The sequence below is a fragment of the Equus caballus genome, chromosome 17 (assembly GCF_041296265.1).
Source record: "Equus caballus isolate H_3958 breed thoroughbred chromosome 17, TB-T2T, whole genome shotgun sequence".
NCBI lineage: Eukaryota > Metazoa > Chordata > Mammalia > Perissodactyla > Equidae > Equus > Equus caballus.
The window spans coordinates 24,532,018-24,653,913 of record NC_091700.1 but is presented as its reverse complement, the minus strand read 5'-3'; the positions used below and the strand labels follow the sequence as shown (position 1 = coordinate 24,653,913).

At 46.3% G+C, this 121,896-nt stretch overlaps 2 protein-coding genes and 3 long non-coding RNA genes across 10 annotated transcripts; 2 read left to right on the top strand and 3 right to left on the bottom strand.

Annotated features, from left to right (window-relative positions):
• Positions 1 to 17,130: 17,130 nt before the first annotated feature.
• Positions 17,131 to 19,290, bottom strand: LOC102150128 (uncharacterized). Its single transcript, XR_011427929.1, has 3 exons — positions 18,877 to 19,290; positions 18,383 to 18,540; positions 17,131 to 18,143 (listed from the first exon to the last, which is right to left on the bottom strand). It is a non-coding gene; the product is annotated as an uncharacterized lncRNA (long non-coding RNA).
• On the top strand, positions 18,875 to 33,595 carry MTIF3 (mitochondrial translational initiation factor 3). Of its 5 annotated transcripts, none has more exons than XM_001915024.6 (7): positions 18,875 to 19,410; positions 22,936 to 23,226; positions 23,400 to 23,501; positions 24,944 to 25,011; positions 28,959 to 29,422; positions 31,911 to 32,068; positions 33,344 to 33,595. In XM_001915024.6, exons 5-7 carry the CDS (start codon positions 28,960 to 28,962, stop codon positions 33,539 to 33,541), a joined length of 819 nt encoding a protein of 272 aa, XP_001915059.3. In that variant the 5' UTR covers positions 18,875 to 19,410; positions 22,936 to 23,226; positions 23,400 to 23,501; positions 24,944 to 25,011; position 28,959; the 3' UTR covers positions 33,542 to 33,595. The 5 variants fall into 5 exon arrangements, with proteins under 5 accessions (XP_001915059.3, XP_023477207.1, XP_014587465.1 ...); XM_023621439.2 differs by having other exon boundaries at positions 18,918 to 20,197; XM_014731979.3 differs by lacking the exon at positions 22,936 to 23,226 and having other exon boundaries at positions 19,148 to 19,410.
• On the bottom strand, positions 33,543 to 46,006 carry GTF3A (general transcription factor IIIA; the record flags this gene model as incomplete). Its single annotated transcript, XM_023621335.2, has 9 exons — positions 33,543 to 33,806; positions 34,056 to 34,115; positions 35,192 to 35,421; positions 36,004 to 36,084; positions 37,552 to 37,625; positions 38,689 to 38,777; positions 39,125 to 39,221; positions 43,300 to 43,400; positions 45,626 to 46,006. Coding segments are annotated over 9 exons (1,299 nt in total), but the record flags the coding sequence as incomplete, so codon positions are not given.
• Positions 46,007 to 46,021: 15 nt separating this feature from the next.
• LOC138918493 (uncharacterized) lies at positions 46,022 to 68,220 on the top strand. 2 transcript variants are annotated; one of them, XR_011427927.1, is made up of 3 exons: positions 46,022 to 46,198; positions 46,291 to 46,728; positions 66,312 to 68,220. It is a non-coding gene; the product is annotated as an uncharacterized lncRNA (long non-coding RNA). The 2 variants fall into 2 exon arrangements; XR_011427928.1 differs by lacking the exon at positions 66,312 to 68,220 and adding an exon at positions 50,908 to 51,006 and having other exon boundaries at positions 46,035 to 46,198.
• Positions 68,221 to 85,593: 17,373 nt separating this feature from the next.
• On the bottom strand, positions 85,594 to 86,857 carry LOC138918450 (uncharacterized). The gene is made up of 2 exons (XR_011427860.1): positions 86,034 to 86,857; positions 85,594 to 85,855 (listed from the first exon to the last, which is right to left on the bottom strand). It is a non-coding gene; the product is annotated as an uncharacterized lncRNA (long non-coding RNA).
• Positions 86,858 to 121,896: the final 35,039 nt, after the last annotated feature.

The window sequence follows — 121,896 nt, the reverse complement described above, 5'->3', positions numbered from 1 at the left end:
ATACCTGGTAGCATTATAGCATAAAGGGTGAAATCGCCTCTTGGGTCAGACACGCTTGGATTTAAAACCACTTCCATCACGTCCAGCTGCAAGATCATTGATGCACACGAAATAAGAGCTGTTATTAGCGGTTATTGTATCAGCTGTGTGTCCAGGTGAAGAGGGGCTTCTTGTTTTCAGGTGGCTTTGAGGACAGTAGCCATAAATCACAATGCACTTCAGAGCTCTGAGTTGCAAAAACAGGGCACGGGAGCTGAACCTAGAGGAGCCAGTATCACGAGAAGTGGCAATTTTACACAAACAAGCCTTCCTCAGGAAAGATCAGAAGTCGCTCCCACCCCATAATCTCAGCGTCTTTTTTCCTGATGAGATTGTTTCAGTGCTTGGGCTCTGTGCCCACAAGCCAGTCCCCCAGGGTAAGCCTCAGAGCGGCCACTTCAGGGGGAGTGTATCATTTCCAGGAAACAAGGCAGTGTCAAAGTCCAGGGCCTCCTGCCCATGGTGTGGCCGTCCTCAGGGGCTGGGGGTGCTCCAGAGACACCCAGTAGTTAATGGTATCTGGTCATTGGGCCCTACAGAGACGGGTGGTTTGAAGTCAGGTGACCGCCGCGGAGGCAGGCTGCTCTGGCCACACCCAAAGGGCTCTGCTTTGCTCCAGAGAAGAGCAGTGGTTGGGGCTGGCCCCAGCTCCCCGGCGAGTCCTCAGCAGAGCGCGTCACCCTGCATTGCAGATCGGATTCTGCAGGTCTGGGGTAGGGCCCGAGAGCCTGCTTTTCCAACAAGCTCCTGGGGGACTCCGATGCTGCTGGATCCAGGGCCTCATCGGGCACGACCAGCTCTTCCTGGAGAATCCCAGATGCGTCCCAGGCAAGCCAGGCAGTGTAGTTACCTCCCTCGTACTGCAGAGATGGGGACAAGACTCCTGGCCCCTGTCGCGTTCTCCCGTGGTGCTTCCACCACACTGGGCGTGATTAACTCTCTGCACCCAGACAGAAGCCGCTCTCGCCATCCCTTCGCTGGAGGCAGCTGATTTGGATCCACGTCACTCCACAGACCAGGGTTCAGTGCCTTCTAAACCCGACCGTCCCATCTTTGTTTCTGGAAGCTTTCCCTTTTTTGGATTAGTTATTTTCATTGAGAACCTCATATGTAATACATATATATGAACATAAACAGTAAACACAGAAGATTCTAACCGATCATTAAAATCAAAAAGAAAGTACAGCGCTCCCATATGGCCCATCTCCACACCCTCCCCCATTATCAACATCCCCCGCCTGAGTGGTGCACTTGTTACAATTGATGAACCTACACTGACATTTCATTGTCACGCAAAGTTCATAGTTTCGTTAGGGCTCATTCTTGGTGTTGTATGTTCTATGGGTTTTGACAGATGTATAATGACATGCATCCACCATTGTGGTATCACGCAAAACAGTTTAGCTGCCCTAAAAATCCTCTATGTCCCTCCCAACCCCTGGCAACCACTGATCCTTTTAGAATCTCCATGGCTTTGCCGTTTCCAGAATGTTACATAGTTGGAATCAACCCCACGCTGCTTTGCTAACTAACATGTCTTATTAACGTTAAGTCAGGAACTAAAATGAAATGACAGAGCCCAGCTGGCTCGACATTGTAAGACAGTTACTCATTCTCTTCATGCCTCAGTTTCCTCATCTGTGAAACAGGAGGCATGGGCTAGCTGAATTCTGTCATACCTTGGCATTCCAGGTTGGTACAGATTAGACTCAACAAACCCCTTGAAGGCAGGACCGGTGACATACCCAGCTTCTACACCAGCGTTTGGGACACAGTGGGTGCTCATGAATGGAGTGTTGAGTGAATTTTGTTTTCATTATTTAGTTTAATGGTAGTAATTTATCCAAACATTGAAGAAGTTGATTTTGAAACATAAAAATACCTTCCAAAGTCAAACTATAAATTTTATCATGACCATTCTTATTCTATTGCACAGATAATCCAGACTCTACTAATTTCTCTCTCTATCGAAACATACAAATAATATCAAAAAGATCCAATGCGCCACCCTAAGTAACCCTATGATCAATTAGATGTCAGAAAGACAGAGAAGTTTTGTTTAGAGCATACTGAAGCTTTACCACTTCACAAATGCAGAAAACTGGGAAGAAGTCACTTAGCTCAGCCCTTGGACTACAGATGTAGCTACACAAAGAGATCCTGCCACATTAATGCTCCACCAAATAGGATTCACTAAGGAAACAACTTCCACAACCTTCGCGACTTATTTTCCTCAGGTTCTAACAAGCTTGGTGAGCAAAGTTCTCGCTCAGCTTTGCCCTGAAGGCCTCCCATACTCCACCTTGAGATGAATTTAACCTGGTCAAGGGATCCACTCCAGGCCCAGCACGTGTTTATTTACACTGCCGTCAAGAACAGTTCCCACTCTGTCCGTTATCGGAACTGGGTTGTTGAGATATGCTGTCACAGTGTTCGTCCACATGATTGCGTTTTTTACTTCTTCTTGCCATCATATACATGCATTTTTTATTTCTCTGCTTAACATTAAAGCATAATGGTTCCGTATTTTATGTCACATTCACATTTAGAGCAGAAGGCCTCTTTTCTGCGCTCCACGTAACTGGTCATCATGGTCCCCACGACCCGTGCTGAGAGGCTCCCTGACGGCTACCTGGGGACAGTGGCCAGGCTCTTTGCCCCCTGCACACTCTGCCCTCACCTTGCATGATCCTCTGACCAAAAGGCAGTTGTGTTTGTCCCCAAATCTGTTCTTGCCAGTCATACCTGATGTTATAATTACTCAATTCAATTAAATATTACATAAACCATTGAAACATGAGTGCAGAAAGGACAATAAGAACCAAGTTGCAAATCTCATAAAAGAGAGTCACTAAAAACAAAGACTGTTGAAATAGATATAGTGAGATAACTGTAAAAACCAGGGTGGGGGAGGGAATCTAGATGATTCTGCATTCATATTGCTTCCTGAATGTCTTTAATTTCTCACAGCACACGTGGTATGGGTGGCATTATGCACAAGACAATTTGGAACTCAAGGCAGCGGACTCATACTCAAAAAAGGCCGACAAATCAATGTAACTATGTATTTGTTAAGTAAAAATAAATATTTTAAATGTGTATGTATTTTTTATCACTGTCTCCAGTTGAATTGCACAAGAAGGATTCTATTGTACCATTTTAAAAACCAGAGTAACATTCTCATGTACTGATGTGTTACAATTTATCAAACCTATCACTGTTTTGCTCCATTATATATTTTAAGTTTTAAAAATTTAATGCTACAATGAACACTTTTGATGCATACAGGTTTTTGCTTATTGAATAATTTTTGTACAATAATATTAGAGGAGTAAGATTTCTGCTGCAAAGGATATAAATACCTTCCTAGATTTTGATAAATATTACCTTTTTGCTTTCTAAAAGAGTAATATTTCCACTTCCTTAATATTTGTCTAATGGATTACGTTTTGGTTATCTACTACTACGTAACAACTACCACGTAACTCAGTGGTTTAAAATGACCAGCATCTCATTACTTCTCATGATTCTGAGGTTGATCAGGGCTCAGCTGAAAGGTGCTTATGCTGCTCTCTCTTGGGGTCTCTCGTTCAGAGAGCAACTGGGCATGTCCTGAGAATTTGGTATGAAATCTCCACGCTTCTGGCAAATACACTGCTGAGCTAGACGTGGAGAGGAAGGCAGAATTCAGGGCCGTGAAAGGCAAAGATTGCTTTAGGATCAGACGTTTCAGTCTCCATCTTCTCCCTACCCGCTCCCTCCATTATGTGTGAAGGATGAGGGATAAAAACATCACCGCGAAAAGTCAAAATATGGACCCAAAAACCCATGATATGGCTGGATTTCAAGGACAAGAAAATCCTTATTTAATTCATTCCAGGAAGCTTGCTTTGGCTAGACATGGAGAGGATTCCAGCTTCCCCCTGAAGCAGCAGGAGTACAGCGCTCCTGTGAAAGCCTGTGTTCTGGATTCGTTCAGACCCCCGCATCTGGGTGTGCAGTCCATAATTACTACTTTCTTTTTTAAACACAACTTCAGCAAAGCCGCAGTGTCGCCAACACAGGAGGCAACTCTGAAGCGGAGACTGGAATGTATAAATAGCCCCTCTGAAGGCACCACAAAGGCTGGGCGGCGTCTCCAGGAGGAGTCGACGCGTCAAACGGGCCTCCGTGTTTGTGAACCCAGTTCTGTCTTACGACCCGGCCCAGCCCCAGCCTCCAGCGCACTGCTTCCTCCGCTCCACACGTCCTCTTCACCAGCTTCCTGCCCCTTCCCACCTCCAAACAGAAGAGCAGTAGGAAAAGCTCAAGCATAATTTTGCATAAGGTCTCGGGCCCCAGAACGCCCTGTCACAGCTCTCCGGTCTGGGAACTGCTGGCAGGAACGTGGAATGAGCAGAGCGCTCTGCATCAGTCTTACATTTAGGAAGTCCCCAACGACTGAGGAATGTAGTTGGAAGGGTTCCAAGTGATCAACCAATCGAAGACCATCTCTCCTGAAATTCTGCCCCGTGTGGAGTGTAGAGAGAAGAGAAGGTGTAGACAACTACAGGCAGATGGGGAGAGGAGTGACAGCCCTTTCTGCTGAGGCTCAGACAGGGACCACTGGATGTGAAGGCACCTCCTCTCAGCCTCGGCCTCCCCCTCCTTGGCTGCGGCTTTTTTTTTCGGGCGGTCGATGAGGAAGACTGTCCTTGAGCTAACATCTGTGCCAATCTTCCTCTATTTTTTGCACGTGGGACATAGCCATAGCATGGCTTGATGAGCTACACGTGGGTCCCCAACCACAATCTGAACCGGCGAACCCCAGGCCACCCAAGCAGAGGGCACATACTCTTAGAGGTTACCTGCCCCAACGGGCTATCCCCTGAAGCCTTTCTGATTGGGCAGACCCAAGGTTAATGGTTCTTTAGGAGTGATTATGTCATTGCCAGTTTATGGAAACCTTGAACCTGCCCATCCCATAGCACTTCATCTAATATTTGATCATAAAACAATAATAGCAATAATATTGTTGTATCTAACATTTATGAGACACTCCAGCTACATATTAAAATTATCCTCATTCAACAGTAGAGTAAGCAAAGACAGAGAAGTTCAGCGATCTGCCCAAGGTCACAGCTGACCAATGGCAAGGTCAGGGCCTAGGCCCAGTTTCCCCCAATAGCAAAGCCCACACTCTGTTCCTCGCTGCCAGGCGGCCTCTGGTTGGGAAGCATGCCAATCCACAGGAGGCCAATCAAGGAGAACTGCTCGATGTGCCCCTTCTAAGACAGCCACAGTCATACCCTCTTGTTTGTCCATGTTCCCAGGGGACAGCACAGACACTGCAGCCACTTGGTAATGCAATAGGTGTCGCACTGAGCCCATGGTCAACACTGAGCTCTCCTGGAGCAATATGCTGAAAGGATTGCAGTTTACCTCGTTCTCCTGACTCTGCGCCCCAGATTCTGGACTGCAGCCACCAGAGTCGGGACATCAGTTCAGCTAATGCCCACTGCCACCGCTCAGCAGGGCCCTTAGCCCTGGGCCTCACTAGGACAACAGTGGAAGCGCTGGTTGGAGCACGCATGAATCTGCAGGAGACTCAGACGTTTACACCGTCCACTTCACAGTCTGCTCAGACGACTGCGGGCAGCAAACGACAGGGCTGGGAGCTTTGACATTCATTTTTATTTCTCTTCCCAGGAGGGCTGGGTAGAGACCCTCCACAGCCTGAACTTGGGGAGCGGCCCCTCTTTGGGGCTCTCCCTTTCCTTCACCACCCAAGTTCTGGGCCACTGCTCTCCCTGCCCCTGCCCGTCTGTTGCGCTGTGTCCTTTTGGAATCTTGCCACCTTGGTAAAGCAACAGTCACCATGGCGCAGTCAGAGTGGCTGGGAGCTCATCTCTCTGTAGATCAGGAGTTGCCCAAGGGCAGGACGGAGTCGCACTGGGTCCTCGAGGAGGCATTGGAACAGAATCTTGAAGACTGAAAAGGAGCTCATTAAGAAGGATACACTCTCCTTGAGGATGGCAGCTGTGTCTTATCCTCCCAGCACAGCGCCTGGCCCCTTCTAGAGACATTCCATAAATATTTATTGAATGAATGAATGAAGAAACCGTCCACATGAGTGCTTCTCAACCTTTAGCACGCATCAAAATCCCCTGGAGAGCTTGTTGGGCTCCATGCCCACAGTTTCCGAATCTACTGAGATCTGCGAATCGGCCCATGAAACTACATTTCTAAGAAGCTTCCAGATGCTGCTGATGCTGCTGGCCCACGGACCATACATAGAGTAGTACTGGTTTACATAGCATATCTCCTCTTTAGTTTATGCATAGAAGTCAGAAAATTATTCAGAGATAAGTATTTCAGGGGACCTGTGATTAGGAGATTAATAACATCTTACATTTGTTTTATAGTTTCCAAAATATTTTAATTTATCTTATTTGATCCATGCCATTCCGTGGCTCTCTCACCCTGTTTTACAGATAAAGAAGCAAGGGTCCAGAGAATCAAAATTCATTGCTCAAAGAACCATAGGAGGGAAACTACGGAGTTAGGAAATAAATCCAGGCCCTCCAACTCTCACTACGGAGCTCTGTCCTCCACACTGAACAGAAAGAATTTTGAGGATAAAGTATATTCTAATACAAATATTCCTTCATAGTAGGTGATTTTCAGTATCGCCTTCCTAGCAGTGTTTTTGAAAAGCGAAGGAATTTCTGGGGTTATAATTCACTTTAAGTAAGACCTAGGTATATGTTCAGTTTGATAATAACAATAAATCACTATTATTGTTATTATAGAAATAACAAACCACAATATTATTGTAACTCTCATTTATAGAACAGTAGCTAAAAGCATGAACTCTAAAGACGGACGTCCTAGGTTCTAATCCCAGCTCTGCCATCTAGTAGCTGTGTGACCTTGGACAACTCTCTTGCCTCAGTTTCCTTATCTATGCAAGGATATATAAGAAGAACAATTAACAGTACTTGATCATTGAGTTTTTACAAGAACTGAATGAGTCAATATATGTAAAGTACTTAGAAGAGTGCCTCACACACATAGTAAACGGTATATACGCATGTGTAGCATATCATTATTATTAATATGTACCCTGAAGCCATTTAGCCTTCATGCTGGGGCCACGTGGGATCTGTAGGAGCCTTAATTCAGACCAGGACTCGTGGGGGTTGAGGCTCAGTTTTCTGACCCAGAATTCTCTTTCTCAAAAACAAGATAGAACCCTTCATCAATAAGACCAGAGAGGAGGCATCCTCAGAAAGGAACATCAGGGAAGAATTCGCAAAGATCTCACACCCAGCCCTTATCTTGGAGGCAGGAAAAGCCCCAGGGAGCCTGGGGGAAGCAGATCTGGGACAGTCAGAAGGAACATGATGGGAAATGCCAGGCACTTCTTGCTGGCTGAGCACCACAATTTGCTGCCACTCACACCACTTCCCTATATGTACACGTGGCTGGGTCGTCCAGGTTCGTAGCTAAGCTACAGTATCAGTTCCAGGAAGGCACTGATGCTGAAAATTAGACTGCCGGCAACTACAGCACAGAGTCCAGCGCTGCCGCCCAGGGCATCCACTGTCTGAGCTGGACTGCAGCACTAATTCTAGGGTGCTGGGCGCTGGGCTCTGGGAAGTGACTTCCCGGGGTTATTTGACCCCCATGTACTCACTTTGTCCTGGAGCCTTTTCTAACTGTTGGTGCCTGGCTGACAAATCCTTTCTGTTGTCAATGCCCCTCCTACACAGACTTCTGTGTAGCTTTCCTAACGGTTGTGTGTGCTGCCCCCCTCAGGAAAGCCAAGGGTCACCAGCCGTGGAATCAGAGACAAAATTCACCAAACCATTGGGTTCCTTTCCTTGCAAGCCTGACTCCCGTGCAAAACAGTATCTTCAGGGCATGTAAGAATTATTCCACAGTCAGACTGCGACCGAAACCCTTAAACCAGCAGGACAAGGCTTTCACGGAAGGGTCTAAGGACAGGATAGAAATTCTTGTGGTATCCGTGGGACTAATTTCTAGATCCAGCTTCTGCAGCACACCGTGGACACTCCAACACTTTGAATAGGAAAGGTCAGCTCTCGTGCAGCCTCCTCTCATGAGAAAGTTTTAGACAATTGTGGGTAAAAACAAGATATCTGTATTCTTGTGGAATAATAAGCTTTACTGTTTATACAGGTTAATTTATAAAAGAAATTCCATTTATACAGCCTGAATTTATAAAATCTCTCTCCCTAAAACTGACTCATATATAACCTAATCAAATTTTACCTGCGTTTTAATTTTCATTTTACATAATATTCTATCGACAGTAACCAAAATGATATTTTAAAGTTATGACACTTTTTAAACAAACTTCATGAAAATACTGCTATATTTTTAAATTGCTAAGGCAAAAGTATAAAATCTGAGTGCCCTGAATTCCATGAAATACCAACTCACTGGGGAAAATAAATATATTCCTAACACCTCATAAATTGAAATAAATACAAACTACTTTTTTACATAATTTTAGGAAAATAAAAACGCTGTTCATATTTGACATCCCAATGAGCATTTTACAGGTTATTAAGATAAAACAGATGCAACACTAAGAACAGAAATTTGGTAAAATGACAATCTTGTTATATAATAGCATTTTCCTAGAAGTGTTTTAATTATGTTATTATTAAAATAATGTTTCCTTTGGTTTTTTATTTATTTTTTAAATAGCCATATTGATATATAACATCAATACACACCATAAAATTTACATACAATAAAATCAATCCATTTTAAGTGTACAATTCAATGAATTCAGTAAACTTATAAAGCTAAGCCACCATCACCACAATCTAATTTTAGAACACTTCCATCACTCTAAAAAAAGATTCTTTTCTATTCATAATCATTTTCCATTTCCACCCCCTGATCTAGGAAACCATTATTCTATTTTGTCTCTCTATATTTGCCATTTTGGGATATTTCATATAACTGGAAAAACAGTGTGTTCTTTTGTGACTGGCTTCTTTCACTGCCCACAATGTTTCTGAGGTTCATCCATGTTGTAGCACGTGTTAGTATTTTCATTCCTTCAAACGGCCAAAGAGTATTCCATTGTATGGACATGCCACATTTTGTTTATCCATTCATCAGTTGATGGACATCTGGGTTATTTCCACTTTTGGCTATTGTGAATAATGCTGCTATGAACATTCATGTACAAGTTTTTGTGTGGACATGTGTTTTCATTTCTCTTGGCTAGATACCTAGGAATACAATTTTGGGGTCATATCGTAAGTCTATGTTTAACTTTTTTAAGAAAGTTCCAGACTGTTTTCCAAAATAGTTGCACCATTTTACATTTCCACCAGCAATTTATGAGGGTACAATTTCTCCACATCCTTGCCAACACTTGGCATTGTTTTTCTTTTTGATTCTAGCCATTCCAGTAGATGTGAAGTGGTATCTCATTGTAGTTTTGATTTGAATTTCTCCTTCAATTTTTAAATCCTTAAATTCATTCACTGTCAAGATTTAAAACTTTTTTTTTAAATACATATGGTTTTTTTTTTTAAAGATTTTTGTCTTTTTCTCCCCAAAGTCCCCCGGTACGTAATTGTGTATTTTTAATTGTGGGTCCCTCTAGTTGTGGCATGTGGGACGCTGCCTCAGCGTGGCTTGTTGAGCGGTGCCATGTCTGCACCCAGGATCTGAACCGGTGAAGTCCTGGGCCGCCAAAGTGGAGCACACAAACTTCACCACTCGGCCATGGGGCCGGCCCCTTAAGACGTTATTTTAATGCTTTTTTTTGTCATCACCATTCCATTTTAAATTCAACTATTCAGTTTCCTTGAAAAGGCAGTAACTAAAAAATGTACACAAATTCATAGGCTCCTTGTAAACAAAAGATTCACTCAATCAAAGAAGCCTAGGAAAGTTAAGCCATGCTATAACATGCTTACCAGGTATTACAATAACAGGGCATTAAGAAAAATGAATAAAAACAAGAGAAAATGAGGAAGATTGCTTTTATAACCCAGCTTTAAACCAGATTACAAATAAGGAAATTAAAAAGGTGATAGAAAAAGATTGGTTTGGGATCAGGGAAAATTCAGCCAATACAATTGAATCTGCTGTTGTTCCTAAAAGGCTTATCCAAGTCTTTTCTTTGAATGACACACTTTTACTTTTCATGAGCATGTTTTCTGTTGGTTACTTTAATAGCTAACATTTGTTGAACACCCGCATGCGCCAGGGACTGCATGTGTTTGTATGAGTGTCTGTGTGTGTTTTTTAAATGTTAAAAAACCTATGTGGAAGATACTTTTGTCATCCCCGTATAACAGACGATGACACAGAGGTTTACAGAGAGTAAGTAACTGGACCAGCCACCGAATCAGCTGACCTAAGGCCCCTGGCTCCAGGTCTGCACTCCCAGTTGCTCAGCCTTATTGGCAACCAGCAGTTGGCCACGTGACTCTCCAGACCTCTCTACACTGGGAGAATTCTTCCTTGTCCTGTGTTTTCTTCTCTGACTTTGTTACGTTGTTACATTAACATTAAGGTGTTTCTCAGCGTGGTTTTGACCTTTCATCCATGCTGTCCCCTCTGCCTGGGAAAGCAGTTATCTCCCTTTGGGGCAGCCCCACACGGGTGTGACGAAGCTCCTGCGCAAGCCTTCTGGCCACCCTCTGGGTGTCCAGGAAGCATGCGCCAGCCTGGTCTAACCAGGTTTGGGATAAGACGCAGCTCCTCCTGTAACTCAGAGGCTCTCTCTCCCCCATTCAAGGAGGCAAGTGAGCTAGAGGCCAAGTGTAGAAAGAATAACTTCAAATCCATTCTAATTTGTAAAAAATAAAACTAAATAACTAAAATCCGTGGCAACTTTTGTGACTTAAATGATTATTAATATTAAAAACTTAAGCACACCAGTGCGTCATGACACGATGGTTGAGTGTGAAGGGAGTGCTATAATTTGTCAAAGGCTGTCCATTACAGCCTATAAATGATGCATCGTAGATGCGAGCCACCCACACCTTTTCCTTCATTAGTCCCCATTATTGTCACATGCTCTTACAGTAATAAAGTTGCAATTATACTTACACATGGATCCATTTTAGGATGTCTGTTTTTTTACTGTGAACGTTAAAACCAAAACATTTGACCAAATCAGTCATAAAAATCCATCAATTATGTACAGAAAATTAATGAAGTAGTTAGACTGAATTTTCTACTGCTTTGTGAACTTCCTGTCTTAGAGGCAGCAAGGTCAGCCCAAGGTTACACATGCGATCATTTAATAATCTTGTTGACAATGATGATGATGATTACATGGAGTGTAGGTTGCAATTACAGAGTCTATAATGTAATAACTCATACAAGGAAATCCAAAGACCCAGCTACTCCTTTATGAGACACAGACTTTCTCTGGGATTTTTTTCATCAATTGTTTAGACTTTCTAATTCAATTAGTGTCAATTACTACAGTAGTAAGCATGCTTAGCCAAGGAGTTTGTTTCTATCAAAGATGCCTATCTCAGCAGAGCTTCCCACAGGGGCTTAGAAAGGTTCCTCCTAAAACTGTGATAAAATACCTCATGGTCTCTTGTTAAGTCCTCTCAACTCAAAGCCAGAAAGGAGAAGAAAGCCTCTAAAAGACACGAGACCTGCACGGAGCTCGCACACCTATTCACAGAGAGTCGCTTTCTCTCAAATGGTCAGAGACCATTTGAATAGGCTAGCTGTGTGTTTTACTGCCCACAACGTCAACAAATACTCAGCGTACATTAGAGATACGTGGGCCTCAGGCGACATAAAACTACAGATGACGTAAGAGCTAGCAAAGATGCAGTCCCTGCCTTTAAGCAGCTGACAATGTGGAGGGCAGGAGATGCCGAGTAACTCTATTAGGAGACAAAGAAAAATAAATGCCACAGAAGAAGCAAAAATAAAATGACAGTGGTCCAAGAAAGGGAGAAATTCATTCAGTCAGGCTAAGGGAGGGCTTCAGGGAAGAGGTGGTACCTGGGCTAGGGCTTGAAAGAGGGCTCCGTATTCCGGGCAGTAGGTAGAGCATGGACAGGCATATGGTTAGGGAACACAAGCTAGTCATTTGGCTGCTCGGCAGTGCGGGGTGAAGAGGGAGTCACAGCTGTGAAGATGCTGTCTGGCTGCAATGAACAAAAAGTTACCACGAGAAAATCCACCGAAGAGTTATCGAAAGACAGGAAATGAAGACCGGGGGACCCCACGGGGACTGGCATTAGAAAGGCAGAAATGAAGTCTCCTGCCCCCATTTCTCACAGGGCCCCCACAGGCCCTTGTCTTTCCATGTAGTTCTGTCTAGAGGTCTATTCCATTTTCCTACTTCTCTCTGCAAACCAACTCATCTGCTTGAAGAACTCCAGCCTGCACGTGGCATGGGCTTGTACTGTGAAATAAACAACTCTATAAGCCTTTTTAGCTCAGGCACTGTGTCGGTTAGGAGTAGGTTCAGCTGCAATATAAAAGCTTGTTTCTCACAGTCAAGAAATCCAGAGGCATGGTGTGCCATGGTGTCAGGACTCCGGCTCCTTCTATCTCATTGCTCTACCACGCATGGTTTCCATTTCATGAGCCCCTCATGCTCCAGGATGCTGACCAAGCTCCAGCTATCATGTCTACCTTTCAGCCAGCAGAAAAAAGGAAGGGGAGAAGAGCACACTCTCTTTCTGAGAGAACTTTCTGGAAGTTGCACATATCTGCTTATTTAGAGTGACCGTGTAATAAGCCATCTAAACTGGAACCATCATGAGAGAAGTCTTCACTATTAATAATTATACCAGGATAACAAGCATAAATGAGGACCTTCCCAGAACTTACTGTTATCCCACTTCATATACTCCACTGGCCAGAACTTGGTCATACGGCCAGCCCTATCTGTAAGGGAGTGCACATACTGTCTTTATTCTGGGCAGCTATGTCCCAGCTAAAACCTGGGAAAGAGGAGGATGGACATCCAGTTGGTATCCCTGCCACAAGTACTCTTTGACACCTAACAAATCTCCCAGTTTGAATCTGGAAGTTGTCACAGTCGGTGGACTGGTTTCCTGCAGGTCAGGCCTCTCCCCTGGTCCAGTCAGCTGTGAACAGAAAGAGGGCACGGGGGCAGGACTTCCGGACGGTAAGGCTCCCCTTCCGAGGGCCATGTGCAGGAGCGGAGACTGAGAAAGGGGCTGGGCAGAGCAGACAAACTGACTGACTTGTCAGCTACAATAGGCTATAGACATGCCGCAGAGGGCCATAAACGCCAGAGCGCCACAGCACAACCCAATCCAGCAGGCAGGCCGCAGGAAAAGCTCCAGAAGTGTTTTCAGCAAGAAAATGATGTGAATGGAGCTTTACTCAAACCAGGTTACCCTGGCTGTGGCATGTGGGCTGATCTAGGATAAGATGAGACAGAGAGCCGGAAGGGCCCTTAAGCAACACCTGCGTTTGGCCAGGTGAGATCAAATTTGACGCTGAGCAGAATTTTGGGGGAAGAACTATCAAACTTAGGTAAGCAATTACAGCAACAAGAAAGGGTAGCTAACAGTATAACGGCAAGAGAGGAGTAACACAACCTATGAAAAGTAGAATTGCCAATTCAAAAACTATGACAGTTTGGGCCACACAGTGCAGCGGCATTTAATACAGGTGTGACGGTATTATATACCACCATATAATATGGATAGTCATAATGATATCCCATTCTTCAAAAAAACATTCATTATACCACGTTTCAGAAAGCAATAAAGCTTGTGATACATCATATAAAATACTCTTATTCAAAATGGTAAGAAGTTTGGTGTTCATTTGAGAGGTAAGCTTAGGTATCCAGAAGATTCTCATATACAAATCATCTTATTTCCCAAATAACAACTGAGTCCTCACCCTACCTAAAACAAACACGCTGTCAAATGCAAATTACAGTACAGCACTCAGATGTGTACCTTCCGCTTACCCTGCTCGCCATCGGATAGAAAACAAGGCTTGGAAATCCAAGCCCAGCATTCTAAAACCTCAGCTAAATGAACGCATACAGTCCCTCCAAAAAAGTCAAGCCTCTTATTTATCGTAGAAATGAAGCTAAATAATACATGAGGCCTTCCTATGAGGCAAGACACTCAACATCGGTCAGTCCTGGGTAATCACACCTTTTGAAAGGTGTGAGTTTCCAATCGAAAGGCTCGAGTTTACACGACTCCCTTTTGAAAGACCAATTTCCATAACAATTCAGTCCTTGAACAGAAAATGTGGAGTAACAGAATGACAAGAGTATAAATGACATACACAGAAATCTGTGGCCATCTTTTTTGCTTACATAGAAATACAATAAGCAACTAGTTCTGTCCAATATTACGCTCTAAATTTAAAGAAATGCACATATGGAAACTTAAGAGGCCTCTTTGGTAATTGTGAATAACAACTGGGAAAACTATACTAGAATGGTTGAAAATAAGATACACACAAAGAAGCTTCTAGAAAACTGAGCCTCTGCATTTGACTGCTGAAACATTCCTCCATTTCTAATGGGGATTTTTTTCAACAACCCTCACAAATTATTTTTGACTTAGTCAAGCAGGGAGACTATTTTAAAGCTCCCAATTTGAAAATCATGGAAGCTTTATAATAAGGTTCTCCACCTGCATCTCTTTTTAGGAACACAGTCCTTTATTCCCTAAAGGACGAAAACCTCTAGCATATAAAAACTTTGTTAAGCCGTCACGATCAATAGGGTAAAAAAAAAGAAAAGTTGACAAAGAAGAACCAAATTGCATCTTCGAATAAGTTTTCTCGAAGTTCTTGTTAAAAGCTATAACCTCTGATGTTAACTAAATTTAACCCACTCTGACCCTCACAGTGGCCCTTACTCTTTTCTTTCTTCTGCTTCCTGTGGCTGCTGGAGAAAACCAGCCCAGTCCTTGCAAAAGCGTTCTCTGTGGCACACAAAAGCCCAGCCTTCCTGCTACCCCATCAGGAGGCCCTGCATCGACCGAGGGGTCAGCACCTGTGCGGAAGAGCAGGTGACAGTGGGCTGCCCGCATCCTTCCAGAGCAAGTTGGGAGCGAGTCTACCCTTCAGCGATCACACTGCAGTTCCAGGCATTCAAGCCCCTGAAGTTTGGGTTTTCTTTGTGAACGCAGACTTCACACAAATTAACCTATTGTTGTGCAACTGACTGTAAAATTAGTAGATTTACTGTTGCAAAAAAAAAAGAAAGAAGGAAAACTGAGAGCTTTCACTTCCACTTTGGTGAGGGCACGGATGCATCCCAGGCTGCCAACAAAGCAGCCTTTACAATCTTTGCAGAGGACCCTAGCAACTTTCGGGGGAGAGCAGCCGAACAATGACGGAAACGTACAGTGGAGAGTCTCCCTGTACAGTCAACGTGCAAACTCCACATCGGAGGAACCCTCCAAAATGGGATAATTTGCCTTTAATTCCATTTCCCTCAAAGATATGAAACAGTAAGAATACGAACTTGTTTTATCACTAACATTACATTTGCTGTCAGTACTGCCTTCCTTATACAGCCTCGTAACTAGAAGATCTCATTTGGGTGTTTGAAAACATTACTGAGTTTTATTTAAAATGTAAAACACTAATAACTTGGTCCTGTTTTGCTCTGATTTACACAGTAGTAAACACTGTGTAATGTTTTGTAAGGTTTCTTGTATTAGCTCTTTATATTTCTGCATGATGTCCTATGAGGGTAATGGGAATTATTTTCATTAAGGGTTTCAAAATGACCAAAGTTAACTGAATCACCCCAAAACTCAATCCCTTTGAAATGGAAACACATGGCTCTGTTGTTTTTCCAAAGGAGACTTTTGAACCTGTTTTCTGCTTCACTCAGTTGCAAAAGAGACTTTTCACAGAAGATAAATGGACCTTCTATATATAAATACTCTTTTATTTTGCAGACATGAAAGCTTTTTAAAAAATTCATTACGTCATTCACTTCAGACAAATTTATTTTGCTCATTCACAACCACCATCATGTTTTAATAATTGGGGCCATCATTTTTTGACAAGAGAAATGATTAATCTGGAGTCTAATGTTATGGGAAATCTTACACATGATAAAGAAATTTATTCTGAATCAAATAATAGTTTGAGAGCACATAAAGGGTTTAACACAGATGTGGTCACCAGATGTTCTCCAGCTCCTCTGGGGAACTGGCAGAAGTAGCCACACGAGGGATTTTGGTTACTTAAAGGAAAAGACCCCTAAGTCCTTTAAAACATTGACAGGAGCTCCTGAGGGAGGGCTAAATCTCCTCGCCTGCAGTTTTCTTTCTTTGTTGTTGTTTCTGGATGTTTACGTGTTTGGAATGGATTAATCACAGTTCTGCCTGAGGATAAACGGCAGACACTCGGTGAGGCCACCAGCTTTCTGATGTGATGCTAGCAGACACAGGATTGGGCTGAGAGCATCTCCAGGAGGTTTGTCCTGAGCGACCTCACGCTCAGCCAGAGCTCCCTGCGCACCTTGCTTTCCGTGTCCTTTTTGACAAGTCTGTCAACATAAACTCAGGAGAGCATGGACCCTCTCAACTATTCAAACTGGCTCTGTGATGAGAGGTTGCTGCCATTCAAGACAACTGCTCTCAGCCAGATTTAGTTGGCACTGCATAGATCTGACACATAAGACTTCGGCTCCCCCATTTTAGCAAAACTGCCCTGATAAGAACTTACAACCTAATGGAGGAAGGTGTAGATTAACTACCTATGATCCATTCACAACTATTTGTTGGAGAATATGCTGAATATCTGAACCCACCCAGGCTTTGCCACATCTACGTAACTTCAAAATAAACCTAGGATTTTGATTAGTTTAACATTAGCTTCTTAAAGTAATTGTTGCTGTCATTGTGGCATCATGAAGTCACAGCCTAATGTTAGTAACTTCTTAACGGAATCACCCATAGGATAATTACTTTGTGGAACAGATATATTGAACCTCAACGACCTCGGGCTAAGTAACTGCCTCTTACGAGTCTCCTTGTTCACGTCTCCTTGTTCGGAAGGTTCCCTCCATGCCAGCGGAGAGAGAGGTGACTCTGAAAGATGACAGGCAAGGACAGGGACAAAATATCTCCTTTAATCCTTCATCAGAGCAAAACACCACAATAGGCGTTGTGTGAGAAAATGTGTCATTCAGGGACCAACCATGGAATCTCATCGTGGAAGAAAACGTAGACGTTTTAGAGCCCCCAGGATTTGAATCTTACTGAGTTACACTTTGGTATTTTTCGGTTCGTTTTTTTTGTAAATTATGGGTAGAAACAATAATAATTGGGAAAGCTCTATAGACCTCCGAGAGTCCTCCTCTATGCACATACTGAACCAGATAGTTTACGGCACAGTAACATGACCTCCCCAAACCAAGAAGGATGCCTCCACAAGTAGAGGCCATAAATATAGGGAAGGGTCCTAGGAGGGCCAGTTGCCTGCTTTACCGTCTTTATTCAAGAGTCTGCAAAGTCTGCCGGGACAGAGCTGAGCCCAAGGCAGGCTCTTTAAAAGCTGCCGTGTCCCACTGAGCTGGAGGGCAAAGCAGAGTTCAAGGGAGCAGATGAAAAAAACAGCTTCTCTGAGGGCAGGTCTCTAACGCCCACCCCTTTTCTGTTCCTCTCCTTCCAGGAATACTAAAGCATCTCCTTCTTGTTGAGACATCTGACAACGGCAGTCTAGAAAATCTCCCAAAGCATCTACTCTGGACACTTAGAGATGGGGCTTCAAAGAGGGGCTACAAACTGGATGCTGGCAGGAGCTTGGGCTATGCAAGATCACTGGGTGTGAATTTAATTCACATCCTCATCTTACCAAATTTCAAGTCTTTCCTTTAGCTATTCAAGTCTTCCATCAATTTTACACATTACGCTCAGTATCCTCCCGGACTTGGAACTTGGCTTCGCTCTTCTTTATTCAGCAGCAGAAGGAACATCCGGCATTCAGAGCACCAACTCTGGCACCAGGCTGCCTGGGTCTTTTTATTCTTGATTCTCTACTAGTTGTGTGTCCTTGGGCAAATTACTTAACTTCTTTATGCTTCAGTTCCGTCCTCCGTGAAATGGGGTAACAAGGCTGTCCTGAGGATTCAATGACTCCTATTAGTAAAGCCCTTACCACAGAGCCTGGCAGGCCCGTAGGTAAATGCTATAAACGGCGCACTTAGAAATGCTGCGCACCTACCATTTGCCAAGGTACCGTGCTGGTCACTCTGTCCCCACATCTACACTACACAAACTTGCATCGTGGTATCGAGGAAGAATAAAACGAATCTCTAGTTCTTGTTTAGCTTGGAAAGGATCAACATGCAAACGCTAACCTCGGACTTCGGGTCACACACACGAGCTGCGTCTGGGTTCACTTCACTATTTCAGCCAACATCAGCGCCTCCGTGCCAGACGCCGTGGACGTGATGAGGAAACGGAGCCTCGGTCCTTGCTCCCAAGCAGCTACTTCAGGCTGAACTAGTTTCCTCATCTGTAATAAGGAAGGTAACACCTGATTCGAGCAGTTATTTAATGAGAATAGACAAAGCAGTGTGTTCCGCTGGACTCCAGTGTATAAACGTATTTCCTCCCATGGGATAAACGCGAGTCTTCTCCACTCGGGCGGCTTCGCTGTCACGACTGCAGATCCCCACTCCGCCACCGAGGACCCTCCCACCGGAGAGGAGGCTGGCACCTGAGGGCCCCGGACCACGGACCACAACGGGGCGTCGGCCCTGCCCCAGCGGGTGTGCGCGACCCCCGCAACCCCACGGACAACGGATGAGCGGTTCCCAGCCCCCCAAGCACAACTCCGCTCGAATCTTACCCGCCGGCCCCCTCCGTCTGTCCCGGCGGCCCCGCGCGGTCACCGAGCGCAGTCACCGACGCCGCCGGGGCAACCTCTTAGCGCCCGGCTCCGTCTGCTCACCTGCAAACAGGGGGCAGGGCTCCCCGACGCACAATAATTATAAGACGCTTATGAAACAGTTTATTAAACATGAAATTAAAACAGCGTTTTACTAAACAAAAGACGTTTACGAAACAAGCCTCTGTAAGCCCCAGTGGGCACGTAGAAGCACGGAGGCTGGCGTCAACGTAACGTAACGAGAAGAGCCGCTGACGGTCGCAAGCGCGGCACAGAGTCCGAGACGCCCCTCTAAGCAGCAGGAACTTGCGCGCCCCCCGCACCTTCTGTCGGAGGTATTTATCCCGCCAGCTGGAAAGGCGCTCCTCCCACGTCACCTTTCCTTTAAAAGACGCTGGGCGAAGCCCCGCCCACTACGGAAAGCGAAGGGGTCTCACGGCGGAGCCCGTTTACCGGCTCCTTCTGCCAGACTTTGCTCATCGCCGGCCGGTACAGGTAAAGCTACGGGCGAGGGGCACTGAGCACGCAGCGGGGGAACCTGCGGCGTGAGGACGTAGTCTTGGGGACGTGCCTGTGGAGGAAGCGACATTGCCCTCGGCCGTGTCCCTGGAAGGTCACTGCCACCCATCCCGTCGAGCGGGACGCAGAGAGGCCCCGCAGGCCCTGCCGCGGGTCGGGGACTCAGCCAGGCGCTAAAGCTGACTTCGGGCGCAAGCCGCTGTCCCGGTAGCCCGGAGCCGCTCCTTCAGTCCCCTGGCCCTTCCGCTTCGCCATCCCGGCGCACGTACGCACGCACGCCTTACGTCGCTGGGGCCCTTCTCCAGCCGAGGCGCGCCGCAGGTCCCCTTCCGGGGTGGGCGTGGCCGCCGCCGGTGCACGTGACCGGGTGTGCATTCTCGGAGCGCTCCTGGCCGCTTGGTCCTGGTTTCTGCCCCGGAGCGGGAAGGGCAGACGGGACTGTTGCCTTGCTCCTTGCAGCCCCCGGAGGAAGCTTTGTTGGGGAAGGTCGCTAAGGGATTGTGGGATTTTTCCTTTTCCCCCATTTGTCATTTAGTAGGCTTCATGTATGTATAAGACTCCTGAGAAGTTTTCTCCCTGAAAAGCCGCAGTTCCAAGTCCATGTCACGAGAGGCCTCAGTCTAAGAAAGTAGATAGAGTGGAGAGGGTTCTGGAAAATGAACTACTGTTTATTGTGCCAGGCACAATACAATAAAGGATAAATGAGATTCATTCCCTGCTTCATAGAAATTACCATCTAGTGAAGGAGAGAGACGGTCATAAGGTAATCACAAAATTGTAATTGTAGTAAGTGCCATAAAGGAAAGAAACCCTACTGTGGAAGCATTTAATGTTGAGCTCAACAGTCAGATGGGGGCGGGAGACAGGGAGGAGGGAGGTGTGGCTTAGCTAGGGAGGTAATTAGAAGAATGATAGCAGCAGGCAAGCATCTGGTGTTTCCTAAACCAAGGGGAAGAGCATTTCCAGAATCTGAAAGGCCGTTGTGGCTTCGGCAGGGAAGGAAGTTTGGTATATAACGAGGGTGGAGAGGTGGGAACGGCCTTTTGGCCTCATGGAAGATGTTGGTCGTCGCAGGGCAATTTAAGGTGGAGAGAGCACTGGGGGTGGTGACCGCAGTGCAGAGGCGGGAATTGATTACAGGGTTCAAGTGCGGTGTAGGAGCCTAGGAAGGAGACTAATGGGAATGCAAACAAGAGATGAAAATGTCTTATCCTAGGGCGGTGGCAGTGGGTGTGGAGAGAGGTGGATGGAGTGGAGTGGTATTAGGAAGTAAAATTGATGAGACTTGGTGTTGGATTAGCTGTGAGAGTGAGGGAGGGCAGAAGCAGAAAAGACGACTTGTGGCTCGGGATGGACCATCATGCTGGCCGCTGAGATAGGGCGTTCTGGAAGAGCAGATGACCGTTTAGAAGATTAACGTACAAAAATAAGTCCAACTTTTAATATTGAGTCTAGCTCTGGATGTAAAAGCTTTTTAAAAAATGTTTTCTGGATAGTTATTTCAATAAATAACTGAAAAAGTAAAATAAATGAAAAATTTTATGGCTAAAGAAGTGTGGTTAAGAAATTGGCCAAAGATATATCTTGGCTTTTTCTAGTGTTACAAATCAGTGTTTTCTCAAAGAGCGGGCCTCGGTATAGAGAGTACTTTGTGCTGGTCCTGGAAGAGCAAAGCCAGAGCCAAGGGAGAGTGTCATGATGCAGTCCCCTGGGATCAAGGCTGCACAACTCCAGCTGCAATCGGGCAGGTGGGGCAGTTTGCAGGTCTGCAGGCAGAAGCAAGGACTTTGTGAAGCTCCTTTGGAAGGTGTCAGAGAGGATTCTTAAAGTCCTAGGCATTGGCAAAATTAATTTCACAAGTATTTATTTCACTAGGATCTATGTAACTTCGATCCAGCCTCCCTGGAAAGAATCGGTATCAATAAGAGCTTGTGAATATCAGATGTATAGGAAAGACAGGCAGTACGTGAACACTTTCACGTAAGAGAAGTTATTTTCATCTTTTCAGTCTATGTAATTTCAAAATGCATGCAAGCAGTTTACTTTCGTACAAGATAGGGCCCTCTCATAACCACACATTTAAATCATGTTCCAGGAAGTTGCCTTACAAATACCTTATCAGTACCTCCTAAAGAGGTAATGTGGAATAATGTATCATAAGGGCTACCTGTGAAGAGGTAATGCAGAATACTATATTAGAAAGGGAATGCAGCTGTCCTTTGGAGAATAATTGTTTGGTCTTTTTTGTACAGTAATGTTCACAGCAGCTTTATTTGTAATAGCCAAAAACTAGGAATAGCGTAAGTGTTCATCAACTGGACACTGGATATAAAAATTGCAGTATATGGGGCCACCCTAGTGGTGTAGTGGTCAAATCCGCGCACTCCGCTTCAGCGGCCCCGAGTTTGCAGGTTTGGCTCCCCAGCACGGACCTACACACCACTTATCAAGCCACGGTGTGGCAGGCGTCCCACATATAAAGTAGAGGAAGATGGGCACGGATGTTAGCTCAGGGCCAGTCTTCCTCAGCAAAAAGAGGAGGATTGGCAGTGAATGTTAGCTCAGGACTAATCTTCCTCAAAAAATGAAATAAAAAATAAAAATAAAAATTATGGTATAGTCATATACTGGGACAATTCTCAGAAATAAAAAGGAGCAAACTAATGATACGTGCAACAACATGGATGAATCTCAAAAACATGCTGAGAGGCCTTACAACAGAGAGTACATACTGTTGGATTCCATTTGTATGAAATCATGGAATAGACCCAGATGGAGAAAAATCAGAACAGTCCCTGCTTCTGGATGGGCATGGGGATTGACTTGGAAGAGGCATGAGGGAACTTTCTGGGGTGACGGTAATATTCTGCAGGTTGATAGGAGTTTTATTTACAGAGATGTTTGTACTTGTCAAAACTAATGAATCAAATGATATGCTTAAGATTTGTACATTTCCTTGTATGTAAATTTTTCCTCAAAAGAAAACGACAAGAATTGTAAACAAATATTGAACTCTGGTTAATGATATTCATGCTGAAGTTTTTGAGAATGAAGTTTCCCAATATCTGCAGCTTACTTTGAAGTGTATCAAAACATAAATAAAATGGATGGAAAAAGGAGTAAATGGATGGATAGATAAAGCAGGGAGAGCAACATGTAGAATCTGGGTGAATGGGTATTGGGGTGTCCACTCTACAGTCTTTCATCTTTTCTGTATGTTTAAACATTCTCATAATAGTTGGGGAAAATTGTCCTCAAAGAATATTGTTCATTTTAGACAACCAAAGACTAATGTGAAAATGTAGAGAACACATCTCTAAGCTCACCTGAAATACACAACATGTGGAAGTAGCCACATATTTACTTCATGATTTCCCACTTTATGGCTTAAAATTTAAATCATTTCAATTCCTTATGGAATGCGTGGGTCAAACATTAAAATTCCTCTGTGTTGTGTGCATTGGAATAATGCGATTGATATTTTTTCGTACATTGTCCTAGGAAAGTAAGTGATGATACTGAAGAGGTCCAAGAAGAGAGATGAGACTGAAAGTAGCAGGAGTTGCTAAAAGAGAGAAAATAGAGCACAGAGTCGTCAAGGGGCTTTGGGACATTTGTCAGTTCAGCCTCCAGTCCTTGGAAGATAACGGGATTTTTCAGTGACCCAATCTCAAGGAAATAAGGAACAACAACACAGAAATTACGTGTTTCTTTCCAGAATGTGGAGTCAGCTGTTGAGTTTGAAACTGCTAATAGATGCAGACTCATGCAGCACAGCATGATTTCAAAAAGGTCTGAGTAATCATGGAATCAGAAATGAATATCTCATACTATAAAATTATGCATTTTAAGTAACTGACTTAATTGGCTTTTAAAATATTTTTGGACGTCTCAGAAAGGATAGTCGTGGGAGTATGAGTGATTAAATGTGTGATAAGAACATGAGCATGTTTATTTTAATTTAGACTCCTGGTTCATCCAGCCTATTATTTATTTGACTGAAGTATCAAAGACATTTCATCAGAGAACATGGCTTCCTGTTCTGCATCAACCTCGAAAGGCTAAAGGTAATCCCAGATATGCTAGCTTAAACTGCTTGACCCCACTTATAGTATAATGTTTTCTTACTCACTTTCTTATGTCATCTTTTTCTGGGGGTCCTGATACAGTGGTTCTTAACAGGAGAGGGGCAAGGAAACACCTTATGTTTTGAAAAAGCATCCCCAGATGACATTGCTAGGCCTCCAGTTTCTAAGAACCACTACTCTAAAAGAGACGTGTTAACTTCTAACTGTTAGCAAAAAATTGTACAAGTTCTGCTTCAAACCGAAACCACCACCATTTATGGTGGTGTGACACTTTTAGACTTTGGTTTGATGAAAACTAGATGGAGAAATAAAGGTGATTTACATTACAAAAAAATCAGAATTTTAAATTTGTAAAGTTCCTTAGACATAGGCTTCACTTAGACATAGGCTTGAAACTAATGAAGAGGATATTTTTTAAAGATATATAAAGACACAATGCCAATTTATTAAATTATGGCGAAGTATATAACTTATACAGACTGGAATAATACTGGCATGGCCAGTGAACTTTTTCCTTCCTGTAGGCTGTGGAGTCTTTTTTTAAAAAACTTTTTAATTATTAAAAAAATTTAAACATACAGAGAAGTTGAAAGACTAATAACTAACCACCCATATACCTGGATTCAGCAAATCTTGCGGTAACTGCATTTCTATTTTCTGCCAAACCATTTCAAAGTAAGTGGCAGATGTCATGACACTCTGCCCTAGATACTTCAGCATTCCTTTCCTAAGAATGCCATTTTCACACCTAAGAAAATTAACCACACTTCTCTGATAGTATCTAATCCACCAAGAATCTAATCCATATTTACATTTTCTCCTTTATCTCAACATGTCTTTTTAGTTGCTTTTTTCAAACATACTGCATTTTATAATTCTGTCTCGTTAGTCTTTTATTCAAGAATAGCCTCCCTCCCCTGTCTTTTTATTCCCAGTGGCACTGTTTTTTTTTAAGACGCCAAGCCGCTTGTCACGTCCCGCAGTCTGTATTTGTCAGATTGTTTCCTGTTGGTGTCATCTGATTTGTTCCTCTCTAAGTCTGGTGCTTGTGTTCCTTGACACCGGAAGCTAAGTCTGGAGGTGGAGCAGGTTCAGGTTAAACCTTTTAGGCAGGACTGCTTCACAGAAGGCACCGGACACCTGCCACAGCACAGGAGGCGGCGCGCTGCGGTGTCAGCTTGTCCTGCTGAGATGCTGGGTCTCACCTCTGCTTACGAGGGTGACGCCCAGAGTGTGTTTTTCTTGTTTCAATTTGGAAGTGATCTTTGGGTCACCCTTTGGCACCACATGAGTACCTTGGTTCATCTTCAGCTTTTTACCTCATGATATTTGCATCCATCCTTGCCTGAATCCATGATTTGATTTGCGGTGGCAAAATGGTGGTTTATAAATTGCTTTTACTTTTCTTCTCCATTTATTAGCTGGCATTCTCCTCTAAAGAAGAGCTTTTCTTCATCAACTCGGGACGATTACATGTCTTCTTAAAAAGGTAGGGTAAATGCTTTATTCTTTTTCTTTAATTACTCATTTTCACAGTAAAGAGTTGGGGTAATAGTCACATCCAGTTGTAGCAAATGATCTTTCCTTTTTATAGATTTTTGCATATTCAGAGTGTTGAAATGAATTTCAGTCATTATCCCTTACTGTTTAACTTATCACACGTTTGGCCAGTGGGAGTGTCTTCATGCTACCAAATGATAAATGAAACATCAGCAAACAAAATTACACTACAGGAAAATCTTCCAACTGGATGTTTGATGCTAGAAAGGAGTGATTATTAGTTGGGATAATGTTACTGTGGTTATTAAAAAGATAAAAGAGATCTCCCCTCTTAGAGATGACATACAAAAGTCTTTACTGATAAGATCAGATTTATGTTGAAATAGTTCATGGATGGTTGGGAGGTGGGGGGCATCAACACGAAACAGGTTTGGCCATGTGATGTTAATGAGGAAGCTGAGTGATGGGCGCTTAGGGCTTTCTTACACTAGTCTTTCTGTACATATTTGAGAATTTTCCTAATAAAAAGTTTTTTAATTACTTGAATTTATGTTGATATTTGCAATTCAAATTTAATAGCCACAGGATTTTTCTTAACTTTGGGTTTATATTTTTATCTGTGGAATGCTTATTTTGAAGAAACATATATATCTTCTACTTTGTTCATCTAAAGCCAAAATTTAGCTTCTGTTGAAGCTTAGTTTCTGTTTAAGTCAAGAAGGTGTAAAGCTTTTTAAAATTTGCATAATGGTAAATAACTTTTTTAAAAAACATAGTTATAGTATTTTTCTACCCTTTACCTTTTCTTCTTCTTGGAAAGTGTTTTCAAAGCTTTGAAAAAACTCCACATCATTTTTCTGAAATAGTCTTTATTTTGTAAATAAATACAGTTTTTTATTATTATAAAAAATACTTCCTCCTTATGAAAAACTTGAGAAATAATAAGTAGGAAGAATAGGAAAAGAAATCACTTGTCTTCAACCTCAAATAACCAGAGTTTTCATAAATTTCTTTTCATTTTTTTCTATGCCTAGTTTGTTTGCTTACTTTTAAAAAAAAATCCTAGCTTTTGAATGTTATTTTCCATGTTAATGTGTTGATAATTCGTTGCACGGGCCACGTTAGCTGTCATCCGTAACTGTTCGTTTCGCCCTAACTCAGAGGGAAATTTGAGACTTGGTGCTGCTATTTTCCAGTGATAAATGGGAAAAAGGCCCCTCTGGTCTCTTCAGACTTTACTGCTCTTTTTGGTTTGGGGACTTTCTCCACCAACACATATCTGACTGTTTTTTATTAAACAGTAAGTATCTCAGCTATTTAAAATCCAGTTCGCTCCAGGCTTAGAGCCTTTACAGCATCTGCAGCTGGAGTCCCCAGCCAGTGAATGACTAGAAAGTAACTCATCTCATTCACTCTGGATGAAACATCTGGCCGTAGATCTCACTGAGGTCAGTGGGCATTTGAAATATCAGCTAGAAATGTGAAGAACGTGGCTTTCCGCATTTGTGTGTCTTGGTGGGGAATGCCGCATCTGAAGACCCAGAGGTTAAATGCCAGCGGACACCGACGTCCTTCCTAGCTGTTTCCTTTGGCTCGTGCATTCATTCACTGCGTACATACTGAGCCAGGCTCTCAGCCCAAGTGTTTGGAACCCAGCAGTGAACAAAACGGACAGTTGCATTTTCTCATGAAGCTTATGTTCTTGTGAGGAGAGATTGTGAAGATACGTGTAAACAAACATGTAATATGTCAGGCTGGGGTTTTCTTTAAAAGGCAGGTTAATGGGTTTGAAGGTGATGGGGTGAGCTGTTCGAGTGCACAAGGAAGGCCTCGCCCAGCGGTCCCATCTGAGCAGAGCCCTGCAGTGAGTGAACCATGCAGCTGTGTGAGGGAAGGGAACTTGTGGGTGCAAGGACCCTGGGGAAGGGTGTTTTCTGTGTTTACAAGGAGCAGCAAGGAGCCCAGTGAGGTTGGAACAGAGTGAGCTGGAGAAAGCTGGGAAGATGCTGTGGGCAGAGGTGGGTGGGGCTGGGTCACAGAGGGCCCTGGAGGCCCTTGTCTGGGCTTGCCTTCTACCCTGAGTGAGATGGGAGCCAGTGGGGGTTGTCAGCAGTGGAGGGACGTGATCTCCCTTACACATTTAAAAAGGCTCACGGTGTGCCAGGTGGTAATAAATGACAGGGGGCACGGGCAGGAGCAGGGAGGGCAGTCCGGAGGCCAGTACCGTCATCCAGGAGGGAGGATGGTGTTTCTGGAGCAGGGCGACAGCAGGGGGGAAGGTGAGAAGTGGGTGGATCCGGGATGCTTTTAGAGGTTGAACAATAGGATCTGCTGAGGAATTGCTAAGAGAAGAAGAGTCAAGGATAACTTTGCTTATTTTTGGTCTGAGCAACTGGAAGGACGTGTTGTCATTATATGAGACAGGGAAGACTGAGGGAGGAGCAAGTGTAGGGTGGGAGGTCGAGAATTCAGTTTGGACGTGTTAACCTTAGGGGGACTGTCAGATATCTAAGAGGAGAGGCTGGGTAGGCGTTTAACTCTACAAGTTTGGGATTCACAGGAGAGGTTGGAGCCAGAGCAATAAATGTGGGTATTAGCAAGCTGGGTCAGGGGGGATGTGAGAAGACACACATTCTATCACTTTCTATTCAATTTACTGTGCCTTTTTTCCCTTCACATCAATCATCAACAAGGGCATGAGGGGTGGTGACAGGGGCAGATCAGTGGGTTGTACAGCTGGATGGGATCAAAGCTAGGGACAGTAGGGAATTTCCAGTTTTAACAAACACCCCAGGTGATTCTCCTGCAGGTGGCCCCGGGACCGTTGTTTGGGGAGTGCTACTTAAGGCACCTCATCCTACCCTCTTTCATCTTTGACAAGGCACACCTCTGAGTTCTTCATTTGCTGGTATTTCTCAGCAAACCCTAGATGAGATGACTGCGTCCTCTTGTCCCCCCTTCAGCCTGCATTTCTAAGCTTTACCTAACGTGTGAACGGAAGGAGAGAGACACTCGTTATGGTAGAGAAGCGACTGAAACATCAAAATGCCGCTTACAGTGCAGCGTTCTAACCATGAAGTAAAACCAGCATTGTGGTGTGTGCCTAACGCTCAGTTAACATTTGGTGGTGACGCCTTCCTTACCTTGTGAGCAGTCTACACGGTCTGAGGTCAGCACTCTGAGTACTGTCAGCGCATCTCCTTCCTGAGTCTCAGCTGGTTCGTCCAGTGGGTCAGCCTCCTTCATGCAGAGTCCCCTTTCCCGTGATAGTGCTCCATCGATAGACTGATAAATTGTTAGCAGTTAATTATATTAAAAGTTTATGAATTGGTGTTTATAAATCACCAAGGATTTTATATACTGCATTGTCCTACATAAACCCTCAGGATGTTACTTACTTTTTTTTCCCCTGCTTTTTCTCCCCAAATCCCTCCAGTACACAGTTGTATATTTTAGTTGTGGGTCCTTCTAGTTGTTGCCTGTGGGATGCCACCTCAGCATGGCCTGATGAGCGGTGCTGTGTCCGCGCCCAGGATCCGAACCAGCAAAACCCCGTGCTGCCAAAGCGGAGTACGCAAACTTAACCACTTAGCCACAGGGCCAGCCCCTGATACTTACTTTTGAGGCTGGCACTACAAGATCCATGGGAAATAGAGTCAAATGAGATAATATTGGGGGAAGAAAAAATTGGAAAATGAAAGCACCATGCAAATATGGTTTATTCTAACAATAACTTGTACTGGGAACGGTGCTACCATGAGTTACTGTGACTATGGTCACTTGATAGTCTCTGTTATTGGTATGAATTTCCTATGCATGGATCCGTAACCTTCACAGATGACATAGTACCCACAGCCTCACACATACGCTCCGTGTACCACTATATCAAACCACAGGAATAAATGAGTTTAATCAACTTTTCTCCCTACTTTTTAGGATGGCTGCTGTTTTCCTAAAGAGGTTAACATTACAAATCATAAAGACTGAAAAGAATTACACTAGAAGATGTTTTGGTAAATACATCATGCAAAAGACAGTACCTGCACCATTGTCCCTTATTGCTTCTGCCCCAAGACTGTCCTACCTAATTCGTGCAAAAGCTTTTAGTACTGTTGAAGACACCCAGGATGAAAGAAAAAAGAAAAAAAAGAACGAAACAGCTTTTAGTAATATTGGGAGGAAAATTAATGAGCGAATTATTCATGTACTTGACGAGAAGGGCAATGATTTGGGGAACATGCACCGAGCAAACGTGATTCGACTCATGGACGAGCGAGACCTGAGGCTCGTCAGAAGGAACCCCGGCACAGAGCCTCCGCAGTACCAGCTCATGACGGGAATCCAGATCCACGAAGAACGGCTGCGGCTGAGAGCGAGCGGAAAGGCTAGACCTACGCCTGGTGGGTATTTTGCTGTTTGTTCCCTTAGGACTGCACGTCCACAGCTAAATCCGGCATTTGCCAAGGTGCCTGGGGACAGTGGAGAAGTGAAAAACTGGAAAATTCATGGTTTCATTTCTGTTTCCAGTGTCTTTTTTTCATCTCTCCCTTATTTCCATTCCTTTTTTCTTTTTTCCTTGATGCCCTGTGTCCATCATCTCTTGCTTTAAACCTTTGTTAAATGAGGGAATAACAAGGTAAACACCACCAAAATGATGGGAACTCTTCTCCCCTTGTCCTTAGCTTTGTCTCCTCGGGCCAGGGCAGGCAGAGTAACTGACGGGTGTAATGAAGTGAGGCTCGGAAGAGAGGGATTCAAGTTCTTGTTCCTGTCCTGGGCCACTCATTTATCCTCCTCAATTTTTTTCATCTTTACAGTGGAGGTGTTTGGTTAATTACGTGGAAGCACTTTCTAAACTCTGAAGTGATTCATAGAGCATCTCCGTGCCCAAGTATTTGTTACAGTATTCGTAGTAACACTCATTTACATGTTTTGCCAGTCAGCTTACAAAGGACTTGTCATTTAAACTATAGCCATGAATTGGATATTAAGTGTAGATGTTTGTTTTTCATGATTCCTAATAAGGGCTGATCATTATGAAAATGTTTTAAGGAAAATGCAATGGGACAGGGGCCAGAAGACTGGTCCCAGAGCTGTCACAATGAGGTTGTGTGTCTTGAGAAAATCACACATTTTCTGTGTCTCAGTTTTGTAACACTGAATTTAACTACGAGGATGTTGACTGGAAAACAAAAAATATTCAGAAGAGGCCAACTAGGGTGATAAGGACATCAAACTACGTCACAGAAAAAAACGTTGAACAGCCTGGAGAAGCCACATTGCCGTGTTCAGAGAGTTGAAGGGCTCACGTGTTAAAGGTATTATTTTGTTCTGATACAGAACTAGGACCAACTAGTAGGAGCTGTAAGGAAGCAAGGAGTTGTTAATAAAAGAACTCTTTTTTTAGAAAAATTACATTTATTTTGGAAATTAAAAAGCCTCCAGAAAATATAATAGTAAACACCTGTTACCCACCATCCAAAATGAACAAGTGTTATTGTCATATTTCAGACTTTTTAAATAAAACAAAACATTACAGAAAAGTTGAAGTTCCCTGTGCCCCCTTCTCCTGCTCCATCCTCCCTGCCCTGCTCACTCTGATGCACGCAGGGTATCAATCCAGTCCATGTGTTAAACTCCAGTTACATAGAGAAATATTCATAAACAGTATTTAGGATGATTTTGTATGCATGAAAATCATAAATGGCACACTGTTGTTTTCAAGAACTGTGTTTATATAATAGCTATAGCTATTATAATTACTAAATGACATTTCATCATAGGAATATGCCATAGTTTTGTTAGTCCATTTCCATAGACATTGGGCTTGTTTCCAGTTTGTCATGATTATGAACAATGAGCATATCTGTCAGTGTCTCCTTGTGCGTTCTCCAGATTCTATCGGGCGAATGTCAGTAGCGTGTAAAATTTCTTTCCCTGTGTGCTCACCCACACTTGGTACTGTCAGACTGTGATCTTTGTCATGCCAATGGGTAAGAAACCATATCTTACTGTTCTAACTGGTATTTCCTGTCACCGTTTGAGTTTCCTTTCCCTTGAGTGGCCTATCCATATGCCCTTTTTCTCTACTTTCATGGCTTTTCTTCCTCATTTATAGAGTTCTCTGTTCTGTATGATGCAAAACCTTATCCCAGTTAGATTTCTCACTTTTTGGCCCCTTTTTTTTAATTACCCAGAAGTGTTTTTGATATAGGAAATTATCAACTTTTTCTTAAGAAAATCATTCCCCTAGCCTGAGGTCAAACATATCCTTTTTCCTCTGTTTTAAAGTTGTATTTTTTCACGTTTAGTCAGTTGGTCTGTCTTGGGAGACTTTTCTATGGGTTTCCCACATATGAAAACTCTCAATTGTCCCAGTGCCTTTAATGAGTAGTCTGTCCCTTCCCTTTAAGATAACTGCCTGACAGTCAGGCTTTCCAGAGGCAGAGTGAGTAAATGCAGGACCTGGCGAGCTCCCCCTTGTCTGCCGCAGTCTGATGACCCCACTGTAGCTAGGAGGGCACCGCAAAAGGAGTCAGATGAAGAGCACTTCCCAGATGCTGATGCACATCCCAAAGAAAAATAGGGACAATTATCAGAAAGCTAAATCTGCTCCTTTTATAAAGGACTATTCTTTTGTTGTTCTTTCCTCAAATGACAGTAACATTAAGTGGAAGCATTTCATGTTTAAAGACTTGTCAGGTAAAAAATTGGTACCTTTATGTCTGTCTCTCCTGTTTAAAAAAGTGTTTACTCGTCTGTGAAACTAAAATCAGATGAAAAGACCATTAGGGCGTCGGTGGCAAGCTAAGATTTTATGAAGTGTGGGTGATCAAGTTCAGTGGATAGTAAATAGTCCTGGCACCAAGTCTAACTGTTTCAAACTAGGACCGACCCTGACAAAGGAACTAACGTTTTCTTCAAACATTGGACAACATGATTTGGACACAAAGAGTAAACAGATTCAGCAATGGATTGAGAAAAAATACAAAGTTCAAATTACTATAAAGAAAGGGAAGAATGCAGAAGAGCCAGAAAATAAAATAGTAAGTAAAAGCAGGTATGAGTAACTGCTTGTGTTTTTTGTTTTCTGACCTAAAAATATAATTGTAGAAAATCTGGAAAATGTAAAGGCAAAGAAAAGCATCTGGTAATTCCACCCAGTGGTGCTGGTAGCCTTCCAGTTTGTTTTCAAAAGGCAAGCTTACTGTATCTACATTGCTTTTTCCATTGTAGCATAAATATTTTGCCATGTGAAATATTCTACTTCATAATTTAAGGGCTATATACCATTCTATTTTACAAATTGTAGAATATCTAACATTTAAATAGGAAAACTATAAAGTGCATAGATTCATTTTTTAAAGTTTGTTTCGTTTTCTTAAATGCCTCTGAGGAGCACTGTGTGTGTGTGTTAGTCAAGTTGTCTTCTGGAAAGTGTGTATTAGTTTACAATCCCAGGATAAGTTTATGGAACATGTATTATGCATTTAGACTTCAATAACTTACCAGCAACTGGAAGGCAGCATTAGTCTAAGTGGCTTCAAGCCTGGTTCCACGTTCGAATCACGTAGGCCTAGGTCTCAGCGCAGCCGACCCAGCGTCTCTAGAACCAGGTGTCTGCAGTTTTCCGATCGCCCCAGGTGATTCTGTGTTAGTGAGTGGTGGGAACTGCACTGGGCTAACAAATTTTGGGGATGTGGGGAAGTACTCTGCCAGGGCCCAAACCCACTGCTTTGTAGTACTTTTTTGAGGGGGTAGTCTGGGGCCAAACATAGCCCCTCAGTGCCATGACAGAGTGGAGATTTAAAACTATCACGCCTTTACTGCGTTAGTTTAGTTACATGGAATTTGTGTAACTGCCTGATTATCGTATAGGTTTCAATCAGCTTAACCACATATGTATGATTTGATAAGCTAATCACTTAAGTAGCAGCAATTCAAGAATGATGGTTGTATGGATATTAGAGCATTAACACCAGAAAGAGTCAAAGACATTGGTTTTTTGTTTTTTTGGGTTTTTTTTTGGCTTGAGCAACAGAAATTTATTGTCTCACAGTCTGAAGGCTGGAAGTTGAAGATCTAAGTGTCCCAGGTTTGATTTCTCCGGTGGCAGATGGCCGCCTTCTCCCTGTTCCCTCCTGGGACCTTTTCTCTGTGGGTACACATCCCTGGTGTCTCTCCCTCTTTTTATAAGGACATTAGTCATATTAAATTAGGGCCCCAGCCTTTTGACTTCATTTAACCTTACTTGCCTCCTTAAAGGCCCTGTTCAAAGACATTGGTTTTAAATTAATCTTTGGCTCTTTTCTCTTTATTAGGAGGAGATATTTAATCACATACTCCAGACTATGCCTGGAATAGCTACCTTCTCATCCAGGCCACAGTCTGTTAAAGGAGGAAAAGCTGTAATGTGTGTGCTTCGTCATTTGAGCAAAAAGGAAGAGGATGCATATAGAGAAACTCAAGGGACCCAGAAAGGAGACACTCTGAACAGAGAAAATAGAATAGAGAATTAGATGTTCTGCATCAGTAATTTTAATAAAGAAAAATGTGCTGCCAAGAAAAAATAACTGAGCTGGCTGATGTGTAGTCCTTTTAAACAAAGCAAGCTGCTCTCTGGCTGAGGGCGAGCACTGCGGCAGTCAGGGGCACCTGGTCTGGAGGGCAGCGCAGTGACTCTCCGTTTGTCGGCAGAGAGACGCCTTGTTCTTGTTTCTTTTTAGGAGGGATATATCCACTGAGACGAGAGGCCAAACTCCGCTTTTCACGAGAAGGTTTTACCTTTGGAAACAAGGAAAACAGATGGTTAGAATTCAAAATCAAACCTATGTGAACTGACTTTCCAATAGGTGTACGCCCTGACAGGTACCCAGCATCCCTTTATGAGGAAGTGAAGTGCATACGGTCACTGTCAGTAGTAGCGCAGACGCACACAGTAATACGCAGTTGAAAATATACTAAGTAGATTGCATCTGGCTTAAGCAATCTATGTTTTTAAGTTAACAGAAAGCCTAAGTTGTCTCAACTTACTTTGAGCTTCATTTTCTTCTTGTCAGGGTCATGCACAACGGCATGCCTAGTGAGACTTTGCTACAATGAAGGAAAGACAAAAAGTTATAGAGACATTACCATTTGGTGTCTATTAAAATGAAACTCCGTGAGTTACTTAAACTGTCAGACTTCTGTTATGTTCTGTTGAGGGATCTGACCTCTACCTAAAAGGATTCCCCCACCAGAGTAGAATTCCTCAAATCGTGGACCTCGATCCCCACCTCTCCCAGGACCCAGCTTAGGAATTCATCCAGTCTCAATTACCCACGGCTTCTTAGTTCTGGCATAAGAAAGGGGGCGTGGGGAGCGAGTTCTGAATAACTATTCCAAGCTGAAGGAGGTTCTTTGAATGTATCAACAGCATTCCCCAAAACCAGTGGAAATTCTGACAAAGTCTTGCTGTGCTTGATGATAATGCTGAAGTTATTTTCCAACGGTTTGGACCTCTGCTGAGCCAGCATCTCCCTCCTCAGCCTTTATTATAATCCATGGTAAGCGCTTGTAGGAGCACCAACTCGAGTGAGAGTCTGCGAAACTGCATGGGTCCCTCCACTTAGCGTCATGTTCTTACCAATTCGAATCACACCAAGATCTAGACCAAATCCCCGGAGTTGTATGGTCCCTCGTGTCCTTGCTGCCCCCTTCCCTTCTCAGTCCTTAATGATGGCAGTCTAAAAGGACACCCAAAATATCAGCAGACTCCAATAAAAAGCATGTGGTACCACAGGCCACTGGTTCTCAAATTAGCCTATAGAAGAATCACCTGGAGGGTTTGTTAAAACAAATTACTGGGCCCCACCCCCACAGTGTCTGACTCAGCAGGTCTAGAGTGAGGCCTGCGGATATGCTCTCTAGCAAGTTCCTAGGTGATGCTGATGCTCCTGGTGCAGGGCCACGCTTTGAGAACCACTGGCATAGGTCAATCTGGTGGTTTTGCAGGCTTGAGCTAAGAACCACTCCTGCTAAAGCAGAGTGGACGACCGGTCTAGAGCCATGCTCCCCCAGCCTTCCCCATGTGCAGGCCCTGGGCCACCATCCTGGAATCCAGGGCTCCTAGACACCCAGCTGGAAAGCCACAGACCTAAAGGACGGCACCTGTGAGGGTGAGTGCTCACCTTCATTGCAAACGTCTTGCCACAGCCAGCATGTTCACATGTAAACGGGCGCCTTTCCTCATGAAAAGAGAGAATATGGCTCTGGAGATTAAACACAGTTGTGTAGGTTCTATCACAGCCTTCTCTTGGACATCGACACACATCCCTCTCTGGGGCATGAGTTTTCATATGTTGCTTCAGATAATCTTTGCGTTTAAATGTTTTCTGGCATACTTCACATCTTATCTCCTCTGGGGGAGTAGAAAAACAAATTTAGCCACTCTCTCCAGGTATTACCATATAGAAAAAATTAATATTGAGTGTATAAGTAATGTATTTGATGCCAAAAACCTTGTGATTATCATAAATCAGAAATTTCAGAGCAAACTAACTCCAGTTTTTATTGCTTGACAGTTGGTCTCAATTTTCACAAGTTCTTATATCACATAAAGTCACTGTTCCATTGCTAAGGAGCAGGTGGCTGTGGACAAGGAGAGAGAATTAAACAGACCCGCCTCGCTCCTTGTGGTCCAGTCCACAGGCACTTTTCCCAGACTGTCCCTCAGAACACCAGCACCGACTGAGACTCCTCACTTGCCAGAGCCTTTAAGAACGCCTGGTGTCCACAGCAGATGGGACCCGGCAGAGCTCTTCTGACCTTGGGACCACAGATCTCTGCTCACGTGTCAGACAGCTGAGGTACCCAGCATTTCACAAGACATACTATAGAAACGATTATTTTAGAGCACATTTTTAATATTTCACTCTTTAAAAGCATGAGCTCAGTTCTCTAGGGACAAATAGTGACACCATCCCATTCACAACTGCCTTACCTTGATGGGCTTCTCTCACATGTTTCAGAAGGTCTGTCCATGTTTTTGCCACAAAGGAACATTCTTTTTGACATATATAACCTATTAAAAAAATTGTTGCATTGCCTTTTGTGAATATTCAGTGTAAACATCAATGGTTATTAGAAAGGAAACTTACATGCCTCTATAATTTTTCACCTACTTCCCAAGAGTATTCTGTTAGTCTCAAGAGGTGGGAACAAAATCTCAGAAAAGCTTACTTTACAGTAAAACCAAACACTTGCATGAAGGTACTTCCTACAGGCTTTTACTTTCACAGACTGCACAGGAAGGTGCCCTCCCCTTCCGGCTCTTCTGTCAGGGGGCATCCTGCACACGCACCCCCAGCTGCTCTGACGCCCCGCTCCACGGCTCATGCTCACAGCCCCTCTCCCTGCTCTGCTTTCTGCTTGCTCTTTTTTTCCTCAGAAAAAGAGTTATGTGGTCCTTTGTCCCTGGCAAACCACCAACACTCTATCTCAGTAGTTATGTGCCCACCCCCTGGCTCCCTCGAGTCCTACCATCCAGTAAGAGTCCTGCTGCAAAAAAGCAGCAGGGTACAGCTTATGAAGAAAAAACCAGAAGAACCCAGGAAAAAACACTCCACACAAACAGGCACTGTGCAAAGCACCAGAGTTGGATTAATCAGTGTGACAGCCAACCTGAGTTTCACCTAACTAAATACCAGTTAGAAACTAAAAAGAGTGAGGCTGCTCCTCACTCTCAGCTACTAATCTCTTGTTAAATAATAATAATAAAAAAATCTCAGAAATCCTAGGGATTTGGAAATTGGAATTATCAAAAATCCCTCATGGAAACAGATAATAGATTCAAGTAGTTAGTTTAATGAAGTCTTTTTGAAAAAAGTTGCAATCTGATTACTGTGAAAACCTCAAACTCTTATCCAAGCCCTTCGAAGGCCAACAAGGAAAAGAACGGCCCAGGTGGTAAAGAGAAGAGGTTAGAAACAAGTGTGAAAAAGCAAAACCTTGGCTGGAGAACCAACACATTCCTAAGTATAAAGCACAGCCAGGCACTCACTGTAAACAACAGAACATTAACTCTGAACGACAACAACAGATAGGGGAAGAAGCGACAGCAAACAGTGCCTCTCTGCTCAAGAGTATAAACCCGGGGCCGGCCCCGTGGCCGAGTGGTTAAGTTCGCGCGCTCCACTGCAGGCGGCCCAGTGTTCCGTTGGTTCGGATCCTGGGTGCGGACATGGCACTGCTCATCGAACCACGCTGAGGCAGCATCCCACGTGCCACAACTAGAAGGACACACAACGAAGAATATACAACTATGTACCAGGGGGGCTTTGGGGAGAAAAAGGGAAAAAATAAAATCTTTGAAAAAAAAAAAAAGAGTATAAACCCGAATAAGCAGAGCGGTGCCCCTGCCTGCAAAGTTCCGAGTTTCTCAGTATGACCACGGACTAGGGCAGAAGGCACCGAGCGGGTCGAAGAACCAAATACACCCCATGCTGGTGTCTCGCTGAGAGTGAGCGTCACAAAGCAGGTCCATACGTACCCTCATGGACCTTCCCGTGCCGTTTGAGCCCGCTGGGAGAAGCGAAGTGCTTTCCACATCCTTCATGGGTACACCTGGGTTAAGAACAGGTGGAGAATTAGCCCGTCCACTGTCACGGGGAACTCCACTCGCGGTAAACATTACTCTGTCCTTTTCTCCCACAAGCAAACCAGTCAAAAAAAGGAGATTTAAAATTTAGACCTGATCAGACGTGAAATTCAACTTACTTGACCAACCTTGGGGCAAAACAAACTGAGAGAAAAAGGTCATTACTTTCTTTTTGCTTATGTGATCAAATTAACATAAGCAATTTATGTTAATAAATGATAACTTATTAACATAAGTGATAACCATGTTTTCATCTTTATACTTCTAAAAATAGACTGTTTTCATGGCTAAAAATAGATGGCTTAGCTAAACCACTAAGCCACCCTGAATCGTCTGTGTCTAGTTTTTCTAATGCTGCTGCTCTGGGACAGCATGAAAAGCACAGCAGCAGGTGCAGCCGCCTCTGTGAGCAATAGAGAGCACACGCCACTGCTGTGTTAGGCGTCAGCAGACAAGCAGAAGTGGCAGACCTGCAAGCAAGGCCAGGCGCAGGCCCTGCAGCAACTCCCAGGGCGAGGCGTCCTGTGTAGCAGGAGGCGGCCCTGGCCAGCCACCCAGCACTCTTCAAGACCACCTTCGAGCAGGCAGTCAGGCTCCTCGATGCCCTTGGCAAGTCTGTTCCAGCATGTCCAGCTGCCCTTTCATGTTCCCCACGAAACCCTCTCTAATGCAGGCTAAGCTCACTCACTTTTGTTCTGTAGGAAAGGAATACTCAGTGTCTTCATAATGACATTTCCTATCATTGAACATGCTCTAAACAGTCAAGTCACTTCTTAGCCCTCCCTTCAAGCTTAACCACAATTATACTAATCTCACAAATTATTCTGAAACATTAAATATTTCTTTTAGAGAAACAACAGCAAAATTAAACTTTTAAAATGCCCCAATATGTAAATGGGTATATACTGTACATGTTAAAAGAAAAATGTTGATTAAGAAACTGCTTCAGAACATTTGTATCCAACCTTTGCTTTTCGATCTGATTCTCGCCTGAAATGTAAGCGATTTTCCCCCACGTAAAATACCTACTTAAACAGCGGTTCGTTGGTGTGCTGGCACTGATGGATTTTCAGCTGCTGATGCTTCCTAAAGGTCTTCTCACAACCTTCAAAACTGCACTGTTTGGTAGAGGTGTGTTAGTCTTGAGAAAAATCAAAGACAGTTCATAACAGAATCCTTTCAGGATAAAAATATTGTGGATGTTACATAGTTGCTACTTTCACCGTTTAGTTACTATAAAACTCTGTCAGGAAGCTTTAAAGAGAAACACATTTGAAAGAGCAAAAATGTTTCATTGGAGGTAGCCTGCCGATAACGTACCTGAGTTAGCAAAAAAAAATGCTTTCAAAATAAACCATTATTATGATAGCTAGCGTCACTGACAAAATTTGGATGATGAAAATCTTAGAAACATAGGCGATAGCATACAAATAGAATTTAAGCATATAAAATCATTCATACTTACTACATACTGCTTCTGCTGATTTTCATGTTTGCGCTCAAAATGTTTCCTCAAGTTTGACTTTGTGTTGAATTTTTGATCACAGCCACTAGCTGCACAACTGTAAGAAAGTATATAAAATCAAAGCAGTAAACCAAGGGAAGAAGCGTTTTAAGATGTGTATATCCTCCTACTTTATGAAAGCTAATTATTTCAAAGTACAGTATAAAATAGTCGTTAACACATTCCAAAGTGTGAAGCCATACCATGGAGGCCTCTTAACTCTGACGTGGTTTCATCACATAACATGACGAGGTGCATTTTCACGTTAGGCTTCTGAAATCAAGCACACTGTGGCAGACCTCCCCTCCACACCGGGCAGGGGGAAGAGGAGAAACAGTAGGGCCCAAAAACCAAAGCTTGCTTAAGCTTCAGGCGTATTTAAGTAAGTTCTCAGTTTGGAATCTGATAACCTTAATTTTGCTTGAAATGTCACTATAACCTGCATTTCCAAAAGACCTCAAAAAAACTAGTTTCAGCTCATCATTAGAGGTAACAACAGATATTGAGAACAGAACCATAAACCACGATGCCTCTGGCACATCACCAAGCCATTCTAGTTCCCCTTAAGGAGCGTTTCTGTATCTTGGCCTCAAATTATCTAAATTCTTTGTGACGCTGTGTTTTTATTTTTTTAATTTTTATTTATTTATTTTTTTCTGCTTTATCTCCCCAAATCCCCTCGGCACATAGCTGTATATCTTAATTGCAGGTCCTTCTAGTTGTAGCATATGGGATGCCGCCTCAATGTGGCCTGACAAGTGGTGCCATGTCCATGCCCAGGATCCGAACTGGCGAAACCCTGGGCCGCCGCAGCGGAGCACACGAACTTAACCACTCGGCCACGGGGCCAGCCCTGTGTTTTTTTTTTTAAATATGTGCTCTTTTTGTGATGAGTTTTCATAAGCCTGATGGACGAAGCAGGACTTCCTTACAAGCCCTGATCTTAGCTGCCATTCACTGAATACTCCTATCAGGCACTGTGCTATCCTCAGGGACAGGCAGAAGGACAGAGGCGCACAGTGACAGTGGGAGATCTGCCAGAGGCCCCTGGAAGCCCACGAGAGGAGCACTGTGGCAGAGATTGCTACAAGTAGCAGCAGGTGTGGTTTTTGACCTCAGGAACAGAACTCGGAGTTTTAGCTGGATACACAGCCAACAGAAATAGAGCTTTTTCCAATTAGGGGTGGCCACAAGGCTAAGTTTCTGGTCCATCCTGATCACCTCCCCCCCCGGCAGTGTCTAAAAAGGGGGCATACTTCTTTTGCCCCCTTCCTCCATTCTGGTGGCTAGAATGCTTATGCAACAACCAGAGCTCCACCAGGCATCCCGGACCACAATGCTAAAGCCCCAAGATGAGGATGGCAGAGACGGGTTAGAAGGAGCCCGGGGCCTGAGGACTGTGCAGCACCCCTTGACCATCTACCTCTCACTTCTGCATTTCACGTACGCAAGAGAAAGAGACTCTCCTGTTTAAGCCTCCATTGGGCTGGGTTTTCTGTCACTCTTGACTTCAATCCTGACACAGCCATCTAACCCAAGCGTGGGGCAGGAGGACAGGGCCAGGAAAAGTCCTGACAGGGACCAAACAGCAGGCACGGGACATGAAAGACCCTGGCAAAGTCGGGGGTGCGGGGGGCTGCTGCTCAGTTAAGCATGGCTGGACCACAATTCCATGTGTGAGAGTCAAGCAAATGGGGCAAGAGCACAGAAAGGTCAAATCACAAAGGTCATCTCTGTGACGTCCTAAGAACCCGGACTTTGTTGTGTAAGCGGTGCTTACAAGCACTGCGGGGTTTTAGGGACGGAAGCCCCCTGGAGGGTACTGAGGGAGAGCGCCAGTCGGGGGGCAGAGAAAACACTTCCATTCCTCACGGAGGAGGGCAGCGCCTGACTGAGACAGTGGCAGCTGGAGCAGGGGAGAGGGATCTGAGGGGTAAGTAGCAACACCTGGTGACCTGTTTGCTGTAGAGGGTGGGAAAGAATGAAGCATCCACGGGAGCTGCTCTTCTTCACTGTGGGTCACTGGATGACAGCAACGCCACCTGACAAGAACAAGGGACGAGAGGACCACAGGGAAAGCGGAGCCCAGGTTGGACGGTGAGGGGTTTCGGGCACGTGGAATTTAAGAAGCCAGAGAGGCAACCACGTGATACTGTCCAGCAAGCAGCTGGACAACGGAGATCCAGAGCTAAAGGGAGAGGTCTGGGCGAGCGAGCGAGCCGGAGGAGATTACCACACGCTTGTCCGGTTCCAGCGGGAATAACCATCGCCTTTCTAATCCATCCAGTGCATCTGCACCCAGACCCATGCTTTCTTTAAGATTCTGTTTTTTAAATAGGGTACAGTTACTCAGCTCAGAAACCAAAAAGCATAAAAAGGGACACAGCCACGACTCCTTCCACATCTGCCCCGTCCCACCCAGCCCTCCCCACCACTCCCAAGACAGGTGACAACATTTTCAGTTCTGTTATGTAACTTTTAGGGTTTCTTTACACAAATAGAAGAAAATATAAATACAGGTTCATCCTGTCTCCCCCTCCCCTCCTTTTCACACACAAAAAGGTAGCCGTCTTCTACTTCTACAGGTCGTGGTGCACAGAACCTGGTACAGACATTTAATTCAGGCACAAGTCTAGCTGTAGAATAAACTCCCCAAAGCGAAACCTCCAGCCCTATTTTCCAGACCACGCTTACTCCTTGCTAATCTAGTTGAACTGTACTTTGAAATAAATGAAGCTTCCCTCAGGGTCATTTATTTTGACAACACACTGGCTGCTTGAACTGGGACTGAAGTGAAGACACGGCCGTCCTCGGGACTCTGCCCCACTCCCGCGGGCCACACGTGCTCAGCCGGAGAGGAGATGGCTCTCCATGCGGCAAACCACAGTGAAGGCAATCCTGTGTCGAGAACCCACCTTCCTCACACTGCCTGGACCTTAGGGAGACAGGAGACACTTCACATCCATCATCCTCTTAAAACTAAAAGAAATCAACTCAGGCCGTTAGAAAAGCTTACTGCTCAAGGAATTGTCTCATGCAACAAAACTATGCTACCAAATTCCAGCATCTGCAAAACCTGCCACACAGCTGTTTTCTGACACAGTCTCCCGCATACAGCTCTGGACAGCTATTACATTTATTTTGTTTTTTTCAGTGAAAACTAACTGTTTTCATGGAACATTTTCACCAGCACCTGGGAATGTGCTAGAAATGCAAATTCTCAGGCCCCACCCCAGACCTCCTGAACCAGAAACTCTGTGGTGGGTCAGCACTGTTTTAAGAAGCTTTCCAGGTGATTCTGATGCCCCCTAAATTTGAAGCCACTGCTTTTTTTTTCTTTAAGAGTGGCACTTGTGCTAACATTTGTTGCCAACCTTTTTTCTTTCTTCTTTTCTTCTTCTCCCCAAAGCCCCCCAGTACATAGTTGTGCTCTATGTACTGTGTATTCGAGTTGTAGGTCCTTCTGGTTGTGCTATGTGGGACGCCGCCTCAGCATGGCTTGATGAGCGGTGCTAGGTCCGTGCCCAGGATCTGAACTGATGAAACCCTGGGCTGCTGAAGTGGAGCGCATGGACTTAACCACTCGGCCAGGGGGCTGGCCCCCTAAAATCCATAGCTTTAAAAGAAAAGCTATACCTCTATCCTCTCAGAAATAATCAGTAACTCCAAGAAGACTAAAATTAAAACTGGTATGACAGAGGTACAGAGGCCTAATTTGAAGAAATACAAGATAAACCATTAAAAGCTCTACTTCATGCTTCTCTCTTATCCCAGCAGCTTGTCAGTTTACGAAGACCCTGACAATGTGGAGCCAAGAGTACGTCAGGGAACCATTTTCCATCTAGTCTGAATTACGTGTTTTTCAGGGCTGCTTTCCCATCTAGTATACATTTTGCAGGGAGATGAGAGGGTGGGAACTCAAGAGAACTTCAGATTTACTCACTCCTGAAGTTATCACACACATGACCCACAAAACCCCTCTCTTCCACACATTCAAAACTTAGTCTCCTCTTACATCAGAAGATGCAAAGCAAAGAAGCTTAACGTTCTTGACCTCGTGGGTGAACAATCAACGTTCTCACCAGGTCTATTTGCCAAACAACCACTTCGAAGGCCTTAAACAGTTGACTACTTACACAAATGGCTTTTCTCCAGTGTGAATCAGGATGTGGCGGCTCAGATGGTAGTCCCTGACAAAGGCTTTGCCACACCCTTCATGGTCACAGACAAATGGTCTCTAGCAGGCAGGAAAGAAAGAAAAAAAGCACATCAATTCTGCCCTAGTTAGTAGCTCTGGTATTATTTTCAGGCCTAAAATGTCTAGTAGGCAAAGCCACGGACTCTGTCTCCAGAGATGGTTTCTACTCACAAAGCGTGCAGCACCTGCTACACCATGCCCAGGTAACGCTTTCCTGTGTGAAGTTACACAACACAAATGCCACAACTTCTCACAAAGCCACCGCAGCAGATTTTGTTCTATGAACAGCATATGAAATAAGCAGGCAGCCTTCACAGTGACCGTACAGCACTGTTCACCTGCTCCTGACCTGAGACTGCAGCAGCAACTCCCTTAAAGATGGCTTGTCTGCCACTAGCATGACCTGTCTGCACAGATCTCCACCGCGGCCTGTTTTTATCCATTCAAAGGCTAGAGCAGAGGAACGTGCAGGTTCTGTCTCATCCTGGACAAGCCCAGCATCTGTGCTAAGAAAATGCCTGGCACAGCTACACGACAATGTTTCACACCTGAAAGAGCTCACAGGTGCCCGGGCAAACAGCTCACAGCCCTAATCACAACCACACCTGCGAGCCAGGAGTCGGCAGGAGGGGACTCCATTCTGAACCTATAGGAAAAGCCAAAACACACCCCTCAAATAACCAGTTGTGTCTATTTAACTATGGAAAACATACCACCACGACAGTCCAGGAGGGAGGTACCAAGGCCTCAGATGCAAGTACTAGTAGCAAAGCAAGAGGACAGGAAGACAGACGAGGTACATGACCAGAGCAGATCCACAGAACTTTTCACAGCTCGCCATGAAGTAGGCTCAATAAATATTTGTCAAATTAACGTGTGAGATTTGGGACAACAAAGATGACTCCGAGTTTTCCAGCCTGTATGAAGGAAGCTGGTAATGCCAATATCCAAAATACAGCACACAAGTCTAAAAGGAAAGGTGAGCTCTAATTTGAACACTGATTACAGAGCCCAAAGTGTGGAGGAGAGAATGGGCAAGAGGAAGGACACGGAGGCAGAGCATGATGGATGTCACAAGTGAAGCCAGGCCCCGGGGCAGACCACCAAGAGAGGACCGGGCAGGGTGGACAAAGCAGAGGGCAGAAGAGAAGCCAACGAAAAGGGTGGAAGAGAAAGAGGAAAAGGTCCCAAGGAGTAAATGGTCAGCCTTCAAATGCTGCAGAGGGCAAGGAGGATGGGAACCATGAAGACACAGGGAGGAGTGGCCTGTAAGTGAGGCAGGTGGGAGAAGCAAAGGCAGGGACTGCCGGGCCCTGGTTTAAGAACTAAGGCCTTCAGCCGAGGCAGCACAAAGCCAGGCTCTGCCAAATCTGGGAAACTGGGCAGATTCCTTAGCCTCCCTGAGCCTCCCTTTCCTCACCTGCCATCTTCCAAAGGCTTCCTATTGCCCTCAAAATAAAACCCAAACTCTTGCATACCCTGGCCTACAAATGACCCCTCTAGGCCTGCTTCTCAGGCCTCCTGCCCTGTGGTCCCCTAGCCCATGACACGGGCCTGCCCTCCACCCCAGGACCACAGGCTCCATCCGCAGCTCTCTCTGACCAGACTGTGTGTCCCTCAAATGTTGCATGGCTGGATCCTTCCCTTGTCATTCCAGTCAAAAAACGCTGTTCCTGACCAGTCGCCGCAGCCCTCGCCTCACTGCGACTCAGTCCTACTTATTCGTTCGTTTGTCCCCCTTAAAGCGAGAGGCTGGCGACAGCAGAAGCCTTCCCTGTTCACTGCTCGCTCTCTCCAGTGCTGGGATGGTACCGAATTAGGAAAGAATAAACGCACGCTGCCTGCAAAACCTCCAGTACTTAGGAGTTATCTCCCATTCCAGTTCCCGGAGGCCGGTGCTTAAGACAGGTGTCTGTTGTGGGGGCGGTTTTCAACCGTGCACGTATTTACAGATGATGGGGAGGTGGTGACTGGCCAAGACTCAAGATCAAAGGGGGGGGGGGGGGGGGGCGGTTCTTAATAAGCCCACAGCGCGGAGAGCTCGGTCCTAGAACTTCTGGTCTACCTGTTCATGTTCCTTCCCTAACCTAAGGCACAGCTGGTTCGCTTCCGCGGGCCAAGGTGCCAAAGCTGAACACATTCTGCACAGCCGGCCCTGCGCACCCACGCGCTGTCGCCAGGCCGCTTGGGCAGCGCCCACCGGGCCGGCCACCGCGTCCCTCGTCCCTGGGCCTGGCCGCCACGCCCCTCTGCGGCCTCGTTACCTCCCCCGTGTGTTTGCACAGGTGCGCGTCGAGCTTCCAGGCCTTGTTGTAACTGGCGCTGCAGTCGGGGAAGGAGCAGATGAACCTCCTGGGGAGCGCGGGGGCCGCCGCCGCGGGGCTCTCGCCGGCCGCGGTGAACGCGTCGACGATGGTCAGGGATGACACCGCCTCGGCAACCGAGGCCGGCGGCTCCAGGGCGCTGGGGGCCTGGTGCGCAGCCACGTGGACCAAGCGGCTGCGCGCGGCCGACGCCCGGCCCGGCGCCAACCCCCCGGGCTGACCGCGCGCGTGACTCCGCCGCACTTCCGGGGGCGCGGGCCTGCGGGCGGGAGTGGTGCGCCTGCGCGCGGACAGCAGGCCCCGCCCACGCCGGCGGCGCGTTCGCGCATGCTCCAGGAAGGCCTGCGCCGGCCCGCGCCCCGCCCGCTACCGGTGAGGAACGGGTGCTGTGTACGAGAGGGAGCCGAGGGCTTCGTCTTCCCAGCAACAGGCGCTCGTGCCTCAGAGGCACGACAGATTCCTAGGCGCTGCTTGAGTGTGACGTGTTTCCCAACTGCCACTACCCTCTTCAAAGTACTGACCTTGCATAGTTTAAGCTATTGTATTCTTACCGCATTATCGGTTCGTCATCTTTATCGATTCATTTCCTTGCATGCTTTCTACAGGCTGCCTCTTCAAGCCTCAGGAGGACAGTGCTCCTAAACTGGCCTGCACTTTACATCACATGGGGATCTTCTAAAAATTCCAAGCCCAGAGCATACCCCAGGCCAATTAAATCACAATTCCCTAGCGGTGGGAAACAGGTATCAGTAGTTTTGGAAATTCTCCAGGTGATTCCAATGTGCAGAAAAGTTTGGGAACCACTGCCCTAAGGCCTTGCTGCTCAAAGTGTGGACTGTGGACCAGCAGCATCACTAGAAATCAGAACCTCTAACTACTTCAATCAGAGATCTCTGGGTGATTTGACACACATTAAGATTTGGGAAGCACTGTTTAGAGGCCTGAATGGATATGGGTATCTTGATTTATGAGGACCACGTGTTTAAAGGATGTCCTTGGATGAGGATAACAACGACAGGATGGATTGTGTGACCTTCCACCAGGTATGTAATTTTCATGTCTTGCGTTATTCCAAGTCATTAAGCAAGGCCTTGTTTGAAGGTGATGAACAGGTCCCTGCAGAAGAGTGCAGTTTTGAAAAGAAGCCTGGCCTTCATCGTCCTGAACTGGAATCCTCACGTGGTACTCACTCCTGAGCCTCACCTGTCAAGTGGAAATGATGATAATAGCGCCTGTCTCATAGGGTCTCATGAGGACTGTGAGAGGGTGTCTGGGACGCATGTCTAGGACACGCATCCACCTGTTGCTTTTCTCCTTCGCCACTCTAGGCCCTCTCCAGGGGACGAGTCCGCACACATCCCTCCTACACCTCCAAAAGTCTTAAATGGTTTCCCTTGTGTTGTCTCTGGCTTTCTCCTCCCCACGCCCACTGCACCGTGGACATGGCGAGGGTACATGGTGAATCTCTTCAAGATCCTCCCTTCTCTTGGCCTCCTGACCCCATGTGGTACACCCATGGCTTTCCTCCTGCCTTCCTGACTTTGCCCGTCTCCTTGGCCAATTGTTCCTCCCACCTCCTTAGCTTGGTGCCCAGGTTTCCGTGCTCAGCCCTCTGCTATGATTACTGTAGTGGGAGAGCTGGTCTTTGAGCCTCAGTCACCTGACTTTGGATCCTAACTCTAAATTTACTAACTGTAGGACTTTGGATAAGGTTCTTTGAATCTCCTTTCTCACCTTTAAACTCGACTGTTAATCCCCACCTGTTAGAGTCATTTTTGGAGGGAATGAGATTATATTAACTCATAGTTCCATTTATTATGTGCCACCCCCTGTGTGAGGGACGTTTCCCACCAACTTTCGGTTCTCCCAACAATTCTGCATGGAAAGCAGCTAATAGGATCCAGGCTGTGCCTTTCTTCTTCTTTCTCTTTCTTTCCTTTGAACAGATCCATTGTTCCACCTCTTTCCTCTCTGCAGTTTACTCCCCAATTTGTTGTTCCAATGACCCACATTTCTAAATGACAAGTGGATTTTTTTTTTACATTAACATCAAGCAGTCACCTCAAACTCAACATCGTAAGTCAAATAATCTCACTATCTCTATCTGGCTATACCTACTTCCCACTTTCTTCTTGTCTACAGGGGTATAATTCTGTCTCCCACTCATGAAAACGCAGAACAATGGTTCCCAGCCCTGGCTGCACATTAGAGTCACCCAGAAGGTTTTGAAAATGATGACACCTAAGGCCCCCGCTCACACCAGTGAAATCGGAGTCCCTGATCCTCTTCCTTCCTCTGCTCATCATGGGCCTGGCTGACTTTTGCACCTGTGCTGTCCGTCTCTGTCTAGCTTTTCTTTGCTCTGGGCCCAGACTTCTGCAACAGCCTCTCAACGAGTTTTCCTACCTTTACGTTCGCCAGCCTCATCTCCCTAAACCTCTGAGACTTTCTAGGTTTGAGTTTGCAAGACTGGTAATTGCAGAGCATTATTATTCCTCTTGCTATTATTCCTGCAATTCAGGTAATAGCACTGAGGTAGGCAGTGGGGTCCCTGGGCTCAGGCCCCTCCATACCGCTTCCTCCCCTGGGCACAATTCTCAGCCCAGATCAAGTCTGACTGCCTCTAGATGATCCTTCCCTGACTGCTGCCACCCCCATGCGTCTCTCCTGCCTTTGAACTTTTGCAGCCCTTTCTCTCTGTAGCACTGAGTAGACAGTCCTTGACTGTGTTGGGTTACTTTTAACCATTCAGACATACAATTTCCTGTTTCCCTAATCTTGATTTAATCTTCATAAGGGCAGAGACTGGATCATAATCTTTGGACCCTCAGTAGTGAGGTGACTTGCATACACTGGGGGCCATCTTAGTATTAATATAGTCAGTTAAATGAACATACCCATGAAAGCACTGTGTGAAACCTTAAAAGTTTGACATGAATGTCTTCATCAAGGAATCTTTCGTGTGCAAGGACCATAATCCCACTCAGACTAATCCACGTGCGACACGAGGGACTCTCACTGCACCGGCTGCGGACAGACCGCATAGGGTGGCAGTTGCCTGCACACGGTCTGTTTCTCAGTCTGCCACTCTTCGGCTCGGCTGTCTTCCTTAGCCTCACTCCTTTGCTCTCCAAGCATCTCTTAGACTACTCCATTCATTTCCTGTGTACGTGTGTCCCTGTCTGTGCTTGTGTCTTGCTAGCTCACTCACTTGCTCATGCATGTGTTCTCTCTCCCTCCCTCCCTCCCCTCCTCAGGCTTCCTCCCCTCACAGTCCTGGGTCTCGGATCATCCCTGCCTATCTCTGCTCTTTTCTCAGCTTCTTCTGTGACACTGAGTTTCTGCCCCTGTGACTGTGGTTTTCCAAGAGCTTTGGCTCAACTCAAACAGCCCTGCCCGACCTTACATAATCTGGCCTCAACTCCCCATGGCTAGTGACTCCTGAAGGAGAATCTTTGGCCCACCTGGGGTTCAGGCTCTTCCTCAGGCCCAAACAGCTTCAGCCGGAAAGAGCTAAGGCTGTGAGTCTTGTAGATCAAGCCAAAAGGTTAACACAAACAGAACTCTGGTATGCCTGTTCTAGCTACAAAATTGCATTTACTACCCTCAGCTTTTTACCCACCCTTTGTTCCTCCCATGTAGGAGACTGGAGATATTTTCTCTCTCTTTGACTCTGTATCAACTGTGTGACTTGCTTTGGCCCTATAAGTTAGAAGTGACAGTGTGTTGGTTCCAAGCCTAGGCCGCAAGAGAACTTGGGTGTTGCTAGAGTATTTTAAAGCAGTCTCATACATCATCTCATTTTGCTGTATTATCTCATTTTGTTAATTAGCTCTAAGAGGTTATAGATATTATACATAGTATTATCTTCAATTCTATTATCAGATCCAGCAAGATGAACAGTACTTCCTTAAAGTCATCTAATATCCACAGACCCTTAAATTCAGCATATTCAAAACTGCTTTCCTCTCTCCCTTTGCACCCTCCCGGGTCTTCTTGTCTCAGTGAGCGGGGCCATCATCCACCCAGCTCACTGAACCCATGGCTTCTTCCATCTCTCACCCCTGCATTTATTAAAAGGCCCATCATGGGTGGTTTTACCTCCCCATCTTCACTTGTACCCAAGGAAGGCCCTGGTCCTTCTAGTTCCCCTGAGTGTCTGTGATCTCATCAGCAAATGGGTGTCCAGGGATCAAATCGGTCCACTCCCCAACCATGTGGAGAGAATTCTGTTTAGAGGCTATCCTCCCCCAAACTGCTCCTGACCTCTCAAGATCGCTTCCTTCCCGGCAGGCCTTAGACCTTCTCACACTAACAAATATCGCACTAAAGAAAGAGGATATCTAGTAGGATTAAAAGGGTGAGTCCTGGAGTCGGGAAGGCACACTCAGAGGTCATTATTGTCAGCAGAGTGTGAGGTCTGGGCTCGCAGTGCTGGCCATGGCACCAGAAAGAAGGCGGCAGGTGCACAGGTGAAAAGGCAGACCAGTGATGGTGGTGGTTAGAAGCGGGCTTTGAAGTTTGGCAGACCTAACTTTGAATCCTAGCTCCACCGTTTACTATTTGACCTTGAGCTAGTTATTTAATCTCTCTGAACTCCGTGTTATCTGTACAATGGGGCTAATAATATCTATGCCACGGGATTGTTGTGAGAATTATATGAAACAATTAATTCATGTGAGGTGCTTAGCACAGGGCTCAGCACATAATAAGTGATCAAACAATAGTAGCCTTTCTTTTTTTCCCCCGACTTGCTGCTGACTTATGCCTTCCGTTCTTAAACCAGAGTAGAGTTTGGCAGACTTCTATGATAGCCCCCAATAATCACTGCTTCCTGGTATTCATGTCCCTCTGTGATTACCCTTCTCCTTGAGTGTGGACTGGACCTTATGAATTGCTTCTAACTAATAGAATAAGGCAAAGGTGATGGGATGTGATTAGGTTACAAAATATTGGGACTTGCATCTTCCTAGCACACTCTCCTCCATTACCTTCTTGGCTTGTTTGGTACATTGATGAAACAAGCTACCATGTTGGAGAAGCCCACAGGGCAAAGAATTGAGGGTGGCTTCTGGCCAACAGCCACCTAGGAACTGAGGCCCTCAGTCCTGTAGCCCTCAAGGAGCTGAATCCTGCCAACAGCCGTGTGGGATTAGAAGCAGGTACTTCCCCAGTCGAACCTTCAGATGAGACCCTAACCCTGGCTGACTCCTTCATTGCAGCCTGGAAGAGGCCCTGAAGCAGAGAACCCAGTTAAGCCGTGCCCAGATTCCTGATCCGTGGAAATTGTGGGATAATAAATGTGTGTTGGTTTAAGCCACTAAATTTGGGGGTAATTTGTTACGCAGCATAACTAATACATAAAGTCAGTCTTTCATGACACAAAATAACTCTAGACCTAGCAGACACCCTAAGGAGAGAGCATCTGCACAAGGAGTATTCTGACAGGAGAGGGCACTCTGACCCAGCATCCATCCATTACACAAATTTCTTCCTATCCAAAAATCAGTTACATAGTGTGACAAGAGTGAGTACAATTATGGTGATAACTGGACAAAATAGCTTGAATGTGGACTGTCCTAGAAGATCTTCAGTGTGTGGTCCCTTTTATCCCAATTTTATTCTTATCTTCCAATGTTTACTTCTCCCAGACTAGTCCCACGCAGCCAACGTGGTTAGCTAGGGCCACTGTCCTTGTGGATCAGGCAAGGCACCAGGACACCATCCCTGAAACACACCTTTAACTTGAAGAAGCAGAACAACAGCTCTGCTGCTGCTTTTGTAGGCACGTGGTAGAAAGACTTTTGGATGGGGCACGAATGGCCACTGACTACCTGGGCCCGACTTTGGGCAACTCTTCCCAACCTGCTTTGATCATCCATAAAATAGAGGAGACCCTGCCCTACCTCCCTCACAGAGTCGTTGTGGGCGTCACGTAAGAACTTGGCAAGTTAATTCACCTCTCTGTACTTTGGTTTCTTCATCAGTCAATTGAGGACAATAGTGCCTACCTCACAGGTTGTGAGGATTAAACGAGAAAACACATTTAAAGCACGTAGCAAAAAGGCATGGCTCAGAGGAATTGCTCTGTGCTCAGAGGAATTAGCTCTCATCGCCATGATTACTGTGATCTGTGCGAACACCTTTGTCAGCCATGAAGTGCGATGCATCTGCAAACTGTTACCGACACTAGCTTCTCAAATTCTGGCTCAAACAAAAAGGGAATGAGTGGATGAGCACTATTGCATTGGCCAAGGTCAGCCCAAAGTGAGCTGGAAGACAGCAGTTAAGAAAAGTTCCCTCCACTTTGCCTGGAGATTGAGCAAGAGAGATTCCACCCCTGGGCCACATCCTCAATATAATTCCCCCCATCTCCCAGGAAGCCTGCAGGAGTCACTGATTGTCTAATGGCCCAGTTAGGAGAGGTCCCCCAGGCTGTCATCTGTATTTTTGTGCTCACTCCCAGCGGCATGCTGTCAGCAGGTTTCTCGCCCTCTCTCAGCGTCTGTTCTTTGGAACAGACTTCTCCTGGAATCATCGGCGGACAGTGCTCAGGCCTAGCACCATTTCTCTTCTTGATTATCTGCTCATCTTGCAGTTCCAGCCTGGCCTCTCTAATTAGCGCTCCTCTTGCTTCAGTCTGATCATTGCATTTTCCCGCAGCCGTAATTGTACCGCCACAGGCCTGTGCGTAATCACTCCCACCCACTTCAAATCCATTTTAGTCTGGAGGAGCCAGATTCCATCTAGTGAGTGAGGCCTAATTGCTCTCTGATTACCCACAGGGTCAGGCGCTTGCATGTACACAGTTTCTATCTGTGGCCATGCAAGATTTTTGTGTTCGATAATTTCCTCTGCCAGCTTTTTCACTGAGCCACCAGAGTCACCCCTGGCAGAGGGGGAGCTGGCATCTGGAGGGAGTCCTCGCCCCATTTACGGATGGCTTCTTGGTTTACTTTAGGGGTAGAATCCGTTCATCTCTCTTCACCTCCGGTGCCACCATCTCGGTCCAGTCTGCCATTGTCCCACCTGATCTCGAGATGCATCCTGCCACCAGGCTCAGTCTCTTCAATCTTCTCCACACGACTGCTGAGGGATCCTTCTCAGATGCCAGAGATTCAGTGATGTCCCGCAGCCTGTAGGATAAAGCTCCCCCTCCTTACTAGTGCCCTGGCAAGGCCTCAGAGAAGCCGCGTTATCTCCAGGCTTCCTTTCTCACCACTTGCATGCTGTCCAAGCACGGGGAGCTTCCTTCATCACTCATGCCTGCCCATCTCTCACTTCCCTCCGACCTCCCATACGCTCTTCTCTTGGTTTGCGTCACTCTCCCCTTCTTGCTCCTACTGTCCCTCAAAACTAGCAAATGTCAACTTATCTGTTAGGTGGCAGCTTAGGGGTCAGTTCCTCCAGAGAGCTTGCCAGACCGCTCCGGTTGGCCAAGTGGCCCTGCTCCATACTCTGCCATCCCCTGGGCTTCCCTCCTCACAGCGCTTACCACATGTTACTGCCGTTACCACAATTCTTTAATTAATCTTCCCCAGCAGCGTGCAAGCGCTGAGGGCATGCTCCATGGATCTCATCCACCACCGTATCCACAGCACCCAGCGCAGTGCCCAGCACAAGGCGGGTGCCAATAAATCTTTCTTGACTGAATCAGTAAATTTCCCACCACTGCTATGAAGCCGCAGAAATAGTAGTGGAAGTTGCTATGGCATTTCCCTGGGTCAGACGTTTATTGGTCCTGATAACATTTCACATATTAAACGTAAATTTTTGACTTGAACAAAAGACTTATTGCTTTCTAGCATGCCAATATGTTTTTATTTTTATTTCTCTCGCACCTTTCACAGCTTCCCTGTATCCTATGAATTGGCTTTGAAATACTGCCTCCCCCCTTTCTTCTCAATCATTCTAGGTCAGTTTTGGGCCAATTTCTGTACTATGTGCTTTAAATACATCATCTCATTTCATCCTCCCCCAAGTTTGTGAGGCAGACCTTCTGACTCCTTCTCACAGATGAGGAGGCCCCGTGCCCATGGGCAGGGAGGTCTGCGTCAGTGGACGGTCCAATAGCCACAGCCCTGTGTACGCAGGCCTAAGGCTCCCACCCTCCGTGACCTCTTCTTGTCCCCACAACTGTGGGCTCCATATGGTCCTGTTCAGTAGGCCCTTTGCTAATAAGTGGCACCATTTATTTATCACCTACATTTTAGAGTGAAACCTGCACCCTTCTTGGAACTTCCGAATCGTCTGTCCTGCTTACCTCGCAGCACAGAGCAGGGACATGGCAACTTTTTAAATATTCTTTGTGACATCCGTTCACTCAAAAAGTGTTTATTAATTCTCCTTAGAAAGCGAGGTCCCAGAGGCTAGAGTGCCCCGTTATGGAGATGGGGAACAGCCTAGACAGGGAAGCACACCTCGGGGCACCATGCTCCCTCCGGGGCCAGTGCTCCAGACTCCCTCTCTTGTTTCCGAACACAGGATTCTGTGCTTTTATTTCCTCCACTGTGTGGTCATGACTGTCACCTTCCTGGGACTCTCTGGGGTACACGAACAGTGACTCCCAGCCTATCCAACCTTTCACAAATGCCACCGCCTCTTCACCCTGGCCACATGATTCGCATGCGCCTCCAGTGGTCTCTCTTCTCTTGACATTACTAAGCCTTTCTTCTGAGTCAGAGACTGGAAGAGAGAAATTCCGTAATCCAGTTCCTGGAAATGCCAAGCAGGGCCTATTATATAACCCTCTCTAAGTAGCTGCTAAATTACTGGGTTAATTAATGAGGGGAGAGGTATGGAGGAGAGATGGACAAAGGAAGTCGGCTGATGGGATGCAGGTGCTGTACCTGGAAGTGCGCTAAGTTATAAAACCCCCAATTCTGCAGACACAAGGCACCTCCAAGGTTCCATTGGGAACAGAAAGGTGATATGCCAAGAGTCTCTTTTCAAGTCAGCCCTGCCAGAGAGAATGGGGAAGCCTAGGCTCCCAGCCCAGACCACCAGGAGGCTGGTAGCCTCCAGCCCCTGGGAGATAGGGTTTTAAACTTAAAGCAGGTTCTCTCCCTGTTGGAGCTCTCAAACTACTGAGTTTATCTTACTCCAAAGTCCAAAAGGGGATTCCCAGCCTCTCTGTTGACTGACCAGCAGTGCAAGACAAAAAGGAGATGATGAAAGCATGGAGTCAGCCTCATCCAATCCTTTCTTGCTGGTCTCTGGACTGAGCTTCAGAGACAGGAACCATCTCTCTTCAGGTGGAGGGTCGCATGGAGAGGCCGTGGGAAGGGGAGGGGTCTCCGTGGTCCTTTGGATGTCTGGGGCCTTGTTTGAGAACTTGCAGGATGTACCCTGGAAAACCACTGTTCTAATGTCTGTGATGCCACAAACTTTCCCCAGAATCTTAAAATGACCTCTAGTAATATTCACTCACCTAGGAGAAGAGAAAATAGCTGGTCTCAAATGTTAATCTTCTAAAAATTGGAATTGGAGCACCTGTGGGAACAGTTGCTCCCTCTCCTGTCTAGGTCCCCGCTCCTATATGAAAGAGAAAGTGCCTTCGTCTATCTGCAGCTGGATGGAATGAGACGGTTCTCTTTGCCTTTTCTCTTTTCCAGGCCTTTTCCCCAGTGGAAATAGGGTCAAAGAAATAATAGGTTTATATGGGTATTTCCTCTACCAAATGTAGAAAAAATACTCCATTGCACACCAAAAGCTCTCCCTTTGTCATCTCGCTGCCCATCACTACAACTGGGGGGTCATCCTCAAGGTCCTCTCCCCAGAAAATACCTATACACATCTAAGCAAAAAATAATTGCACATAATTTCGCATCATTTGAACCCCAAGCTAAGAATTCCTGCTCCAGAGGATGAGTAGAAAAAAAATTTTCAAAAGTAACACTCAGCAATTTGGTTTGGAATTAAATCTTTTGGTTGTTTTTTGTGGTCACAATTTTAAGTCCTGGAGTTAGCGACTGTTTCCAGTGGGGCTTGTTTCCAGCTGAGTGGTGTTCTCCAGCATTCCAAAGGGTGGGCTGCCCAGGAGAGCCAACACTGTCATCCAGAAGGGAGACTGTTCTCCTGTGGGATGGTCTGTGACAGTAATCTTGTCCATGAACAAGTGGCTGATTTATTCTTCTCCCACAGAGACTTACAATCTATGATACTCCCGTGACTGCCACAGAGCCACCTGTGTTTAAAGTACCAGTGATAATGGGAGTGAACCTGCATATAATGGCTTAAGGTTGGTTCCTGTAGATATTTACCGGGACCTCTGTGTGAGATGCGGTGCCAGCCCCATGTGATGCTCAGGGGGTGCACCCCGGAGCCTTCCAGCCGACAACTGGGGCACCTGGACCAGTGCCATTTTAGTGATAAAAAGTGTTAAAAACATTAGAGTGTGATCACCTCTTGTTTACAGGAGGGGTGATGATGAAGAAAGACTTTCTGTGAGTTCTAATCACGTCATCACAGACTTTTTATTAAATGTCTATTGAGCAATAAGTGAAAGTATGCAAATCTGGGAGAGAAGTAGGCCAATGTCCTCTGGAGGATATTGAAGCCCTGGTTTTTCTCTTTCAAAGTTGTTTTGAGCAATAAAGAATCTTTTGTTGCTGGTTGTATTTGCAAAAAGTGCTGTTTGAATATTGTAATTGCACTAACATTTACTTAAGCACTATTGTTTTTACTTAAATTGCATGGAGGGGGGACAAAAAATAACTAGGATAAGTTTCTTGAGCAGCAGCCCCCTCAGCATTAAGACGATGCAGAAGGAGTGCCTCTCTCTGTTGAGTGATTTCAGGGGTTCAAGAAAGAACTCCACCCCACAGTGCTTCCTCTACTTTCTGCTTGAAAGTACACATGAGGTGTTTGGGTACCTGAAAAAAAAACTGGCGGATATTCCCAGGAAGGCCACATTAGCACCCTCCAGCCATAGGCCTCCAGAGCCCCCTTTGGTGGAACAAGCGTGGTTTATTGCCCATCCCATTTGACAAGCCTGGGAGAGTCTGGCTAGAGATGCAAATTGGAGAGTTTAAACTGTATTTTTAGGACCTTTAGCAATTTAAAGGCCGCCACACAGATCTTTTAGCATTTCTGAGATCTGTCACCAGCCTTCCAGGGCGCCAGCACCCAGGCCTTTCCCGAGGTGTGCCCTGGGGCTGCAGGGGCCTCCTTCTCTGTGGCTGGCCCTTAGTCAGAGGTGTGGGAGAGGCCGGCCCAGCAACCTCACCTGCAGCGGGGTCACCCTGAGTCTGGGCCTGGCCTCCTCCTCCCCTGTCCGGCTCCCCCTTGTCCTCTACTGTTTCCCCTGGGAGCACTCCGTGAGTCCTGCACCCGAGTTCTCCTCTCAGGGTCTGCTTCTGGGGAACTGAGAGTCGAGTCACTTTCTGAGGTTTGTTAAGGAAAACCACATGCTCCCACCCACCCCCACCCGGCCCAGACGCCCTCCACCTTCATGTTCTCCAGAAACAACCATTTCACATTCATCTTAGCTCTATTTCCTTTCTTCCTTCCTTTCTTTCTTCCTTTCTGGTATGCTCATTTACGTCTCTAAATAACATTCTGACAGTGCTGCTGCCTGATTTTTCAGTTTTAGGCATTTTCTATTGATTTTCCCCTATAGAATATGAAGATTAAGACACACACACACACACCCCTTCCCCCCTCTTCCATTCTCCTAAATGGTTATAAAATAACAATACTAGGTTCTTCTTACACAGAACTTATTACACACCAGGGGTTGTTCTAAGCATTTCACACGTATTAATTCAATACTCTCCCCAAACCCTGGGGTCTGTTATAATCCCCATATTACAGATCAGGAGACTGAGTCAGAGTAGTTAAGCAAGTGGCCCAACCACCGCCAGTAAACGGTGGATGCAGATTTGAACACAGGCAGCCTGGCCTGAGTCCATGCTCTTAAGCACCACGTTAGCTGCTGGGATCAGGCCATGATCTTAGTCAGATCAGTCTTCAGTGTTCTTCTGATACCATTCGATCAGTGCTGTGAACAGCTGATCCCTGTGGTAAACTGTGATTTCTCTCTCCTTCTTGCAAAACTTTTTATTTTATCCAGAGTCAAAAACTGTCTGGTTTTTTGTTTCCCTGGTCTTTTGTATCTTACATATTTATCTCTAATTCAACCTAAATTCGCCCCCAGTTATCTAAATCTCCTCTCATTATACTCAGACACATCTGGTATTCCATCAGTTTTACCCTCTTGGAGAAATTTTTCCCGGAGCACTTCTGACCTGTTCCAGTCTGGCCTGGCGGCTCCCGGGACCTGCTCAAAGCCACCGTCCTGGACGCCTTCTCTGTGTCATCCCTCGGTTCCCTTCACCCCTCCTGGTCCCAGACTCCAGTCTTCTTCCCTCTTGGTCCTCTTTTTATCATGGTGGAGCTCTCTGTAGTTTCCTCAGAAAGAATACGTAGGAAGTAAAATGTGGGGGACCTTGTACATCTAAAAATATCTTTTGTCTACCCTCATGATTGATTGTTTGGCTGAGTATAGAATTGTAGGTTTGAAATGTTTTTTCCCTCAGTGTTTTGAAGACATTGCTTCATGGCCTTCTAGCTTCCAGCATTGTGCTGAAAACTCTGACGACATTTTGATTCCTGATCTTTACATATGCCTCTATTGATTTTGTTTTTCCTCCAGGGTTCTGGAAATTCATAGAATCCTCCCCTTCTCCTTAGTGTTCTGAAATTTCATAGGGATATGCTGTGACATGTCTTGGTGCAGCCTATTTTTACCACTGGGCTGGCCACAAAGCGGGCTCTTGGGCCTAGAAACCCATCTGCTGCATCCCGGGAGATTTTCTTGCATCGCTTCTTAAATGATGCTCCCTAATTATCTAATATTCTCATCTTTTTATTCCTATTTTTCATTTCTTTTTCTCTTTTGCTCTATTTTCTGGAAGATTTCCCCAGCTTTATCTTCTAACCCTTCTATTGAATGTTAAAAATATTCTATACTATTTTTATGTTTTATATTTTCTCCTATCATGTTTTAAAATTTTTTTAATTTGCCCTCCTTTTTTTTTTTTTAAAATAGCATCCTATTCTTGTTTCATGCATGTGGTATCTTCTCTGATTGGTCTGAGGATATTAATGGTAGTAGATTTGGATTTTCGCCTCCCTGCGTGGTTTCTGTTTCCTCCACCATGCCTTCTTCCCTTCGTGTTGACCCATGTCTTATATTAGAGACTTTCCACAGCTATGTGGTGATCCTTAGCTGCTTTCTCATATTTAATTAAAAAACAATCAAATTCCTGTACACGTGGGTGATGACTGAAAGCTGGGCCAGTCCTCAGGGAACCCCAGTGTTTTTAGGGCTTTCCTCTCGGGCTGGTCATGTTCCCCAGGTTTCTGCAGACCATACGCTTCTGGCTGCTAGAATCTCAGAAGCTTTGTGGAGGAGGAGACTGGGAGTCTCCCTGCTCATTGGATAAACTTTCCCTCCATCTCTCCCGCCCTCCACTGTGCTAGATTCCCATCAATCCAGAGACCCTATGTTTTATCCTCTTCATTGGGTATAAGTCCAAGCTTCTGTTGGGAAGAAGGAAGGGAAAACTGGCCCTAGCAAGGAGTGTGCGTGTGCATGTTGTAAGACCTAAAGTTTCATGTGCTGCTCTGACATCTTAGAGCACAGGGCCCCAAAGGTCTAACTGTGATCTCCCCGACTCTGGCCAGGTATGTCCCCCACCAAGCAGGAAAAGCTCCCCTCTGGCTAGTTCCCTGTCAGCCGGACCTAATGCACTCCACTGAATCGGTTTCGCCTCCTTGCCTGCCTATGAAATTAAACAAACCAATCACATCCTCTTGTGGGAACCCAGGGGTACTCCACCCTGTTGTTACTACAAACCCTGCCTCCTCCAGCCCCTAGAGGTTCGCTCTGCTCCTGAGAACAACCACTATGTGCCCCTGCGTGGTTCAGTGTGTCCTCCTCCCCCAAGCTGTGAGTATATGGCTGATAAACTGCTGTCATCTCATCTTTCCAGTGTCAGGTGCCATGTGTTCAGCTACCTCGTACTGTTTGGGGTGGCGGATCCCTCCCTCACCAACGGCATGACTAGGAGGTGGTCACTACATTGTGTGTGTGTGTTTGTGCACATGCACAGTGTACCTAGGGCTTTAATTGCTTCTTAAGCAGACTTTCCATCATTTCTTCTATTGCCAGCACCTCCTCTCTTCTAGAGGAAAGGCATGATAAATGCTGGAGTCTGACCACGTGGAATTGGATTCTGGCTCCACCCCTACTCCAAGCTGTGTGGACTTGGGCAAGTTATTCAATTCTTTTGAACCTCAGTTTCCTCATCTGAACAATGAGGATAATAACAGTATAGGGTTATTGTGATGAGTAAATGAGGTACTAAATGCAGAGGGCTCACTTCTCATTAAAAATGGCAGAGTGAGGGGCTGGCCCCGTGGCCGAGTGGTTAAGTTCGCGCGCTCTGCTGCAGGCGGCCCAGTGTTTCGTCGGTTCGAATCCTGGGCGCGGACATGGCACTGCTCGTCAGACCACGCTGAGGCAGCGTCCCACATGCCACAACTAGAGGAACCCACAACGAAGAATACACAACTATGTACCGGGGGGCTTTGGGGAGAAAAAGGAAAAAATAAAATCTTTAAAAAAAAAAAAAAAAAAATGGCAGAGTGAACATGAGCATTTACTGCCTCCTCCTGAAGCCCTAATAAAATACAGGAAGGATTTTTTCAAGCAAGCGTATTATCCCAGGAGGGCAAAAGAACAAGAGATAAGATTGTGGCGACAAAATTTTGGATGCTGGAAAGCAGAAGTTTGAATGGCAACTGATTCGGCAGAGTCAAGAAGCCAAAGAAAGAATTAAATATGTTCATCCATGGTCAGCACTCAGAAGGGTCAAAGGCAGTGACACAGTTTTGGAGGCTTGGAGGCTGGTAGAAAAAGAAAACACTTTGGAGACCATGAGATCGCTCCACAGACTTCCAAAAAAGGTGGACTGGTAGCAGCTGGCGCGGCCTGGGAACGATCAGTGAGGGACTGTGAACGAGGCCAGCATTCCTACCTGAGAGGAAGTTTGGAATTACACAAGTTCAGGGAGTTGGAAAAGGGATTATCTTAATATCAGTAGCCAAAGGGGATGCGTCATACGTTAAAAACGTCACACTCGCCCACCGTTCCATGTGGGGGAGAACTTCAGGCAGGGCACCCTCGTGTGGAGGCTGATCAACATGGACTCGACACTGACTCAGCACGTGGTTTTCGGTGACATCCCTGGCTGTGGTGGCCTCCCGCAGCACATGAGGAAGCAGGCGCAGAATTTCCAAGTACCACCTCAGGCCCTGCTGCGAGCACTGGGAAGACATCAATGAACACAGCAGGCCGAGGCCCCGCCAGGGTGCAGGCTCCAGGCGCTGCTTCCACCTGGCACAGAGGGAAGCCAAGGGCACGGGATGCTTGAGGGAGACGGGAGTAAGGAGAGGGTTCCACTCGCCAAGGAAGGGAGGCCGAAGACACAGCTTCAAGCTGACCATCCAGTTTTGACGATATCATTGCCCAGGGCTTGCGCCGCTTCACAAACACCAATTTGCCATGGAGGTCATGTTGCTTCTGAGAAGAAACCATACAGAGCCATCTTGTGGTGGGAAAAGGACGCACAGGTTTCAGCCTGAAAACTTTATGGGGTTTTACACAGGTGTAAATACATCTGCATACTCTTGCACCCTTGTTTCCTCCCGGTTGGCCGGGCAGCATTTTAAAGTGGTCAGCAAACGTTTACAGCAATCTATAGTTGTTCCGCTAACACATTTACCACAGGTAATTAACTTAACTACCTGATAAAAATGTAATTGGTGTGTTGTAATGCTAGCTATTGTCTGAAAAGGGTTTGACTGACAGTTGCGTTGGCTCCTTGGTTATCTTTATAGGTACATAATCAAATCCAAATTTGATCATTAGTTTGTAATTTGATTAAAGTAAACAATCAAATTGGGTAATCATGATCCTGAAAGATTTACTATTTGCCTCAATTAAATATTTGGATTTTTCTATTGTTAGAAAATAATAAGAAATTAGTCAGATTGCTCTCCGAGGCTGCCAAATGCTGTGCAGCTGCACTCTCTCTGTCGAGGATAAACCTAATTCATCAGAGATGATACGGGACTTAGAGGATCGATTTGTAGGTGTCAGGGATTCATATTGCCTCTCTGGAAGCATCCGTCATGTCGTGCGAGACTTTTCTCACGGTGCAGCCCCCAGCAATGCACGCTGCATTCTGAGACGGCAGAGTGCAGTCTCCAGGCGTGGGGGACAGACTTTCAGAGTGTGGCCTGCACAGCAGCTGGGCCTGCGCCTAGGCCGTCGGCTACTCCAAGCCCCAGTGTCACCTGCGTCTACGGGACTGTTCCAAACAGCTTGGACGGTGATGGAGAGCTTCGCCCAGCTGCATCACCTGTGCCTAGTGAGGTGCGTGTGGTTTTCTGCACACAAACTTCCATCCTCAAATAAGCAAACAGCCTCCTCTCTAAGCTCAGGAGGCGCTCCCTTCTTGAACACTCATTACAAGAGACGTTTTTAAAATGGGATGACTGATAAGGGTTTTTCTCGCTCAGCTTATAGAGTGAGGATCCTTCAGATGCTTCCACTGATTGGGGCACCTTCTCAGCAGCCTCCCAGCGTGGGAAGAGGAGGCCTTCTGGGCTGGGTTTAGGAAAGCCACGTCTCATACCACAGACAACAGAACTGTAAGAGCCTCAGCATGGTGTGCACGTTGGCAGCCTCAAATCCAGATTGGGGATAATCTGCTACAAATGGCTTTGGCCTTGCTCTTGAAGTCAGCTAAGACAGAATTCAGTTAAATTTGGGGGATAAGTAGTTTTCCCTACGTCCTCAGTGAAACCTGGAATGTGCTTCCTTCTCCTCTGTGCTGGACCAGCCCCCACCCCGTGCCAACCTGATCTTTGCCCAGCAGACGCCGAGGCGCCTGCCCAGGCTCAGCCCTTGGCCCACTGGGCCCGCTGACTTCCTGCTGAGGTGTGCCGGCCTTGCCCACAGTTTAGCTCCTGCCTCTGCTGGTCTTACCCTGTCATCTCATTGTTTCACATGTGCCACGTAGCACCCACGTCTCCCCAGGGAGATGGTAAGTGCCACGAAGGCAATGGGCAACGTGTGTAGAACAGTCATAGGATTCGTTTGTTCGAGTAACAAATACTTCCTGAGTGCCCACTGTGTGCCAGGTACTGCTGTAAGCCCTAGGCAGATGGCGATGAACAGAACCGGGGCCAAGGCCCTGCTCTCATGTAGCTTCTATTCTAGTGGAAAGACAGACAAGAACAAAAAAATACATCACATTATAGATGGCGAATCGAAAGGATGGTCCAAGGGCACCCAGGAGTCTAGGGACCAGAAACAGGAATAAAATCAGAGACTGCAGTGAGGAAAGTCAATCAGACTCCCCAGCTGTCAATTTTACTGTGCATCACTGTGCACTGTGTACCTGCATTAGATAGCATGTCTGTGGATGAGGTACCGGCTCTGGGAAGTCCTGTGACTCCTAACATCTTGGGTCCTCCAGTCTCTAATTCAGTGGGTCTCTTAAGGTATGCAGCATTTGTCCCACTGGAGGGACTCGATTAAGTGTGGGTCTTCGGCATGACAAGGCTGTTTTCAGCTGCCTGAAAACGCCTTGCAACGCTCACCTCGACACAGCAGCCCAGCAGCAGGAGGAAATCAAGGAGGTCATCTGCGCTGCCAATTTCAAATTACCCTTAGCAAATACAGTTCACTTTATAGAGCAAACAGGATCACCCAGTTAACTCACGGGGCAGGAGAGAAAGAACTTTACCCATCATTAATGTTTTACTACCTTTCTCAAAAAGTGTAACCTTTAACCCCCAAATCAGCTCTAAACCAGAGCTGAGGAGGTCCAGCTGCTAGATCAGTTCCGGGTGCCGGTCTGTCACTGGGCCAACGCTGTTTCGATCAGGAGAAACAAATAAACAGGAAGATAAGCTCTTTCAAGCACACCCCAGAGCAGACCCAGAGTTTCCCCAGCGGAGATAACCAGTCACTTGGCTCTCATTGGATGATCGGGGGCTGTCTGCCCAAGTGCCCTCTCGGCCTGGAATGGAGCTGGGCCTCCCTGGTGACGAGCGGCCGGGGAAGCCCTTCCTTCCCCATGGAGAAGAGTGTGGCCTTTGGCTGCGACTAGGTTGGCCCCAGCACTGACTAATCAATGACTGAAGGATTTGATGCTCCTACAAAAATACCACACTTAATTGTCAGTGACTATCAGCAAGGACTTTATTTAGTACAAGGACTCCAAAGTCTGAGTCAAGTCTGGTGGAGAGAGCATTTACGTGCGAGACCACCGAATTCCCCAGAACCTGTGAGGCCCGGGCTCACGGTGACGCACAGCCCACTTGTGCTGAGCAGGGAACTGAGGCAAGGGTTCAGGTCCTTGCCTCCTTTCTCATGTGTAAATGACAGGTGGTTCCACACTCTCTCATTTTTATAGACGACTAATGCCTAATTATTTGTCACCTAAGAAGTGAATCATTAGGCGTTAGTAAAATTTATTATTCACAAACGAAAATTAGCACAGGGCTGGAACATCCCGACGGTCCCTTCCCAGAGGGCTGGCTGTGAGCAAGCTGGGCTCCGTGGCACCCGCGGCATAGCTGGGATTCCTCAAGTCTGGGGGCGGAACGCGCCTTAACAGCGCCGTCTTGAGCTGGTCGTGCTTTGCAATTGCTGCTTTTCTTGCTTTTAAATTATACCTTACTGTTGTTTTAGCTTCTTTCCTGTCCGTTTGGTTTGTCAGGCTTGTTTGATTAACCCTGAAGTGTGTGGTGGTGTATTTCAGCTTCTGCCTATACTTCCCCAGTCACTACACGTTAATACACAAATGCCCTGAGGTTGGAACGTGAGCCACCCAGGCCCCTATTGCTAAGTCAAAAGTATGCATAATTCTGCTGAATGTGTTTGAGGAGCTCTTTTTCTATGCTGTCTGGAAACTGACCGAGGTAGGTAGGCCCTAAGGTTTTTAGCTTGTCAAAGTGGGCTGCTGTCAAAAAAGTTTTGCAAGCTGCTGTCCTAGAAGTCTAGAACGCACCACACCCATGTAGGCAGTGAAATGCTAGCAGGTACTTAGCACCCAGCTCTCAGGGGTAAAAATGTGCACGTGTGGGTGCGTAATGTGTTTAATATATAGGTTTATTATAAATTTTACTGATATTAGAAGATGTGTGATACACAACTTACAAATAAAAAATATACAGTACTCTTGATTATAAATTCCATATAGCCGACTGATTCTCACAGAAGGCATTCGGTTGATTTTTGTTGAACTCTTGTATTCACGGCGAAACTATGGTTATGGCTGATGAACAAATGTAGTTTCAACATAATGTTAGTGGATATTTCAGTTCAAGAGTAAGATACAAGGAAAACAACAAAGACTATGTCAAACCTCAGTCATTCATCAATGATGTGTGTGACTTCTTTGCTAAATCAGATAATATTTTCACACACTGAAGGAATGTATTTTCAGTTTTCCAGCTATTCACAGTTTAACAGCTATACACATTTTTAAGTTTAATCTGTCTTATTAATATTTTCTCCATCACTTTTTTAAGTTTGCGCTAGCAACAAAACAATAAACCAAACTCTGATGTGTAGCATTTTGCCAATTTCTAGGCTGTGAACACTCCCACCGTGGCTGATTTCCATCTACTGACATGGAATTGGGAAGAGACGCCCGGTAACACACCCTGATAGGGTATTTCTATCACTCTGCTACAGTACCCCAAACAGCCTCAAGAACATGAATAATAGTAAAATGTAGTAAAAAGTGAATTAGGAAGTGACCATCCTTAAGTTTTCTTAGCTCCGTATTTTACATAATTATTAATAATGGCTGTGTTTAATAAGTGGCTTGGAAGACCCCTGCTTGCCTGTGCCGGCCAGTCCGCTCACGGTCAAGTGTGTGGCAGCGAGGGTAGCTGTGATTTAAGAAGGCTCCTTATTCTTTCAGACAGAGCAAGTGTGCTTCCCCTGCCGACTGCCCTCAGTTTGTAATTTGTCCAGCGTCTAAGTCCAGGCTCACTCCCTTTGTGTCAGCCCCAGCCCTGTGCCCCAGCCTCGGCCCTGGGCCAGTTCCAGGCCAAGCTGTGACCGCACAGCGTGTCCACAGCAAGAGGGCGGGCAGGTCTACACCCAGGCCCTGCCGGAAGCACAGTCGCCGTAAAGAGGAAGGGCTGGAAGCGCTTTGAGAATTAGGAAGAGAGTGCCAGCCACTGGGGACTGAAAGCCTAGTGCAGCCACAAAAATCCGCCCTGGCTCACGTCTTGAGAAACAAGCTGTTGGCTCTTAAAGTGTTTAATTTTCTCTTCCTTAAAAACTTAACCAAAAACTGTAATTACGGGCAGATCATAAAACTCAGATTCCAATATCAAAGGGCATGTCCAAGGATACGTAAGTTTGATTTACACATTTTGTAATGCTTTCTCAAATGACTAAAAATGTCCTTTTTAACCCTGTGTGAATTACTGCGTTAGTCCCTTTATTGGTCAAGTATGGAATTTTTTAAGTTTTATTTTTCCTACGATCTAATTCTTAATGATAACAGGGCTTATGTCTTTCAAAAAGGGTCCATCTGTTTAAAGATGCAACAAGATGAAAACATGTCCTCCATCTGCCACTCTCGCTTTTTTGTTGAACGAGCTGGGATCCTGCAGATGAGTGAGTGCTGTCTCCTGCCCGCTGGGACTGGTCTAGACCTGCTCCCAGCGCCAGTCCTACCACGTGCTATTCCAGCAGGCAAGAATCAGAGGCTTTGAAACTGTTCTTGCAGAAGAACCCTCACCTGTGATCTTGGAAGAAAAAGTTTTAAGAAACGAACAAATTATTAATTTGGAAGCCATCCTGGAGTTCTGAAAACTAAAATCTGCTCTTTGAAAGATACTACAGGGAAAATATGTTTAAATACTCAACTAATAAGTAATTCTATTCCATAAGTACCTTCTAGTCATGGTAGATATTTACGAATAGGTTGAACAAGAAAAAATTAAGGTCAATTCTTCTTGACCTGAGAAGCCTGAAAAAAAGTAGACAGTCTCAAACTTACTTCCTTTTACTCAGGGGAAAGGCAATCTCGAGATACAACAGTCTGGTTTCCAAGAGGGACCTGGAGAAGAGAGAATGCAGGCAGCAGTGGCTGAAACAGAGCTGTCACCTACAGTTTGAATAATTTTAACACTAATATCATTTACGTACATTCAAGTGAACTCTTTTCTTTGTGCCCAGATGGTGTATTGACATAACTGCTTTAATGAAAAGATCTTTTGACAACAAACGCGTTTTAGTTTTTGAAAGAGGAAGCATTCCTTGTTGGGCTTAATTGATGAGGTTTAAATATCCTCTTTTTTCTAGGAAATCTAGCTCTCTAACTCCTCTCGTGTTGTTAATGCCCAGGGTGTAGGGAGCAATGGACTGAGAGTGCCCACATCCCCCAGGGCCTCACAGAACCATCTCATCGGGGGTCTGCTCCCTCTGTACCTCCACCTCCGCATCTGTTTTGTGGGTATCTTCCCATAGCAGGCACTTTCCTCCTGTTCCTGAGGAGGTTGTAAGCCCGGAGAGACAAGGTGAGTGAGCATGCCTTACCTGGAACGTGCTACTGCTTCAGTCCTTCCTCTGATTTCCCCCAGCCCCAGCTCAGGTCGGGGCAGGGTCGACAGCTGGCCAAGAATATAAAACTGGCTGTTTGAACCAATGGCTCTTTCATGAGCTTAGCCAGGTGTCTGGTGTTGGGCCACAGTCAGTATATTCATCTTTAGAGGCCAGAAGTCCAAGTTGCCTTCTGAGGTTGGTGGAAAGGAGGAGGAGAGGTGAAGATGACCTCCTTCCCAGAAGGTGGAACCGAGGATGACCGTCTACTAGCAGCACCCGGGGGACTAGCTCTGCGTCCTGGAACTTCCTTCTCTCAACAGGAAGTGATGGACTGAATAACACTTAACGCAAAGTGGGAAGCGGTCCTCCGAGTACATGCCAGAATGGTTATAGACAGAGGGCTAAAGTAGTTGGAAGAAAATTCTTGTTGAAATATTCCCGTCTGTATTTTAGACAGATTTCACCTCTGAGGATAAAATGATGTATTATAGCAACAACAGCCTAAATTAATAAAAGCACAGGAAAAGACTTTAATAGAAACTGGAAACTTCTGTAACTTTTGCCCAACCCAGAACTTTGGGAGATGTTAGATGAGACATCAGCTACAGAACCTAGAACTGAGAGCATTTCCCAGGACGTTAGTAACAGGTTTAGCTAAATAGGACTACGATTCCTGCTCTCATAGCTCCTCACTGTTTGCAAAGACAAATAATCACCCAGACTACAGAGACCAACACACAACAAAAAGGGAAATTTAATCAATATTTAATAAACATTTTTGATGCTAATGATAACAATAAGTGTTTTACATATTTGAATCAGTATGGCAAAATACCTATAGGCCTGTATCAGCCGTGAGATTACTGGTTTAACGTCCAAAGAAAAATAATACTTCATACCAATGTGTATAAACACATAGGGCTGTCACGCTCTGCACATGTGGCCACATATCAGACTTTGTGCTTTTAAGCACAACCTGATATATTTGAGCTTTACAAAAAACTGTAAGGAAATGTGTTATTCCAAGTGTATGGATAAATAAATTAGAAAGTGGAGTTTTAAAAGAAAATGTTGATTGAATATAGGGAAATGATTTGCCTAAAGTAACACAATTCAGTGGTAGAGCTGAAATGAGGAGACCAGTCTCTAGGCTTCCAGTTCACTGTGCCACCTGCAGAGCAGTGGGGGTGCCTCAAAGCTCTCTTCTGAGAGCCTTCACAGGCAGGTGGGGCCTGAAGGAAATGTGGTCCTCCTGCCTCCCCGCTCTATCTCATCCTTCGTCTGCTGTCCTGAGATTCGAAGGCTGGGAGGGTTATGAGGTTTCATTTGAGACAGCTATTTGGCTTCCCCTAACTCCCTGATGAGGGAAACCACGGAAGATGTGTTTCTGCAGAGTGATGACACTGGTCATTGTGGGTGAGATGAAGAAGAATTTTATCACTCTAATGATTGAGAATTGTTTGCAAATGATGATGTATACGCATCCATAATCAGGAATGGACAAGAGAAATGGTGTGAGAAGAGAGAGGGAACAGGGAGGAAGAGATGCTCCACAGAGTGGAAAAGAGCAAGAGGAGGAATGATTGGGAAATAAATACATGTCGCTTAGTGGTTTCCAGACATTGAATGAGTATAATTCTGATAACTCTTTCAATAAATATATTTATTCTCTCTAATACATCCTTTTAAAAGTTTTAAAAATTGTGGTAAAATACAAATGACAAAAGTTTCCATCCTCATCATTTTAAGCCGTATAGTTCAGTGGCGATAAGTGTATTCAGATTGTTGTGCAACCATCACCACCATCCATCTCCAGAACTCTTTTCATCTTGCAAAACTGAAACTCCGTATCCGCTAAACGCTAACTCCCCATTGCCTCCTGCCCCAGCCCCTGGCAACCACCATCTACTTTCTGTCTCAAGGAATTTGACCACTCTATACCTCATATAGATGGAATCATACACTATTTGTTCTTTTGTGTCTGGCTTATTTCACTTAGCATAATGTCCTCAAGGTTCATCCATGTTGTAGCATTTGTCAGAATTCTCTTTTTAAGGCTGAATAATAAGAATTCCATTGTATATATACCACATTTTGTTTATGCATTCATCTGTCAATGAACATTTGGGTTGCTTCCACCTTTTGGCTTTGTCAATTATGCTGCTATGAACACGGGTGTACTCATATCTGTCAAGTCCCTGTTTTCCATTCTTTTGGGTATATACCCAGAAGTAGAATTGCTGGATCGTATGGTAATTCTATTTTTAAAAATTTTTAATGGTGGTTAAAAAAAACCCCACATAACACAAATTTATCATCTTACCAATTTCTAAGTGTACAGTTCAGTAGTAGTCATCTATTTTTAATTTTTTGAGGATCCACCATGCTGTTTCCGTAGTCTGTAATACGTTCTTGTGTTCCTCATCAGCAAACGAGATGATACAAGAGAAGCTCTTCTGAGTAAATTTGAATTCAATAATTATTAACTAACAAGAACAGCACCAGTGATAAAAGTAGTACTAATGATGCTGGTGACAATTTATGGGGAACTTTCTATGGAACCCTGTGCCGGGCACTATAGATGATGTAAAGACCTGTTGGACACTCTCTTTGCCTTCACTGAGCTTATAATCTCCCTGGAGGGACAAACATGGGGGCACCGAACTCGTAATTTAAGCAGAAGCAGAAGTGCACACAGAGGTGTGCCGGAGGTGTGCTGGTTTGGTGATGTCACAGTCAGCCAGGGTGGGAGTGTTCAGAAGAAAGGAATCACAAACAGTACAAGTCAGGGCTTGTTTTCCTCCCCAAAGAGCTGGTTTCTAAACATTTACCAGCATGCCACTGAGCACACCTAACTGAGGTGAGAACCCAGAAAAGAGCATTTTGGGGCTGGGAGTATCAAGGACTTGGGAAGCATGGACTCATGGACTCTGCTCTCTCTTGCCATTCTTCTATCAATCATGGATTCGTTTCTCAGCTCCAGGCTTTCAAGGAGAAATGACAGTGGGAGAAGGTCTGTGGAGCACCCATTACTCTTCTACACATCCTCTGAAATTCAGTCAGAAGTGCACATTGATGATCCCACGTGCTGGGATCAAATCAAGTGAGTTAGACAACGGGCGGACCATCTTTAAAGTGAGGGTAGCACAGCAAAACGCTGATAAAAATGCTGCGCTGAGGACAGGAAAATCTCTCTATTCCAGACATTTTCTTGTTCAGCTCAACCTAAATTATCAAAATCACTAAAACCAAACTTGTCCTTCAGAGATTATTGCACTAATTGATAAAATAATGTTGTAAATGAGTTGATTATACATCAAAAAATTTTGTAAATTGTAGTGCTATACAAAATCAAAAATATAGTAATAAAATATTTGTAAAGAAAAAAGTGAGAGTCCACAATTTCCACTAATTTCATTTTCTTTTTGTTTTAATTACATGAATTGCCTTTAAAATAATTATTGAACCATTAAGTGTTTATAAAAGGCATTTGTTGTCTGAATAAGACACTCTAGGTTTTTGTAGGTTTTGCACAATCTTAAATATAAATACAAAGAAGTCAGACTTACATCTGTGAAATGGGAAAGGGATGTATGCTTACTATTTATCCTCTGATAGAGGATTTCTAGCCAGCTGGAGCTTCCGGTGATGTTGCTAAAACGTTCACAGTAACTACCTATATTTGACTTTGGCACCTTTTTAAAAGTCAAAAGAGGCATTTGCAAGGAGCCATAAAAAGTCGTTACATATGCAGAACAATTGAAGCTCCTCAGCATCTGGGGAAGGAAACACATCTGTCTTCTGTCTATTTCTTCCCTAAATGTCTCCCTGAATCAACTTTTATGGGGGTAGGGGAGGTAGCAGGGTGTCGTAAATGTCCCATTCTGTTGGAATCCGAGAGGTAACAATGCCCCTGTGACTATAAACACAAGAGGTTGCATTCAGGAAAGAGATGCACTCAGGGAAGCAGAGATCTTTGTGACAGTGGCCTCGGTGTGGGCCACAGGCCAGCTAATCACATTACCATGAGAGCCAAGAGGTGGCCCGCAGACAGTGAAATAAAGAGGAAGGGAAAAGCACGACTAATCTCGTTAAAAGGAAAGCTAAGATGGACGCTGCTTTTACATAGCTGCTTCAAACGCCCCGTTTTCCCAGGGCTGGGTCACCTGTGCGTCCTGGGCAGCACGGGCTGGTTTGGGAGCATTGTTCTGTCCTGCCAAATGCTGGGGCCTCACAGCTCACTCAGACCTTGTCTTCAGAGTATTCTTTTTAAGAACAAACGGATATTCCCCCAGCCGCCCCCGAAAAAATGCCTTTTGGAGACACTGTTTTCCTTCATTTTCCTATTTTCATTTACTATTTCCCAAATTATCTAAAAGAACTAAATCCTCCAATGACTTGAACAGAAAGTCAAGCGCTGCGTGTTTTCTGCAACTTTGAGGAAAGAAGAACTCAAAAGAAAGCTGAGGAAATCCACTAGATCATTGATTCTCCAAGTGCGGTCCACGGATCCCTGGGCACTTTCGGGGGGTCCTTCAGGTTTTCCCTTTCCAACTGCACTTCTGTGGGAGGCCCGGCTTTTGTAAATGTGTCAGCCCAACCAACAGACTACGACACATTGAAGCAGATGTGAGAACCCAGCTATTAAAGAGATTTGCCAACTAGAAAGCAAGACGTTAAAGAGATGGCAAAAATGGAAAAGCACTGCAACTCTTTTCACTAAGTGTTTGGCTGTTTCAGAAAATATAATTATTTTTGATAAAAATATTTATATTAACACGTAAAGGATTTATTACTGTTATTTCCAAGTGAATTAATATCTTTTAAGTTCCTTGGTTTTTGTTTCTAATCCAGTAAATATGGGTAAGTATAACCCACATAAACAAAAGCTCTTTGGGGTCCTCAATGACTTTTAGGAATGTAAAGAGGTCCTGAGATCAAAAAGTTTCAGAGCTGCTGCACTAGAAAGACGTGAAAACATTTCACTGTAAACATGGCTCATTGCTCTAACCTTCTTTTTGAAGACTGGAGGCTAACTTGAACCTTTGGATAACAATAGGGATTTTCCTCAAACTGCTTGTGAGGCCCTCCAAGGCCTAAACCTTAAATTAGCCTTTGATCAAAGACACGTGATGTACAAAGAATGAAGAATTGTAGAAATCCATCGAGCCCAGGAAAATGGCAAGGAGGCAAGATAAGTCATTTACCAAAGAGGATGAATCTCCAGAGATCCATCCAAATTGTGTGCATCAGTTGTTGGTTCTTTTTCGTTGCTGAATAGTATTCCAAGGTATAGATGTACCACAGTTTGTTTCACTATTCACTTATTGAAGGACAATCTAAGTTGGTTGCAATTTCGGGCAATTATGAATAAACATTTGTACACAGGTTTTTGTGTGAACATAAGTCTTTATTGCTCTGGGGTAAATGTCCAGGAGTACAATTGCTGGGTCAGATGGTAGTTACATGTTTAGTTTTTTAAGAAACTGCCAAACTTTTTCCAGAATGGTGATATCATTTTACATTCCCATCAGCAAAACTGAATAATCCAGTTTCTCTGCAACTTCATCAGCATTTGGTGTTCATGCTACTTTTCATTTTCACCACATTCTTGTAAGTGCATAGTGGGGTCTCGCTGTTTTAACTCGCATTTCCCTAATGGCTAATGATGTTGAACACCTTCTCAGGTGCTTATTTGCCATCTGTATATCTTCTTCAGTGAAATGTCTTTTGCCCATATTTTAATTAGATTGTTTGCTTTTTTTACTGTTGAGTCTTAGAGGTTCTTTGTATATTCTAGATGGTAGTCTTTTGTTGGATGTGTGGTTTATAACTATTGCCTCCCACTTTGTAGATTGTCTTTTCATCTTCTTAACAGAATCTTTCACCAAGCAAATGCTTTAAATTTTGGAGTCACATTTATCAGTTTTTCTTTTCATGGATCATGCTTTTGGTATCAAGTCTAATAACTCTTTGCCCAGCCCTAGATCCTGAAGATTTTCTCCCATGTTTCTTCTAAGTTTCATATTTTACATTTAAGTCCATTATCCGTTTGAAGTTAATTTTTGTATAAGTTGGGAAAATCAGATCAAGGGTCTATTTTTTTTGCCTATGGATGTCCAATTGCTCTAACACCATTTTTCGAAAAGGCCTATCTTTCCTCCGTTGAATTGCTTTTGCCCTTTTATCAAAAGCATTTGACTGTATCTGTATGGGTCTATTCCTGGGTACTCTATTCTGTTCCATTGATCTCGGTATTTATCCCTCCAACAGCACTACACACTCTTGATTACTGTAGCTACACAATAAGTTCTTGAAATCTGGAAGACTGCAGTGGGCTACATTTTGAAGATTTATTTCTTTAAGCTAAGTGCTTAGTCTTCTTTTATAATAAATGTGTTAATTAAAGCATTTACGTTTTCTCAACATCTTGTCTATTATCACAATTGGTGTTTTTTATTTGAAATTTGCACCTCTCCCCGGGTCCTGACACTTCCCTCATGCAGGTTACGTTACCCCTCTGATCCCAGTTTCCTCGTCTCTGAAATGGGGGAGAACAAGCCATCCTTTGGAGGCTGTGCACACTTTGCAGGAGGTACTGCCAGTAAGATCGTATGAAAGGATGGGTCAAAGCGACTGGCACAGCGCCATGCATGCGATAAGGTTTAGGTACTCCCATCCTCGCTTCTCTTTGCTCAGACTGATTCTGTTACTCGCGCTGATAATATGTGGAAATGTTGTTGTATTTCTCCCACTTGCTTTTGTTTCTCAAATCCAGTGCCACGTGAAGTGACACACAACTCTTCTGTGATAATCCATCGTGCAGGGAATATGTACTATGTTAATCAATGTCAAAATCTAGAAGGGCATCTTAGACTGAGTTTTTGACAAGCTTGACAGCAGTGGTCATTTGATTCTCGGAAGGGCTCTGCCGCTGCCCACTGCGTGCACATCCACAAGGACCTCCAGAGGCTGCACTTGCAATAATAGTAAAGTCATTTCCTCTCGGCCTTGCCCTACATATGCACACCCAAGTGTATGACAGGAGTTTTATTCTAAGTACAAAAGAAAGCAGTATAGTTCAGGGTTTTTTTTAAAACATTTCAGTCTCCCCCTGTGAGCTACTATTTTCTCCATTTGTTTTCCCTTTACAAATCATTATTTAACCTGGACACACAGATGTGTGTTTCTAAACTGTTAATTCAGCAGAAAGCACTGTTGTTGACACATCTAAACGTATGTATCTCTAGTTTCTCCAATGTCCTTTACGTAAGTGTGAGTTATATGATTGAGCAGTTTACTGACATTACGGACAATTAGGTCCACAATGGCTGTTTTATAAGTGATATGTTTTTATTTATAGACAATACAAAGGACATTATGTTTCCCATACCTTTTTAAAATCCCTTTAATTAACTTTATTTTAACTTTAAGTGAGAAATATAAAACATATCCAGAAAGGTGCACATAAATAAATGTTCGGTTTAATAAATAATTTTACATTGTATACCTGTGCATTCGTCAAACCAGCCTGATAAACAGAGCATTTTGGGAATGCCCAACGTGTCCATGTGTCCCTTCTCGTTTATTTCCCCCTCCCCACCAAGATGACCATATCCTGTCTTCTATGATGAGCACATGCTTCATGGTTGATTGTAATGTTTAACATGTTTGTATTTTCACTCTTCCTGTTGTCGTTTTCTTTAACATCTGCGTGTACATCCTTTAGCAACACAGTTTATAAATAATACGTGTATTCTTGTTTCTCTTGCTTCCTTCACCAACTTTACTTTTGTAATATTCACCCACATTACTGAATGTAGCTATGGTTTATTCATCTTCATTGCTGTGTGACTGTCCAATAATCAATATTCAACTATGTATTTATTGTTTAGCTGCTGATGAACATTTGAATTGTTTCCAATATTTGGCTGTTGTGATCAATCTTGTTAGCACATTCTTTTGTAGTTGTGTGCAGGTGGACGTGTGCATGCGTTTCTATTAGGTATGTTTCAGGAGCTGGGTTTCTGGGTCGTAGCATCTATATCTTTACTATCAGTCAATGTGGAGCTGTTTTTCAAAGTAGTTACATCCATTAATATTTAACAGGTGATATATGTAGCCAGTATTAAATTTAAAAGGAATCAAAGGGAATGTATTTGTTTCCCTCCGCCCTAACCCCAACTACCCAGTTCCATCTGTATATTTTTTCTGTTACAATCTCTTAAGCTTTGAAAAGTACTAACTTCTGGTGAGCAAGGGACTCAGTCTCTCAGGCTTCATCCTACGCAATTGACAGAGGGTGTAGAGCTGCAGGATTGCCTGCCGGTTTTAAGCAGGGAAGGAAATTCACCTTACTGAGTGCTGAAGTGTGGAAAGAGCAAATTAGGGAGTCCATTGTCTGAAATCTATAATGTTTCTTTATTTCTAAAGAATACATTGCTTAAAAATAAAAGGAGCTCCAAAAACATGACATTTGTGACTGACTTATTTTGTTCTTTTGAAACGCTTAAGAATTTCAAGGACTATCCAAAACAAATTCTGAGCAATATGCTAGGCTAGCAGTTACAAAATATAAAATCTAAACCCAACTTCGCAGGAACTCATCTGGGGTGTAACTCTGGCACACCTATGTTGGAACTTTAAGTCCCAGCAAAGGCTGTAGTTTGGTTACAGGTAAATGTTTAATGGAGAAAATGATTAGCAAATGCACCTGGCCCCGAGCAAGTTGGTCCTCTGTAACCACTGCTGGTATTTTCTCTCTACTTCGGGCTTCTGCTGTAGCCACTTCTGACTGCAAATTTCCTATGTAAAGTACTCACTCTATGCTATATTTGATTTTTTAAAAGTCTTGAATTGCTCCATCTTTCAAAAACCTTTATAATTTGAAACGCCTCTCTCTTTTTCACTTTTTACTCTGGGAAATTTTAAACATACATAAAAGTAAATCGAACGGTAAAATGAGCCCCAAGTGCCCGTTACCCAGCTTCAATAATTATCAATTTATGGCCATCTTGTTTCCTCTCTATCTTCTCCCACCACCAGGATTACTCCAAAGCAAGTATAAACCATGATTCAATCTGTGGTCACAGGATAAGAGCTCAAAGAAAAAAAAACCCTCAATACCATTATCAAACACACACACACACACAAATTAACAATAATTCCTTAATTTCATCAAATACATAGTATGGGCATTTCCTTGGTTTTGATACAAACCTTTGTTAAAATAATTTTTTGTTTGAATGATGATATAAACAAGATCCATGTATTGCAATAGTGTAAATCCTTAAAACTTTTCAAATATGATTTGTACACAAGCAAAAACAACTCGGAAAACCCTGGAAAAGAGCAACAGTGGGGAGAAGAAAGGATGACCTTACCATATGTTATATTATAAAGCTTCTATAACAAAACAGTTTCATTTGGGCCCAAGAATCAGTAGGCAGACCAATGGACCAGAAAATAAAATCCAGAAATTGACCCAAGTGCATTTGAGAATTTAGTATGCTGTCATGGCGACATCTCAACTCCAGAAACCAAAAATGGGGGAAAGTTCCATAACTATCTTCAGAACCAGAAGTAACAGGGATTGATAAATTTGCTTATATAAAAAACAGCAGCAACAAAATATTTTTTACATGGCACAAAGCCCTATTATAAAGTAAAAAGACAAAAGGAAAAACATTTGCACTCATACGTCAGAGGGTTTTAAAGGCCAACAAGCCTACGGAAAAATGGATGAGAAATTAGAACACGGTTCACGAGAAAAGAATGGCGAGTGGCTCTCACTCGTGAAGAGGTCCTCAACCCCACTCGTATCGAGGGAAACCCAAAGGAAAATTACACGGAGTTACAGTTTCTCTGCTAGCAGGTTAGCAAGAATGCAGTAGTTTGACAATATGCAATGTTAGCAAGGCTGTGAGGAAACAGCCACTCATACGTTTATGGTGAGAGAGGAACTGGGTAATGTCTCGAAAAATTATGTATGCATTTACTTGTCCATGCAGAAATTTCCCTTCTACAAATCTATCCCACAAGTGCAGTGGACAAAATATGAAAATATATAAGCACTATTTGTAATAGCAAAAATCTGAAAATGACCCAAATGTCTACCAGCAGGGTTCTGGTTGCGTACATTATGGCATTTTAATGCAATGTGGCCGTGCACGCGAATGAGAAGGAGCTCCACACATGCCAGGAAGCACCTCTAGGGTACTCGTTAGCACAAAAAGTAAGGTAGAGGCAAGTGCTTATCATGTGTTTATCTAAGAAAAGAAGATAAACATACATTTTTAAAGGATGAATTTTATGGTATGCAAATTATACCTCAAAACATCCCTTATAAAAATATATATAAGCATTTAAAAATGGAAGAATAAGCCATAATTTTTAAAATACTTACTAATGGAGGGAGGAGAGGATAAGCTAAATGATGCGGGGATAAAGGCAGGCTTTTGTCATACACCAAGTTCTGTAGAGTTTATTTTGGAGCCAGTAAATATTTTGCTTAATTTTACAAAACAAAATTAAATTAAAAAAGCAATTCCTAAAAACTGAAAGTAAAAGGAGGCAAATGGACCAAAGTGTGTACCACACTTTGCACCCACAGGAACTACTCAGGTGGCTTTAAAGCCCTGTAATTTGACAGTGCATTCTCCACAGGACATGCCCGAAGGACAAAAAGGACTGGAAAGGAAACTTTCATTGGCTTTCCGTAACCTCGCAGCAGATGGTCATGTTAGCATTGTTTGTTCTGAGGCTGGTGTCTGGGTATTGTGGGACAAATCAAATGAGTAATGATGCCAGTGTCTTTGAGAACTTTTCACTGTGGTCGAAAGGAAATACAGTGTAAAATGGGTCAAGTTAAGTAAAAACCCCTGTAATCCTGGATTTGAACTGAAGTATCAGAGCATCGCCTTATGATTAATTTAATCTTTAATAAAGAATACATATTTTCTAGCTCCGTCTACAGAAAAGGTCTAGAAACAGTGACCTGCTAGTGGGAATTAGCACTCCCACACTCAGACTGTGATCTCTACATAGCATGTCCCTCTAAAGCCAATCACGCATCCTTGGAGAAATGGTCCATTGCAGAGTTGAGGTAGGAAATGCACCATTTTGCTCATATCAGAAGGTAAGGAAGCTATCAAAGGCTACTCAGATGGCATCAAAGGACTCGGAACCAAGCTTGAAGAGGCTCTCATTGGCCAAAGATAGGACAACGTAAACATTATAAATAAGGATGAAAAGTGCAGGGGATTAAAACAGGTCACATGTGAAGATCCTGAGTTCACAGTGATACAAAAGCTCGCCAAAACCATAACAACTCATTGAATGATGTTAAGGAACCAAATCTTCATTCACTTTTCAAGTGATAAATCAAAGGAAAGAACCAAGCATCTGTCCACCATTTTCTATAAGATCTGGACCTCAGGGTAACCAAAGAGTCGAGGAGAGGGATTTTACTTTATAGTATTCCAGCTAATATATGAAGAAGGAATGATAGAATTAGAATATCACCATTTTGCAACTCCAAATAAATTAATAAATCTAGACGGTGATCATCAATGGTTAGTAACATTACACAGAGAGAAACAGACATTATATACTTGCTAGTGGAAATATACACCGCCTATAAAGCAGTCTTGCATGTGCACACACATGCACACATGTACCAAGCCTCTAGATCTGGAAATACAAGGGACAGAACAGCACGTTAAAGGTCACCAAAAGAATTCTATCAGCAAAATTCAGCCTGTAGGAAACTAAAGGAGAAACAACTCAGTCTCTGAGGGGGCGAGGGGGCCTATGGGGACCTATAGATTAAAAGATACTCAACAGACATATTCCAATGGACGGACCTTATGTGGATCCCAGATCAAACAAGCAAACTGTAAAAAAATTATTATGCAATCAGAGAAATGTGAACATTAACTGGATATTTGAATGATATTGAGGGATTATTTTTCATTTTTTAGGTGCAATATTATTGTGGCTGTTATTTCTTTTTAGAGTCTTTATCATTTAGAAATACCTATTAAGATATTTACAAGCTATCTGAGATTTGCCTCAAAATGATCTGGGTGGCGACTGGAAGAGGTTGTCAGAGAAGATGAAACAAGCTTGGCCATGTGGAAGCTGGGGGATGGATAGATGGGGGTCATTATACTGTTCCCTCTGTTTAAGAATATTCTAGTTTGTTCCATGAAGACCCAATCTGTCCTTCTACTCAAGACTCTCAGTAACTCATGCAAGTCAGACAGTAGTAACAGTCCCCTGGAAGGGGACTTTAGGAAGGGGAGTTTAGACAGAACAGCAGGATGATCCATGTACTTCCCTTTGGGATGGAAAAGGGAGCCTCTGCAGCTACCTGAGCCTAGCACAGTCCACCCACACACACTTGTGAAGGAAGGAATGGAGTACTATTGGGGGTGGGAGTGGGGGCAGGGGCGGGGGATGGGGGAAGAATGAGAAGGCCATTTAGCATCTTCCAATCCAGAGATAAGGGATTTTACATACCTGATAACAGTCTTAGCTCAGCTGAGATGCATTGCTTAGATACCAGAGCCCATTACAGATGAGGCAAAGTAGGTCAAAGTTGCCTTAAGAATAAAGAGATGCCAAAACCTGTTTTGTTTTTATCTGCTCGAAACAGCACTTTCTCCCTCTGTCCCAGCTGTGCCTCCCACCCCTCTCCCACCTCCAACTCTCCCTGCCCCCAACACTCCCCACACGCCCTCTCCCTTGCCCCTTCTCTCAGCCCAAGGTCAACGGCACCATTCCCCTCCTCCCTACCACACCCTAGACCTGTACAAAGAGGGTGCTGGGCAAAGTGTTCGGTGTCTTTTTTACAAACTCGAGGATCTGTGTAGTCTCTACTCTGCTCCTCTGTCTTTTTCTCTGTGTATCTGTTTCTTCTTGGAATGTTTCATTGAGAACCCGAAATGAAAAGAAATGACTTTCCTCCTGTTCCGGAATGATTTGATAAAGGCCACCCACATTGGCCACTCCAGCATCCATTTTTTACTTCATCATGGACTGTAATGGACTGAGCTGTATTTCCAAGGAACCCCAAGCATGCTTCTCCTTTTTCTTTCTCTCCTTTTTCTTTTTTCTTTTTAAAGCTGCTGATGTTACTGCAGCTAGGATGTGCGCATTACAAATGTACAGAAAAGCCGCTGTGAGGTGTTTCAAGATGAGCTGGACCTGAGCAGGCTCCAAGTGGCAGCAGGAGGCCCACGAGCACGGCCCCACAGTTTCCTGCAGCCGCACGCACCGGGCACTGACTGTCCAGGCAGACGGGACAGGACCTAGGAAATAACTCGAACTGCACTTCTCTCTCTTCCCTCTCCTCCCCTAACTTCAGAGCTTCACACCCTGGCACAGGCAACCAGCAGAGTTTACAGTTACTGTTATGGGCTGAATTGCGTCCCCCAAAATTCACAGATTGAAGTACTAACCCCCAGTATCTGAGAATGTGCCTGTGCTTGGAGATAAGATCTTTAAAGGGGTGATTAAATTAATGGGAGCTTATTAGGATGGGCCCTAATCCCATATGACTAGTGTCTTTATAAGAGGAGATTAGGGCACAGACATGAACAGAGAAAAGACCACGTGAGACCCAGCGAGAACACAGCCACCTACAAGCCAAAGAGCGCTTCAATGAATGGAACTGCTGGCACCTTGATCTCCGACTTCCGGCCTCCAGCACTGGAGAAAAGAAATGTCTGTTAAGCCCCGCAGGCTGTGGTATTGTGTTATGGCGACCGGAGCAGACTAATTCACTTACCAACCGCACGTGACTTAGAAGTTGATATGGAACAAGCAAATGGCACATCGTGTAATTTAGACTAAATCTGAAAGGTCTGTAAACTCCCTGCGCAGTGTCCAGGCCACTTCCTACCTCTGACCTCTGCTTATTCCATCTGGCCCACCACCTGCTTCCGGAACTACTAACCCACAGAGTGCTGGCCTCACAACAAACCTGCCACTTAGGGACACTTTTATCAATAAGGAAACTAAGGCACAGCAAGGTCATGTACCATCCCAAGATCACACAGCCAGAAAGTGGCTGAACCAAGATTTGAACCTGGCTGTTTGTTCCAGAGTTCATGCTCCCAACCCTTCGCTACTCCTGTGGCCCGGCCAGGGCTCCCCACTGACTCCCCCATCAAACCCAAACGCCATGCCCAGCTTCCCAATCTTGCTATTAGCTGTTCATCTCCTCTCCTCCCCAAATAGGCCTTTCTCCAGCCCAGCCTGCCTTTTTACTGTCCCTTCCACACACCACGTGATGAGAATACCGCCTCTAGCCCAGAATGCCCACCCTCCTCCCAGGGCATCGACACCACCTCCTCCGTGAAGAGCTCTTGCGATTTCTGACCCACCAGATGCCCCGCTCTCTGAATTCCCTGGTATTATCTCTAAGGCTATTACATCATTCAGCCCTTTATCAAGGACTTCCCATGTTTGATCCCTGATGATGTACATGTCCTGTGATGCTTCAGGCACACTGAATGGCTGGGCTGATGGCTCTGCCTCAGAGGTCCCAGAGCTGAAGCCACAAAGGTGCTTTGGATACAGGGAAGGTGAGGCCTGAGCGGGCCCCAGGCACACGGAGAACATCTTTGCAGATCAGATTTTATTTTAATATCCACCTATATGTTGCACCCTAATCTGTAATATATTCATGTTTGATTTAGTATAAAATTTACGTTTACATCATGTGCTAGAATGAAAAGAGAATCAAAACTTGATTTTAAAAATCTTTCACTGAAATTTACCCCTCATTTGCCAGCTGCCTTCCAGGTCCCCAGCACAGCACCCCACCAAGCACCATCCTGAGCAGTGGGAATGCCCTGCTCGGGAAGCACAGGGCTGTGCCCTATGCAGAGTGCACAGGCGGATCCCGGCTCGATTCCTAGGCCGGCCCGCATTCACCAGGTTCCAGGGACAGCATTCTCCAAGCCCAGCTTCCCTGACTGTAAGAAGGGACCGCTCTCCAGGGTCCATTCTAGGGCTAAAGGGGATCACGCCTAGCTTGCAGTAGATGCTCGCTAAATGCCAAATCTCTTCATTCCCTCTTCCCTTCTGGAGCTCATCTCTCAGCTGGAGCACCATCTGGCCGGGACCCTCAGAGGAGGCTCAAGAAAAGAAATCACCATGCAAAATGCGGTAGAAAGTCGGCCAGACTGAGGAGACACCTCTGGATCTTGAGTCTCCTTAAGAATATCTAAAGTTCTCTCCCCACTGCTCATCCGGACCCACTCCCCCCGTCACTTTTCTAAGAAGGACGCTGCAGTTCTCTAGGTGCTAAAGCAAAATGCTTCACAAAGAGAAACGTTGTTACTGACTCACAACAAATTTTGTTGTCCCAATATTCTATGTGTAGCTTCAGGAAAGGAATACTGACCTGTAAAGAAGGGTGGCCCCTAAAATAATTTAGCGGCTCAAAAACTAGGGGCTTAGTAATTGAAAAGCCATCCATTCTCACTATACTTTTTATGTACTTTCACCGTAGTATCAGCTACTTTGATTGTAGTCGGTTTTTAACCGTCGGTTTTTGTTCTCGTTTATTAGAATTCAGGCTCCTTTGAGAGAGGGGTCATTTCTTATTCGTCTTTACGCATCATATCTCTGCATCTAAGCAGTTTCACAAATAGCCACCCAATAAATGTTTGTCAAGAGAACTTATAATTGAAATAATTCCTATTGAATCTACCACTAATTATTTCTAGATTACTTTTGTTGATATTTAGTTGACATATCTTGAGATTTTAGAGTTTTATTTTCTATAGAAGGTACTATTTTCTCCAGAAGATTTCCCTAACCAGGAAGACCATTCCCTCCAACCCCATCCCCAAGCGAGGCAAAATGATCCTCCACTGTATTCCCCTCAATCCTTTTGTGCCTTTGAAATTATGTGCTTCTGTGTTCATCGTCTTATGCTTAGGGGGCTGTCAGTCATCTTTATATCTCTCTTGTCTATTCCGGTGCCAAGCACGTGGCAGGAACTGTACGAAAGGCCTGAAAGCCTCAAACCAATTCCACCCTGGATCTATGGGCAGTGAAATTGCTTATCATCGAGGAAGGAATTCAAAATGGTTCCTAAACAAACAGGAAGAGCCCATCTACTGTGTTTGGTACTTCTGTTCTCACAATTTTTCATTTTTCAGAATTTGTGGGGAGTGATTGTAAACTTTGCTTCACTGGAAAGAAGGAAGGCAGGAAGCCACGATGCCAGGAGCTTCACCCACATCCTCTCATGTAATCCTGTACAAGACCCTGGGAAGGCGGGATATTATTATCCCTATTTTACAGATGAGACAACAAAGGCTTAGAGATGCTAACTTGTCCAGTGACTAAGCTGAGGAGATGGGCTCCAAAACCAAATGTCTGATTTCGAAGCCCACGCCCTCTTCCTGAACTGTATTTTCTCCTCTCACAAAGAACTGGTTTTTGAGGACTGAGGGTGCATGAGCCCCATGGACTCGCTTCTCCTAGGATCTCCTGTGTGGGGTGAGCCGACCTCTGTCCGGTTCTCTTGATGGTGTCATCCTCCCTGGTCGCTCCCTACCTGAGAGCCTCTGTCTGGTGCTGGCTCCTGCGCACCTTTCACAGGAACGCCAGTGACTCAGCATCATGGAGGAAGGACAAGCGTTCTGCTTCACAGTAGCAACGGGGCCACCTGCAGCAAGATCAGCCAGATCACTGCCGTCAGGGAAGAAGCCTGCTTCCACCCTTTGGACCTCACGACTCAGGGAGAGGAGGTCCCCGGCCTCTCTCCCAGGTGACTGAGCTTTGCAGAGCAGAGCAGTTTGCATCAAGCACTGACAGAGACTTTGAGACGGGTGCCTCTTACACCAGACCCCATAGATGGTTGTATATTACCAAATGCTCGGAGGAGCTGAAATGCTTCCTCAAAGTGGATATAATATGATTCCTACAGGACAATTAATCAGGCCCCTTTGTTACTTAGAGTCTTACCTGTTTTGTTTTGTTGTTGGCTAGAAGGGAACTCTGAGATCATAAACTAGCCAATCTTACGGATAGGAAACAGTCCTAAGGAGATCACAGATTATAGAAAATAAAGGCGTTTGAAGGACTGGACAGGCTTCCTGGCTAATTTCCTTCCCTGTTCTCCCCATGAGGAGAGCATACTGGGTGTTACAGAACAAAGCTCGCCTCTTCCACAGGCAAGGCTGATCCAAGAGTCGAGGGAGAGTCTGTGACTGTCGGGAGAGGCGTTTTCAGCTGCATTTGCGAGGACCCAGCTCAGTTGCGCCACTTCGACAAACATTGCCCACTAAAGAGTCACAACAAATTTTTTAAAGGGAAAAAGGCCCTGAAGCATCTTCCATGTCCTCTGATTACCATATGAATGTGACCCCTTTTTTCAAAAAAGTCTGGCAGTCTTTCCTCCTGAGCATAAACAACAGATTACACAGTGAGACGTCAGCACCATGTCCTTCTAAGAATCATGTTAGCCTTCCTTGGCACTGCCATTCTCCAGCAGTATCACATTCCAGCAGACATGGGTTTCTTGGGAAGAATTACTCTTCTAAAGAACAGGAGTACCTATGTGTTTACAGCTGCCTCCTCTAGGATGGGACCGTGTGCTATACCTGGGCAGCCTCTGACCTGGCTGGCTGGCCTAGAGTCAATGCTCATTATGTTTGTTGAGTGAATGAAGGACTGTGAAATGTTCATGTGTTCCACACTGGCAAACAGAGCAGAGGAGAGGCAGTGGTGAAAGGTCTGCTCAGGGACGAGGTCCTTGGGACATTTCAGGCCTCACCTTCACCAACAGCTGCCCATCTGCTCATGGCTCACAGACGGCACGAAGCTTCCCTGACGAAGGTGGATCCTGGGGTGAAACTTCCTCCTCACACATTTCCAGGCTGATAAGTTGGGCCTAAGAGGCATTACTTTAAGAAACAACTGCCCTCAAACCCTCTTAGGAGTGTGACTCCCTCGAGTCCATTATAAAGGACTTTGTAGAGGAGTGGAGAAGCCGGGCGAAGATCTCCAGGCCTCTGGCCATGAATCTCCAGCTGTCACACAGACCTGGCACCCTGCCCTCTCTCTCCCCCAGGCCGGAATGTGGGAGGGTCCCTGGGCGCCCCCATCCCGCGCCTCCCCCTTCCCCTGCGCTTGCGTCTGTGATGTTCTGTGATGTTCGGAAGGAGCGCAGGCGGGGCCTTAGGGCCACCAGTACCCCCCCATCGCGGCCAAACGAGGCCGCAGCCCGTCCGTCTCCCTTGCTGTAAGCACCTTTATTTTGGCTTCGGTTTATGGCCCCCTTCCAGGGGATCACAACTTGTTTAGACCAGCTCTCAACAAAGGGCCCTCCTGATTACAGACATGCTGCTGGTTTATGGTGGTCTTCCTTTGTCTGATTCTCTCCGCTGTCTTCCTTCCTCCCCCCCAGGGACCGGCCTTCTGGCTGCTGCTGGGCAGGGCGGGCCGCGGCGGCGGGGCTGCCGTCTGGTTCCCCTCAGCGCAGGGCAGGCGGTGCTCTGACAGGGCCAGGGGGATAAAAGGAGCCGGATGTGACTCGCCCGAGGTCAGGCTTCCGTCTGCCCCCCCACCCCCGCCCCCGACACAGTGAGACATCACTGTGGATGTCCTCCTGGACATCCCCCCCCACCCCCCCAGGAATGAGGGGGCCTCTGGCGATGTCCTCGGGGGGCTCACCTGGCCAGCATCCCTGCCACAGTCCCTGGAGGAGCAGCGCGGCGCTGGGACAAATACAACCCCGGGCCTGTACCGCCAGCCCTCCTGGCAAAGCCCACGCTCCTCGCAGCCGCTTGCCCCCAGGCCCGCCAGGACTGTGAAGGGGATGGGACGCCAAGTCAGCCGCCCGGGCCCTGCCCTGTGAGGACACGCAGACTCTGCTGCAGACAGCCAGGCGGGCCCGGCGGGAGATCGCAGGCTGCCTCCCCGCATCCTCGGGCTCCGGCTCGCGCTTCCTCCGCTCAGCGCTCACCCCGCTCCTGCGCTTCCTCTCGGTGCACGGGAAGGGCCGAGTGCTGGGGGCCACTGGGGCGCCCCGGCCCTTGGGAGACAGGCCTGTGGCACTTGGGACAATGTCAGGGGCTCTGCCAACACTGCCCCCTGTGCGCGGGGCTCTGTGGACAGCCCCTGAAGACGCAGAGAGAAGGGATGAGAATGCCCCACGAAAAGCAAGTGCTGTAGGGTCCCAGTGCTTCTCTGTTTCAGCCTGGGGCTTCCTCTTTGGCAAAAGGTATTTGTTCAAGGGGTCCACAGAAAGCCTCTGAAAGGAGAGTCAGGGCTGAGGGTCGCAGAGCGTGAAGTCTCAGACCCTCCTGTTTTCCAACGGGCTGCCTCTGGGGAAGGGAGACTGCCTCCAATCCATGCCCTAGTCACGCAAACACACATAAACGGCCTCAGCTTAACTCAGCACACGCTCCAGGGGACCGAGGAGGCATGGTCAATGGAAGAAGTCCTTTCCCCGTTGGTGGTGCATGGTCATCTCCTCTCCAGGTGTGACGTTCTATGCAGAACACGTGGAAAGGCAGATCCACGCGGACCTGGCCCTGACGCGCAGCAGGCGTACTTGAAAAATAAGTCATAATGGATTCTATGCTCAGTTTCCCGGCTACAGAGTGGAAGACGTGAGAAGGCAAACACTTAGACAATGTCATAAGGAGCTGTGATGGCCGCTGGGATGTGACGCCAGTGCTGACACGGGGAGTCCCTGCAAAGTGGCCTCTTCTCTCCCCTGAACCCCCGCCTGTGCCTTCCCAGCCAGCGTGAGGGGAGGAGCCAACAGCGACCACACTCCAGCTTTGCTGCAACCTTTTTAAATCTGCTGCAGGCGGATTTCTCCCCAGCCCTTGCACGTGTTGCTTCTCGTTTTGTAACAAATATCCAGCATTTCTATAGTGGGTTATTTTTTTCCAGTTTGCAAATACACTGTCTGATGTAACACTCATAATTGCTCAGTGAGTATTTTTGTCTTGTTTTTTCAGAAGACGGATCTAGGACATAGAAAAGATAAGTGACTTTCTCTACAAACTGATCTGTAGATCAATATAATCCAAATAAAACTATCATCAGTTTATTTTGTTTCAGAAATTGACAATCTGCTTCCAAAATTTATGAGGAAATATACAGGCCCAAGAATGAGATAATCATAAAAAAGAACAGAATTGGAGTTTCTGCACTACTAGATATCAAGACATTATAAATGTACAGTAAGTAAGACAATGTGGAATTGATGCTAGGATAGAAAAACGGCCAATCGAACAGAATAAAGAGTCCAGAAATAAATCCACACATCCACAGGGATTGGATTTATTGGAAAAGTTCAGGTGTGGAGGAGTGGAGAGGATGGCTGTCTCCATAACTGGAGTTAGGGCAATCGTATGTCTACATTTTTTTTTAAAAAAGAATAAATCTTGGCTCCCGTTTCACATTGTACACAAAAATCAGTTTCAGATGGATTGATGATCTAATTGTGAGAGATAAAATAAAGTTTCTAGAATAAAATAGGAAATTATTTTCCTGACCTCAAGCTGGGAAAACGTTTCTTAAACAGGACACCAAAATCATTAACCACAAAGGAAAGAGGTAAGTTGAACTATATTAACATTAAGAACTTCTGTTCAGCAAAAATATGGTTAAGAGGGGCTGGCCCTGTGGCCTAGTGGTTAAGTTGGGCATGCTCTGCTTCGGTGGCCTGGGTTCAGATTCTGGGCACGGACTTACACCACTCGTTGTCGGTCATCTTGTAGTGAGGACCCACATACCAAATAGAGGAAGATTGGCACAGATGTTAGCTTAGGGCAAATCTTCCTCAGCAAAAAAAACCAACCATAATTAAGAGGGTGAAAAGGCAAGCCACAGAGTACAAGACAATGTTTGTAAGCATATAACAGATAAAAGATTTATATCTGTGATATGTAAAGAACTGCCACGGATCAACAAGAAAAAGACAGACCACTCACATTGCCCCCAGGGTCAGTGGCTTTGGAATAGGCACGGGCATTTTGGGGACCCTGCTAAAGAAAAATTAAGTAGGGCTACATTTAATTTGGGTTGATGAGATGAATCTACGTGGTTCACAGTCACTTCTGTGTACAATTAAGTTCTCGCCAGCTGTCCTGGTGTAGGAATGGCTCCTAGGAATGTGTTCACTGCCCACTGCACAGGAATTGGAGGTGGAGCAGTCTTCTCATCACGAGACATGTAAGATTTTCCATGGAGAAATTGATTCTCAGTGATGCTGAGTCAAACAGAAATTCCCTCCTCTCAGGAATGTACTCAACAGTGGAGACTAGAAATTGGATTCATCCTATGTGGTTTTATTTTTTGATGAAAATCAAGTGTTTTTCAGGATTTCTGGGCTTGCAGGACAAAGTCTGTAGCAGTATCATGCACAGTGAATATGTCTGTGTGAAGTCACATATTTTATGACTCCCAACCACCATAGAAGAAGACAGACTGAAATGTCTTTCTGTAGAAAATGTTACTACAAAATCATTGATATACGAAGAGATCAAAAAGTATGAAGTTAAAAAATGCAGGAACCACCTCGCATCCCTTAGGATGGCTGTTATCCAAATAACAAGTGTTGGTGAGGATATGGAAAAATAGGAAACCTTGTGCACTGTGAGTGATGAAAATATAAAATGGTGCAGCCACTGTGGAAAATGGTAGGTCGATTCTTCAAAAAAATTAACCATAGATGAGCCAGCCCTGATGGCCGAGTGGACAAAGTTTGGTGCTGTCACCACTTCAGCGGCCCGGGTTCGTTTCCCAGTCACAGAACCACACCACCCGTCTGTCAGTTGCTGTGCTGTGGCAGCAGCTCACATAGAAGAACCAGAAGGACTTACGACCAGCACTGGGGCTTTAGAGGGAGGAGGGGAAGAGGAAGATTAGCAAGAAGTGTTAGCTCAGGGTGAATCTTTCCTTGCCAAAAAAAAAAAGAAAAATTGACTATAGAATTACCATATGATCCAGCAATTACACTTTTGGGTATAAAGCTAAAAGTGAAAGCAAGGACCAGAACATAGAAATTTGTACACCCACCATCACAGCAACATTTTTCACAACAGCCAAAAGGTGGCAGCCACCCAAATGTCCATGGATGGGTGAATAGATAAACAATCATACAATGGAATATTATTCAGCCTTAAAAAGGAAGGAAATTCTGGCACATGCTACAACACAGGTGAAACTTGAAGACATTATGCTAAGTGAAATAAGACAGTCACAAAAGGACAAATATGGTATGATGCCACTTACATGAAGTACCTAGGGTGCTCCAATTCAAAGAGACAGAAAGTTGCCAGAAGGTGGGGGAGGGGACCTGGGGAGTCAGCATTTAAAAGTTGCACAACATTGTGAGTGTACTCAATGCCACAGAACTATACACTTAAAAATTGTTAAAATGGTAAATTCATCTTATACATATCTTACTACAATTTTTTTACTATAATTTTTTAAATGAAGGCAAAAGTCTTGTAGAAGTACATTAGGTAGTTGATTCAAATATTATCTTCCTGGACTTTGAAGTGTTTATGTTATTTATCAACTTTAATTTTGTGGTTTCTTTTCTTATTCTAAATAAATAGTCACTTCCATACTTCATGGTTTTCAATGTCATTTATTAGTTATGTGAAACTTGGTTTCCTTCTCTGAAAATGGGGCCAATAATATATGACTTATAAAGTTAGTAAGAACATTGAATGAGTTAATATATATATAAAATAAATATATATTATGTAAAACATAAAAATATATATAAAATAGATTTAAATATTTTTGAGAGGCATGACTGACTGTCAAGTACTCCTTTGTGTCATGATAAGGGGGAAGGATAGCTCTAAAATAGAAGCAAATGCAAAAAAAAAAAAAGTGCCATCAAGCCTGATGGCTGAGCCTCCTCTTGTGTTTTTTTTTTTTTTTTTTTGGTGAGGAAGATTGGCCCTGATCTAACATCTGTTGCCAATCTTCCTCTTTTTGGTGAGGAAGATTATCGATGAGCTAACATCTGTGCCAATCTTCCTCTATTTTGTATGTGGGTCCTCTCTACAAGATGGTCAATGATGAGTGGCGTAGGTCCACACCCTGGAACCAAACCCAGGCCACCAAAGTGGAGTGTGCCCAACTTAACCATTAGGCCACAGGCCAGCCCCTCTTAATTATGTTTTTGATGAACAGAAGCTCTTAATGTTACTATAGTTCAACTTATCTGTTTCCTTTATGGTTAATGATTGTGGTGCCCCGTTTAAGAAACGTTTCCCCAGCTTGAGATCAGGAAAATATTTTCTTATTTTCTTCTGGAAGCTTTATTTTATCTTTTACATTTAGATCATCAATCCATCTGAACTGATTTTTGTGTATGGTGTGAGATGGGAGCCAAGATTTGTTCTTCATTGCCCTAACACAGATTATTAAAAGGGCCATCCTCTCCACTCCTTCATACTGGAACTTTTGAAATAACCCCAATCCTTGTGTAAATGTGGATTTGCTTCTGCGAGCTGCCACAGCATGGGTTGATGAGCAGTGTGTGTGTCGGCGCCTGGGATCCGAACCCCCAATTTGAGCTGCGGAAGTAGAGTCCGAGAACTTCACCACTAGGCCGCTGGCTGGCCCCATGATTTTTAAACTATCCAAATCCATCAGCAGTGGATTCTCAGTGTGGTTCTTCAGGCAACCTTGATCACATCTCTTGGGAGGTCCCAGTTTAGTTGAGATCCCCAGTATTCGTTGAGCGCCTGCATTTACCACACCGTGCTAGGCACGGGGAATAGACAAATCCCACACCTTCCGCTTCAGGGGGCGACAGACAGAAACAGTTGCAATACGGTGGGGCTGGTGGGCTGTGCTTTATTTCATCTGTTGCTCCCAAAACGTGTAACGTCTAGATCACAGATTGAGTGGGGCACAAGGAAGGGAAACTCTTTTGCGGGAGGATAATTGGGGGGGGGGGGAGGGGGGAGCATCTACAGGTGAAAGGGAGGGCGGGGCAGCTAGGAAAGGGAGCGGAAGCAGAAAAGAGGGGTGGAGCCCCCTGGTGGGGAGAGGTGGGAGGGGCTGCCGGGGGCAGGCAAGGAGCCTGGGCCGATTCCAACCTAAATACCTGGGAAATCAGCAGAGCGCTGGTTTTCAGGCCTATCCTTTGTCTTAGAAAGCGTTGTTTGAGCTCCCACTCACCTCTCCTCGTCCTACTATGGCACTTTATAGTTTGCAAAGCCCTCTGTCATCTATCTGATTTTATTTCATTTCTGCTAACGTATTTTTTTTGTATGTTCCTAGGAGCATCAGTTATCTGTTGACAGCATAGCTTTTTTGTTTTGTTGTTGGTACCAAAATTTTATTAACAATACCAAAATTTTCCTATTCCATGTTAGACCGATGTAAAAACTAGACACAAAACTGGTAAATATTAAGATACTTTGTTTTTAACACAGTACTTTCCTTTTTATTCTTAACAGTACCTACACACACACACATGCAATTAAAATTTTATGTTCTAAACTTGTTATTTGGGGAACACAGACCAGTTTTCAAACTAATTGAGGAAATGCAGGCGTATAAACAGTTGGCGGCATTCGACCCAAATCAGTAAATTCATTGTCATGTCAGCACTAGAGAAATAGCCATCGATCACTTCCATCAGAGAATATACTGCTAACTGTAATGCCCTGACCTTGCAAAGGCCTGTTGTCACACAGCAGTTTCATCCAGGTGCTCTGGTCTAGGTAGGAGGTAGATGAGATTTCCGGAGTCCATACAGCCTGGCACCACCCTGCAGGTAGATGGATCCGCCTGGCCCCGAGAACCTGGGGAAACCAGCACCATGACGCCCTTGGGAAGATGCTTTGTGGCCACACAGTGCCCCCTCCTGGTCATTACAGGAATATGGAAAACCCAGAACAAAATCTGGACAGATGCATGCGGATCCCAAGCCGAGCGGAGATGGAGAAGTGGGTGGGGCTGTACTGTTTTTTTCTGCTTGCGAGCACAATAATACTTCAGGGATTGGCTGCATCTATAAATACCGACCAAGTGGAAGTCATCAATAAAATGGGAAGCTCGTGGCAGAGGCTGGCTCCACCATAGCGGGTCTGGGCTGGGGAGAGTCCAGGAGAGCACTCCAGTGTCGCCGGGGAGGTTGGCACCTGTTTGCTCAGTGGGGAAGAGCTGATTGAATCAGGAAGGACAAGCAGAAACTAACCTTCTCTTAACCTCTGCCAGGAATGACACTTGTAGGCACCAGAATGTCTAGGGCTAGGCGTGGAACTGGGGTGTGACAGGACTATTACTCACGGAGAGATTCCTTGGCTTCCACACCTTTCCCAAGAAGAGTCACTGGGGATTTTCCTGGTCCCCTCCCTTGCCTGGCCTCGCTGCCAAGTCAGGACTTTGCCGGGCGCTCCTCACAGTTGGTGGGCAGCTCAGAGAAGAGCTTCACGGCCGAGGGAAGGATGGTGGCTTGGTCTGACTAAGGAGGAGCGCAGGCCAGGCAAGCCCCAGAAGGAGCTCATCATCCTTTGGGCAGTATTCAATGGATTCCGTTTTATTTTGCTGCTGATTAGAGCTGTGTAACTGTAGAAGCCATTGCCTGCTGTTCAGATGGCCAGACCACTGGAGATCTACCACGCAGGGTCCAAGGAGACCCAGTGTAGCATTAAACATCTTTGTGGTACTTTCAAGAATGAACAAAATGATATATGAGGAAATTCTTTGTAAACCCCAAAGAGCTACACAAATGTGAGAATGGTGGGATATACAGGTGAACGTTATCATTACTGAGCCAGGAAGAATTAGGTTTCCGAAGTGAGTCTGTTCAGAAGAGAAACCAGAAGTCTCCCTGGGATGTGGTGGGGATGGAAGGGAGGTGTTGGATATTCAACAGGGACAAATGCGGCAGAAGCAAGACCAGAACCAGACTCCCGGGCATCCAGCTGCCATTGTTATTAAGCCCCTTGGGTCAAGACCTGTTCTAAGCAAACTCTCTGCTGTGTCTCTTAAGTAGGGGTACCGGTGAGCATTTCACACGGCCAATTTCCTGTCTGGAAGGATCCTGACTCTGGAAATAACACGCCAACACCAAAAACCTCATAACTCCGTGCTCTTTTAGCCAGCAGGAAGACAGCAAATAAATGCAAATATTCAGCGAGAATTTATTGCGTACTCGACTCTATTCTAAGCACCTTATTAACTTATTTAATCCTCCCAACAGGATTCTTAGTCCCCTTTTACAGATGAGGAAACAGCTACACAGAGGTTAAGTCACTTTCGAGGGGAACCAGGCTATAAATCCAGGCAGTCTTGCTGTGGAGACACCTTGATAACCCCTGTGCTCACCTTCCCACCAGAAAAGAGAGAGAGGTCTGGCAGAGCGAGGGCCAAGCAGCTGCCACTTAGCGGGTCCATGCTTGTTCTTCACGCCGTACGTAGATGTTCTTGCACGCTTCTGTATGAATTCTTTATTTCTTGGTCTGTTTTTTTGAAATGGTGAAGCAAGGCGGCCGTCTGTTGAGGAAAAGCCAGGAGAGTCTTCCGCGTGCCTGCTGCTTGGTCCCGGGCAGGAGCTCTCCTCCGTGGCTTGTTCAAGGCGGTGTGTTTGCTGTCAACAGGCAATGCAAACAGGGCACTGGTGGGGACGTCAGGGGAGCAGCTGCTCAGTGTGTAGGAAAGCTGGAGTGTGGTTTGCAAAGTAAACGGACTCTAATTTGGACAAATATGGCTGTGGCCTGGGGCCTGTGAAAGATAAAGCAGCGAGGAAGTGTTGACATGGATGTTTCTGTGGGCCGAAGTAAGGAAATAGAGGAGCGGCCCAGGAATGCAAGGGTCTTCTCTCCCCAGCCCCGAGTTCACCGCTGTCAAGGACTCTTCTGCTAGGACTGAACAGGAAGCCAGCCTGAAGCCGCTTGACAGCCCGGGTGTTCATGGAGAGAGCGGTGCTCAAGGGAGGGTGAAGGCCACTCCGGAGGAGGCGGCGTTTGATCAAGGTGTTGTTGAAAGGTTTTTACCGGTTTAACAGCCTTGCAGGTTAGCACGGGCCAAGTCTCACAAAGGAAGCTGGTGAGAGGGAATACCACAAATAAAAATTGTTTAAAGAGAGTGAGGGAGAGAGAGGTCTCAATGCACATTGTCTAGTCCCCTGCCTCTCAAACTCTGCTGTGCGCGTGTATCACCGGGGATAAAGGCAAGTCGATCTGGGTTTGAGCCTCGACTTTGCCCCTCCTCGCTGTGCGTCTTGGGCAAGTTGCCCAGCTCTGCTGGACGCCGATCGCTTTCGTTAGTACGATGGGCACCTGCCTCACAGGGTTGCCATAGACACAGACTGAGATTGTGCAAGTAAAGGGCAGGGCCCAGCGCCCGGCACCTGGGGAATGTTCACTAGATGGAAGCTAGTTTTGTTTCTCTCATTATTATCAACAAATATTCATTTGACAAATGCTTAACACAGCACTGGGGTAGACTCTCAGTCCCCACTCGTGCCCCAGCTGTGGGAGTGTTGGCTGATGACACTGCTGCCCCTTTCTCCGGAGAACTGCCCCCTGCTGAAGGGACTGCATCACCTGAAGTGCCTGGAAGGCTCCCCGCCCACTGCCTCATCCAGGTACAAGCTGGTTCCCTGCGCACAGCGGGACAACTTTGTGGTGCTCTTCGTGTGACAGAACTCTCCAGGGATCAGGCTGAGGTTGGACTTCAACTGAAGCCCCATATTTGCTTCGCATCTTTCCCCGCCTAACCTCCCTGGCCTCCCTACAGACTCCTCCTGAGGGCATGCCCCCATCAACCGCCTGCGTGCCTCAGGCTCTGCTTCTAAGGGACCTGAGCTCCGTGTCTGCTGCTGCCAGGCTCAGGTGATAGGGCAGCGAAGAAGGGGTCCCTGCCCAAAGGAGCTTGCATGCTGTTGGGGAGACTGACTGTAAACAGGAATTAATTGTAGTGAGGGATTCCGCAGAGGTAACTGCGGGGCAGCATGGCACTCACAGGATGGGCCCCACTGCAGGAAAAGCCTTTCATGAGGAAGAGACTCCCTGGCCAGTAGGCGTTAGCCAGGCAAAGTGGTGGGAAAAGGCGTGCCGGGCGGAGAGATCAGAGAGGGTGTGGAGGGTTTGAGGATTTGAAGGGACCCCCTCTAGAGGCCAGTGACCAAGGAGAGGGTTTGCCGGCTCCACAGTTACCCAGAATCCTTCCCTTCCGTGGACCACAGAGGCATCCCTGGGCAGAATCGCCATGGCAACACGGCCTGCGCTGCTGAGGCTGTCCTTTGGCATTATACTGTCAGGACAGTGCAGGTGCCGCGGTCTCCTCGGTTGTCCCTTCCTGTGAACAGCTGTCAGGGGGCGAGCCTGTGCCTTCCTTCCCACCTGCAGCAGAAAGAATAAGGCTATTGCCACAGAAGGACACACACTATGTGATTCCACTTACAGGAGGTCCCTAGAGCAGTCAGATTCATAGAGACGGAAAGTAGAATGGTTGCCCGGGGCTAGGGGAGGGGGCACAGGGAGTTAGTGCTTAAGGGGCGCAGTTTCAGTTGAGGAAGATGAAAAAGCCCTGGAGGTGATGGTGGTGATGGTTGCACAGCAATGGGAATGTGCTTCATGCCACTGAACTGTACACTTAAGAGTGATTAAAATGGAAAATTTTATGTTGTGTACATTTTACCACAATAAAAAAAAATAAGGCCTTTGTCTAAATCTAAACTCAGGGCATTGAGTGATGTTGTGTCTTACAATGTAAGACTAAGTTACCTGAGATGACAAGGTGAGCAGATAATGCCGACCCTGTGTCCGTGGGTGGCGCTGACCACCTCTCCCAGCAGCGGCGGCCTTGCTGGGTCCAGAGCCCGAGCTGCATCTGTGAGGGTTCAGCTCCCTGATAAAGCTCCTTCTGGTGAGCTAAGTCTCTCTCCTCACCCGCCTTTCTACAATAGCCCTGAATGTGGTAGGAAAAATACTCACAATGACTCCTTGCTTGAGTTCACAAAACACCTGTGTCATCTTGGGAGCTCCGTTTGCTACAAACTGAATTGAAACGAGGATGCTCGCTTCCACGTTTGTCTTTCTGCACGACGTGAGCCCGCCAGGCATGGGCATTCCTTATTATTCCTGTGTCCAGCCCATGGGAAGTTCCAGAGGGATGTTTGGGAAGGAGGGAAAGAGGAAGGGAGAAGGCAGGGATGGCTCCCAGACCACCCAGCGCCTGACCCCTCCTGGTTCCGACAAAGGGAAGTTTGGCCCCAGCAGAGAGGTTAAGTCCAAAGTCGCATGCTTCGTTAGGTAGGCAGTGACCCTGGCTGGGGTCAGAGCCAGGCCTCCTGGTTCCCCAGTCCAAGACTACTCCCCCTTGACAATCCAGACGCCACTTGATGACTGGTTGAGTCTAATTAGCTCCCACCAGGAATAACTGAACTTTTGTGTTTCTCCTATTTGTTTCTTTGATACCTGGTGTTTGCCCAGGTAAAGTAAACTTTTTAAAGATATGGAGCGGGGTCAGAGGCCTTGCTTTTTATACAGCGATAAGCATAGGAGAGCAGCTCTGTCTCCGTGGGGTTCATTTCACTAACAAATTAGGTTTCAGGGATCGTGTTCTACTCCAAAACCGCCTCCCTTGTGTTTGGTCCAGAGGAAAAAAGAAACAGGAAATTATCGCGCATGGCCAGGTGCCGGCCCTGCCGCTTCATCCCCTTTAATCCTCACAGAAACCCAGGGGTGGTGTTGTCTCCTTGGTTGCAGCTGAGGCGGCTGTGGCTCAGGGTCTTAAGGAACCAGCCCAAAGTCATCCCAGGCTGCATTTGGGTGAGCGGCACGGCCGGTATTTAGGCAGCACAATGTCTGCCATTTAGCAGGCCCTCAATGAATGTTTGTTGAATGAATAATGAACTCACATCCATCTGCAACATCCATGCTTTTACTCCTCTACCGTATCTGTTGTCACTATTTGGAAGGTATCATGTAGAGCTTAGAGGTCATCCTCAGTCTCAAGCATTCGGGTGACAATATAGTCAGATACGAAATAAAGATGTACGAAGGAGGAAAAGAATAAGCAAAACAGGCTTTATTAATCATTAAAGCAGGTGGAAGTGAGGCAGGGGGAGGGTGTTGTACAATTAGCCAGTTAATTTGTGTTGAGATATCAAATTTTGAAACAACTAGGAGATAGAAGAAAATCCACATCTGTGTGTCACCAAGCAGTCCTGGCTTCTGTCACAGTGGGTGAGGACCAACGATGTCTTTAGGTCAGCAGAGAGCACACTCAGGGGTGTAGACTGATGAGACCGGGTCCTCTGAAATATCTCCCGTGGTTCTCCCTGCCTGTCCCACAAACAGGATAGAGTAGGAACAGAAAGCAGCTCACTAAAGACCGCAGCCCCTCCGGCTAGAGAGGCTGCCGGCTCTGCGGCCAGTTGCCTTCTGTTTCCAGCGCTCTGGGAGGACCGGCTGCTCCTGTGGAGGTTTAGGGCAGCACTTTCCCAGGCAGCCGAGAAGTGAGCGTCAGGAAGAGCCCCCTGGAGTCCCTGGCCCGGCCAGACGTTCCTTTCGTTGCTGCCCCTCCCCAGGATGCAGCTGTTTGTCGCCCTGGCCTCAGGAAATCTTGGAAGAGTCATTTCAGCTAAAGCAGACAACGCGCTATTCCAGCAAAACACAGTCGGGCCCTGGTGACATGGGGGTCTGGCAATCATCAACTACCGTGGTGTAATCCTCTCGATTTGCTCTGAAGGCCGGGGGTGGGAAGGAGGTGGGGGAATCGATACTTCAAGTCTGTCCCGATTGGATGGGGTGTGTGCTTTCTTTTCCTCCGAGTTGTTGTTGAAGCTGTTTATTGAAAGGTTGTGCAAACACGATCAGTCAGCTCCAGGGCCGTTAATAATCCGCTGACAGAGCTGGCTCCACTCCAATTGATTTCTGAATTTTTGAAAATGTCAAATTTCTTGGAGCAGAGATGGAAGTCCTGGAGGGGTTGGCACCAAAGTGTGAAAGCTTTGCCTGCACTGGGCCTCATCTCATGGATTCAGGAGATTGAACGTTGTGTCACCGCCATTTGCTTGCCAATCTGAATGAGTCAGACGTCCTGGGGCAGCTCTGAAGAGAGAGGGAGACGTCACAAACAAGTGCTCGTGCAGCAGGACTGGTGCCACAAGTCGAGGGGGTGCTGCCCCTGTCTGCAGACTCACGGAGAGCCAGAAAGAAAAGGACCTGCCTAAGAAGCCAAGCACACAGGCAGAAAGCTCCCCGCCCACCGTGCTGCCCTTCCAAACGACTGCACTGAGTATCCTAAGGAATGTCACACGGCATAGCTGTTGGGGGCACGTGTGAGAGGGGGCCAGTGCTAAAAGCCCACCCTTTGGGGCCTGAAGCCTACTGGAATACAACTTTGAGCCAATTAATCTTTTTGACTTTCCATGATAGTGACTGTGAATTGAGATTTTTGTCATAACAAATTTATTTCAGACAAGTATTTTCTCTGGACGTTGTCCATTTAAGAATTCCAATTCTAAACATGGAGACCATCGAGGTCCATTCCATCGAGGTCCATCGAGGCCAGGGTCTTTATAATGTTCCAGTTCTACAACTCCAAAAGCAGGCCTACTGCCGTAAATTTCCATATCACCTTCAGAAGAACACACTTACAGCCAAGAACTAAGCTGTGCTTCCTCACCAACGTGTCGAGACCACCAGGGCACAGCCCACCCGGCCCATTAATTCAAGAGAGTCATTGGCTGTAGTTCCACGAGGATGCTCACTGAGGCTGCTCTTGGCTGCAGGTGGCTCTGTGCCCACGTGTCCCCCACTGGGGCTCTCCCTTGGGCACCACTCAGGGCCACAGGCATTGGATGGTCACTGTTCCTCTCCTCTCCCTCAGGGGTTCTGTGCAAACCTTTCCTCTCCACCAGCCATTTCCTCTCATATGCTGATTTTCACATATGAAGCCGATCCTTCCAGGTGTGCCAAGTAGAATCAGAAATGTACAAGGATCCTGCAGAATGAGAGAGAATGGGAAGAAATCTGCTAGAAGAAGAGATATCTGAGATTAATATGAATCATCTTAACCTCTTCCAATTGATTCGAAGATCATTTTAAACTTGAGGTTGGATATTTTCTCAATTGCCTCCAGAGTCCCACTGGATAAGAGTGTATATAATTTCTACAGTGTGTTTGTTAAAGTCCATATTTAGCAACAAAGCCACTTGCAAATGAGCCAGTCCCATGTGGACGGACACGAGGGGCGCGCCCAGGGAGAGAGAAGGGCTTCACTGACGGCCAAAAGGAAGAAAAGTCAATTTGTAAAAGAAGCAACTTGTATAGAAATAAAAAGTGAATTTAAAAGTAGTTAATTTTAAAACACACTGTGACGTCACAACTCAGAACTTCAAAAGAAGTACATATTTTAATACATTAAAACTGAAAAAACAAAAATATAACGTGTTTTTATATTTTTGTTATTCTACATAGTGTTTTATTTTAAAAAATAAACCCTGCTATTTCATGCGTCTCAATCTACTTAAGACGGTGGGAAAAATGCCTTTCAAATGAAAGACAGAAGGCTCAGGACAGTGGAGGACCACGCCCCCCACCCCCAACCCTCCGCCCCACCACCGCGTTCATCGCTTTGTGCTTTGAGTGGCTTCACTCTGGAAGAGCAACCGCCCTCTAGCTCTTCCCAAAAGCAGATTCGGTCTAAGAAGCAACAGACAGACGCTGCTGCACAGAGGTGGCAGTTTAGATTCTTTCCTTTCCAACAACCTGAGTTTTTTTATACTTACTGATTAGCTCAAAATACTATTGACAAACAAAGTCAGGGCCAACAGGATGGGGAGCCGGAAAGGAGGGAAGCCGAGACCTGGAGACTAGAAGGGGCTGGAGGGAAACCCTAGTGGAGGGTTAGTCCTCTTTCTGACTGCAAGTCCCCAAGTTTGTCTCAATCGAGCCCAAACCCTCTGTTGGTCGTCCTCTACAGTTTATAAAAGTAGTGTCGATTAGCCAAAAACAACATACAAGTTAATATATCTTGTAGTTTTACCCTGCAAAAAATTACAAGGAAGATAGTTCCTAGGGAATATTTTTCAGCTTCATTCATAAAGAACATAAAGATTTGAGGAAACGTTGACAAACTCAGAGAGCCACTCAACTACTCGACTACTTTGCTTCTTTTTCTCTTTTCAAGGAGAGAATGACCTCAAAGGAGCAGGGATGGGCTAAACACCACGCAGAAGGAACTGACGCTGAGGGGGTGGGCAGGAGAAGAAGTGCTTCTCTTGCCCGGTGCCCACCTCCCACCTAATGTCAGGAGCCCATGGGTTATTTCCAGCCCATCAGAAATTCTGACAAGCAGTAGGAGTGGGAGAGGTGTTGGGACCCGGAAGAGGTAAACACTGGCCAGACTTCTGCACTCTGTATGCTGATCTGGCGTCATTGCCATTTCTCTTGACAAACCTCAGGATGGATGGCAAGCAGACGGCTCGGCCACAGTGGTAATCAGGAGACCAAGGTGTGCAAACTCACCTCGGCTTCTTTTTTGAAGGGTTATTAGACGGGGAAATCAGCAGCACACGGAGACAAAATCAATCCCAGAATCATAGAAAATGACGCTTGGACTCTTACATGGACAGGAAGCCAGGGCTGGTGGAGATGCCGGCGTGGCTGTGCTCACAGCTGCTGCGTGGCAGAGCTTTGACTGGAACCTAGGCTCCTCACTTCCTCATCAGGGGCTCTTTGCATTGTAGAGAGAAGATGGGAGTCGTCACTGGTGAGCGTTTTCTAGGCACTTTGCCCCTTTTCTCAATCAATCCCCACCGCAGAGGTACCGTTGACCCATATTCCAGATGAGCAAACTGGGCCTCACGGAGGACAGAAAACCTGCCCCTTGTCCACCCTTAGGAAGGGGGTGGGGATTAGGGACACCGTGCATCAGGCACTTTCTGTTTTTTGCTTTTTAACTCAACCATTTTCAATGCCTTTCAGGATTTCTTTGTGAGAAAGATGAAGAAATGTCAACAGGATGACAATGTAAAAAGGTGGATTTGTGTTTGGTTGAAAACAAAACAGGAGGGAGGTCTCTGGTAATACGCCAATATGGTTCCGTCATCTGTAGCATGCTTATTGGTGACTAAGAGAAGACACATAGGAGTGTTTATTACACATATCATCTGACAGAAATAGCAATGGGACAGAGGGCGCAATCCAGAAACTGGACGGCCCTGGGAGGCAGGAAGACCGATCGAAAGCAGAGAGCCACCGAAGAGGAAAGAGCATCAAGGCCTCCAACAATTTAATTTCAGAAACACAGCGTGGAGGAGGTCTGAATGTTGCCTCTCTCGACCAGTTTATATAGACATCCACCCCCTTCACGTCGTACTGATTTCCATGCTGTGGGTTCACTGAGGGCAAAAAGCCTGGCATGAGAGCAGTGAGCACACCTACACCCCCGCTGACCAGCCCGGGCCTGGTACCTAGTAGTCGTTCAACTCAACTCATATTTGCCAAAAGAATAATTTTGCATAATAACAAAACAAAAGCAATTTTACCCCACATTAATAAAAGTACACACTTCCAAGATCGAACCATCGCTGAGCTTGTGTATAAGTCTGGGCAGGAACAGCCTGAGCTGTGCATGGAGGCCAGCAGCCAGGACGGACACCACGGTCGTAGGCAGGACCTCTGGGGACTGGGCCCCAGTCTGATGAAGTACATTCCCACTGACTTGGGATAATAGACGGGAACGGACCACAGCCTTTCATTACACTTTAAAAATACTTTCACGTTTTGATTTTAACAACTCTAAGAGGAACCGCTCGTTTTTAGGAAATGGCGTATTGTCTTACAACTTGTCAGACATGTAAAACTTCTCAGCTTCAACTTTACTTTTTGCTAAAAGTACAAAATATCGAGTTAATTTATGTGATAAATTTCCAAGTAAACTATGTGACTTTAGATGCCACTTCTCCCCTCAGGGATTCAGTTTCCTTTCCTGTACTGGATTATCTACGGGTCCTTTTGAGTCTAAAATTCTAGAATTCCATATGAAATGCACAGGACCTTCCTTACAGCATGTAGCATTCTAAGCCGGAAGACAGTGAGCAGAGAATTCGTTCCCTTCCCCCGTCCTACCTCCCCTCCTTCCTCCTTCCTATCTTCCTTTTCCTCTCTGTCCATCAAACATTTACTTTGTACCAAGGAAAACTCATGTCTCTGGTTAGGGACGTGTGTTGTCAATGAGGCAGGAATACAGATGTTCTCTCCGTAACTGCTCTCTTCCAGAAGATGTCTGTGCCCCTGGTGTGAGCTTCAAGGTCCCCTTAGGCCCTCCATTCAATTGGATGGTGGATGGGGGTGGCGACAGCGCTAGAATGAGCATGAGAGGGAGCCATGGGGAAAGCTGAGTTGAGAGCGAAGAATACACTTGCTAGGGGTTCCCACAATGGCATCCGCTCACAAATTGTCAGTAATCTTATCGCCTCTTTCTTCAAGGCCCCTCTCAATGTCTCTGCCCCTCAGAGACTTTTAAAGGAGAGTGATAACTTTCCTCCAGCCTCAAAGCTGCTTTGCTCTATGAGGAGGCATAAGAAATCTGATCCGTTCTTAAATACTGATCATTCTATGACCCCGAGCAGATGTGGTGGTGTATTAGACTTTCATTGTCCTGCCTTTAAAAGTTGTAGACAATCACATGCGTAATTAAAAACCTTTTTTTGTTTTGTTTTAAAGTTAATCCCCAAAACCTTATAAGCTAGCAACATAACATCGTGAAGGGACTCAGAATCTAGTGCACGTCCTCTAGGAAATGCTTCCACTTGCATCCATTTCTTACTGTGTGGGAGGTGGCAGGGCAGCTCTTCTCGGGCCTGCTCCCACCCACGTCGCAGACTGCGAGAGTGGACAGAGCTGGAGAGGCGGGGCTGCCCCTTGGAGGCCTAGCCTGGCACATGGGCACCACCCAACCCCTGCATCAAGGCCACTCGGGCGAGGCCCTGTGGTGCTGCTGACCCCCGGGGAGCAGGGAAAGAACATGGTTAAATGGGCACCGCCACCCACCAGGGGGACAGCTAATGAGAGCCCCCTGAGGGGCAACTCGGCAGGCACAGCAGGAATGGGCTGGCCCTGAAGGTGGAAAGGAACCAGACATCAGCTCCACTGCTCAGGGTGGGGAGGGAAGCCAGGACAGTCTAGGGGGCTTGGGGAGGGCTTGTGTGATGGTTTAACACAGGGATTGTTGGGGACAGATCTGCTCTTCCTCTCCTGGCCCGAGGAAGGTACTGGAAACAGGTTGCACCCACCAACACTCAGACCTAAGTCCCCGGGGACGTTTTATCAGTGAGCGATGTGAATGTTCTATAAATCATCCAATGAGGACAAATGGTTAACCATAAGGGTCTGGAGGTCCTCCAGGCCATAAGCAAGGCCTTCCTCTTGGCAACCAGCTTTTGAGCAATTCCAGTGAAGCTGCCCCCAGGAAGGAGTAGCTCACTGTGAGGCAGGAAACAGTTCCTCAAGGCAGACTTCACATGCGACAGGATACCAAGCCAGCTGCGTCTTCAGAGGGGAGTCCAAGTCGCCACATACCAGCAGTGACGGGAAGGGTGGGGGAGAGTTTAAGCTCAGAGCTGCAGGACAGACCTACAGGTGACCGAGCAGCTTCTCTGGGCAGGCTCCGGGGAGAGTCCCAACCCCGGCGGCTCCCAGCTCCGGGCAGCACGCTCCGTGCTGATGGCCACCGGAGAAAGTGGGACCGCCATTGCAAAGAAAACTGAGGATGAGCACATCCCAAAATAAAGTAGAATAAGTTTATAACTAAAAGGGGAATCCCGGGAGCCAGGAAGGTAGCAGACTCGACGTGCGCTGATTTCCCTCGGTCAATCCCAGGATACGAATGAGTCCAGAGAGATGGCTGCTCACCCCTCTGCTTCAGGACCAGCCTCTTTTGGTTACCCTCCCCCACCCCCAGCTTTACCAGTGGGTCCTGGCATTTCATGTCTTGTGGGATGGTGACATCTGCTGGCAGTCACCGTTACTAGACGCCAGTCCTCAGAAGTTGACTGACCTCTTCATTCCTTATTTAAAAGTTCTACGTGAGAACAGTGTAAACACCACGTGAGGGTTCCATGGGATGCTCCTCCGCTTTCCTTTGGGCACTTTTAGTCTCTGAAGCAGCAAAAGTTTCCTAAGAAGCATCCATATCGAACACCCTTCTTTTCCTCACCTGCACAGGATGCGTGGGAATCAGGGCATGTACACTCACACGCACACACATGTGCACAACTCCATGTTAGAGACAAGAAAGGACCAGTGATGGCTGATGCACTTGGAAACAGTAATTGAGAACAGGTGTGAATCTCTTCCCAACAGAGCCGAGACCCAGCCTCCTGGGTCCTGGGTGATCTGCTCAGTGAGTTAATAATCAAGTCAGTGATCTCTTCGGAGACATGCCCATCCACATACTCAATGCTGTCACTACTTCCTGCAAGATAACTGTTTAAAGAAGAGCGCGTGCGTCTTTGTCATTTATCCGTTGCCTGGTCCTTGGGCCAGCACAAGGGCAGCATGGGCCGCTGAGCTGGCAGAGGAGCTCCGTTAAAAGACGAAATTGATTCATTCAACAAACAGTTTTGGAATGCCTCTATAGCCCAGGCATTGTACGTTGCCAGTAAAGCAGAGAGCAGAACTAGGAATGCACATGTAAAATGTAAATGATGCTCACATTGCAGCTGGGAGAGAGACAGATGGCAAATAAATAGACGAAGATAACTTCCTGATGTTATAAGGGAGCTGAAGCATGTCGTGGTGTTACCATCGAGAGGGCGCAGTGTGAAGGGCTCCCTCAGATCAGTGGTGCTTGGGTGCAGCGAAGAATGACTCTGAGGAGCCAGCCAGGAAGGGGAGACCATTCCCGGGAGGGACCGGCAGGTGCCCAGGCCTGAGGCAAGATGCTGAACGAGAGCAAGCTGGCAGTGTGTCTGCGGTGGGGGCACCGAGAGGAGCTAGGAAATGAGTTGCAAGCAGCAGGCTACCTCTGCAGGTATCGTCCTGAAAGATGGCTTTTTTATGATAGAGAAAAGGGTACATCCCTACAATCTAGGGAAGCACGAGGGGCATCAGATTTCTTCTGCTGAAATGGCATTTCCCCTTCAGAAAAGAATGCTTTGCTGAGATGAGACTCTCATTAGGACAGGAATGGATGTAATTTTCCCAGTGGCAGTAGTTTACCGCAGAGGAAGTAAATCGGATGTTGTGTTTAGTTTTGAAATCAGGGGCAGATTCTTGTTAGCACGAGGACAATTGTAGTCTGGGCCACAGCGAGACAGGGGACCGTGTGGGCGTCCGCCGCCAGGTGGAGCTGTAGACTCAAAAAAGTGGGGCACGGTCCCAAACGAGTGGAAATGGAGCCTGGGAGCCAGGTCTTTCCTTTCCCTGGAGGGCAGGGGAGCTTCTGAAATGTTTCCGTCTCAAATGTGCGCGCAGGCCTGCTGTTGCCTTTTCTTTTCAAAGAACATGGGTTCTTCCTCATCCCCCTTCACATCGTCTTGTGTCCTGCAGTCCCTCCAGCCCCCGCGCCAGGGTCCCTCAGGCGGGGTTTCTCGCCCAGAGAAGGAGGGAGTGGCAAGAAGGGGAGGGTTAAAGAAATGGACCTTTCTAGTTTCAAATGAAAGCCCTGCAGGAGCACGCCTGTTGGAGGTGGAAGTTAAGAGTGTGAGGTTGGGCACAAACTCTGTGATGGCAAGAGTTATCTCCTAAGAATAATTTAGGAGATAAAGGAGAAGAAGTGGGGATCTTTCGAGTCCTTAATGTGCCCAGCATGGTGCCAACGCTTTGCAAATACTACGTCATTTGAACGTCACAACTCCATGAGGTAGGTCCTGCTCTTGGTCCCACCATAGATAAGGAATCTGTCGCTCAAAGGGTTTAGGTAAGCCGCTCAAAGGGTTTAGGTAAGTCGCCCAGAGTCACAGATCTGAACCCAGACACTGACCCTAGAGCCCAGGAAATTTACTGCTCCATATGAAAACAAGGACCAACCAGGCTTTCTAGATGACGACAAGTGAATATGGGCTATTAAACCAGCCAAGCCCCTCCTGGGGGACAGGTAGCATCCAGAAGGAGAGACACATTTGCCGTCTCCCCCGCTTCACACACACTGACACACTGTGGGGTTAACCACACCCTCTGGTGAGAGCGCTCCGGAGCTCGGGCGCCTCTCCGCCTCTGGTCCCTGCACTGACGCTGTACGGAAACCATCATTTACACAGATTCTCCCCAACTCTCCAGGAGCTTGGTAATGGCAGGAACTGTCTTATTTTTGTGTACCTAGATATTAATTAGGTGTCTCCCACCTAATTAATAGATTAATTTTATTAGTTAAATTTATTAATTAAAAATTAAGTTTTTATTTTTAGTTGTGGTAAAATACACACAATACAAAATTTACAATCTTAAGTATTTTTAAGTGTATAGTTCAGTGACATAAATACATTCACATTGCTATGTTACCATCACCACAATCCACCTCCAGAACTCTCCTCATCTTAAAAAACTGAAACTCTGTCCCCATTAAACAACAATTCCCTGTTCCCCCTCCCCCAGCCCCTGGCACCCACGATCCTGCTTTCTGTGTCTGTGAATTTGGCTGCTCTGGGTGCCTCATATAAGTGGAATCATACACTGTCTTTTTGTGACTGGGTTATTCAATTAGCATAATGTCCTCAAGGTTCATGCATGTAGTAGCATGTGTCAGAATTTCCTTCCTTTTTAACTCTGAGTAACATTCCATTGTAGGGATATAATGTTATACTTTGAAATTTAATTTTATTATAGAAAATTTCAAGCCTACATAAAGTTTTAAAAAGTAGTTTAAGAAACCCTGTATATGCATCACTCAGTTTCAGAAATCATCAACCTTGCACATCCCATATTTTTAAACAAAAGCAAAGGGGCGAACATCCCTTGAATGTTCGCTAGTGTTAGTGCTGTTCTCGGCGCTTCCCTACTCGCTCGTTCGCCTGAGCCTCGTGGCAGCCCTGCATGATGCGGGCTGTTCGTGTCTGTGGTCTTGGGTGAGAAGCTGAAGGCCAACGTGATGCAGCCAGGAAGCGGCAGAGGCAGGAGTCGGCCACAGGCAGCTTCCCTCCGGACTTCACGCTTACGACGATCGACGATCGTGATGTCCTGCTTCTCTGTTAGTAGATATCAGGAATGTTTTTTGAGCGGAATTTAGTTGACTTTAGATTTACACTTTAGGAAGGACCATAACAAGTTAAAAGAGATAATCAGCTTGGTGATAGTCACGGGAGTGTCACCTAAAAATACCAAAGGGATGTCTAAGCAGAGGAAGGTGAAGATGATAAAGGCAAATGTGTTCAGAAGAGGAGTGAGGCCCTGCCTGTGTGGCTAAAGTGTGGGAAACAGGAGGGTCCAGGAAGGCAGGTTTGCGTTTAATCAACATAGGAATGGTCGAGCAGTTAGAGAAGGATGGGAAACAAGCTGGAAGCTGACGGAGCAGAGCTGCTGCAGAGGAGACGCATGTTTGCAGGCAGGTAGGTCAGGATAGCCCCAGAGTCCCTTCCGGTTACAGAGGCTACCCTTCTACGCCTCGTGTCCAGAAGTTTTGAGGGAGACAGAAGACAGGAGGAATGAATGATTTCCATCCCAGGGACTGAAAGTAGCAGGACCATCCCTGGTGACAGGAAAATAATGAGGAAGGACTAGTTTGGAAAAAGAAGGTGAATCTGGTTTTGGACACATTTGTTGGGCTAGGGCCGGAAGAGAGTTTCTGTTTCCTGAAGTATTTTAGGAAGTCTCCACGGGAGGTAAGTGTTGAGGAAGGATAGGAAATGGAGAGGAGAGGAGGCCGTGTCAGGAGGCAGGCCCAGCCTGGACAAAGGCTCAGAGGCAGGACTAAGCCTGGAACAGCCACTGGAACAGCCCTGCAAAGCCAGTGAGCAGGAGGCCTGGGGTGGAAATGCCTGGGGTCCGCAGTCTGCTGTCAGAGGCGTCCTGTCGTCATCCACTCTGCCACCTCCCGCCCTTATGGTGTCTGTGGCTCTGAGCTTCCCACCTGGGCTGAGAGTTCCCAGAGGCCTGCACTGGTCAAAGGAGAGGCGGCCGGAGCGGGAGTGGTGGACAGTCCATCTAGCAGGAGCTGGGGCTCGGGAGGCAGAGGACCTTGGGCACCAATCAAGGCCCTGGGGTGTCAATCCATGCCATGAAAGGGTTGGAGCAGGGACGTGACATGGAGAAAACCAGGTCTTAGGAAGATGATCTGGTGGTGGATTTAGGACTGATCAGCCGTGGGCGAGACTGGAAGCATGGGGTTGCTGGGAGGATTCCTGGATCAGCCAACTCCTTGCGATTTCTCGTCGGCTCTGCTCCCCTAAACTGAGATGCCCCTCTGCCCCTCGGCCCTCCACCAAGGCAGGCTCCTCTCCTGTAAAAGCCCAGCCTGCCACCAGGCAGGGCCACCACAGCACACCCCACAGTGCTGCATTTCTGTGTTTTAACAGGTCTACCTCCTTTCTAGACAGTTAGCAACGCGAAGACAGGCACCGAGTTTTATCCACCATTATAACCCTAGGACTCAGCATGGCATCTGACAGACTGTCAACACCGAACAGATGATGAGTAATGAAGAGAAGAGGGGCTGGATGAAGGAATGAATGCTGCAGTGACAGGCCGAGGAGGGGGATACAGGATGCTAGGGAAAGGCCGTGGAGAGCATGAAAGGCATTCCTCCTCGCTGTCTGACATCCTCAAAACCACGTCGGAGCCCTTCTTTGAGCTGGATGGTTCTCAACGACCGACTGGCAGACTGCGGGGACCAGTGAGCGAGCGTTCATCCCGCGGGTGACTGCAGCAGCCTGTGGGGCCCTGTTCTCTGCAGGAGCCGAGCCGTGGGGGCACCTGCTCTTTCCTATCAGTTGTGTGCCACCTGCCAGGGCCACAGGCCAGGTGAGTTTTCTGCCTCTGGACCAGTGACTTTATTGGGGGGAATTACATGCAAATCACTATTTGTACATTGCATCATCTGTGCTTCTTATATAAATCATCATTTAGATACTGTGTCACGTTTAAATTCCCATTGCTGGCTTGTCACATATCTGAACATTCTCTATCAGTGATACCAATCTGTCTTTACTGGTACCTATGTTTTGTCCAGAGGACACGCTGAGCCCTGGAAATTGTGATTGTCTGCATCATTTCCTTCTCTGGGAAGAAGCAGAACATGAAAAAGAAGAAAACTCCAGAATCGGATGTGGCCTTAACTAGCATTAACCCACAACTGTTTCCCAATTATCTAGCTTTGCAACCTCCCTGTTTGGGAGAGGCCGGACAGCCGAGTCGTCAGGCACTATATCCAACTCTGCTAATCGTTGGCTGTGTCACCTTGGGCAAGCGACTTCACTTCACTGAGCTTCAGCATTGTCATCTCTCAGACTAAGGTAATTTTAACACCGACACAGAGACAGTGTACGTAAAGCACTTAGCAGAGCGCTTGACAGCGCTCAAAACAAGAGCCGTTCTCATCTTCCTTCTGAATGTCCTTTCTAGGCCCTGTCTCTGAGCTTTGGTCTACAGCTGGGATGAGGCTGCTCTGGATGCTGCAGACTGATGACTGAAAAGAACTGTGTATTACGAAGTCTCTGCCAACCCAGAGCCTCTGCGGAGTGGCTTCCCTTTAACTATTGTCAAACACGAGTCATGGTGTTTGGGATTCTCGTGCAGTGACTCCAGCTTTCCTCCACTCACGCCAGGCACAAAAGATCTCTCTGTGACGTTGTCCTTAAAAGGTTGGGGTCGTGCCTCCCAAATCCACGTCTTCCCGTGAGAGAAGTCTCGGTCGCCCATCCTTCTAAACCCCACTGACCTTATTTGTGTTTTCAGACAGAACAACATGAAGACGAGACTGGATGTCAACCAGCCAAGTGGCGCCTGGCCCTAAGGCACAGACACAGCATGCCCCTGGCTCGGGAGCGTCAAGAACACGCAAAACATAAGGACTCTCAGTAAATATTTATTGCATGGATTACGCTGAAGGCACAGTCCTTGACTGTAGTCCTGTCTGGAAAAATAATAAGTATTTCCCCAGCCAGTAAGTCAGCTTGTGTTTGTCTTCTGTATATTTTTTTAATGAAGATGTGTTATGGTTTTCCTTTATGGTGTTTAGTGCTCAGCAATCCAATTACTTTGGATTTATTCCATTTGGCATAATCTCCTAAATTGGATTTTTGCCTCTTTGCCCGCTAATAACTCGCCCGAGCATCCATGTTATTGCTTCTGTGTGTAATACCTGAAGCTGTGTGCTTATTACTCCAATCATCCCTTCGCCTCCTGTTTCTATGCTCAAACCTTCCTTGGCATGTGAGATGGGTGCCCAATCTTGCCTTCCTGACTGCAAAATTCTCTTCTCCGACCAAGACTTTGCCCAAAGGAAACAACGCCAGGGCAAGCCAGCAGCATCTGCCTCGTCAGCACACATTCCGTCGCTCGGGAGGCTGCGCTCCTTTTCCAGGATGCGGCCTCCGGCAGGTGTGGTTGCTCCCTGGGTGGGCTCTTCCATTTTCCCTATGTCTCCGCCATGCCAAATCTTCTTTCAGGGACGCGAGGTCAGGCAGAACTGGGCAGGTGAACCAGCATCACTGAGAGAGGCAGCTGGGCAGAGACCAGCGTGGGCCCCCAAGTCAGGCACCAGCCCTGTGACCGGGGCAAGCAAACCAGCCGCTTAGGCTCCATTTCCGCATCAGCGAAGTGTGGGTAATAAGGAGAACCTACTTTGCAAGGTGGTTTGACAAATTAGAGATAATTATGTTGGACCTGGGTGTCTTCAGGCCATGCCAAGGAAGGCTTATTTTAAGCCTCCCGAAACAGTAACCCTTGGCCTTTCCGAGGCATGGTCTATGTGGGCCTTCTTTCTCCACCAGATTCTTTCCTGGATGGCTCCAGTCATGCCCTGCCTGGTCATTCCCCACGTGCCCATGAACAGTACCCCAGCTACGGCCTGGTATTGGCCATTCGCTCCCCTTCTGCCTTGGCCTACTTTGGTGGGATGGGAAGACAAGACCATTGATGCTTGCCCCAAAGCCTCAAGGGCCCACAGAACTGAAGCTATGGAAGAAACTCAAAGAGCCAGTGCTGTCCAGGACACTCGTGCCATCTCCCATGGCTGCGGAAGTTGCAGACTCCCATGGCATCTGTTGAAGCCATCCTCTCAATTATAGGGGAGCACTTCTTTCCATTCCGTTGGCTATGTCATTGTGCCCTCTTCTACTGAGGCTAAGTTCAGGGTGGCATGGAAGAGGATAGATGATGGATCCCAGCTGCCCTTAGAATGCTCTCCTCCTCTCCCAACCCCGCCCATTCATTCACTTATCCAACCAACACACCCTCAGCACTTGCTATTACCAGGCATTGTCCTCTGCACTGGGGATGCAACAGCAAACAAAATGAGGACAGTCCCTGGCCTCATGGAGCTCCCAGGCTAGATGGTTGGAACCCAACATGGTGAGGGCCTGACAGTGAGCATAAGACGCTCCATCTTACGGCACTGAGCACCCCCTAAGTCAGGGAAGGCTTCCCAGAGCCTCGTTGCCCTGGCATCGACTCGAGCAGCAGCTCTCTCACCTCTAGGGAGCACTTTCCCCAGAGGCCCCACAATAGACTCCTCGCAGAGTGCTCTTCAGGTCCTGTGGGCAAGCCCGGCAGCCCTGGTCCTGGGAAGCCCTGCGTAGGCCTGAGTTGGGAGGCCTGACACACGTCCAAGATTCCCCGCATAGTGCCAGCCCAGAGCACGGCAGTGAGAGGGGAAAAGGAACTGTTTTTTACTCATGGGCTTTTAGCCAAAGACAAGGGGCTTGTACGATTAGCTCTGGTCACTCGCTAATCAGTCCTGCAGTCAGCTCAGGGGAGCGGGTGGGCAAGAGAGGCCACATCACGGGGGCCAGGAGACAGGCACGGGCACACCTCCCTGGGGGCCACTGGGGTTCCCATAAAGGATCAGGACTCCTGTGCCTGTTGTAATTTCTTGCAGTTTTATTTTTCTGCTAGAATAGCAATAACTTGCCTTTTCTCTGGCAAGAAGTTTGCCTTTCTTTGACTCTTATCTTTCTCGTTCTCCTCTTTGTGTTTTCCTGTGCCCCACGCCCTCTCCTTACTTTCCTCACTTGAAAGTAAAGCAAAGTTACTGGGACGAAAATCCTCCCATAAGAGGCATCTTGGTCCCCTAGCTCTGAGCACAGGGAAATTTCCATCTCTCCAATTCCTCCTAATTACTCACTTCTTTTTTTTTTTCTTCCCCATCATGAAAATAATTACTGCATGAGCAGCTTTTCCCTGGACAAGAGCTGGAAGCAGTGGGGCTGCCCGCGGTGACTCAGCTTTCTTCTCAGCATCGTCCTCTTCGGTGTCTGACGGAGCGTCCCTGGGAGCGTGGCCCGGCCACCGCAGCAGCAGAATAGCCGCGGATGAGTTGAGTGTGCTCCTTCCGAAGCACGTTGTCATGTTCTTATCATTTTCATATTTAATGATTTCTACCCACTTGCAGTACATTTGCTGTTAAGAGGAGCTATAAAAAGTTCAAAGTGAGTAATAACAGTCCCTCGTATTTGCATTTATAGTCTGTGATTTCATTTCACACACATTTACAGGTTGTGCAGGGAAGTGACTTGATCAAGGGGCAAAGCCAGGATTAGAACTCGCTTCCCTAGAAAGTAGCTCCCAATTTGCCATCAGATGGAAGTCACAGACTTGCCCTGCCCCACCCCCAACTCGCAAAGCTGGAGCCCTACTTGCTGTTGCCATGGTAACATTAAGATCCGTTTTTAAAAACTAGAACCTTGATGCTGGTGACGCCCCATCCCAGTCTCTCACTCAGACCTGTCCCAAGCCGCCAATGTGTGGATACGATGGCTCTTCTCCATGGTGTCTCTCCGTCACCTCACCCTCCCTCTGTCCAAAACTAAACCGGAATCTTCCCCACTAAAACCTGCTCCTCCTACCGATCTCCCAAACCACAAACCTGCGAGTTCTCCTCCGCTGCCACCTTTCCCTCATCACTCAGGGAATGAAGGAGTCGGAAAGACGGCCCTTGCTCAGGGCATCAACCGTGCCCCAGTGACCCACTTCCAACTGCGGCAGGCAGCACGTGGGAAAGGAACTGTACACACTGACCTCACCCACTCCTGTCTCCCTCAGGGCCACCGTGTTGTGTTCTCAGAGTAGGAGGACTCGTCCACGGGAAAACAGACTCTCTTCTACTGTGTGTGGTCCTCCACTTGTCCCGGTCAGGCACATTGTGGTCTGGAAAGGCAGATGGGAAATAAATTAGGGGAACAGCAACTTTTCAGAGAAGGCCAGCGAAACTAGCGTGCTGTGTGCTTCAAACATTCGTGTCGGCTGCCTGCATGAAAGTCAAAGTCATTCAAAGCGAAAGTATCATTATCAGGGAAAAGTGCCCATGAGCATGGTGAGTCTCGAGGGCTGTGCCGCAGTGGCCAGGGTGACTCTCCTTCTCAGGGACACGCAGGCGGACGGTGCAGAGGGGCTCGCTGGACTGGTGAAAGGTGAGAGAGAAGAGGAGGCACGAGGGAGAACACAAGCTGGTCTGGAGAATTCCGAAACGGGAGCAGCTACCCCCTAAATAATCTGTCAGTAATGGCCTCAGTGCCCACTCCTGCCTGGTCCATGGATCCCCACCTGCCCCCTGCACTACCGGGCAGTCTATCCCAGAGCCCCAGAAATGCCCCTGCAACCATGCCCCAGCCCAAACCTCGCCTGTGCTGCTGAGCCACGTGCCTCCTCGTCCTGGGCTCCACCTTTGATTCATGTTGTAGCTGTCAAATCCTCACCTGCAGGTCTGCTGAGTGGCCGTCATAATATCGGGGGGATGCTTTTATCTACCGACTCTGGTAACTGCTTTGCTATTAGCTTTACCCTCCCAAAACAATGGGTTTAGAGAGAAGTACAGAATCAAAAGCTACCTGTGTAATATCCAGAGTAAAGCTGCCCCTCAGGTCCGAGCTGTAAGGACGCTCCCAAGCCAGCTTCTCTCTGACATTTGGAGCTTTCACTATGAAAGAGAAGGCTTCTTTGGGCCAGCCCTGATGGCCTAGTGGTTAAAGTTCAGCACACTCTGCTTTGGTGACCCAGGTTCGGTTCCCGGATGCGAAACCACACCACTTGTCTATTAGAGGCTGTACTGTGGTGGTGGCTCATATTGAAAAAGAAAAAGAGGAAGATTGGCAACAGATGTTAGCTCAGGGCGAATCTTCCTCAGCAAAAAAAGGGAAAGGCTTCTTTGATTTGCTCCAGGAGAGGAGAGTGTGGGATGGGGGCATACCTGAATTCTTAGGAGGGTTGCTCCTTAGTCAACTTAGGAAACCTAGGGAAGCAGGTGGCTACAATGGATCAACTCTCAATACATATTGCACTCTCCTTCCAACATGCTTCTGCAACAGCAGAGGTGGGAACATGACAAACCAGCTTCCAGACTCCTTGTGGGCAAGGTTGTGAATGTGGTTTTTGTCTGGGCGGACCATTTGGAGAGAGCAAGGTGGGGGCTGCGCTCCTGCGGCCCACCACGCCTGTTGGCAAGCACACCCATGGAAGTGTTGGGTTTTTCTGCATCAGCGTGAGCAGAGGCTGCTGCACCCCCAGCACTAGTCACCAGCCTCACGGTGTCCAGAGGCGGGGCCCTGGGGAGCGATTTTGACAGTGTGGTTGAGGCAGATGCAGTGTGATTCCAGAACGAGCTGCAGTTCATGGCAGCTTTTTTTTTTTCATTTACTGAAGATTAATTTATCTCATGTTAACTTGAAAGACATTTGGGTTAATTTCTATTACATTTAGAATTTATGTAAGCACTTACTTTAAGTCAATTAAACAAGCTCTAAATTTTGGCTACACCTTCCAGAGGTAAAATATCACACATATATAACATACATATAGACACACATATACAGAGTCTCCATGGCTATTGTTTTAAAATTACTGCATGGCAGCTTTTTGATTGTGCTCTAGACGTAGGTTCTGAAGCTGGAGGCTGCCTGTGCTCAGACGGCTGGAAGCCCAGTCCAAGGGTGCGACTCAATTGATAATCCATTGCTTTAGATGTGGCAATGATTTGTAAGCAATTTAATAACCTATACTGAATCTCTTTCTGATGAAACTCATTCTAGAAGATTCTTGTCCTCTGCAAGTCAACCCCAATCATGCAGAATTTGAGGACCTCAAAGCTCATGTGTGTGTGTGGCATCGCAAAGAAGAAACTTTAAGGGAAAAGAAATAATGTGTGCAGGGGAGTGTGTGTGTGTGTGTGGGTATGCGTGTAGTTTGGGAAATTATGTGTTATACCACAAATATATGAGCATTCAAAAAGACATTTTGTTTAAAAATAGTCACTATACAGTAGATGACCCAGTCAACACAGTGTCCAGGTGATCAGAATTGCCATCCCCACTGAGGGTGGATGGACATCATGTGCCTTCAGACGTGAGACCTTGAGAGGGACATAATGTCACCTGTGCTACATCCAATGGAGAATGCATAACCTCAATGTAATCCTGAGGAAGTTCAGACAAACACAAACGAGCAACACTCTACTGAAAGGACGGAGGGGCAGGGGGGCTGGTGGTGAGGGGCTGAATTCTCTAGAAATGTTGATGTCATAAAAGACAAAAGGCTGTGGAAACGTTCCAGATCAATGGAGACTAAAGAGACAGGACAACTAAATGCAATATCTGACCCTAGACTAGACCCCATCCTGGAGAGGGAGAAATGCAATAAAGCACATCGTTGGGTCACCTGACAAAATTTGGAAAATAAATAGTAGATTAAATTAAAAGTATCAATCAATGTAAATTCACGAAGTTGATGACTGGTTATGTAAAAGAATATCCTTGTTCTTAGAAAATACACTTTGAAGTATTTAGGAGTAAAGGTCCTTGGTGTATGTAACTTACTCCCAAATGGTTAAAAAAAAAGAGAGAGAGAGCGAGAAGGAGAGAGAGGACGATGAAGCGGTAAAGCAGTGGGTTAAAATGTTAACAATAGGTGAATCTGGTAAAGGGTTTCTCAATGTTCCTTGAACTGTTCTTATTTTTGCAGCTTTCCTGTAAATTTTTTTTTAAAGATTTTATTTTTTCCCCCAAAGTCCCCTGGTACATAGTTGTATATTCTTCGTTGTGGGTCCTTCTAGTTGTGGCATGTGGGACGCTGCCTCAGCGTGGTTTGATGAGCAGTGCCATGTCTGTGCCCAGAATTCGAACCAACCAAACACTGGGCCGCCTGCAGCGGAGCGCGTGAACTTAACCACTCAGCCACGGGGCCAGCCCCTGCTTTCCTGTAAATTTGAAATTACATCCAAATACAAAGTTAAAACAAATGCCACTTCTTTACCTCCATGTTTTGAGGGATGCCTGCCTCCTGTGGGCTAAGCGGGCTCTGATGCCCTTGGTCACAATGAGGTTGCAGCTGCGGACAGCAAGAGGCAGGGCCCAGGGCGCCTCCTGACTTCCCATCAGTGGGCTGCTGAGCAGGGTCCAGGTTTTTTGCATGGCTCCTGCCCTCTGTCTGAAGATAAGATGCTTCAAATGCCCAAATTGTCCTGGACCCCAAGGTGGGTGTCACTCCCTTTGCACTAGAAGATACGGCAGAGCAGCTCCCCCCCAGCAAGGTGTGTGAGGGGCAGGTGAGCCACACCCATTCTGTTGAATTGCAAGCCCTTTGGTATTGATCACGATCCTCTCTTACCTCTTCAGGAGCCTGAGGGACAAGCTTCCTCCTAATTTTTAAAGAACATGAGACACAAGCAAGCAGATTTTGTGTCTTAGGACTTGGCAAGGCTTGGCCCCTAGGATTTACTTCATCATCAGGACAGCAGGGCAAGACTCAGGTAAGGAACATCTGGGGAAACAGATCCAAAAGCAGCTGCCGAAAGTCGGTCCAAAGGCGGTAAAGCATGAGGGTCATGGGACAGAGCAACAGACGACGTAGGTCGAGTCGAAGAACTGCGTGTCCCCAGCAGGCAGAGCCGAGAAGCTGAGCACCCAGCAGCGGAGGCCCAGAGCAGGGGCAGGGCCAGCGGCCACCCTCAAAGAAGCCGGTCGGAGGAGGCAAGACTCAGCCGCAGTCTAGAAAGAGAAAAGGCAAAGCTCCCGCTCAGAGCCTCCAGGACCCCAGGCTGTCCCCAGAACAGCGCCGCAATCCCTGCTCCAGGCCTGCACCCCAGCATCAGGACAGAGGGGTCACCAAGCGACCTTGTGCTGGGACCTGAGTTCACCAGGACTTCTCCAGCTGCAAGGAGCAGAGCCCCGCGATGAGCTGGGGAAGCGCACAGATGCTGGGCTATGCGTGGAATTCAGGAGCAGAATTGACACTGGGCCCAGGAAACAAACTGGAGGTGGAATCATGGGGAAGCTGAACTGCCGCCTCACTGGTCCTCCTCTCTGCTTCCCTCTGTGATTTGCTTCATTTTCTCCCTTTCAGATCCACTCTTTCTGTTTCTCAGACCCCATAGCTGCAAACGAAAGTGGCCAACGACTTCCACATCGCAGTTTAGCCACCCAGAGAGAGAGATTGATTTTTCCACCAGGCCCAATTCTAAACTGCTATGTGAGGGGTTGTCGTAGATTTTGCAGGTTGCCCACCCCAGCTAATCAACTCTAGCGGGGAAGCCTGGTTGCGTTGGTACAAACATGGCGGTCTCCATGGATGGATGGATGGATGGATGGAGTATGGTGGGGCAGTTCCTAAAAAGGGGGTACTGGGAAGACCACCTAACAAAGGGCAGTCCAGCTGGGGTCTGCTGGGGCAAGCTGCAGAATGAGGGGACTGACTTAGGTGTCTCAGCTTAAGGGTTGCTTCTTTGGGACTACTTTGACAAAACCTGAGGGTGGTTGTCTCTGGGCATGTGATTAGTAAAAGTTCTGATTAACAGTCAAAGCTTCTAACTCAATAGGGAGAGGCTGTGAGGCAAAGGACGTCTCCGTAGCATCCCTGCTCTCTCTGGCTAGTGAACGCCTTAGGGAAGGATGCTCCCTCTTGTGCTCCCTTGCTTGGCACCTGCGATGCTCAGCGTTGCCTGGGGCGCTCCTGGAAGAAAGGGACACAGAGCTTCCCCTCGCAGTGGTGGAAACAGCTTGAGAGGCAGGTGGTGGGCGAGGTCTGGTGGAGGTGTGAGAAACCGGAAAGAATACAAAGGAGAGTGGCCAAGGGGCTGCACTAGACTCAAGAAAGTCCCCTTCCCCCCAAGAGCCCAGTCCTGAGAAGTTCAGGAGAGCACGGGAGGCACGCACGTTGGGAAGGGGAAGAAAGGGCTGGGAGAGGGGATCATCAGGTGGCTTGACCCCTGTGACCAGCTTTGTTCTCCACACACTGTTCCCAGTTTGCATCTCCACGTTCCAAGGGGCAAACTACTCAGCTCTGATAGGCAGCCGTTCGTTCATTCACCTTTGAACTAATAGTTATGAATTAGTGTACATATCGAGCTCTGTGCTGTAGAGAGTATTCCGGGTGGAGTCCAGAGAAGAGACAGACACATAAGCCTTAATATGATCAATCCTTTAAGGTAAGTGTGAGCCAGTGCCAGGGAGAAGGGCGGGTCCTGGCGCCCCCGGGTGAACTGGGGCAGCTTCCTGGAGGAGGAATTCTGAGCTGAGCTGTGAAGATGATCCCATAGAGTGGGGTGTAGCAGAAAAAACTCTGAACAGACCTCAAGATGCCTGGGTTTCATTCTGAGTCTGCAGCCATGGGGCCGCAGTCCCTCTCATGGTCCTGCAAGAGCAGGCTGAGTGGCTCCTTAAGTCCTGTGCCCCAGGGGCCTCTCTTAGACACACACACTCACACCTCACACCGTCCCCAGCCCTGACTCTCCCTCTGGCTATGTCACCTCAGCAAGTCACTTCACTTCCCTGGGCTCTCTTTCTCCACATCCAGGGCACTGGACCAGAGGTGACGGAAGGACACCACTCTCTCAAAGACCCTGCAATGGTTGTGCCCCACTGCATCATTTTCTCCAGCAGACATTACTGGAGAGTCCCAGCGATGTACCCAGAGAGCAGGCGAAACCCCCGCTGGAGCCGTGAGCAGACCCCAGGGTGGCATAAATATCGCCTTTTCCTTTGCGTTCTCCGCCTTTCCTGTTTACTTGTAGCTTTCAAGCCTCTCTCCTCCACTTAGCATGGAAGCTGAAGTTATTGCATTGCTGTTTCACAGCCAAGGAATTAGATTTATAACAAGGTTTATATGGGAAACAAGCTCCTTAAGTACCAGGCTGAGCCGTTCCACACTATAATCGAGGGAAAAGGAGCCTGAAAAATCATTAAACTCTGTGCCTCGGTAAAGAAAGGTGAGGCACGAGAGAACAACTATCGGTGACTCAGGCTACAAAATTCCCAGCATGCCGGGGACGGTCTGGCCCCTGCTGTCAAATAGAAAGAGGAAATAACTACTTGGAGCAATCATTAGCAGTTGGACATTTTTTAATGGCAGGTGGCTCTTGGCTCTGCTGAGCTACAATCCTTATATCTGACTGGCTACTAAACAATCCACTCGGGTGTTCCCACAAGGGCCCCAAATTCAACTTGCCCTAAACAGAACGTCCCATCCATTCCAACCCGTTGCCCTGCCATCCTCTCCACTGTGGGCCATCTAGTCTCCTAGCAGGAAACCTGGAAGTCACTAGATGGTCTAGACAACTCCCTTGCACTCATCCAGTGTGCCATCAGCCGTGGGAGCCCTGGGTCCACCACCTCGGGGTTTATGATGCGTCCTTGCCTCTCCATTTGCCTGGCCAGGCCAGTGCCCGGGTTCAGAGCCTCGTCACTTCTTGCCTGGATCACACAGCAGCCTCCTTACTCATGGCCCTCTTCAGTCCAGCTCCTTTCCAGATGACCGTCTATATTGCTGCTTTATTTTTCATGTTTTTAAATGTAAATACAGCCTCTATAGGTTAGAAAGCAAACACCAGCGTCAGATTTGGAGAGAGAACACTGTCCTTGCTGCAGAGCTGCCCGTGCAGCCCACCCTGGTGCCCCGGCTCCCTCTCTCTTCATGGCTTTTGCATTCAGTATGCATTCTAGAGTCAGATTCCAGAGTTTCCCCAAACAAAGCCAGTGGGTTTTCTATTGAGATTGTATTGACTCTAGATTAATTAGGGGAGGAGTGACATCTTTGAAACATGGACTCTGATGCACATACATTCTCTAGGTCTTCATGCTTCTCAATAAAGACCATAGAAGTCTTGAAAGCATTTAGTTATATTTTTCCCTAAGTTTTTTGTATTTCTATGCCATCCTTTGTTTGTTGCTGTCACATTGACATGCAATTGCTTTTATATTGATTTTGGATCCAGAAACCTTTAATTTATTTGCAGAACGTACATTGCTTATTGAACAGCTTTGCCAAACATGTGCTCCTTTATTAACAGGTGTTCCACAACACTTTACAGTTCTGTGGTCAAGCTAAGAGGAAACTATCTTGGTGTCAGGGAGAGGTTAGACAACATCCAACCTGCGGAGGGGGCGCCCCGGGAGGAAAGGATGACCACCCGGCAGCAACAGGGTTTTCTGAGCCCTCTGCGTCCTCCACTGAGCTGGGTTCTAGGGGTACTGTCCTGCTCTCAGGGGGTCTCCTTATCGCCTGGTGGTTTTAGGGTTATTAATTCCCTGCCAAGTCACAGCGCTTTCTCCTCCGCCCAGCGTGATTCCACACCTTCTGCCTCACCTTTCTCCCCTCACACACATCCCTCAGATCCCTTTTTACATCTCTCGGTGCTCCCACCTGATTGCTGTGCTTTCAGTGTCTGCCTTTTCTTCTGGACTTCGGCTATCAGACCACTGGGGTCACTGAGCCCACAGGTCAGAAAGCCAGATGGTGGGAGCTCCCCATCCCTGCTTCTGGTTGACCAGTGACTGCTGGGCACACAGTGTGAACATCCGCTCCCAGGACTCCCGGGGGAACTTACACATGGAGCCCCCCAAGCGGCAGGGCACAGGGCAGGCCAGCGTCTGAGAGACAGGACAAGGAGCTGGCGTTACCAGATCCCAGGGGCTGAACCCACAGAAGGCCTGTGACAGGAGGTGAAGTCCCAGAGTGGACACAGCTGCTGCTACCAGAACAGGAAACAGAAAGCAGACGTGAGGGGTGGAGGTGAGACCCGGCAGGCAGAAAAGCAATGAAAGTTGCCCGTAGGGGACGGATGCACTTCCAGAGAAGCCTGGCTGCCCCAAGAAGAGGACTTTCTCTTCTCACTGAAAATCTCTCCCTGTTGCGAGAACACTCCTGGGGAGATGACGGGCTGCACACCCATCCCTCAGACCGTCAGTGTCACAGAAATTCGGGGCCCAATAAGCATGGCCAGCTGGGCCAGGAGGCCACGTCACATACTGCAGAGTCGCCGCCTGAGTCTCTGACATTCCCTTCAGGATCAGGCCTCTGGTGGACCTGAGTGGGCTGTGGGGCTCCTGGCCCCCTGACGGACCAAAACAGCACAGACTAGAGATAATTCTAACAAGAGTTCAAGGACAGCTCTGGAGGCCTATTAACCCTCAGAACTTGCAGCGTTCATTCTCCCCATGCCCGCA

What these genes read in the sequence shown, in the direction of transcription:
- MTIF3 (XM_001915024.6), top strand. Translation starts at nt 28,960, where the DNA reads ATGGCTGCTGTTTTCCTAAAGAGGTTAACATTACAAATCATAAAGACT. An exon ending in AAAGGCTAGACCTACGCCTG is followed by an intron (nt 29,423 to 31,910) that starts GTGGGTATTTTG and finishes GTTTCAAACTAG; the next exon opens with GACCGACCCTGACAAAGGAA. An exon ending in AAGAGCCAGAAAATAAAATA is followed by an intron (nt 32,069 to 33,343) that starts GTAAGTAAAAGC and finishes TCTCTTTATTAG; the next exon opens with GAGGAGATATTTAATCACAT.